This window comes from Suncus etruscus, chromosome 1 (assembly GCF_024139225.1).
Source record: "Suncus etruscus isolate mSunEtr1 chromosome 1, mSunEtr1.pri.cur, whole genome shotgun sequence".
Taxonomy (NCBI): domain Eukaryota; kingdom Metazoa; phylum Chordata; class Mammalia; order Eulipotyphla; family Soricidae; genus Suncus; species Suncus etruscus.
In genome coordinates this window covers 24,407,617-24,539,692 of record NC_064848.1, presented here as the reverse complement: position 1 = coordinate 24,539,692, position 132,076 = coordinate 24,407,617, and the positions used below count along the sequence as shown (strand labels likewise).

General features: G+C 50.2%; 1 protein-coding gene and 1 non-coding gene across 2 annotated transcripts; both read right to left on the bottom strand.

Moving 5' to 3' along the window:
• Positions 1–12,515: 12,515 nt before the first annotated feature.
• On the bottom strand, positions 12,516–123,400 carry SHB (SH2 domain containing adaptor protein B). Its single transcript, XM_049784145.1, has 6 exons — positions 122,591–123,400; positions 68,704–68,824; positions 41,074–41,289; positions 28,964–29,132; positions 23,092–23,211; positions 12,516–12,705 (listed from the first exon to the last, which is right to left on the bottom strand). The coding sequence occupies exons 1-6, from the start codon at positions 123,383–123,385 to the stop codon at positions 12,522–12,524; spliced, it is 1,605 nt and encodes a 534-aa protein (XP_049640102.1). The 5' UTR covers positions 123,386–123,400; the 3' UTR covers positions 12,516–12,521.
• On the bottom strand, positions 34,401–34,507 carry LOC125996313 (U6 spliceosomal RNA). Its single transcript, XR_007491248.1, has one exon. It is a non-coding gene; the product is annotated as a U6 spliceosomal RNA (small nuclear RNA).
• Positions 123,401–132,076: the final 8,676 nt, after the last annotated feature.

Sequence of the window (132,076 nt, the reverse complement as noted above, 5' to 3'; positions counted from 1 at the left end):
TGACGCTCAGGGGTTACTCCTGGCTATGCACTCAGAAGTTGCTCCTGGCTCCTGGGGACCATATGGGACACGGGGGATCGAACTGCGGTCCGTCCTAGGCTAGCGCAGGCAAGGCAGGCACCTTACCTCTAGCGCCACCGCCCGGCCCCTGGACACTATTTTAAATGGAAAATGAAAAATACAAAAGTTTATAAACACAGACCCCGATTTTTAAAAGTTTTGGGCCATGCCTGTTAGTGACCAGGCTTTACTCCTGGATCTGTGCTCAGGGCTCAGTCCTGGTAGGATGGGTACTAGGAATCAAAATCAGGTCAGCTGTGTGTAAGGCACACCTAACCCTAACCCTACCCCACTTACTGTCTCTCTAGCCCCTTAAGGGATAGGGAGAATCACTCAAAGAGCTGAAGTACATGCTTTACATGCAGGAGGCTTGGGTTTGATCCCCTGCATTGCTAGAATAAACCAGCCAAGTAGATTCTGGAGACTGCCTTGCAAGTGGCTGACCTAGGACAGACCTTGGTTCTATCCCCTGGCGTTCTATGTGGTCCTCAAGCCAGGAGCAATTTCTGAGCACATAGCCAGGAGTAACCCCTGAGCATCACTGGGTGTGGCCCAAAAACCAAAAAAATAAAGAAAGAAAGGAAGATATTTATCTTGAACACTCTTGGCCCCAGAGTATAGCAAGGAGAAGAAAAGAAATTGACAGAGGAGGAAAAAAACAAATATAAAAAGATGGAGGCCGGGCCCGGAGAGATAGCACAGCGGTGTTTGCCCTGCAAGCAGCCGATCCAGGACCAAAGGTTCAAATCCTGGTGTCCCATATGGTCCCCCGTGCCTACCAGGAGCTATTTCTGAGCAGACAGCCAGGAGTAACCCCTGAGCAACGCTGGGTGTGGCCCCAAAAAAAACAAACAACAAAACAAAACAAACAAAAAAAGATGGAGGCCAGGGGCCACCTGGTCTCAGGTGAAGATAAGAAACAGGACAGAGGGCTCAGGCAGGTGAGGAGGGAAGAAAAAACAAACAAACAGGACAGAGGGAGGAGCCGGAGAGATAGCATGGAGGTAGGACATTTACCTTGCATGCATAAGAACAGTGGTTCGAATCCTGACATCCCATATGATCCCCTGAGCCTGCCAGGAGCGATTTCTGAGCATAGAGCCAGGAGGAACCCCTGAGCACTGCTCAATGTGACCCTCCCCTCAAAAAAAAAAAAAAAAAAAAAAAAGAAAAAAAGAAAGAAACAAGACAGAACTAAATGTCCAAGCCAAAGGCAGCAACAATGGAATCAAGAGACCCAAACTTTAATAATCTAAATTTAAAATGAGCCAGTTTTACTGGCAGGTTGGGGAGGGGAAAAGAGGGGATGCACTTGGGGAATATTGGGGGAGGGAGGTCTGTACTGGTGGTGGGATTGGCCTTGATTTATTGTATATCTGAAACCCAACTGTGAAGGACTTTGTAAATCACAATGGTTTCAATAAAAAAAAAAAAGGTATTTTAAATTTTATTATTTTTGTTTGTTTTTTGGGTCACACCTGGTGGCAGCACTCAGGGCTTACTCCTGGCTCTGTACACTAAATTGCTCCTGGCGGGCACCAGAGACCATAAGGGATGCTGGAATTCGAACCACCATCTGTCCTGGATTGTCTGCATGCAAGACCAACGACATACTCCTGTGCTATCTCTCTGGCCCTAAATATCATTCTTTTCCTTTTTCTTATTTTGGGGAGCACACTCAGTGGTACTGAGGAACTCCTCCTGAGAGTGCTCACAGGACCATATAGGATGCTGGGGATTGAATCCAGGTTGGCTATGTGCAAGGCAAGCACCTTATCGCTGTACTATTGCTCCAACCCCTTAAATTTATATGGTTGGATATTTGTTTTAGTCTTGGTTTGGGGGCCTCACAAGGCATAGATCAGGACATACTTCTGTGTGCTCTAGGATCTCTCCTAATGGGGCTCTGGATCATGTGGGGTGCTGGAGTTTGAACAAGAGTTGGCCACATATAAGGAGAGTGACTTATCTACTGTATTATTGGTACAGCACCTGTACATGGATTCTCGGCAGGCCAGGACATGGTCTGGCACTCCTAACCCCCATGTTGTTCATGAGCCAACTATATCTACTAGAGAGATATTATACATGTCTTACATGCAGTAGACCTGTACCTGTACCTAGTAACTCATATGGTCTCCTGAGCTCACCAGGAATGATTCCTGGGTGCAGGGCCAGGAGTAACCCCTGAGCACCATAGAGTGTGCCCCAAAACAGAACAAAGCAAACAGTTGCCAAGAGTAATCACTGAATACAGAGCTAGGGCACTACGAGGTATGGTCCAAAAGAAAAATTGAAAACTGGGGCCAGAGAGGTGGCGCTAGAGGTAAGGCATCAGACTTGCAAGCGCTAGCCTAGGACAGATTTCGATCCCCCCCGGTGTCCCATATGGTTGCCCAAGCCAGGGGTGATTTCTGCGTGCATAGCCAGGAATAACCCCTGAGCATAAAACGAGTGTGGCCCAAAAAACAAAAACAAACAAAATGAAAATAAGTTAAAAAGATGTACATACTAACAGACTAGAAGCACAGAAGCTGGGATTGGGTAGTGGGATGTGGAAAAATGGGAAGATACTGCTCAAACAGTACAAACTCTGATTTATAATCAGTGAATGCAGTGCTGAATAGATTGCACAAAATTAAGACACTTGCCTTGCATGCAATCAGTCCTGGTTCAGCCCTGGCAACCACTGGGAGCAACATTGTTGAGTGTGGGCCCTCAAAAATAAAGTCTCAGTGAATGCTGGGAATGTACTGTTCGTCATACTGTCTGTAGTTAGCAGTACTGTGTCATATGTCTCAGAGGATGGGTCTAAACTGTTCTTAACAACACACACATGTGCGCGAGCATCTGTGCTCACCCCCCGCCTGTAATGTCTGAGGTGATGGATGTGCTAACTGACCTTAGTGTGGCGATCATTTCCCAGTGGACATATATATCAGATCATCCTGAACACCTTCCATTCACACCATGCCTGGGGGGTGGACAGATATCACAGGGGTGAAGGCACTTGCCTTGCATGCAATTGACACAGGTTTGAACCCAGGAGGGCATCCTGTATTGTTCCCTGAGCACACCTCCCACTCCTGTCACCTGCCTAGGAGTGACTCCTGAGCACAGAGCCAGAAGTAAGCCCTAAGCATCACTGGGTATGGCCCTATATCCTTTCCCCATCCCTCCAAAAATTGTTCTGTGTTCTGTTCTATCTGTCCTAATCTTGCCTTCCTTTCTCAGCCAGCCAGACTGCATGAGCGGTGCTTTAAGGCAAAATGCAATTGCAAAATCCCGGGTTTTTGCCAGGGGACCTATGCCTTGCTCAAATATCACCTCTCTGTCCTTCCTGCTATTTGTACTTCCATTGCAGCACCCACATCCATAACCATCACTCACTACTCCCCATTCCTCTTTCTCTTTTGGTAACTAGTACTGACCTTTCTTTCTCCTAGTGTTGACTGCAATACTGAAAGAAACCACAGGATGGCACAAGAACCACACTAATGACTTTTTGGTTGCCTGCACAGACCACAGTTAATTTCCAATTGTTCCCCATCCCCAGAGTTGGTACCCACTGGCCTGGGCCACTTCCACTTGGGAAAGAGCCAAAGAGCAGCATTTGGTTCATAAACTATATACTCGAAACATCTCCATCCCAACCCCAATCTTCCCATCACAGCATCAGCTAAAGTGATTCTAGGTATGTCTGAGGTGCTTGGAAAGGGACTTGTGTGGATGGGTCATAGCCAGGTTTCTTTCTGGGCCTATTTCAGGTCCTGGGTGCTGGCTCTTCTCAGAGATGCAGCAAGGTAGGTGGCTGTAGGTCTGTCCATTGTGTCCTGAGGAGGAAGTGTCCCAGGTCCCCACATCACATTCAATGGTTGTTAACTGGAATTGAAACCAAAGATTAGACAGACAGGAAAACTAAACTCCAGAATGCAAGGATTTTCTCCTCATCTGCAAACTCCTGTCACAAGAGCTTACTGTATCACCCTCAGTCCTTGTCTTGGTTGACCCAGGAATATTTGAGCCATGGTCAAAGCCAGGCCTTTCTGCATGTTCCTACTACTGGGTCAGACCTCTTCCTCAAAATGTGTATTTTTTGGGGCCCAGAGAGATAGTACAGTGGGTAAGGTGTATGCCTTGTATAAGGCTGACCCAGGCGCTAATCCCTGGCACCCCATGGGTCCTCTGAAACCACTAGGAGTGATCCCTGAGTACAGTCAGAAGTAGGCCTTAAGCAACTGCCAGGTATGGTCCCCAAACAAACAGTAGTTTATTTGATGTATATATTTTCTCTGTCACCAGTACTACTTGCCCAGGTGTTGCCCTCCTTTGGACAAAGGTCTTCTATCTCACGAAAGAGAGAGAGAGAAAGGGGGGGGGTATGATGAACAAAGCCTGTGCCCTGGGAAAGGGGTTTGTGTTCTGTGAGGCCCAGAGCAGAGGTCCTCCATGAAGAGGGGACTCTTCAGAGGTTTCCTGGCTAAGGGGTTTGAGATCTTCTCCAGGGTATGTGCGTGGGCAAACAATGGGGTGACCTCCCCCCTCTGAGAGACCAAGAATGGCTTCCAGCTGGGCAGTTGAGCTCTTCTCTGGCCCTTTCTTTGGCTTTGGAGGCAAGCAAGCCCATACCAGGGGCCCTAACTCTCCCAACCAACACCCCAGGCCCTGAGCCTTTCCTGGCTGCAGGTAGGTTCATTCCCTTTCATCTGGCTGTCCACAGTGTCTGCCTCCCCTCCATAACATAGGGAATTGTGAGTTGGTTCTCCCCATATTGGAAGCTTCCTGAGGGCAGACAGAACCCTCTTCTTGGTATTCAGGTTTGAGGACCAGCAGGAACTTCACAAATGTTTCCACTTAACAAACTCATTAGTTTATCTTTGTCCTAATTAGGAAGCAAGAAGGTTTCTTTTTATTTCTTCCTTTAACAACCCTCCTTTGGAGAGTAATGGCTGAACAGTATCTTCTTTTTTTTTTTTTTTGGTTTTTGGGCCACTCCCGGCGTTGCTCAGGGGTTACTCCTGGCTGTCTGCTCAGAAATAGCTCTTGGCAGGCACGGGGGACCATATGGGACACCGGGATTTGAACCAACCACCTTTGGTCCTGGATCAGCTGCTTGCAAGGCAAACGCTGCTGTGCTATCTCTCCGGGCCCTGAACAGTATCTTCTGGCAGCAGAAGGCAGGACTCCTGGGATACAGGATTGGATCAGAAAGGTGGAGAGCTGGAGAGATATAGTACAAGGGGTAGGACACTGGCCTTGCACAAGGCTGATCTGGATTTAATCCTCAGCACCACTTGCAGGGGGTGGCAAACAGGAATTTTACCCTCACTCAAAATGGCAAAATGCAATATGTGTTTAATATATATATATATATATATATATTTTTTTTTTTTTTTTTTGGTTTTTGGGCCACACCCGTTTGACGCTTAGGGGTTACTCCTGGCTATGTGCTCAGAAATCGCCCCTGGCTTGGGTGGACCATATGGGACGCCGGGGGATCGAACTGCGGTCCTTCCTTGGCTAGCGCTTGCAAGGCAGACACCTTACCTCCAGCGCCACCTACCCGGCCCCATGTGTTTAATATATTATTGTTAAAATTATATAATTTTGTGTGTGTTTGTTTTGGCAGGTCACTGCGTGGTGTGGCTCTCTGACTCTCACAGTTTAAAATTTTGGCTCTTTGTGTCAAACTTGTTTGCCACCCCTGATATGGTGTCCAAATCTCAAAAGGAGTAATTGCTGAGCCAGAGACAGGTGAGTTTGATGAAACAAACAAAACAAACATTGCTGGACCATAGACAGTACTGTACAGTGGGTGCTTGCTTCGCATGCAGTTTGCTCTGTTTTTATCTCTGACAACCTATATGGTCTTCCAAGCCTCACTAGGAGTGATCCCTAAGCTGAGAGTTAAGAAGAAGCCCTGAGGGGCCGGAGAGATAGCATGGAGGTAAGGCGTTTGCCTTTCATGCAAGAGGTCATCGGTTCAAATCCCAGCGCCCCATATGGTCCCCCGTGCCTGCCAGGAGCAATTTCTGAGCCTGGAGCCAGGAATAACCCCCTGAGCACTGCCGGGTATGACCCCCCAAAAAAAAAAAAAACAAAAGAAAAAACAAAAGAAAAAAAAAAAAAAGAAGAAGCCCTGAGCACTATTAGGGTGTTGCTACAAAATTATAACAAATAGGTGCTGGAGATATAGCATGGAGGTAAGGCGTTTGCCTGCAGAAGGTCGGCACCCCATATGGTCCCCCAAGCCTGCCAGGAGCAATTCCTGAGCGTAGAGCCAGGAGTAACTCCTGAGTGCTGCCAGGTGTGACCCAAAAACAAAAACCAAAAATAAAATAAAATAAAATATGTGTATGTAAAAATATACACATGTGGGGCCGGAGTGATAGCACAGAGATAGTTCCTTGCTTTGCGTGTGACCAACCCGGGATGAACCCGGGTTCAATCCTCAGCATCCCATATAGTTCCCTGAGCCTGTCAGGATCGATTTTCTGAGTGCAGAGCTAGGAATAAATAACCCCTGAGCATGCCACTGGCCACAAAACAAAACAGAACAAAACAAAAACAAGAAAGCCCAAACCCAACAAACAAACAAAAACAAACACACACACATATATGTATATATGAACACTGCCCAGTTGCAGGAGGAATCAGAGCATTTCAGGACACTTCGCGACAACCAGGGTAGCAACAGGAGGCTTTGTGTAGTAATAGCTCAGTTCTGAGAGGAGGGGACGGAGAAACTTAGCCTGGGCCCCTTGACATCCTTGTGCCGCCTGCATGAACAGCTCTGGGCTGTACTGCTGCCCTTCAGCCCTGAAAGAGGGAAGCCAGCCATGGCAAAGCCCTGCATGGCTTCCTAGGCCAGCCAGAACTCTTCAAGGGCAGCCACGGGTCTGGCTAGCCATGCCAACCTACTCGTCTGCCAGCCTTCTGTGAGCATCGTCCCCTGGGCCTGGGTGTACTAATGGAAAGCCTGACCATCTGTCCCCACTTGGTCAAGAGACATCAACGATTTTCAGTCTCGCAAGCCACTGCTGGGGCTTGCAGGTCTCAAAAGTTTCTCTGGCCCTGCCATGCTACCAGTTCAGTGTGGAGCTGTGAGCTCCCCTGTGGATGGAAGCCCCTCGCTGGTGCTGCCTCTGCATTTTCCTCCCCTCACACCCCCTCAGCCTCCATTTTCTTGGCTAGGCACCTTTCTCCTCAAGAGGCCATCAGTAGATCAGCATGGGGGACAACCCTGGTGGGGGAGGCTCTTGCCCAACAATCCCTCACTTCCCCACCCTGGCCAAGTGGCCTTCTCACCCACAAAGACTCCTTTCTCCCTGCAAATGCCCTCTTGGGTGAGGGATTACTAAAAAGAACCTTGACTGCCCTGTGCTCAAGGACAGATGTGCTGAAGTAGCTGGGCCATTGTGGGCAATAATGAAGCTGGCACCTGAGGAAAAGAAAGGGAGAGAGAGAGAAACCAAACAAAACAAGCCTATGGTATTAAGCAGTGTAGTGGGCCTGAACGCTGATGTTCCGAGACAAAATACTGAGAGGAGACACTGTGAGGCAGGAGCTTTCACTCTCTCAAAGAAATTCCACTTAAACACCCCTCCCGCCCCCATCCAATTTGGCAGCAGATGAAAAAAAAAAAAAAAAAGGCCCAAACAAAGACCAAAGCATCTCTAGTAAGCTGCATGAATGCTCTGAGAGGAAAAGTGGTTTCCATTGTCAGCTGTCCAGGAAACATGGACACCTGCTCACAGAGGGAAGTGTCATGAGGAGAGGAAGAAGAGGGAGGAGTCATACAATTCACGGAGAAAATGACTGCTAGCAACTCAATCCTGGGAATGGGCTCCTCTGCTTGCCTTGGTCTCTAGGATTGAGGCTGGTCTTGAAGGGAAGCCTCAGGAAAATGAAGGGAATCAAAGATGCCGGTGCTGCAATTGTGTTAAAACTGCAGGTGAGTGATGAGTTTAGTTTGAGTAATAACTACATTTTGAACTATCCTAATATTGAGAATGCAGAGCCTGTTTAGAGTACAGGCAGGGCTCGGGTGGGGAGGAGGGAGATTTGGGACATGGGTGATGGGAATGTTGCACTGGTGATGGGTGGTGTTCCTTTTATGACTGAAACCCAAACACAATCATGTATGTAATCAAGGTGTTTAAATAAAAAAAAAACAAAAAAACTGCAGGTGAGTGTGAGGCACTAATGGTACATGCTAGAATCAACACATTAAAAGAGCAAAAGGCAGAACTGCTTGGCAGAATTCTCAGACTGGGGCTGGAGAGATAGCATGGAGGTAGTGTGTTTGCTTTGCACAACAATGGTTCGAATCCTGGCATTCCATATGGTTCCTTGAGCCTGCCAGGAGCGATTTCTGAGCGTGGAGCCAGGAGTAACCTCTGAGCACTGGCAGGTGTAATCCAAAAACCAAAAACCAAAAACCAAAAAAAAAAAAAAAAAAAAAAAGAATTCTCCTCAGACTCTGACTTTTCTGAGGAATGGCAGACTTGCCTGTGGGAGAAGACCCTTGACCTGCAGGGGTGTCTCCTCTTTCCTAACCTATAACTGGACCCTCAGGATCTAGTCTCTTTGGCACTTCTGCTTGAGCAAATAATACCATATTTTCTGGCGTATAAGATGACTTTTGAAACGAAAAAAAAGTCAACTGAAAATCGGGGGTCATCTTATAGCTGAATATATCCCAAAAAAGTTTCGATATGCCGCTAAATGAAAATCGTCTGGATATTGCCACAAAATGAATTTCCCAACTCGATCCTGCACCAATATCTGCAAGGCTGCTCAGACCACCTTTCTAACTCAGCCAATCTAAGCAGGCTTTTTTTTTTTTTGGTTTTTGGGGCCACACCCATTTGATGCTCAGGGGTGTGCTCTGGCTTAAGTGCTCAGAAATTGCCCCTGGCTTGGGGGGACCATATGGGACGCCGGGGGATCAAACCACGGTCCTTCCTTGGCTAGCGCTTGCTCTAGCACCACCTCGCCGGCCCCCAAGCAGGCTTTTTATGCATGCAAATTATACAATGTTCTGTACCCAAATCTACACTGTAAAAAGCCTGCTCAGAATGGCCAGAGTCAGAGAGGAAGTCTAAAATTAGGGGGTCATCTTATACATCGGAAAATACGGTAGCTCCTCACTCATTTTCTCACTCACACATATTAAGAAACCTGTGAATCAGGTCACCTCAAGGGATGCTGAGGAAAATGCCAGAATAGGTGAAAGATCAAGACTGTGTCTTTAGACTGACAGCTACTTAGAGGTGATCAGCTTGTGGAGTCTGGAAGATGACCCCAGAAGTTGAGTGGGCAACAAAGACTGGTTCCCAAGGAAAGTGTTGGCCAAAATCTCCCAAAACTCTCAGCAGGTTTAGTACAACTGGGCATAAGTGATATTCCTCTCTGAACCCACATCAATAGTCAGGGCCACAGAGGACTTTCACCTAGACTCCCCCAGAAATGAACATACTCAGGTTTTCCCGTCACCCATCTTTCATTCCATGAAAATTGGCTGGACAGGCAGGGAGATATACTAGGCCATAGCTGCAGCCCACAGAACCTGAGTCCATGGAATCTACTCCTTTGAGACAAAGTTAGAGTGAGGCTACAAGCAAGGGTTAGGTTTAAACTGTGGTAGAAGGTGAGAATGATAATGACAATGAGAGAGAGTTAGGCTTATGTTATGGCTAGAGTTACAATTAGGTTTATGGTAAAAGGTTAGTGTGAGAATTTAAGTTTGTCTCTGGTCTAAGGGAACACTCTGCTTGAAGAACCTTGAAGATTCTTTGCATCCCTATTTGGCTCATCATTCTATTTCACCAACTTGAAGATCTTTCAAAAGCACTGTGGTGGCACTGAATCTATTTTCTCTTTTAAAAAAAGATTTTTGGGGGCCAGAGCGGTGGCACAAGCGGTAGGGCACCTGCCTTGCAGATGCTAGCCTAGGACGGGCTGCATTTGATCCCCCGGAGTCCCATATGGTCCCCTAGCCAGGAGCGATTTCTGAGCGCAGAGAGAGCCAGGAGTAACCCCTGAGCATCATAGGGTGTGCCCCTCCCCCCAAAAAAAACAAGAACCTTTTTTTGTTTGTTTTGTTTTTGAGCCACACCTGGTGGCACTCAGGGTTACTCCTGGCTCTGTGCTCAAAAATCACTCCTGGGAGGCACGGGGTACCATATGGGATGCCAAGATTCGAACCACCGCTGGTCCTGGATCGCTGCTTACAAGGCAAACACCCTGCCGCTGTGCTATCTCTCTGGCCCCAAAAGAACGTCTTTTTGAGGCTGCTGGTTTCTGAGTTATGGCTAGGGTTATCATGGGGTTTGGATTTAGAAATAGGATAAGAATTAAGTTTAGGAGTCGGAGAGATAGCATGGAGGTAAGGTGTTTGCCTTGCATCCAGAAGGTAGGTGATTCGAGTCCGGCATCCCATATGGTCCTCTGAGCCTGCCAGGAGCCATTTTTGAGCATAGAGCCAGGAGTAACCCGAGTGCTGCCGGGTGTGACCAAAAAAACCAAAAAAACAAACAAACAAAAAATTAAGTTTAGGTTAATGGCTAGTGTTAGGTCCCAGGACTCAGGTTTGGATTAAGGTTTAAGATTTGAGCTAGAGCTAGAGGGTTTTGGGTTAAGGCTGAAAACATTTTTCTAAGGCTGCTCATTTGGGGGGGGGGGGATTATGGACCATAACCAGTGACGATTAGGGGTTACTCCTGGCTATGGACTCAGAAATCGTTCCTGGCTTGGGGGACCATATGGGACACCAGGGGATTGAACCACCATCAGTCCTAGGCTAGCACGCGCAAGGCAAATGCCCTACTGCTTACACCACCGCTCCGGCACCAAGGTTGCTCATTTTTGAGGGTTAGGATTAAAGCAAAATTAGGGTTAGGGTTGGGATGAGGGTGAGCAATAGTTTTTTTTCTTTTTTTGGCTTTTTGGGCCACACCTTGAGATGCTCAGGGGTCACTCCAGGCTATGAGCTCAGAAATCACTCTTGGCTTGGGGGACGTCGGGGATCAAACCAAGGTCTGTCCTAGACCGGCCACATGTAAGGCAAACACCCTACCGCTGTGCTATTGCTCCAGCCCATAGGGTTTTTGATTTAGATAGGCTGAGGCAGAATGAGAGTAAAAGTGAGGTATTAGGGATATTATCGGGGGTCCTCTCAAGCATGAAGCAGGGGATCCCACATAGGCTGAATACAAGGCTATGAATAGGGTTAGGATTTGGACAGGACAGAATAGGTTAGGATAGGGCAAGCTTTACCCCATCCTAGGTCTAGAACCACTCCGTCTTTGGGCTGCAGTGTGGTGGCGGCTGGAACAAATGGAATAAAAACTCAGCACTCCTATGGTGTGTCTGTCAGTGCCTGCCTGAATGCAGGGGAGGACAACCTGCCCTGGGCATGGTGGGTGTCAGCTGGGTATAGAAGTCCCACTTTAGGCAAGGCCAGTTAGATGGGGGAAAAGTCCTGCTCTGGATACTGTCAAGAGTCAGGTGGGGAAGGATGCTCTGTCCTGGGCAGATGGTGGGGGAGTGTGCATTTGTCTGGGTTTTATGTGGGTGACCTGACCTCTTTCTGTAGGGTGCAGGTTAACAGTAAGGCCACATGGAACCAGAATACCACTGCCTGCAGAGGAGGCTCCTTGTCTGTGCCAGGCCTCATGGCTCTGAGCAGACTGTGGGTCAGACTCTGTCCTGGACGGCTGCATGGCAACGCCTGAGCTTCAGGCAGATCTTCAAGCCTGCTGGGCAGATCCCCGGAATGGAACCAACAGGAAACAGTGACACCCCCCCCCCCATTCCCAGCCCCACTGTGGCATAGAAAACAAAGGGAGAATATATATATATATATATTAAATGACTATTTTATTTACACACCCTATTCATAAATAATTGAATCCTCGTTTGGACAACACAATGATTCCTTGGCGGTTGTAAAGACGACAGTGAGTGAAAGTAGATACATGGACTGACTGGCGGCCGCAAGGGACCCTTTCCCAGAGTGCACACTTGAGGGAGGCTCCCAGCACCTTGGGGGTTGGGGGAGCCAGGTGGGAAAATCTGGCCCCTTTTACAGGTGTGTTTTGGCGACAGTTGGAAAACAAAGAGACGCCACAGGGAGCCCCGCCCCGCCCCCAGGAGCGGCTGCCTTTGTTCAAGTTGCAAGGCATCTCTTTGGATTTGCAAATATTTTAATTCACAGGAACTCAAGGAAGGGGTGGGTTGGGGGCAGGGTGGAAAGTAGCTGATCCTTGGGTCTTCTCCAGCTCCTGTGCCCCTACCCAGCCCCCAGAAGTGGCGACAGCATTCTAGACACATGCAGTGGTATGCCAGTACCATACACACGACACAAACTGGACGGCCCGGCATCGCCGCCATGGGGGGCGGGCTCTGGGTCCTCCAAGTCTGGGCTCTGCCACAGAACAAGGCGGGGGACGGTAGGCTCACAGGGTCCGCACAGCCACCGGGTAGAGGAGAGACAAGTGCTCGGCTCCTTTGATGGGGAGCTTCCTAGTGGTGTAGTAGTGAATGACTTCGGGGACGCTGTCGAATGGGGGGCTGTTCTGACCCAGAACATACTTCTCTTTGGTTTTGGCCAGTTTCATGTGCATGAAGCCCTGGTTGCTCCTGCAAACAGAAAGAGAAGTGATCAATGCCTGCCCACTGACCCTGACCAAGGAGGGCTGGGGGGCTGGAAGGCAATTCCTTATCTCTGAATATGAACAGGCACTGTCTTTCTAGGGTTGGCCACGCTGCTGCTAAAAAGTTCTAAGGACATTTTGGTGTCTGGGACCAGAGGTGCTGGCCACTCCCCATTCCCTTACAGGTTCCACACACCTGGGCCTTGAGTCACCACTTTATGTCTGCTGAGAAAGGTCCCAAGAAAAGCCACCTGGATGACAGGTGCAGAGCTCTATCCATCAACAGCTCAGTGTACTTGTTTGCTGCATGGAGCTCAGCCTGCTAAGTGCAAAGTTCAGGCTCCCTTAACCTGGCTGGAGAAAGGGGCCCCATCCCCCTCCCCCCCAGCTCTGAGCCTGGGTCTTCTGGATTCTCTTAGGGTCCTGCCACTACAGCTGAGGAAGCTAGTGCTCCAGATTCATCTAAAGCATGTTTCATGGTGACACAAGGCCCCAGTTCTCCATCGACCCCAGGGGCCCAGCTTTAGGGAGGCCAAGACTGACCCCCCAGCTGGACTGAAAGCTCTGAGAGGCTGAAGTAGGTTTGCAGACATTCTGGGCTGGCTGTGGCAGCTCTCTGGGGATACTGGGGTCCTGCACACTTCTTCCCATTGGGGCTTGGGTTCTCCCCACCCCCACCCCCAGCTGTCCCCGCTCTCTTCATGTGATGATTTGGACTCCAGGACCATTAGGAAATGAACAGAGCCTCCATCTAATGAAGTGTAGGCACGGAGCAATATATCTGTTCGTAATAATGTATTTAGAGATGTCACCCTCGGCTTAAAGGAAATCGTTTGGAGAGCAATTAGGTTCCAAGAGAGAATAATTCCCGTAAAGAAGTGAAATTTAAATGAAGACTTTTTTAAGGCTGACAATGTTCTAATTACAGAGCCTGTGGCAAGCTCTGCGCCTTGGTGAGGGGTCGTTCCCTGGGAGAGGCACAGGCAGCGGTGGGGACTTGGTCGAGCTGTGCCACCTGCTTAGGAGATGGGCTTATGTGGCTGCATCAACCCCTGCAGCTCTGCTGAAGCAGGTCAGAGGAGAGAATGGAGCTCATGGGGCAGCCCTACCCTTGAAAACACTGCCTACAAGACAAATAGGGCAATGCTTTGGGGTGTCAGTCACCATGCTTCATTTTGCTCCCAGGTCTACAGGTGGGAAGGGGGAGGTTGCTGATTTAAGATTCTGGGAGTTTCAAGGAGTCAAAAGTCTATCTCTTCTCTGTGGTTCACCTGGAATGGTGGCAGGGAGGAAGGCACCACAGGCAGAACCAGTGGTGAAGAATGACCATTCTGACCCTAAGGGCTACCAGGTTTTAGAAACACACTGTGAGTGATGCCATGAGGGTAAAGGGCAGCCTTGGACCCTCCTAACACCAGCACTGTGCATTCCCAAACACTCGACTTTTGGTCCATGCGGATTTATAATCCTGAGCTAGATGGACTGGGGAGAGGGCAACAGAGAGAGGTCATCATCTGGCCTCACACAAGGGCCCAGCACAAGCCCCACCTACAGTCTCAGGCCATCCTGGGATCTTGCTGGCCTGGAGGTTTGGGTTCTGGCCTCTTCCTGATGCCCCCAGGAGCCACGTCCTGCTATGTGCACTTATGCAGGGGGAAAGGGTGGCTGGCTCCAGGCTCTCCAGCCCAACACTGACTAGAAAGACCTAACTGACCCCTCCACCCTCCTCCAGGCAGCACCGTGGATGAGAAGCATTAGAATCCCAGCAATGGACTCCTGGGCTGACTCCTAGATGGGGGTGGGAGTGGAGAGTCAGGGCCGGCTCTGCATTCTACACCCTGCTCCCAGACACATGGCAGTCACAGACCCTGACCAGCCACAGGTTTCAGTGGGAACCAGACATTCCCAAGCAACTCAGTGGAGATATTTTTTTGGATTTTGAAACATTCAGAGCTGCTCCAGAACTATTCCCTTTTCGGTGCTCAGGAGGGACCACATGGTGGCAGAAATTAAACTTGGGGGCCCTACACGCAATGCAGCCCTTTGAGCTATCGTGTGTGTGTGTGTGTGTGTGTGTGTGTGTGTGTGTGTGTGTGTTTGCAGTGCTAGGGATGGAACCCATGGCTTCACACATGCAAGTTATATCCTTGACAGATAGTTGAAACTTGTCCCCCTCCCTCCCTCTCTCTCTCTCTGCCCTGGGTCTGCACTCAAGAAGTAATCGGTCCTGGCAATGCTTGGGGCAACATATAGGATGGTAGGGATCAAACTTGTTCAGCTACCTGCAAGATAAGTGCTTTACTCACTGTACTATCACTCCAGCCCCTGGCTAAGATGATTCTTAACTTTCCATGGAAGAAGACACCATCAGAAAGATAAAGGGCTGAGCAATGGATGTGTGGCTGCACTGCACAGCATAGGGCAGAAATACAACTTGGGAAGACTCTCCTCTTACCTGGTGGGAGGTACACCTAGGAGGAGCATGAGTGAGCTCAGAGAGGGCAAAGCAAGGCTTTGGCCAAATACAGAGCAAGGTGGGCTGTAGCTGTGAGCTGAACCTGTCATCAGTGTCCCTCTGGAAAGGCATGGGTGAGGAAAGGGGCTACCTCCACTTGTCTTACTTGCTCTGATCCTGTACTCTTTTGCTCAGAGCCTTGCGAGTACAAATCACAGTGAGGTATATCTAATGGAGGTGACCTGTCTCGTAAGAATGCTGGGGTTTGGGGACTGAAGTGAGAGCACATCACTCATTAGCATCACAAAAGAGTACCCCCTCATCACCATCATTATCAAAATGGGCCCAGTTCTGGGTCTAATAACAGACCCCCACCTCAGCTCATAATCACAGGCTTTAATAAAACCACTCAGTCCGCAGCAGCAGCTGTGGGCTGGGCGGGCAGAGTGTGAGGCCTCACCTCTTGCTTCCAGACCTAATTGCTTGATGCATATTTCATGAAGAATTCTGGGTAATAGTTATGTTAAATCGTTTCTTTTCATGATAAAATGACTTGAAAAGACTTGCATATAACATTTGTGCAGGAGGTAAGGAAATTGTCCTTTGGGACAAGTTTGTGGATTCTCCCCCAGAATGCACATGGGATGGGCAAATTGGGGGCATCTCCACTTCATCTCCAAGGACAGGTGGGAGGGAGTGGCTGTTTCCTTGCAGTGTCACTTGACAGTGCACAGACCCCCTCCCCATCCAGGGCTACGGTCACATTAGTCCACTGAGGATTCTAGTGCTCAGTGCTATACTGGGACCAACTATCACTATTCATGAACATGGAAAGAAGGACACTGAGAGGAGTGGGGAAGAACTTGAAGTGAAGCCTGACTCTGAGGCATGGAGGTTTTTGTGGCAGCCTTGACACTGGGGCTCTGCAGCAACCATAGCAGCCTCACCTTCCTTACTTCCTTGACTCCCTGCAGTGACCACGGCAGCCTAGCCTTCCTTCCCAAAGTTACAACACCTCTTTCCCATCCTGCAGCGATGGCAGAAGAGGAGAGTCTAGTTTAGGGCACTCAGCAACTGATGTAGGGAGGGTCCCAGGGCTCTGCATTCCATGCATCTGGTGATGGCAATGAAAGGGGGATCACATAAACCTTACCCCATTGGTGACCTCAGGCTGATGGAATAGGTCATCCTGCCTGAACTTTGAGTCTTTCCCACTGTGCCCTCTGATAGGTGGGCTATCTCCTACCCCTCCCATAGCCTGATGCAGCCCCTTGTGGAACACTCCTGAGTGCCTGCGGAGAGCAGAGACCCAGAGGAGGTGCAGAGTGACCAGAGACCAGAGGAAATTCTGGGGCTCAGCTGCAGAGAAAAGCAGTGCCCATCTCAGGGGCCGAGCTCCTCAAATGGGACTGGGATCCTGGGGGAGACAGGCATAGCCATTGTTGCCCTTGGCTGGCCTTGATGGGGGCACCCTGTGGTGTCCTGAAGCAGCTGGAAGACTGGCTTTGTCTATTGCTCAGAACCAGAACACTTCAAGGACCAGAGGAAGGAGCGAGTCGAGTCGCTAGGGTCAGGATGAGAGGACAGAGTCTAGGGCCAGGACCTTTGATATCCAGCTGTGTGATGGGGGACTGGGAGTGAGTGGGTAAAGGAGGTTCTTTGAGACTGAGATGTCCGAGGATTCAGGGGCACACAGTAGGTGCTGAGGATATCTCTGACTATACTGCATTATCACAGATGATAGCCCTCAGGCATACTCAAGTGTTCTAAAGAAGAGTCAGGGTGGTGCAGTGGACAGGAATACAGGAAATGGTATCATAGCTTGAGGGGAAAAAGAGGGACAATGCAGTGGTACTTTTTTTGAGGGGTGTGCACACCCAGTAGTACTCAGGGGTTGTAACCAGTTTAGTGCTCAGAAATTACTTTTTTGTTTTCATTTTTTTGCCCATACTTGGAGATACTTAGGACTTACTTCTAGCTCTGCACTCGGGAATTACTTCTGGTGGGGCTCAGAGGATCATATAGGATGCCAGAAACCGAGCCCCGGTGGGCTATGTGAAAGACAAATGGGAGTGCCCACCTTGCAATTGCTCCAGCCCAAATCATGCTGACTGTTAGAGCAACGGTGAACAGTAAACTTGCAGGTGACTCATTATAAACTCAGGTCCCAGAGTCTCTCCCACCCCCAGACCTGGGTCTGAGTCGTTCGTTGCCCTGCTGCTTCTTAGCCAGGCCTCTCTGTGCCTATTTCCCTGTCATTCACGATCACCCAGAGGACAGACAGTCCTGAGATCAGAACTGGGCAGTGCCTGCTGAACACTGGCTGGCAGGTGCTGCAGCCGGTGGGGTTTCTGACAGGGCTCAGGCTCCACCTGCCCCACACCCCAGGAGCCTGAGCCCACTGCTGCCCATCTGGCAGGGTATACTGGCTTGTGCTGCCTGGCTGGGCACTGGTCTGTCTTCCCGTCTGTCTGCTGTGCTGCTTGTGAAGCCAAATGCTCCTGCCCCTGCCCCATCGCTGGCTACAGCACAGGATCTGGGTCCTGCTCTGTGGCAAAAGGCCCCTGGGCAGAGTGTTTGCTTCCCTGAGGCCAATGTCCCCAAATAGCAAAAAGGTGTGTGTGCTTGTGTGTGTGTGTGTGTCCCACAATGGCCAGAACCCTTGTATTCTTGCTATATCTTCTCTCTCTCTCTCTTTTTTTTTTTTGCTATATCTTTTCAGCTTGAGACTTCATCAATGTGAATATCCCAAGCTTTGTTGACCTCCCAAGACCCCAAAGTTTATCTCATTGACACATGAGTGTCATTGGCCACAGAAAACATAATTTCGAAATAAAGATTTTTTTCCTGTTTGATTTTGGGTCACACCATACTGCACTCAGTGGTACTCTTGGTACTGCTTGTGAGACGGTGCAGTGCTAAAAATCCAACCTGAGGCTCTGGTATGCAGCATGCACATAGTCATTAGTCATGCTCTTTGCTCTGATGTCAACTTAAAAAAATTTTTTTTTGGAGCTGGAGAGGTGGCGCTAGAGATAAAGGGCCTGCCTTGCAAGTGCTAGCCTAGAATGGACTGTGGTTAGATCCCCCAGTGTCCCATATGGTTCCCCCAAGGCAGGGGCATTTCTGAGCGTATAGTCAGGAGTAACCCCTAACAGTCAAATGGGTGTGGCCCAAAAAAAACAAAACAAAAAAAATTTCTTTTTGAGGGGCTGGGGTGCACAGAGGGAATATGGCAGTGTCCTGCCCTGCAACGCTGCCTGGGGCTGTTAGCAGTACATGGGTTTTCAAAACAAAACAAAACAAAAACATAGGGATGAGGTGTTGTTCTAATTAAAGAATTTCAAACAAGGCAACTTTTGCCAACCCAATTGTTTCAGAAATTCTTCTTCTCTTGAATGTGTATCTCTCCTGCCCACTCCTTTGAGCCATACCCAGCAATGTTTAGGGCTTACTCCTAGCTCTGCGCTCCTGGTGGAGCTCAAGGGACCATATGATATGCAGAGGATAAACCTGGGTCAGCTGCATGCAAAGGCAAACACCTTCCTACTGTTATTTCTTCAGCTCTAACTACCTTTCAAAACCTTACTCTAATCTCTATTTTTCAAAATCCAGGATCTTAGGGCCAGGGATATGGCTTAAAGGGCTGTAGTGCAATACATGCATGCTCCCAGGTACAGAGCTGGGAGCTATCCCTGAGGTGTGCACTCGCTTGTCTCTATCTGGATGACTCAAGCCCCTTCTTCCAGCTGTGACTCCCACAGGAACAGAACAGCCACCTGCCTCTGGAGATCTTATTGTAGGAAGGATGGCAGCTGCCACTAGCCATGCCAAATGTAGCTCGAAGAGGCTGATTATATTTCCTCTGGGCCTTGGGAGTTATTTAACCAGCTCTAAGCAGAGTAAGACCACAAATACTTTTCTGAGGTAATCTAAGGCAAACAACCTCGCCTGTGTTTGTACAGTCTTCTAGAGTTTACAAAGCGCTTTCACTTCCCTTGACTCCCAAGCCCTCACCCTCCTCTTCACAAGGAGGGTGAAATGGGTCAGGATTTGCCTGCCCCTTCCACAGTGACAGAGAACACAGTGCCCATCACATGGACGCCACACACTGGCTTATTTATGACATTAAAAGCCAGAGCAATGGAGCTGGAATGATAGCACATCAGTAGGGTATTTACCTTGCAAGCGGCCAACATAGGACAGACCCAGGTTTGATCCCTGGCATCTCATATGGTCCCCGTACCTGCCAGGAACAATTTCTGAGTGCAGAGCCAGGAGTAACCCCTGAGAACTGCCAGGTGTGGCCCCCAAACCAAACCAAACCAAAAAGCCAGAAGCAAGCAAAAGTGGGTGTCTCAAATGTTGGGGGGCAGGGGAGCTTTCTGATGGGTTCAAGGCAATGCTTTCTTGTTTTGTTTTGGGGTCACACCCGGCAGTGCTCAGGGATTACTCCTGGCTCTATGCTCAGAAATCGCTCCTGGCAGGCTCAGGGGACCTGAGATATGGGATGCCGGATTCAAACCACTGTCCTTCTGCATGTAAGGAAAATGCCTTATCTCCATGCTATCTTTCCGACCCCTAAAAGGCAATGCTGTATCTGGCCAACAAAGGAGGTAAGAGTAGATGTGAGGCACGAGGGGAACCAGTTCATTGACATTATTCCAGTGCATGCCACTCTGAGATAATTTTAGCTTAGCTGTGTGTGTGTGTGTGTGTGTGTGTGTGCGCGCGCGCGCGTGTGTGCGTGCTTATGCTCACGAATGTGTCCCTATGCACTGTTGTTTTTTTGTTTGCTTTGGTTTTGAGGCCACACAGTGTTGTTCAGGGCTTCCTCCTGGTGCTCAGGGAACCTTTTTTTTTGTTTGGTTACTAGGTGTTGAGCCTGGGTCAGCCAAATGCAAGGCAATGGCCCTGCTTGCTGTACTATTGCTTCTGAGAGTCTATCCCTGGGACTTGAAGCCACTGGTCCTCCTTCCAGGCCTTACTTGCTGGGGACACAAAGCAGGATATGGGCGCGACACACGGAATTTGCCCTCATGACTTGGCATTGGTCATCTTCTGGACTTCTTGCTTTTGGTTTTGGGGTATGGTGAAAGGGGCAGTGACGTTGAGGCACCCAGTTTTCCTGGGTCCTTTTTTAGTTTTATTTATTTTTGGATCATGCACTCTAGAGCTGGCTCTGGCCTCACTCCTGCTGTTCTGGATGTTCCTAACTTCTGGTACTTAAGGGTTAGGTGCCAAGGGGAAAGCAGAGCCCCTGTGGTTGGGTCACTAGCCCCCACCCTCATCAAGCAGAGCCAGAGAACATTTGTTTAGATCAATTTTGAGTCTCAGTTATAGGCAACTAAGTTGCAGCAGGAAAGCCTCACACTAGGAGGAGGCAGGTGTGAGGGGCCAGAGCTGAGTCCAGGTAGGTCCTAGGAAGGCAATGAGATGCTGGACCACGCTGAACCAATGACCAGAGGCTCTATGAAGTCCTTAAGAACAGTAAGCTGCCCTTTGCCTCATGTGGGGTCACTTAACTGCATGCTAGACAGGAGCCAGTACACAGCCCACAAAAATGGGGAAACCCCAGATTTGTATAGATTTGGAGAAGCTGAGACTTCTACCCTGAGACCATCCTGCTCTTTAGTGGCAGAGTTGGGGTTCCAGGGTGGGACCATATGTGGCAGCTACTTCTTTCTAGTTCAGGTGCACATGTGTCTTAGGGCACAGAGAGGCAATGGGGTACATCAGAAATTGGATGGGAGGAGTTTTCTTTCCCCCTGTGTAAATTCCTCAAAGATATAAAGGTTCCTCCCCCATATCCATGTCCTCCTTTAGTGTTTCTCCCCCTTACCGCCCACCAGGCAGCCTAGAAGCAGTGGTGGGAGCAGAGGGCAGGATCGTGGACCTCTGAGTAGTGCTGGCATGGCTGGGCAGCTCACACCACTTTCCTTCAAGTCCAGTCAGCATGAGGGAGGAGGACCTGGGGACTGCTATGGGGCATGAGGACCCCAGGACTACTGCGGGGAGGGCACACCCACGGAAGCAGACTGCTATGCTGAAGCTCCAATGTTGACCTCACAGGAGTGTGGGTGTTCTCTGAGGACATGTGAAGGGAAGGCAGCCTGTCTGCATCATCCCCCTCCTCACTGTTATTACTTCTTGCTCCTGGCTGTCAGCGGCAACAAACTAAGATTAATCACTTGCCTGCCTAGACCTAGACCAGCCTCCTGTTTAAAAACTCTCTCCTCCACTGCTATAGAAATCAAGAAAGAAAGAGGGGCAAGAAACCTAACTGCAACTTAATGCTCACATGTCCCGGTCCCTTTTGTGGCCACTGCTTCCCATAAGGGTGCAGAATAGGAGAGACTGGGGTGGGAGGTCCAGCACTGGGGCCAAACCCAGTAGCTTCCAGGAGGCATTGTGTATTGATCAGCACAAGAGTTGCTCTCCAGTAGGAGTCCCCGCCCCCTCTCCTGCACCAGGAAAGATGGGGTACCTGGCAGGGAGGCACCAGGTGCAAGCTGTGAGTAATCAGCCTGGAAGCAAATCAAGCAGCACAACTCCAGACCCTTCTTCCACTCACCTGAGTGGACAGATATAGCCTGCACCTGCCCCAGTCTGAGCCTTGTCTGGCACTGCCCCTGATCCCCATGGTGAATCCTAAGTCTTCGGGAAAGCAGAGAGGGGCAGAGATGCCTAGCGGACATGTTGGCAACCTTGGTTTCACGAACAGGGCCCCAGTGCAAACTGGTGTTTCCCAATGGGGTTCAAGAAGGCCATGGCACTAAGTGAGCAGCGCACAACAGGAGAAAGACAAGAGCTTGCATTCTAAGTGGGTCTCTCTGCCAAGGTTATTGCTCTCCACTCCACCTGGTATGAATGAATGTGGCTCATTCATTCACATGGGAAGAGCCAATGGCTGAGTGAAGCAGAGCTTTGGGGGCACCAGGAACCATCTTCATCTGCCAGGCACCACTCAGCTTATCTCTGAGCACTGGAGATGCCCCTAGGCCACTGCCACATCTGGACTCAGCACTACTCAGTAAGTGGGGAGGGGGGGGGTCAGAGCCTCCCCCAGGCCTCACTAGTGCTTCTCCACAGGATGGATTCCACACAGCTGTGCCTGACCCCCTGCCTGTTCGTGTGGCCAACCTCCTGTCTCTTAGCCTTCCTCTCCAAACCTAGTCAGGATCCATGCATGCAGATTTACAGTGTGCTTATGTGTGAGTTTGCACAGACACACACACTGGAGGCTGGGACTGTGACCCAAAGGGCCTGCAGCTTCTTCCTGAGACTCTCCAATCCTGATCTGCTGCCTTCCCTCCCAAAGGATGTCTATTGTCTCTCACCAACCCTGCACTTTCCTGGGCAGGAATGAATGTGGCCCTAGGACTGGAGTTCCTGCATGCAGCACACTAGTGTTTTGCACCATCTCCCGGCTCCATGATTCCTCCCCCCACCACCCATTTTCAGGGGTCAGACTTAGGGATGAAACCCAGGGCCTCAGGTATGCAAGATACATGCCCTTATGGAGAGACACCCCATCCCACCCCCGGCCTCCCACAGGTCACTTGGCAGTTCTTCCGGCATTATTCATGCCATTGGTTAGGCACAAGGTGCTGAGACCGGTGCACACAATGGTGCTATTGGTGCATCTGGAAAGCTCCAAGCCCCTGTGCAATGGAGAATCACATGGCCGGGCCAGCCACCCTGGCCCTATTGTGTCCCCTTTTGTAGCCTCCTTTTCTTCACCCAGAAAATGGAGACACTCTCATCTGAGGGTGTGGCAGTGAGGTCAGAGAGCTAAGATCCACCCCTGCAGCTGTGGGCATGACAAGTGGGCCCTGGCTAGAGGTGCCCCTCCTGTTATGGATGGATGGAAAGGGAGGCCAGAGTGGAAACCCGAGTGGACAGACGTGCACTCACTTCAGCGAGAGGGAGAAGTCATGCTTGCTGGTCTGGCTGTTCCGTACCAGGTAGCTGCACTCCTTGCACAGCCTCAGTAAGCTCTCAGCATCTCCCCGACTGATGGAGCCATGATACCATCTGTGGAGAGGACAGAGGGTCAAAGCCTGCAGCCAGCACCCAGACATCTGCTCCTATTTGAGGAGCCATGTACCCCCTTACGCATCCCCACCCTGCCAAGGGCTGCCAGACACAACTGGCATGTGCCCTTTCATTTGGGGCACAGGAAGTCCTGGGAGGAAAGATGCTGTGCTGCCCCTCCACCATCCCAGGTCTCCCGTTCTGGTAGGAGTGTTAATGGCTGATAATACTCTCACACAGCTATTAGCTGTGTGTCCCAGGAAATAAGCAGATACATAAGTGGCTGGCAGGATGGTGGAGCAAGATTGCATGTCACCTGAGGTCAGTACCAATGCAGAGAGGAGTCTAGCCTGGCTGGGAGGAAGTATGGGGCAGTGAGATGGGGCCAAAAGTGGGTCCAATTAAGGGACAGCAAAGTCGTGAGCAGGGCTGACTCGCTGTGATGTCAGCAAGTGTGCCACGCTCTGTGCAGGGGGATCTGGCATTGTTGGGGCCTGGTGGCCATTTGTCCTTGCATCACAGATTTACAAGAGGCAGTGGTGGAGGAGAGGTGGTATGATATGGGGTCTGGAAGAAAATTGGAGGGGCCAGTTGGTGGGGCAGGAGAAGAGGGATAGGGAGAAAAGGAGAAGGTAAAGGAGAGGGAGAAGCATGAGCCACTTGGGCTGCCACAGTTTAATTACAGGAGCAGGTGGGTTCAAGTTACCCCTTAGGAAGGCTTCTGAGGTGTCCCTGAGGGTAAGAGGCTAACAGGGAGTCCCTAGGAACAACTACAGTTAAGCAGTAGTACAGCGCTATCTCTGGGCTCCCCTGACCCTGGCAAATCTAGTGGTTTATGAGGAAAACGAGTTCGAGTCACTTGAGGTGGAACCTTTCTCTTGGAAAGACATAAGCAGACTCAGGGAAAGTGCTGCTCACCCTGCCCTACCCAGCACAGGAACAAGCCTGATAGGCCTTGTTACTGGAGAGCCCAGCAGGGGGAAACAGCTGGTTTCCTCTGCAGCTCACTGCTCTGTGGGGAGAGGAGGGATCACAGGAGAGACTAGGGGGTGGAAAGAAGGGCTGAAGGACACCTAATAAGGATAGAGGGGACAGAGGGGATGAGGAGGGCTGTCTGCATGGAAGAGAGACCCAGAAAAGGAAGGTGTGGTGTGTGGGGACATGCAGAACAGGACAGCCAGACCAGACCTTGGGGCTCTCGAAGACTGACTATCCAGCCCCATCAATACCCAGAAGGGTGTCAATATCTCCACCTACTAAACCAGGGGTCTCAAACTCAATTTACCTGGGGGCCGCAGGAGGCAAAGTCGGGGTGATCCTTGAGTGCAAAGTCAGTAGTAAGCCTTGACCATTGGGGGGTGTGACCCAAACAACTAACACAAAACAAAACAAAAAAAGATTCCTCTAGGGCAGGGTCACAAAATGTTGTATGGAGGGCCGCAAACAGCCCACGGGCCGAGAGTTTGAGACCCTCTCCATGTCTTGAGTATGGGGCCACACAGGGCTCAAGAGACAACTTCAGGGCCCGGAGAGATAGCACAGCGGCGTTTGCCTTGCAAGCAGCAGATCCAGGACCAAAGGTGGTTGGTTCGAATCCCGGTGTCCCATATGGTCCCCCGTGCCTGCCAGGAGCGATTTCTGAGCAGACAGCCAGGAGTAACCCCTGAGCAGCACCGGGTGTGGCCCAAAACCCAAAAAAAAAAAAAAAAAAAAGAGACAACTTCAACTCAATGCAAGTGTGGTTCAGAACAATGGTCTCCTAAGGAAGCTGAGACTGGGCCAGGAAGTGAAAGTGGCCTCAGGTCTAAGGCTGGAGCTGGGAGGCGATGAGGCACCAGGGATTGAACTCAGAGTTCAGAGCACACAGATAGGAAGGCCCCAGAAGGACATCTGACTAGGGAATCTGTATGGTGACATGAGAGAAAACATATTCTTCCCTGGAGGGCTGAGGCATGTGGACAGGCCAGTCCTGGGACCAACCATAGGTAGTGCAGGGGTTCTGAACCAACATTAGTAGAATGCAATACTTCCTACACTAGCTCTCTAGCCCCAGAAAATGTATTGTTGTTATTGTTGTTGTTGTTGTTGTTGTTGTTGTTATTATTATTATTAGTAGTAGTAGTAGTAGTAGTATTTTCCTCTGCAGAGCTAAGAGCCAAGAGCTAAGAGACTGAGTTCAGACAAAGGGAGGGGGCACAGTGCTGGGCCCCATGGCAAGGCCAGGTGACCAAAGAAGTTGATTTCACCCCAGGCACAGTGCAGGGGACAAGTGCTTTCTTTCTGTTCTGTTATGGGTCTCATTTCCTGATGTTTGGGGTTACCCTTGACTTGGTGCTTAGGGGAACCTGTGGTTGTAGGGATCAAATTTGGATAGCACAGTGGTGTTTTCCTTGCAAGCAGCCGATCCAGGACCTATTTCTGAGCAGACAGCCAGGAGTAACCCCTGAGCACTGCCAGGTGTGGCCCAAAAACCAAAACCAAAACAAAAACAAATTTGGGGTTCCTTAAGCAAAGCCTGTGCTTGGGTCTTTGAGCCTTCTCCCTGAGACCAAGGAACACAGGATTTCAATGGAGACACTATCCTCTCAATAAGAAGCTGGCCTGAAAAGGCACCAAAGCAGGAGGAAGCCAGGAGATCAGTGAGAAGGCTCCCCTGCCCCTTCTCCCCCAGGCCAGAAGTTACTTAGAGAGAGGGAGCAGGTGGGGCCGGCTATACTCAGACTGTAGACGGACTGGCCTCTAACCCTACAGTGAAGAGCCAGACACTGGGAAAGGTGGAAAGAGTATAGAGGAGTCTGCGAGCATGGCTGGGGCAGCAAGGTCTGTGTAGAGCTTTGATGGAGGAGAGGCTGGAAAATAAGCAAGTTTGCAGGGATGGAGTGTCAGGAGCCTGGCAGTGAACATGCTGTGTGAGGGGATGGTGCTCAGCAAGCAGCTAGACAGAAGGTTCCAGAGCTCTGGAAGAGGTGTGGGTAGTGCACTAGGAAGGCCAACAGGGACAGGGTGGATGGCACAATCCATGGCTCATTGAAGGAACAGTTTGAAGAGTTAGAACAAAGGGAGTGGTGTCTCTGCAGGAGGGGGCCTCCCATGTACCCTTCAGCATCACTTTGAGCATCCCAGGAAGAAGTGGAAACAGGAGGTCCAAACTACAACCATCAAACTTAAAATAATGTTCCTGTTGGGGCCAGAGAGATAGTACAGCAGTAGGGTGTTTGTCTTGCAAGCAGCCGATCTAGAAGCAATGTTGGTTCGAATCCTGGCATCCCATTTTGTCCCCTGAGCCTGCCAGGAGCAATTTCTGAGCAGAGAGCCAGAAGTAACCCCTGAGCACAGCTGGGTGTGACCCAAAAACAAAAAATAAGGAAAGAAAGAAAGAAAGAAAGAAAGAAAGAAAGAAAGAAAGAAAGAAAGAAAGAAAGAAAGAAAGAAAGAAAGAAAGAAAGAAAAGAAAAGAAAAGAAAAGAAAAGAAAAGTTTCTGTCAAGGAGCCAGGCTGGGGGATGGGAGGGAGTCTGGCTGGCCACATGACCACACGGGACAGTTGACAATGGTGCCTGGATTGATGCTAGGCCATTCTATGCCTGAAACTCAACCCAGAATAACTTTGTAAATCACCGTTACTTTTGTAAGACAAATCAATAACTTTTAAAAAAGGAAGCATGAGGAAAATAAAAAAAAAAAAAAAGAAAAAAAGGGGTGTGGAAAAAAAAAGGAAGCATGAAGGTTGGAGAGATAGTACAATAAGTAGGGCATTTGTGTTGCAAGATGATCCCGGCACCCGGAATCCTGCCAAGAGTAATCCTGGAACACAAAGCCAGGGTATGTCCTGAGCACTAACCACAAGGTATAGCCCTAAACCCCTCAAAAGCTTAAAAAAAAAAAAGACCTGGGACTAACGCGGATAGGACATTTTCCTTGCACACAACCAGCGTGTATTCGATCCTGACATTCCTATGGTCCTCTGAGCCTCCCAGAAGTGATTTCTGAACACAGAGCCAGGAGTAGCCCCTGAGCGCTGCTGGGTGTGGCTCAAAAACTCAAAACCAAAATTAAAGACCAGGAAAATAAGGGGAAAGTAGGAAGGAGGGTGGCAGAGGAAGTGTCACAGCTCCCCAGGATAGTGGTGGGTGGGTGTGGTCTGTGCATCACTGGACACTGTTTAACAGGCACCAATTACATGTTGGGGCAATTCTGTGCATGAGGATGCAGTGGTGACTCAGACAAGCACTGCCCTGACCGCTTATTAAACTACCAACAGGGCAGGAGCCAGGGCACAAGACAGAATCAAAACAATTTTATTTATACCAAAGAAGTTTGAAACTAGGAAGTGTGGCAGGATGATGGGGAATTGTGGGGTAAAAAGCCTGGAAAAGGGGCAAGACGGGGGCCTCTCAGCATCTTTCCTTCTCTTCAGATGTGTGTGTGTGTGCGTGTGTGTGCGTGTTTGTGTGGCAGGCATATGGGCATCTGTGTGACCACATGTTCCCTCTTACCCTAAGATCTGGGACAGCCCCTAGTGCCTCAGTGCTGCTCAGTCTGAAGCAGCATAGGTGTCTCTGCCCAGGCACCTGACTTTGCCGGAAGAAGGGTTTTACCCAACAGGCATCTTGGGCAATGAGTCAGGGCCTTGGAGGACCAAAATAATCCCCAGAGTCTGGAGACATGAGAGGCTGCAAAGCCAGTCCCAAGTGCAGACTTGGCTGAAAAACTTGTAGGGTGGAGACAGGAAAGGAAAGGGAGCAGAAGGCCCTGGAGCCCCCAGGCTGAGAAGTAGATGGGGGCTGGGTAGGCTGGCCACAGCAGACCAGGGCCAGGGTGAACAAGGAGCAGCTCCTAGGCTGCTTGGGGCTGTGTCCTGTGAGATCTTTGAAACCAGCCAGCCTGATGTGGATCTACAGGATAAACAACCATTTCGCTCTAGCCACCTGTGCTAGTGCTCCAAGCATGTGCTGGGGACCTCTGGAGCAGGGACTCAGTCCATGATGTCACTCGGGAAGCCCTGCATCCTGCCCCGCCAAAGAGTGTTTCCTGCGGGTGGAGACCAGGATCCCCTGGATACCACTGCAGAATCCAAGTTCTGCCAACATGGTTGTGGGGGGATGCAGCAAAGTTTCTAGCCTTGTAGGGTGCCTGTGAAGTTCCAGGAGTGCCCAAGCCAAGAGAAGTGAAGAGAGGGGGAGCTGTGAGGTCCCAGCCACAATTCCACACCTCCTACAGTTCTTGGTTTCTCCAGGGACCATGGATGGTGCAGGTTTGTTGTTTACAGCACCTCCTCTTGTTGGCCAGAACCCCACAGGAGACACTGGCAACTCAGTTTGACAGGCAGCCCATGAATAAGGCTGTGGCCTGCAGGCTTCGGAGCTGAGCGCGGACATGCATACGGGAGACCCCAGCAGAGATGAGAGGTTGGTGATCCAGTTCAAGGGCTCCGCTAGTGGGCCCAAAGATGAACAAAGAAGGTCAGGGGGTGGCAGGAGCAGGAGGAATGGATGAGATACCATATGGAGGTGAAAATCTCTGGTGAAAGGAGCTGAGAATAACCAAAGCAGGAGACCCAATTCGATTCCTGGCACTGCATAGTGTGGCCAGAGCTACAGAAGAGAGTGTGAAGCAAAAACATGCCAGGCGCCAGTCTGTGGATGGCTAAGGGGCAGGACTGCGGTTGATGGCCATGGGAGGGGCGGCTCAGTCTCCCACACACCCCAGCTGTGGGCCAGGACAGGCTCCAGGCCACCAACTTCCAGACTTACATTTGCTTCTCCAGTGGGACAGCGGGGTCCACTCTCTCTCCCAGAATCCCACAGAACTCGGGGCTCCCGTGCTTGATGGGTTTAAAGCCTCCTCCGGGAGCTCGAAGCTGGCGCCGCCGATCCCGGGAAGGTGAGGGCGACTGGCGTTTCTCATTGCCATTAAACTGGGCTGCAGGGGCGACAAAGGGAAAGAGAAGGTAATTCCCTAGGGCACAGTATGTGGGCAGTTTGGTGGTCAGCTGGGACTTACCAGTTTGCAACAACTGTGGCTGGACAAGAGACCAGGCCTTCTAGTTGGGGTGCCTTTTGGGGACTGGCTGAGTCTCCAGGGACCTCTGCACTCATCCTGGTGCCTCAAGGAAGCCGCTTTAGCCTCTAGTCAGGAGCACATGATATTCTAGGTGGTGGAGGGAGGGCAGGGAGTTCAGTGCCCTATACTGTTCTCAGGGACAAACCTGTTTCCTCATGTTCTACTTACAAACCTGTGTCTAAGTAGCCCCTTCACCCACTCTCCATTCTGCATGTGTACCTTCCCCTGGGCCAATTTGAGTTCCAATTAGGGCTCCAGCCTCCTCTTGGCTGAGAGCCCCCACAGCTTGATACACCTGCCTGGAAACAAGGCCTGAGTAGTACACAGCACATGGATCCCCCATGCTCCTTCCTCCCTGGCCCAGGGCCTGAGGGTGGTCCCCTGTGGTGCTCCAAACAGCAGAAAAATCTGAATGGCCGAGAGGTTCCTAGATACAAGCTTCCTCCTCCAAGGATTGGGGTAATTACAGTATCCACCTCAAGGCCCAAGATATCAGCAGAGGCCCCCAAAGCCTGTCCAGAATCTCGTGATGAACATCCAATAACCACTCCTGGCTTTACCCCAGCGAACTGTGAGGCTCCTATGGGGGTATCATGCCGAGGGCCTGGTAGGCTAGGTTTGCAGATAGAAAAGTGGAAGCAGTGGGCACTCACAGAGACAGACTTGTAGGATTCAGTTGCAGGCATGGTTGACCCATGTATACCCAGGCAGATGGATGATGGCCACCCTCCAGTCCCCCGAACTGCTGAATGATACTTCCCACCCCCACTATGCATTGGTAACCCTGATTGAGCATGGTGCCGAGGTGGCTTCCTGCTTCAGGTGACACCTGTGGATGTCGGGCAGGCCCAGCACCCTGTTCCTGCCCAGGCACTCCTGCCCAGTCCAGGCTGGAGCATATAGATGGGGGAACTCAGGGTCATATTGAAGAGGGGAGGTATAGGATTGGTTGGTCACAGCACTTCATGCTACTTACACAAACAGGAGGAGTGGCAAGGAAATCGGGGAGTTGGCCAAGACATGGCAGAGACACGGTGGGCTGAAAAAGGACTCTAACTACATTCTCAGAGAAGTAAGTGGAGGGCAATTTTCAAGTTTTACTGGGGCAGTTTTGTCTGGGCACTTCTGAACATGATTATTGGCTGGAGAGGTTGGGGGTAAGCACTATGCGGATGCGAGAGCTTCTGGCTCAATTTTATCACATGAACCTAGAGCTGCTCTAAGAAAAAGCTTATTGATGGGGTGGAGCTGGATAAATAGCACAAAGGTAGGGTGTTTGCCTTGCATGTGACTGACCCAGGATGGATCTGGATTTGATTCCCGGCATCCCATATGATCCCCTGAGCCTGCCAGGAGCAATTTCTGAGTGCAGAGCCAGGAGTATCCCCTGATCACCACCAGGTGTGGCCTCCCCCAAAACAAAACAAAAAAGAAAAAGCTTATTGGTTAAAATATGGGATGGGGGTACATGAAGAGCTAAGACAGGGGTCAAGGCACTTGTTTAAAAGTTGGTTGACTTCTTTTTTTGGGGGGTGTATTGTTTTGGGATCACAGCTGATGGTGCTCCGCAGTTATTCTTGGCTCTGCACTTTGGAATTACTCCTGGCAGCACTGGGGGCGGGAGCAATGTGAGGTGCTAAGGATCGAATGTGCATTAGCATGTGCAAGGCAAGTGCCATCCTACCAGGAGAGGACTGTAGGGTCCTAGGATCTTGAGGCCCTTTTGAGGACCAGGTCCTGAGTGCCCTGACCTACTATTTGAAATGAAGCCTGGCTTCTATGGTGTGGCTGGGGCCCAGATACCTGTCTACATGGGCATCTGCCCCTTTCTGTCTTTCCCATAGGCTTTCTGCAAAACCACAGCTGCTCATGGAAACCAGGGCTCAGGTTCTAGCTGAGCCCTTTGAGCTTTGGGCTAGCTGGTCAGGACAGTTACATTGGTACGTGGGGGGACTCTGGAGGCAGGTGAGAGGACTTTTATCAACAGAAGGGAAGCAGGAAGTGACTGTTTTTTTTCTTCTGGTTTTTGGGTCACACCCAGTAGCACTCAGGGGTTACTCCTGGCTGTATGCTCAGAAATTGCTCCTGGCAGGCTCGGGGGACCATATGGGATGCCGGGATTTGAACCACCGTCCTTCTTCGTCTAAGGCAAAGGCCTTACGATGTGCTATCTCTCCGGCTCCAGGAAGTGATCATTCTAACGGGATCTGAGAACTTGGGTGAATACAAAAAGAGCCAGGTGAAGAAGGGCCTCCTTGGAGAAAATGAGCTGGAGGCTAAGGCAGGACCAGAGGAGGGGCTGGGCTGAGGATGAGCTAAGGGGATAAGGACCACCTGCCCCCAACCACCTGCTCCACTGGAGAACTGGGCAGTTCCGGTTAGTAGGAAGGCCCTCTACAGACCTTTGGCCAGGGAGGGAGAGAAGTGAAGCTGAGAAAAGGCACCTGATGGGGCAGGGCATGACACAGTAGGGGAGTAATGTGGCACATGGTGGGATGGAGTCTGCCCACAGCAGGGCAGGGCCATGCTCCTCTGCAGGTCCCACCCGACCAGCCCTCCCTCTCTGGCCCTGTTCATGAGCAACTACCATAACTCCCAGCCTGCCCCACTTACCAACCCCACTTGTTCTGTGGAAAGACTCCAGGGAAGAAATCTCCCCTTACTGCCCTCTCCCAGAGACCCACCTGGTCTCCATGCCTACAGCCTCTAGTTGCCAGTTCACCAGTCTGGGTTTCCATGAGCACCCTTGGGGTAGAAGGTGCATCCCTTGACCCTACGCCACCCTCGTCCTTGTACATATTCCCGACAACACAGGTGCTCAAAGAGCGAAGGAAGAAACTTAATGAGCTGCTGTTCTGCGTTATTGGGAAAAATATCGGCTTTCACACCATATAAATTGGATAAAACCTAATAAAGTCCTAGTCAACACTGTAATTCCCTCCTGAATTAATTCATACATTTACTTGCAAGCTTAATAATATAGCAATATATTTTAGTGGGAACAGGTGGTGATGAATGACAGCCTTAATTAGGCAAATCACTTCACCTAAAAACACACAAACTCCGATAGCAGTGATTCAACAGCACATGGGGAAAAAAAAAAAAACTAACCACACACACACAATAACAGGTTAAGAACAAAAGCTCCAAACACAACTGCTTTCATTCCTTCTAATTAAGTTTCTCTTTAATCTGTAATTTAAAATGGCAATTCTTTTAATTTAGTGATTTTTCTATAGAAGAATAAAAAAAAGACAAGCCCACAAAAGAAAATCTGCATGGAGGGAGGGGGGAAAAAATCACTTCACCTCTGAGTATGGCAGGGAAGGGAGAACCTCATTAATACCCCACAGGCAACGACAAGGGGGGGCATCGTGGGGGTAGAGACAGGAGGGTGGGCTGGGTACAAATCCCAGTCCTCCTGTGGTACCAGGCGGGGACCCAGTTCACCTGACTCTTGGGGAGAGGAGGCCCCATCAGTTCCAGAACCTCTTTACTATTGTTGTCTTTGTTTTTGAGCCTCACTCAGCAGTGCTCAGAGCTTACTCCTGGTGCTGCTTGGGGGACCATATGGGATGCTGGGGATTTAATCCATCAGCCATATTCAAGGCACACTACTTACTGTCCTATCACTCTGTTCCTTCCTTTCTCACCCCCCCAACCCCCAGAACTCCTTCCACTTTTCACCCTCTGGATGAGATACCAAGGCTGGGGTCTACCCTTTGTCTTACATGGTAGATTTATTTTAATTTTTAAAATTTTATTAATGCACCTTGATTTACTTTTATAAATCATAGTTTAGTTTTAGACATAAAATGTTACAACACATTCCACTACTAGTGTCAACGTCCCTCCACCGGTGTTTTCCAGATTCCCTCCATGTCCCCCAACCTCCAAGCCATCTTGACAGGCTTTATGTTTTTTTTTTTTTTTGGGGGGGGGGGATACCCGGTGATGCTCAGGGGTTACTCCTGGCTATGCGCTCAAAAATAGCTCCTGGCTTTGGGGACCAAATGGGATGCCGGCGGGTGGGAGGGAATCTAACTGGGGTCTGTCCTGGGTCAGACGCATGCAAGGCAAACGCCCTACTACAGCACCATCATTCTGGCCCTTTTTAAAGTTCAGGTCATATGATCAATGTCTTTGCCTCAGTGGCTAAGATATTTATTTTGAGCTATCATTCCTTAACACCACCGATGTAACTGAATCCCCTTTGCCCTTGACCCTTGATTGATCTCTTCTTTTTCTCCCCTCTACTCTTCTTTTTCCTTCCTATACTTTGGGGCCAAGAGTAATCTAGGCCTCCACCCTTTTAATCCATTGCAATCCCTCATACAGTTATTCTAATTACCATATACAAGTAATATTATTCTGTGTTTATCCTTCTCTTCTGACTTACTTCTTGAATGGTAGATTTTATCATTTCTGTTATTTTGAGGAAGAGGAGGTACAGTGTTCCACACCCGGTGTTTCTTGGGGTTATTCCCTTACCCTGAACTCATCTCTCCAATCCCTCATGTCGATGAAACTGACTGACCCTGAGTTCAATTCCTGTCCGGCATACACTGCCTCTCATGCTGGAGGAACCTGCAGTCCTCTGAGAGCAAAGGTTGAAAGATTCTAGCCCTGGGAGTAAGGTTGGATGGGAAAAAAGATGAGGTTCTCTTAAGGGGTTGGGAAGGTCTTGATAACCCAAGATTTATAGATGTCTGGATTCATTGTACTTGACCACTAGAGTGGCTCCAAGGTCTGTCACCAGTCAGCCCTCCCCCCCACAGTGTGCTGCTCACTATCCCTGGGAACTGGCATCTCCCTCTCTATTTTTTTTTTTTTGGGCCACACCCAGCATTGCTCAGGGGTTACTCCTGGCTGTCTGCTCAGAAATAGCTCCTGGCAGGCACGGGGGACCATATGGGACACCGGGATTCGAACCAACCACCTTTGGTCCTGGATCGGCTGCTTGCAAGGCAAACACCGCTGTGCTATCTCTCCGGGCCCGCATCTCCCTCTCTTATCAAAACCTGGTGAACCCACATCCCTCTCCCTGATCAATCTGGGAGTGGAATTTTTCTTTCTCTTCTTTTTTTTTTTAAAACTTCTTTTATTAATTTTTTAAAATTCTTTTAAAAAAATATGGAACGCTTCATGAATTTGCGTGTCATCCTTGCGCAGGGGCCATGCTAATCTTCTCTGTATCGTTCCAATTTTAGTATCTGTGCTGTTGAAGCGAGCACTCTCTTTCTCCTCTTGTCTGCCCCAGAATGGAGCTTAGGAAGTGTCAGAGGAGACAAAATCAACGAGTTCCTGGGTTCCACACCCTCCCCATGCTGGCCACTGGCCACGATGGTCACCAAGCTCACTTATTTATGCCTTAAGCGCTTTGCTCTGGCTGTGCCTTCCACTGCTCTACCCCCTCCCACCCCATTATGCACAATCTCGGAACTTCCCTGGATTGACATACTGTTGGTCCGAAAGTTGTGTGCATAGGTAAGGCCAGGGAATGGTGGAAGTGCAGTGGATTCTGAAGTCTGAAAGATTCAGGCTTGGGGTCTGCTTCTGCCTTTACTCTGTGATGCTGGGAATATTTCTGAACCTCTCTGGTCTCCCCAGCCTTGTTTGCTGGCTAGGTAAACACTTTAGCTGGAATGGATGGAGATGCTGGGGGTTCAATGGTGCAGTGAATGCTTTATGGGCAGGAGACCTGGGTTTAACCCCTGGCAGCACATACACAAGAACCATGTTTTGTTTCCTGGTGTTAGGACACAACTTCCAAGCCTCACACATTCAAGGCAAGTACTCTCTCACTGAGTGTCATCTCTAGTGATGAGTGACATACAACATGCAGGGGATTCTTCCCTTTGGAGATCCCATCCAGGCTCAAGAGAGGCCATTCTCTGTACTTGAGATGAAAATGAACCTTGTGTATGCTCTACACTTAAGTCCCAATCCATATTCTTTTTTCCAACTTCCGCTGAATTCCCAACTACCTGGAACCCCTCGGCTATATCTTATTTTGTTCCAGGAAGAACATAACCCCTAATCCCTGCCCCACCCCAAGACCAGTGCCCTGTGCACAGCAGGTGTCTTTAACAGTTTAATTATCAGGTGTCACCCAGGACAGCAAAGAACCTCCATTCATCAATTAAGAAAGGAAACTGGGAAACAGGAAATAGGAAGGGGACATAGGAGTGGTGCTTGTTGTAGATGAGGCTGACCCTGGTTCCACTACTCGCAGTGCCCCTCAAGTAGCACTGGGCGAGGTACCTTCCTGCACCTCCTCAAAAAAAAAAAAGAAACTTGGGAGCAGGATTTAAAATGGAAGTGTTGGCACATGCTCACTCTTTCTCACAAGGCAGGTGCTCCATTGATCCTAGATCCCCACTCTGTGCTGCTCTGGCTGTGATTTCACAAACAAGATGCAGACATGTGCTTGGCCAGGGGCAGTTGCTGCCATGCCAGGTAGAGAGTCCTGGGTCTTCAGCCCTGGACCCCATTACTCCAAGGTGGCCTTGGGTGGCCTCTCCCCTCTGTGGGTGCCATAAAGTGCCTTGGCCCAGGAACAGGGAGGGGGAGAGAGGGTTCATGGAATGTCCAAGACCCTAAGTCCCAGGGGGAGGGGACAGCAGAGCTGTCATAGAATGCTAGAAGGGGAGGCATGCAGAAGGGGCAGTGTGTTGGGGAAAAAAGGCATTGGTGCACGAAGCAGTGAGCAGGACTCTACTTCTAGGCCAGCGTTTCTAAGCCTTTCTCTTACTATGGCCACCTCTTGACTTTGACTTTTCCCTCCTGTTCTACCACTTGGCCCCCTAGTCTGGTGCCATACATTTACGTCAACTATGGGGTATATGGGAGAAGGACCCTAACAGGAAGTGCAGGGCATATTCCAACCAGCCCTGCAGTTCCTAGATACACACTTTCTGTGAGATCAAATCGTCACAGAGCACAGAAAAGAGTCCAGGTGCTCCTTCCGTGCACTTCTGGGTGTCTAACTCTGCACAGGCCAACAGTGAGCTGAGGCTCTAGGGCATCATCGACAAGGCCTGGAATTCTTATAGAATTGGGGAAACTAAGGAAAGGGGAAGGGGAGGCCCTTGCTGTCCTCCTGGTGGAGGTCTCATCCATTTCCCTGTAGTCTTGTGCAAGGAGGGTGTGGGAGAAAGGTGATGATGACAGTGCCACAGCAAATGTTTGGTTTTTTATCCCCAGATGCCCAACAAGAGGCCTCTGTGCTCTCACCTTGCAGACATATACAGGCCCTGGGGGTGTTGCAAATATACCATGGGGGTGGGGCCCAGAGAACAGAGCTCTTCATTGTGAGGGCAGGCAGTGCATGGCCATACTTGAGGAGGCTGCCTTGGCCCTGGGAACATGGCCCACACCTGCACACGGTGCCTGGGCTGGAGGCAGAAGGTGTGCCTGCACCATGGGTCTGCTCATTGAACTCTGAACCCCAACAAGACTCTGCCCCTGTGGGCTGCTGCTTGGCTTTAGGAAACATGAGGGGGGAAAATCCTGCAAAGGGCTCAGTTCCCAAATGCTGAGTGAGGCTAAGTACCTTCCAGTTTACCTGGCTTGGAGCAGCTCCTCCTCCCTGGAGTTGGCACACAATGCAACCAAGGCGGGGGCCCAGCCAATCTCCACCCTGGGAAGAGGCATGAGTTGGCCTCCAGTGAATGGTTGCACCTGATCCCTGTTTTCTGCTTCCCAGCGGCCTCTGAGCAAGCTCACGGCCAATCCTGTCCACGGTGCCACCTAGTCCCTGAAACCACATTGCTGGGGTGGGGCAGGGCTCCTGAGCACTTGCCTTGCTTGTGGTTTGATCTCCCCAGCACCTGCAGTTCCCTATGATCCTGCAGCACAGATCCAAGAATGGAAATACTGAGCACTACCAGATGTGGTCCCAAGCCCGCAAAGTTTGTGTTATTGTTGTCATGGGTATTTATGAAAGACAATTTATGGCTGGAAGGATACTCCAAGAGCTGGAGTGTGTGCCTTTCCCAGTGTACTCAGGGCCCATTATTGGGACACTGCACATATAGCCCTGGGGGTCCCCAATACAGCTGGACAGCTGGGCCCAAGCATGTGAAAACATATTTGATCCACACTGCCCTGCCAAATGGTGCTAGGAAGCCTCCTCAAAAAAAAAAAAAAAAGGCCGGAGAGATAGCACAGCAGCATTTGCCTTGCAAGCAGCCAACCCTGGACCTAAGAGGTTGGTTTGAATTCCGTCGTCCCATATGGTCCTCTGTGCCTGCCAGGAGCTATTTCTAAGCAGATAGCCAGGAGTAACCCCTGAGCACTGCCGAGTGTGGCCCAAAAACCAAAAAAAAAAAAAAAAAAAAAAACAAAAAAAACCACCCCCAAAAAAAAAAAACCCAATACAAGTCGGAGCAATAGCACAGCAGTAAGGCGTTTGCCTTGCACAAGGCCATCCTGGGACGAACCCGGGTTCAATTCCAGGCATCCCATATGGTCCCCCAGCCTGCCAGGATCAATTTCTGAATGCATAGAGCCAGGAGTAACTCCTGAACATCACACTCGCTGTGTGTGGCCCCCAAACAAAAACTAACAACAACAACAACAAAAACCCCAACAAAATATAGCAACAAAAGTGATAAACAAGAGCCAGTGATGGATGGACAGTGGCTGTGGCCACTGGCAGTTCCAGTCCCTGCTGCCACCTTTCCCATTATAAAGGAGCAAGTAAGCAGGTACCCTGGCTGGCAAGCGGCATCATTGGCTGGAAAGCAGATGCCTGGGGCTCGTGCTCTTGCTTGCTCTACGCTGTGTGCTTATGCCAACCTGCTCAATCATATTGTGTTTCAGACACCTTCACCCAAGGGCCTTGGAAGAGAACCTCAGGGGAGCCCCCTTTCCCCAGAAACCCATAAATTCCCACCCAACCCTACAGCCATCTGCTGCCCCAGTCTACACAGGGGTGAGACGAGAGGCAGGGGATGACAAACTACAGGATTGGCTGTCAGGGGGCAGCAAGTTGCCACCCAGGTATACACCTGTGCCCCTGTGCACAGGGCTCCCTAAGCACTGTGCTTGGTGTGGCATTCCAGCAAGCAGTGTCCAAGGCCAGCCCCCTACAGCCCCTGCAGTGTTCCAACAGTATAGTCAGGCATTAGGGTGAAGTGTCCAGGGAAGATCTCTGGGTGGCGGGCTTCACAAGTGGACAGAAGTTCCAGTGTTTGTGAGGGCCAGGCAATGATCTATCTAGGTGTGGCCATGGGTGGACAGGGCGAGATCTGTGACCTCATCGGGTTTTACAATCTCTAGTCACAGCCATTGCTGGACGCACCCCACATTCCCAGATGAAAAGCTGAGCCAGAATATCACATTTGGTGTGTGTGTGGTGTGTGTGTGTGTGTGTGGTGTGTTTTCACAGCAGAGACAACGGCTCTCCACTGGAAGGGACAGTTTCTATCAATCTAATTAGCTAATGTCTCAAAAGGATGAAACACTTTGCTCCCCTCACCCCCCCCCAAGTTACTAAATAAATTCACTTATGTGTCAAACAGAAAACCCAACTGGAAAAACCTGTCCCTCCTTAACATGTGAGCCCAGGGAAGGAAGCGAGGGAGCCCAGTTCTCTTTCCTTACACCCTCCCATTCCCACCCCTTTCTCCGCAGACCTGCTGTTCACACGTGTTAAACATTAATTACAACTGTTACTCATTACAGAGCAGAAAAGCTCCCGGAACAAACACAATGGTTCATTTCCTCGCGCTGGCCCAAGGAATTGTGGGAAGCGGGACAAGGGGGGCCGGACCTCTCGGGTGCCCAGAAGGGTGGAGGGCAAAAGGTGGAGGGTACACAGACCCAGGTGGGCTGGGACAGTGGGTAGGTCTCGGGTGCCTGAGAAGCCTTCCCACACAGGACAGCCTGTTTATTCTGCATGCGCAGAAGGCTGCGTGAGTCACAGGCTCAAAGGGAAGAGCAAGCCTGGAGCTGCGTCTGACTCAGAGTGTTGGTCAGGCATGGGTGGGCATGGGCCAAGGTTAGCAGGTGCCAAGTGCAATGGGCCTCCTAACTATGCCATCGCCAGAGCCACCTCAGGTGAAGAAAGACTAAGACAGACCCTTCCTTCCCACCCACCATGTTCAAGATGCTAACATGATTGTAACAGATCCAAGACTTGGATCTTGCAAGTTGCACTAGCAGGAGGTCCTTTGCTGCCTGACCCTGAGCGAATAGCTCGCCCTTCTTTGAGCCCTGGTCTCAGTCATCTGTGTGATGAATGAAGCCACACCCACCACACTTTCCCGGAGGGTGAGCCCATGCCAGTTGCATAACTGGAGCTCGCTAAACACTCACTTCCTGTCCTCCACCTCTCTTGCTCCCCCCACCACCACCCTAACAGGATTATTTTCAATCAGCCATCCGGCTGGCTCAGAGATGACTCACAATTGTTTAGGAAATAGACATTATCTGGGACCTTCCCTTCCTCCCTTTCTCTGCCCTTTTACCCTTCCTTGAAGAATGTAGGAAGGTGTCAACACTCAAGCGGGCATCTAGCAAAAGGAGTGTACCACACCAGGAGGACAGTGATGAGCCTTCCTCTAGCTGTTGCATGGTGAAAAACAAATACACATGTACTCGATGTGGCAGGAGCAGAATCCCAGCCCAGCCTGGGAGGCCGGTGGGGAGGGAATAAAGGTGTCTAGGACTTCCCCAAGGTGGTGTCACTGTCAAGTCTAGCTGTGACATTCCCACCCCCACACCTTGAACCCAGCAATGAACTAGCACTCTCTACAAAGCATGACTCTGGATATGTACAACAGTATTAGTTGCTAATACTTGTTTTCTATGTCCCCACAACCTACGAACCCAAGAGCTTCAACAACGGGCAGGAGATTCAGAAGCAAGCTCAGACCTAAGGGACTGATGATACCCTGAACCCCCACCCCCAGAACCTCATCTCCAGCACATTATCTGGAATGGGACACAGAGGGGAGTGAGGCAGTGGGGGCCCTATAAGCAGAGAGGGGACTGAAGAAAGGACCAGAACGCCCAGCTCAGAGTGGGGGATTCAACAAGTGTTAGAGGGCCTTGACATCATGCACTGCTGTGCAAAGATGGGCCTCCTGTCACTGCATGATGTGGCTTTGCATGGCACTATTCTCACATACAATGACATTTTCATACAGGTCCTCCCTGAGCACTGATAACAGCCCTTTGATATGAAGCTCTTCAGAGCATTGAGAGCTTGCTTATTCCACTTCTGGAGGTTCTGGACAACCAGGGCTGGGACCAGTTTTATAGATGGGAAAGAGACAGTGTGGTGGCCTGGCATGTCCATGGGCATGAAGTTGCTGGTATGGGCATTTGACTTTTCTGACCCCTTGGGCCCCTGCAGCTCCTGACATGCTTCGGAAGGCCCTGAGCTGAGCTTGTCAGGGCAGAAAAGCCTGCTCAGAGCTGGAGGGGAAGACAGAATCCACTGCCTGACTCCCGGCTCTGCCTGGAAAGGGGTGATGCAGTATACATTATTTATTTATTTATTTATTTTGTAGTAGTGGGAGCCACACTCAGAAATGCTCAAGGTTTATTCCTATCTGCATCTCTGCATATGGGATCACTCCTAGAGGGTACTTTTGGGGACAAAACAGGATGCAGAGGATCAAACATAAACATGCAATCATGTGCACGGCAAGTTTCCTCCCCAGTCGCAGAGACAGCTGTTTAGTGAAGAATGAAAACTATAGGGGGTATGGGGGGGTGTTCCAGACCCACACATATACGTTGGAGATGCTGACCCTAAACTCCCTTGAGACACTTCAAGACTCCTCACCTGCCAGGGCGGGGATGGTGACTCGGTTCCACTCCCAGGGCTGGTCGTACTCATCAGCAGGCCTGTCATCGTCCTGGGGCAGCTTGCTCTCCCGCAACCGGGGGCTGGTGGTGATCTCGGAGTCCGAGTCGATGCTGTGGGCCTCGGGCTCATATGGGGTGTCATATAGCTGGAGGCCCCTGCGCTGGGACCGTACACTCTCCTGCCGCTGGAACTCTGGGGGCAGAGAAAAGGGTACAGGTGTGACATGTTGCCTCTTGGGCTCCTCCTGCAGAAAACTCTGATGCAGCAGTTACAGGGCTGTGATGGAACAGGCATACATGTCCGTCGTCCTAGCTGTGCCAATGCTTTCTCCTTGAGGCCTGGAAGCATTTAAGGGAAGAATGTGTGCATGCACCTTTGAGGGCAAGGCAGGTCCCTATCTGCAGTGTCCAGACTCCTCACAGTCAGGGTGAATCCAGAGCACCTCCAGACTTCCTTCTCCTGCTGTGAGACATGAGTAGACTGGGCAAATTCTCTCTACAGTGGTGTTTCTCAGGATAGTATAATGGTGGGTGGGTGGGTGGGTGGGTAGGTGGGTGTAAGGTACACAGGTGGAAAGCATATCAATGAGAGTATAGTTTGAGCTGACCAGGGGACAACCAAGGAGCAGCAGGAAGGGGATCAAAGTTTGAGAATCACTGCTCTGTCTGTCCATTCTGAAACTCAGTTAAGGGCCAAGTAGGCAGAGTGAAGCTCTGAGTTCCAACACCAGCACCAAACTAGGCGGCACATACTGCTGGGCCGAATATTACCAGGATACCCCATTGACCTCTAAGCACTGCTAGGGAGCATCCTCCTCCCCAACAATAAAGCCCTAACAAGCCATGACAATCCCCCCTGGGATAAGGAGTAATTTTTCACTCCCCTACCAAGGTTCCAGGTATGTTGCCCTCCTAGCATTGCTGCCTATTCCTTCTAACAGCTTTTTCCTCGAACAAACCAGGTTGCAGAGAGAGAGAGAGCAGATGGCCAGTTCCTGGTCTGCTCTGCTCTGTTTTTGATAATTTTTGGGGGCCACCCCAACAGTGCTCAAGGTTGTGCTTGGGGATCAAATCCCCCAAGTGCAAAAGCCTCATACTAGCCCTGGGAGCCAGTCACCTCTTTAGCCCCTTGCTGGCTCTACAGCACCTGGGGAAAGGTATGCACATGTACCCGAAGTTCAAGGAGACATCGGGCTCAGTGTCTAAGAGTGAAGGGATGGAGGACTGAAGGGAAATGCCTGTCACTCTGGGTCTCTGCCCCAGATCTCGCCTCTGGTATGGCCTGAACTTTGGCAAAGCCTCTCTTCCTGGGGTCTGGAGAAAGAGTGCAGGAGTAAGTGATGTGCTTGCCTTGCACATGTTTACACATGCTTCTATCCTGGCACCCTGAACCCTGCCAGCAGTGATCTCTAAGCACAGTCAAGTATGGCACAAAAACAAAGGAAAAAGTTCACTTCCATAGACCCCCCCTCACTTCCCCTGGAAACTGGGATCCCTTATTAGTTGGGGAGGAGGTTCTCTTTTTAAATAGGAGGGGAAGAGAAGTGCTATGAAAGACAATGGCAGGTCACTTAAAAAAAATAACATAACAGACTTATCTAATACTTGCACCATAGTCTGTCAGTCACTTCTGAACCAGGGGATAGTGGATGGGCATAGTCATGTGGGGCCCAGGGCTGGGGCTGAGCTCTGCAAGGTGGATTCCTGTCTTTGAAGAATTCCACAACCCATGAAAACCACTTTCCTCAGGCTTCCTCACACAAGCGACAGACCAGTGCGTGACCAGTATGCCCTCTGCACTGAACCAAGCCTGTAGCATGCAAAATGTCATTTAATAGTGGGGGCCGCACATCTAATCATAGGGGCATTTCCAGTAAGCCCTCACCCTCACAGAATCTGGCTACAAACAGATCTTTAGTGCTTGTGGGTGGCATGGTGAATGATAAAGGGAAGATAAAAAATGGCTCTGGACTCCCAAATTTCAGCCAATTTATGGAAGTCCCTGACTGCAGTGATAAAGCAGCTGGAATAAAGATGCCCAATGCACAAAGCTGAGGGTTACACAATCTTCTGAAGAGAGGCTGCTACGTGAATACCAGCCTGGATGGGACACTCACGCAAGGAACAGATTAGCTATTATATCCTATGGCCTCGTGCACGCACCTCTCAGGATTGATTGTTCCCTAAAGTATAGGCACCTTGGCAAAGTGGGCCTGCTAATGGCATGCAGTTAGGGCAGCAATGCCATCCTGGTGATCATTAGAATGCACTTCCTTTGTATTACACGGCAAATTCAAATTTTCATTAAGGCCCCGACAATAGGGAACAGTTAAGTAAATTATGGCACGCTAACTGGATGGAATATTAAGCAGCTATTAAAATGATAAATCTGAAGAGTATGTGGCTACATGGAAATGCATGCATAAAATTATGCTAAGTTGAAAAGGAAAAACCAAGATCACTTATGGTTGAGCATACACTGTGGGGTTTCCAAACTGACCATGGGCCAGAAACGACACCCCAAAGGGAACCCGATGGTTAGGTTTACCTCCGAATCGAGGCCCTGCACGCTTCGACCCATTGGATGTCTACACCTGGATGCACGAGTGTTGAGATGTGCTGCTATTTGTACAAACATGCATGATGAGGGTCACAAAACGTGGTACAGGCAAGTGAATAGTTACTATGGGGAAGGGAAGGAAATGCTGTATAATTATCTTTGATAGTGGTTTTTAAATAATGGATAAAGATGCTAGTAAAGAAAAAAAATGTAATTAAGACAAGAACATAGGAGGATAAATATGTTTCTAAGCAGGCTGAGCTTACAGGAATGATGTAGAGGAAACAGCTGCTTTCCTGGAGAAAAGGTCTATTTAGGGAAGATCTTCTTTCCCAAGGGAGAGTCACTAGGAGCCCCAGGAAGCTGATGCCACCTGCCCCCACCCTGCTGACTCCCTAGATAGCACTGACTCCAGCCAGATAGCCAGGTAATCCTCCTGGTTCTCCCAGGACGAATGGTACCAGTGAAGAGATGGGTCGTGGAAGGGAGTCAGGAGCTGCTTAGCTACACCAGTTCTGGATTCTTGAACAGTGACCTGAATGATGAAGTGGCATGCTGGGGTTTCAAGCCTCTCAGGCGGGAAGCAGACAGGGTGGGCATTTCTGCTGGCCTCCAGAGGAGGAAGCATTAGAAGGGGAACAGCGGGTGGAGAAAGAATGTGGAAAAAGTTCATTCTTTGGGAGCAGAGAGTGGTGGGTGGAAGGGACGTGGGCACATTCATGAAAGGCAGAGAGGCAGGGCTGCAACAGAGAGAGGGCAGGTCAGGCCAGGGCAAAAGGGGTAAACCATGATTCGTGTTTCTCTTATTCACATCTTTTCTTGCCCCCCTCCCTCTTTTGTTCACTCTTTCTCCTGGTCTCTGTCCCACTCACTCTCTCTCATTTTCATTCTACCCCCAGCTCTCTCCATTATTATTTCTTGTTTTCTTGCTCTCATTCTCTCATTTGCTGTCCTCTCCCTTTTTCTCTAGCTCCCCACCCCTGAAGCTCAAGAGCTAAACTCTGTAGCTACAATTACCTAACTTCAATAGCTACATTAGATTAGATACAGGTTTAAGTCACACACACTTGGACATGAATTTTTTTTGTTTGTTTGTTTTTGGGCCACACCCGGCAGTGCTCAAGGCTTACTCCTGGCTGTCTGCTCAGAAATAGCTCCTGGCAGGCACTGGGGACCATATGGGACACTGGGATTCGAACCAACCACCTCTGGTCCTGGATTGGCTGCTTGCAAGGCAAACGCCGCTGTGCTATCTCTCCGGGGCTGGACATGAATTTTTAAGCGTCAGGCTACCCACCTCATTCTATTCATCTTTTCATTATTATTATTATTATTATTATTATTATTATTATTCAGTCTCAAATCTAGATTTTAAAACTCAGGTGGATAACTAAAAAAATAATCTACCATGCTTTATGATAAATAAAATAAAATAATAAGGGTGGTGGCTAGAGAGATAATAGAAGCATTAAGGTGCTTGTCTTGTACATGGCTGACCTTGGTCCGATCCCCTGCATCACATACAGTGTCCCAAGCCCCACCATGACTGCCCCTACCTCAAAATAAACATAGGAGGAAAGAATCCTTTCTATGTTCCTCTTCTCCCTTCAGGAACAGTGAACAAGGGAATGGGCAGGCATGTCCATGCCTCCTTCCTGTCCCTGCAGCACTGACATTCACTGAATGGATCACACAGATGGAGACCTGCTCTAGGGAGCGTTGGGGCAGGGCACATGGATCAGAGCTCTCCCCAGTGGATGCAGTAGACTTGAGGTCAGAGCATGGGAAAGTGGCATCAGAGGGAGGAAGCTGGAACAAGCAGGCTAGCTTTCCAGCAGGCCCAAGCCTGAAAGGAACTGAATACAACTCAGGGGAGAGCTGGTGGGCCTGCATACACAGGATGGATGAAGCTCACTAGAAATGATAGGTCTTTACCTTTCATTCTCCCTACTAGGCTGGCCTTCAAACCTGTCAAGGATCCCAGATCACAAGGCAGTAAAGCTTAGGAGGCAGAGTGAGGGTTCTAGAGGGCTTGGGGTTTACCAGGATCCAAGTCCAAGAGTGGCGTGATGCACTCGACACAAATCATGGCTGTATGGTCACTTTGAAGAAGGTGACAGAAAATGTCACCTTGGAACATCCCCAAGATAAACATAGGCCCGAGGCTGGAGAAATAGTACAGGTGCATGCCTTGCATGTGGCCAACCCATGTTTGATCCCTGGTATTCCACATGGTCCCCCATGTACCAAGAGTGATTGCTGAATGCAGCGCCAAGAGAGACCCCTGAGTGTCACTGGTTGTGACCCAAAAACTTAAAAAGAAAAACAGGTTTGCAAAGGACTCTCCTAGTGCAGACCTGTGAGCACATGCCCCCTCAGGCTGGCTCTGAGAGGAGGTGGGCACTTCTGCTAGAGCCCAGCAAGGCTTGGGGGAGGCCATATGCTTAGAGGGGGATGTTCCACTGGGACATTTTCTGGTCTGCTGGGCTCAGTGGGGCTCAGCACGCAGAGCCCTTGGGCTGCCTGCTAATGTGAAAAAGCCATGGGGGATGAGGGCTCCCCACAACTCTAACTACACACTCTCACGAAACCTGATGGAGCTAGCCGTGGGAGGAGAGGAAGCAGGACCCCAACCAGCAGGGAACGTGCTGCTTGGACAAGCTGAGTGCTTTGGATTGAAGGTTCAACCATCAGTTTTCCATCAGGTTTCAGATGTGGGGTGTGGCCACCCCTTCCCACCCACAGGGGCCTGAGTGCTAAGTGCAGTGCCCCAGTCTTTCCTTTCAATCTCCCCCACTGTGAAGCTCTAGGGGACTGCCAGGGATGGTGCTGCTTCACACAGGTCACACAGCAAGAGAAGGCAGGAGGCAGTCTGGCCATGTTCACCACACCCAGTGACCCACAGGCAAGTGGGTGGTGAGCCTGACTCCCACTGATCAGGGTTCAAAGGGTGATGAGGGGCCAGGAAAGGAATTTTGGGCGTTTGCATACCAGGCTTGTGTTCTACCACTCTGAGCTACACCGGGGACCACAAAGCTCCTACTCCTACTGGTCTGGGGCCACTTCCGGAGTATTTCTTAGCTAAGATAGTGCGGTGCTAGGGACTGGACCTGGAGTTCCTACCTCCAAGGCCCGACTTCCTAGCCCTATTTTCAGCCCTGGACTTCACCCTGTAATGGCTCGGTGAGAGTTGTGACATGGGAAGAGCAGGGTGCTGGCTCCAACTCTGTACTGTGCCACCAGCTGAGACCACTTTCTCCCTCTGGCTCAGGAGTAACTCTTTTGGGTCAATCAGGTCATCGTGGGATTCCCCTGTTGCCCCAAGGTTTTAGGGGACACATATTTGGCTGAAATAGGTCAGATCAGGCAGCCTGCATGCAATCACTCCAAGACAAAAGCTGCATGCTAGCATATTCCACATCTTCTGAGAGCAGCCCACCCACTCACCCACCCACATGTGACCCCAGTCTGAATGGCACCCAGCAAGTTTTTGGTCACAGACTAAACAGAATGTGGGCTGCTGGCCTCCCTGCAGAGCCAGACACTGTAGAGGGAAACAGCCTTTTCACGCTTCTTGGTACCTTGCAACACCTCTTGCAACACATCTGCTGTCCATCGGTCACACTTCACCCATCCCCACTGGGCTTGATCAGGGGGGTCACCGTCCTGCACCCAGACAAGTTTTTGGCTTGATGCCCAGTGCAGCTGCTTGGCCAGAAGAGCCTGGTGGAGATCTGGCTCACTCTTGGCCCTGGGCTTCCCTGCTTTGGAACTGCTTCAGGAGAGCAGCTAATCCCCCTAGGGATGTGTCCCACCAGGCCCTCAGGCCTCTGTTCCCCTGTAGCTGGGTGAACCTGCCAGCCGCCTTACCCCTGGGAGTCACAAGTCCTTGCATGCAAGTGATCTTGGAGTCTCCCCCTCCACCACCACCACTGAATTAGTGATGATTTTCCAGTCAACACCACTGAAATCCAAACTCATGTGGAAGTAGAGCCCACAAATGGGCTGGGGGCAGGGGTTTCTTTCAACTCAGAGCTTCCACCTCCTGCCAGGGAGGTGGTTCCTTTGTGTCAGTTGAATTGAGACCCAGAGTACCCAGATATGTGTCACACCTTATTCTGGGTTCCTCTGTAGGAGGTGAACCTTTATTCCTTTGGGATGTGCAGGAGATCATGGGATGCTGACCATGAACAGGGACTACTGCATGTAAAGCATCTCCTTCAGCTGCTGAAATTTATCCTTTTCTTATTAGGGGTCATAGGGAAGTGTTGAAAGATTGCTGCTCAGGGCTTATTCTTGGACCTGTGCTCAGGGATAACTGCTGGTAGAGCTTGGAAGACCATAAACAATGTGCAAGGCAAGGCCTTTCAACCTTAAAGTTTACCTTTAAAGTAGCAGGTGAATGAAGCAAGTTGCCCTCCCTCATGCAGCCAACAGAATGGAACCAGAGACTAGAGAGGGATAGTACCAGGGTTAAGGTTCTTTTCTTGCAGCCTGCTGATCTAGCTGTGATTTCATTTAGTGACTTTAGCCCACATTTCATTCACTGAGGCCCTGAACACCACCAGGGATCACTCCTGAGCATAGGGCAAGAAATAACCCCTGAGCTAAGTCAGGCAGACAGACAGACAGACAACACAACACACCCCTTCTGTGTGAGTGTTTTGAGCAGGAACCTATATTCCAGTCTTTTTGCCTTCTGGCTTGAACAGAAACATGGTCTCTGGTTTTCTGTGTGGAATATTACCAATAACTCCACTGGGTTCTATAGGACCTTTCGCCTCAGACTAGAAGAAAGTCCTGGGCTATCTTCGGGTTTCAAGCTTGCTTCTTAGGGTGAGTTCATTCCTTCTAAGGAACTGCACTCAGGATTGGTAAAATGGATAGAAGAAGCTGTGGAGAAACTACAGCCCGTCTGGCTGACATGCCGACAGTGATCCTTGGATTCCATATTGGTAGTAGCACCCAAGAACCAACAGATATGACACTCCACCAAAAGAAAAAAAAAACTTTTTTTTTTGTTTTTTTTTGTTTTTTTTTTTTGGCTACACCTGGTGGTGCTCAGGGGTTACTCCTGGCTGTCTGCTCAGAAATAGCTCCTGGCAGGCACGGGAGACCATATGGGACACTGGGATTCGAACCAACCACCTTTGGTCCTGGATCGGCTGCTTGCAAGGCAAATGCTGCTGTGCTATCTCTCTGGGCCCTTTTTTTTTGTTTTTGTTTTTGTGTCACACCCGGCAGTGCTTAGGGGTTACTCCTGGCTCTATGCTCAGAAATCGCCCCTGGCAGGCACAGGGGACCATATGGGATGCTGGGATTCGAACCACCGTCCTTCTTTATGAAAGGCAAATGCCTTACCTCCATGCTATTTCTCCAGCCCCTTTTTGTTTTTGTTTTTTTTGGTTAAGAAAAAATTCTTTGGAGGTCCTGAGGAAGAGGAATAAGAGTATAAGAGAAGGGAGTAATGAGTAATGTGCTGAAGAGAGAGCTGAGGCTTTTCCAAAGGTGGAGAGAGAGCCCTGGTCCAATCAAGCACGAAAGCAGGAAAGTGCACATCTCAAAAAGTGAGGTATGGGCGCCATATACGTGGGCACCACGTACCCATGCAATATAGGTGCTAAGAAAAAAATTATGATTTTCCCTTGGCTCAGTTGCTGTGGTGAACCCTGGCTGCCAATTGAAGAATCCCTTCACCTCCGACAGGCCTCACCTGGGTGCCTGGGCGGAGTTGCTGCCTCCTTCCCAGAAACATTTCCTGCAGAGTGATGCAGAGACTCTGTATCACTGCAGCAGGTGGGCTGCAGGATTAACAAGGCCTCTTTATCACATCCCAGCAGGGAGCTGCCACTTTTTGTTGCTTTTGTTTCAAGGGCTTTGTCCGAGAGGAGCCAGGTAGGGGCCACTAAGGGTTGTACCTTAGTGAAGTGAAGCTTAGAGAAGTGAAGCTGGGTCTCTGTGCTTTCCAGGCATATGCCCCAGTCCAGGAAACTGCCACTTTTCCTGACCCCAAAGAGCACACATACAGGGGCTAGAGTAATAGAACAGCAGGTAGGGTGCTTGTCTTGCATGCAGCCAATCTAGATTAGATCCTCGGCATCCCATATAGTTTCCCCCCACACTCCCCAAACCTGCCAGGAGGGATCCCTGAGTGCAGAATTCAGGAATAACACCTGAACTGTGCTAGGTGGGGGAGGGGGGAGACAGACAGACAGACAGACAGACAGACAGACAGACAGACAGACAGACAGACACACACACACACACACACACACACACACACACACACACACACACACACAGAGATTCTTCTTTTAGCTTTCCAGTTGCTCAAAGTGGACTTTTCTTCTTTAATTTTTGGGCCATGCCCAGCAGTGCTCAGAGGTTACTCATGGTTCTGCATTCAGTAATTATTCCTAGTAGGCTCAGGGGACCATATGGGATGTCAGAACAGGATCCAGGTTGGCTGTATGCAAGGCAAATAAATGCCCTCTCTGGTGTGCTATCACTCTAGTCCCCAAAGTAAACAGTAAACTTTTTTCTTGGGGGGGGGGTCACACGTAGCAGTGCTCAGGGGTTCCTCCTGGCTCTACACTCAGAAATCACTCCTGGCTGGCTCGATGGACCATATGGAACTGGAACCACCGTCCTTCTGCATGCAAGGTAAATGCCCTACCTCCATGCTATCTCTCTGGCCCCCAAAGTGAACTTTTCTTATCTAGAGCATAGGGAACAGTTTTAGAAATGCTTCCCCACAACCCTCCTGATTTTTGGGTCACATACTCAGTGATACTCAAGAATTACTCCTGGCACTGTGCTTGGGAAACCCTGCCAGGGATAGAACCTGGTTTGTCTATGTGCAAGGCAAGTGCCTGCCCCACTGTACTATGGCTCCAGATTCTAAAAATGTCCTGAAGGGAATTTCATACACAGACATGACACTTCCCTCCCTCTCTCCACATCAACATTGGTCCTCAGGGCACTACCAAGGGTAGTCCTGTACTCAGAGAGGATTCTCCCCTGCACTCAACACAGAAGAGGAAACTGAGGCTGGAGCAGGAAGGGTGAGGAACCAGAGTGGCATTGAGGAAGCTGGGCTGTCTTCTCAGGAAATGGCGCCACTGCAGTCTATCGCCTTCTACTTCACACTCTGCAGGAACAGGCTCCAGAATACCAGCTTCTGCATCTGTGATTGTTCCTACACTCTTCTACTTTGTCATCTTTCCCCACTTGGAGGGTTCCAGAGTTGTGAGGAAACTGATATCTTGGACTTTTTAACTCTCAGATGTACATTTTAATTGGAAAACAGCCCCCAAAGCCCCTTATCATCCCTGGTGAAAGTACTTGATTTTCAGAGACCAAGCAAGTGGTAGCCTTGCAGAGGCTGGCTGATCCGGGTTCCTGGCATCCCATATTGTCCCCCAAGTCTATCAGGAGTGATCCCTGAGTCCAGAGCCAGGAGTGGTCCTGAGCATCTCCAGGTGAAAAAAAAAAAAGGAGGGGGTGGAGTGATAGTACAGCAGCAAGATGTTTCCCTTGCACACGGCCAACACAGGACAGACCTTGGTTTGAGTCCTGGGACCCACATGGTCCCCTGAGCCTGCCAGGAGCAACTTCTGAGTGCAAATCCAGGAGTGACCCCTGAGCACCGCCATGCGTGCCCCACCCAAAAAAAGAGTACTTGAATTCTAATTTCTAATTTCATTTACCTTTTCGTTTTTTTTTTTTTTTTTTTTTTTTGTTTTTTTGTTTTTTTGGGCCACACCCGTTTGACGCTCAGGGGTTACTCCTGGCTATGTGCTCAGAAATCGCCCCTGGCTTGGGGGGACCATATGGGACGCCGGGGGATCGAACCGCGGTCCGTTCCTTGGCTAGCGCTTGTAAGGCAGACACCTTACCTCTAGCGCCACCTTCCCGGCCCCTTTTAAATCCTTTTCTTTTCTTTTTTGTTGTTGTTTTTAGTTTTTGGGCCACACCCGTTTGACGCCCAGGGGTTACTCCTAGCTATGTGCTCAGAAATCGCTCCTGGCTTGGGGGACCATATGGGACGCCGGGAATCGAACTGCGGTCCGTCCTATGCTAGTGCTTGCAAGGCAGACACCTTACCTCTAGCGCCACCTTCCCGGCCCCTCATTTACCTTTTCAACCAATACTTAACATTTTAAAATCTGTGTTTTTAATTAATTTTTTTTTTTTTTTTTTTTTTTGGTTTTTGGGCCACACCCAGCAGTGCTCAGGGGTTACTCCTGGCTGTCTGCTCAGAAATAGCTCCTGGCAGGCACGGGGGACCATATGGGACACCGGGATTCGAACCAACCACCTTTGGTCCTGGATCGGCTGCTTGCAAGGCAAACACCGCTGTGCTATCTCTCCGGGCCCTGTATTTTTATTTTTATTTTAAGTCTGTATTGTAGTTTAGGTTACACTAGTGTAATTTATGGCTTTGATGCGCAAAGTTAGGCATCTTTACCACCACTGAAGTGGCTGACACCATCGGCCACTGTCCCTGTCACTTCTCTGTTTCTTCAATCCAGGCACCCACTCCCAGAAAATCCGAGTTTTGCAATCCAAGGCCATGAGAGTTTGTTATTGTTCAACACTGTCTCTTGTTCAATACTGTTCCCTTGTTTTGTTGCTCTATACTACAATGAGTAAGATCATCTTCCTTCTTTCTGACTTTCTTCACTCATCAAAATACCCTCTAGCTCCATTCAAGTTGTAGCCAACTGCACGGTTTTATCTCTGCTTACAATTACATTGATTCATTGGGTATATGTATCACAACTTCTTCAGCCAGTCCTTCATGAGACATGGGGCAGTTTCCATATCTTAGCTACTGCACATACCTTTTGAATTAAGGTTTTTGTGTGCTTGGGTAGATGCCAAGAAGTGATTGAAGCCACTGCATTATAACCTCCATATTCTAGTGTTTTGAGAAGTCTCCTTACTATTTTACACAAAGCTGAATCAGGTCTCAAAGAGTTAAAGCTCTTCTTGGCCAACCCCAGTTGGAACCCTAGCACCACATATGGTTCCCTGAATATAGCCAAGAATGATCCCTAAATGCAGAGCCAGGATTAAGTCCTGAGCATCTCTGGGTGTGGCCTTATTCCCTACACTGTCCCTTCCAACCTCCCCACCCCACTGCCAAAGACTGGCCTAGGCCACATTCCCACACACAGGCGTTGATGACAGATCTTTTCCTACCCCATCCCTGCCAACATCCCTGCCAAGATTGTTTCCAATCTTTCTGATACATGCCATTCTCACTAATATGAGATGATATCTCACTGTTTCGGTTTACAATTCTCTGATACTGAACATTTTTTTCAGGGGTGCTTGACTTTAAAAGGGATAATTTAAACTACCACAGTTACAAGTCTTGACAACCCTGGATGAAAGTGTGCTTTCAAAGCAGCCTGAATCACTCCTGGAGACATCAGGTTTCACTGCAAAAGACCCCCCCACTCTCTTGTAGACATAAATTTACCCTTACTTTCAGTCAAGGTGATTCTCATCAACCAACATAGGCAGCCAATTATGAAGGCAAAACTCAGGTTCAGGTGATGAGAGCCAACAGGCTACCCCTGAGGAGGAGCATGTTTTGGAACAAGAAATGGTCCCTAGGACCATGGAGACAGCAAGGTAGTTCCTTGCTACCAGAATCTGAAGGAGTTGATTTATTATTTGCTTTTTCGTTTTTAGGCCACACTAGGCGATGCTCAGGAATTACTACTGACAGGCTTGGGGGACCAGGCTTGGTATGGGATGTTAGGAATCTAGGCCAGGTCAGCTGTGTGCAAGGCAAACACCCTGCTGTACTATTGAGGCAGCACATGTTCGTACCCACAGAACTGGCACAGGATTGCAGGTTCCAACTCAAGAACAGGGTTTAGAGTCCTGAGAGGGAACCCAACACAACTCTGAGGGTTGGGTAATTCAGAGTCCAGCCGAGTATTTTTACTTATTCATTAGGAAGTATGTAGTTCCAGAAATGCTATACTGATACTTGACCCCCTGGACTACATTTATCTAGCCAGTCAGAACCCCTTTTTCATATTCTCACCATACCCTGATGAAACCCCAGTTTGGCAGCTTATGGGGAGACATGGTTCTATCAAACCTGGCCTTGCTCTAGAAGTTCATGGTCCTAGTGGGCTCCTTAGCATCTGCTCAAGTTCTACCTGGCTAAGAGGTGCACATTTAACAGAGACAACAGTGAGTTATCAAAGGCAGGAGCTGCATGTCTGACGGTTCTTTATCTGATGCTAGAGGGCTGGCTAAGCTTCATTCTTAAAACAGTCTTGTCAACATACAGGGGGGAGCATCAATGAAGGAATAGGGAAAGGGTGGACCAGGCATCAAGTGGACCTAAGGCCTGATGGCAGAGGTGGTTATTTGTGAGCTAGAATCAAATGCTGAGAGAGAATGCTCCACAAGCATGCGTAAGTGTGATAGTTTATGTACATGAGTGTGTGAAGTACGAGTCTGATTCTATTTATGTGAAGATGAGCACATACAAGTAATATATATGTGCTAGTAGGTGTCCATGAACAAATATGACAGCAACACACTAGTAGGCAGAAACCTGCAACCAGTCTGACCAATGCAAGCTCCAGAGGCTTCCCTGGACCCCCGCTGGGCCCAAGGTCCACAGGTTGTCTTTGGGCAGGGTATTGGGCAGTCATATTGGGCCCCAGGGGATAAGAAGCACTTATCAAGCATGTAAGCCTTAAGCCTCCCTGCCAGGGAACACAGGGTGAGTGACAGGGGAAGAGGCTTCAATCAAAACGATAAGCAGTAAGCAGCCCAAGTTACAATCAGGGACGTGGGCGCTCGCTGAAGTCTCTTTCTTCCTTTTTGCTGGAATGAGATGAAGCTTTGTACTTGCCTTTGGGAATAAGTTATGATGCGATATAGTGAATGAAGAACCTTAGAAGGGAGCGGAGGGGGAGGAGAGGAAAGAAGGAAGCCTATTTGTGTGCATATGTGTTAAGTTAAAAAAAAAAAAAAAAAAAGGGAATTCTCAGGAAGGAAAACAAGCCCAGCTAAAAATAAAAGGTCGTTCCAACATACGTTGCTAGACTGAAAACATTAACCCAGCAGCACAGGGAAGCCAAAGTGGGCTGAAATGAGAAAATAACAAGTCCCCTACCTAAAAATAACTGGGAGCATTCACGAGGCGGCTGGGGATTTTAGCTCAGAGCCTGAAACGAGGTCCTCACTTGGCAGGGAGGGGTGGATGAGGCTGGAATGCAGGTTCTCTTCCAACCATGAAGCCGGCCAGTGAGACCTGACATCAGCCCCCAGAGCATTCCTCCCTGTTGGCTCAGGGATCTGGGGAGCGCAGGACTAGAGTCTGGAGGGGAGCCCAGGCCCCTACTCATCAGACCCAGGACAAACACGTAGGTCCTGCCTTGCAGCTGCCTGCTCTTCAAAGTGACCCGGTGACCTTGCTCGCTTATTGACTGCATTGCCCTAACAAGGGGTCTTTACTTTTCATTTTTAACTGCTCTAGAGCTGTAGCAAGTCCAGGGTGTAAGAGAGTGGCAGGTGTCTGCAAGACCGACGCTCAACTCTCAGCTGTCCCCTTTGGAGCTAGGCAACCACCTCCACTTCCCTGGACCACCTCACTTCTCCATAGTCTGCTGAGGGTCACTTAGCCTCAAGGAATGACAGGTGCTGTGTTATGCAAGCCAGCACTAGCTCTTCTAGCCTCACCTTTGGGTAAGTAATTGACTGATCTCTCAGGAAATCAAGGCACAAAACACAGTTAACCTTCCACTCCCCCAGAGAGCCCTGAGCTCCTGCTCCAGCACTGAAAATGTGTTGGCACCTCTGTGCACTCTGAAACCAGCCTCTGGTAGCGCTTCAGCATCCTGTCAGTGGCGAGGATAGAATGCAAATATCAATCTCACCGGGCTGTGAGAAAACAGAACCAGACAAAGGATAGAACAGAGGCTTGTAAAATGCCAAATGTTACTGATCAGAGCAAATGTTACCAATCAGAGCAGGGTATCCCAGTGCCTTCATCCAGAGTATCAGCCTCAACCCAAGAGATAACCAGACCACACACACCAGGAGAGGATGCCTCATTTCATGCTCTGGCACTGGTGGTTGGGGACAAACACTGCCTCTCTCTGCTGCAGAACAGACACTTGAATCCTATACAACCATTCAGGCTTTTTGTTAGCTCCTCCCCTCCCCCACCCAGCAAGGGTCCCAAGCTTGCAGCAGGGAGGGCAAGGAGGTGAAGGCGAACGAACCCCAATGTAGGCTGCACGTACTACCCTGTTTGTCTCATGCTGTGGGAGAAAAGCCTTCTCCAGAGGACTCCAGTGGGGCTAGGAATGTACATGGCTGTGTGATCAAGCTCTGCCTGAGACCCAGGTTCGATCGCTGGCAGCAAATCCAACCTCACACCCCCCATCACTCACCCCCAAAAGAACACTGAGTCTTCTTCCCTGTGCGTTTGATGGAGCAGATCATATGTTTGTACTTGGCCCTCATCCATGAGAGCCAGGAACCTACAGGAACTGATGTGAAATGACAGCTGAGTAGGGGCTGCCAGACAAGCTTCCTCACTCAAGATCAGAATGGGGGCGGTGAGAGCTGGGAAGGGGCGTCCCTGCCACCCCCCACCCCCGCAGCTGTCATGTTACAGCTGCCCACCGTGCAGAGCAGACACTTCAGATTTCATTCACGTTCCTGACAAAGGCCACATGACCACGGACTGCAGGCACATTCTCCTCATGCTGAGACAAAGAGGTCGACACGGCCCCCACCCCCTCTATCTGGGAACATCTCAATGAGTTCCCCTAGAGTGCAGGCCCTACCCTGGCCCCCTGTGTAAACCCCTGTCCTCTGAGTGCCCTCTTTGGCCCTGCAACTGGGCTGGGAGGCTCTGAGATGGTGGCTTCCAGCTTTACTTCCAGGAGTGAAATCACTCCTGAACCTGTGGTGATGTTGGTGGTGTCAGTGTCTGAGCAATGCTCTGAGCCCAAAGGAGCAGGGGGGACCCCAGGCATGTCTGCAGAGGAGGTCCCTAAAAAACCTCCTTCGCCTGCCCCTTGGAGTGGCCTTTCTTCTCAGCATGCTCTCTTCTCTTGACCTGTGTCTAGCATGCAATACTCACAATGTAACAGGCTGAGTCCCCTCCTCCTGGTCTCTGCAGAAAAGTCCTGACATTAGACCCACCTATTGTACCCTCTGCCCTCACTCCTATCAGAAAGAGGAAAGGCTCTGGATCAATAATCCAGGAGCCAAGCCACTGTTGCAGGCAGGAGTCTTTAAACAGACAATTGGCACATGCCCAACTATTCCACACCTGAGGTCAGATGGTTCTGTTTCCTAGGGGTTTAATTTGCCACTAATTTCTCGTTCAGAGTTGACCAGGAAGCTTCTGCTGTTTGGAATGAACACTGGGGAGGTGCTCTATGGAGACTGTGATGTTTGGGAAACAGTTATTTGAAAAATGACCCCAGCCACCACCACCACCGCTGCCCTTCTGTGTGCTCACAGCCTGCAGGGAAGAGCACCCACGGGCAGCTTCCCCACTGAGCTGAACCACTGTCCAGGGGATTGATTCAAGTTTGGTAGGGCTGAGGCATAGAGGGATCCAGTAGATCTGCTTTCATTAACGGGAACGATTCTTTCAAAGTTGCTTGTAGTTTGGAGCCAGAGAAATAGTACAGTGGGTGGGGCTTGCCTTCCACGAGGCTAACCTGGGTTCAATCCCTGATCCCTATATGGCCCCTGAGACTGCCAGTGGTGATTTCCTGAGTGCAGAACCAGAAGTAATCCCTGAGCATGGCAGGGTGTGGTCTCCCTCCCCCAAAAGTTTTGCAGGTCAATCAACCTTCGGGTGACCTTTCTCAGTTTTGACTCTCCCCTGCCCGCCCTGTTACCCACCCCCCACCTCCGAGATGTATTTGGAGTTGTAAATGTCAATATGCCTCCACTGGGCTGGGTGCTGGGTCAGAGACAGCTATGATCTCTCCTTTCAATACCCAAAGACCTTTAAGGTGCAAGGTGCCTCAGTTCTCACCTCCCCAGCTCAGTGGGTGGGAGAAGCATCGCCTTGTCCTTCATACACCACCATGCTGACCTGAGGGCACTTGGCTATGTGGGCTCCATATTGTGTGTTTTTTGTTGTTCAGGGGCCACAGCTGGTGGTGCTCAGAGACTACTCCTGGCTCAGAGCTTGATGAGAAGTGGGCGGCCCTCCTAGTGCTGCTTGGGGGGTTCATGTGGTGCTGGGGATTGAACCCATGCATCCCATATGCAAATCCCGTGCTCCAGCTCTGAGCCATTACCCTGGCTGGCCCTAGGCTCTAGTTCTTGTTTTAGACTCCCCCCACCCCAATGCAATCCAGGTTTAGAAAGTGGAGACTAAACAATAATACCCATCTGCTTAAGCCACCCTACACCATGCTCCCCATGAATCTCTGCTAGTTCCATATTTTGATTCAAGAACTTGGGTGAGGTAAACTGAGAGAGTGGGAGTGGAGAGGAAGTTAAAGAGGAGAAAGCCCAGGTTGCTTTCCAGGACCTCAGATAGTCCTTCATAAACTGATCACTAAACATGACACAGTCAAGCATCTCCCTCATGCATCTTTGAGGGGACAGATACAGTTGACTGAGAGGGGGTTTCCCTAAAAGACTTTCCTTCCCTCTCCCCACCATACAACACCTCCCTCTGGGCTCCTCTCAAGATCCAGCACAGCATACATACAGCCACAGAGAAGATCCTGTGCCACCATGCCAGCCAATCCCCTCCTTCTGTCCATTTCAGCTGAAGTTAAGGGATGGGGAGATGGAACAACTGCAAGAGCATCTGCTATGCATGACCAAGTCCAAGCCTATCCTTAGGGTGTGGCTTCCTGCAGGGACAAGCTCCCGGGGAAGTAAGTAAACAAGTAAGAAATAGTCCTGAAAAAGTGTGTGTGTATGTGTGTGTGTGTGTGTGTGTGTTGCCAGGGACCAAATCACCTAGGGTCTCACATATTCAAGGCAAGTGCTTCTCTACCATGCTGCACCCTGTCAGCAGTGGGCAAGAAAGTAGGTGTAGGGCTGGCCCCTGGCTCATTCCTTTCTCCTAGAAAAACAGCCAGGGGTCCTGGATAGGCATCTCAAAATGAACTTACATTCCTCTAAAACCTGCACTGGGCACATGTTGAGTTTATGTCAGTGCTTGAATGGGGAATGACAGTGTATCTTGCAGGACCATGGTTGTAAGCCAGAGGTTGTCCCACTCACTCTGAGCCTAGAGAAGCCACTCTTCCTGAAGTATTCCTTGCTTTTAGGAGTCTAGCACAGGGCCTCATTAGCAACGGGGGCCTGGGGAATTCACCATACGTCGCAATCCAGATGAAAATTAGTTTCATGTCTCAAAAGTAAACAGGTCAAAGTATATTAATAACAAACCAGTCCTTGCTCCTGATTTCTGGGTTTGAATTATGAAAATAATGAAGCTCAATCCCTTGAAAAGCTGCCTTTTGCTGGGTGAGAGCTGCACCATAGAAGCAGCTGCCTTGGGCAGGAGCCGTGTATAAGTGTAGTGGCCCTCCACAGACCCAGGAGCAAACACTTCGGACAGTTTTTCTGGCCAACCTCCACCCTAGCTTCTTCCAGCTCTTTCCCCAGAGATCGAGCTGGACCTGTTCTCCTTCGGCCTGTGTTGTGCCCACCTCAGCCTCCATCCTGTGGGAGCAACTACTACTAGACAAGCCGCACATCCCAGCACTGTGGCATCTCTTCATGCTCCTCTGACCAGACCCTGTGGACATCACTGCTCAATGTGGGAGACTTGGGGTAAGAAGTATGGGTGCAAGAAAAAAACATGGATCCTGACAGTCACTGTATCAGGACTGTGTGGGCAGTGGGCTGGGTTATGAAGTGAGTGAGTCAGGCCAGAGGGGCCGGCAGGGCCAAGAGAGGCAGAGGAAGGGCAAATGTGAGAAAATTGGGGCTTGGGTCCTTGGGGAAAGACGGGTATGAAGGGCAGCTTAAAAATTTGAGTCCCCTAATCTGATGGTAGGCATGCATGAGAGGGGGCCTGAGTGCCTGTGCCAGGTTGGGGGCAGTGAAATCACCTGCCAGGAACAGGGAGGACTGGGCAAGTGGGCGAGCACCAGGTCAGTGAAGGGACCTACATGCAGGGTGAGGGTGACCCCTGTTCCTACAAACCAAGCACTTTTCCACCTCTTGCTTGAACTCCATTCTATTCAACTCTTCTCGTCCTGACCAGGACATGCTTCTCAGAGGAGCACTGGGCTGGGTTTCCAACACCAGAGCCACCAGCTAAGGGCCAGAGGGGTGGCCAGTGGGGGAGGGTCAGAAAATATCTCAGCCTTAAGGGCATGGTGAGAGACTCTGGGGTCAAACATTGCACTGCCTAGCAAATAAAAGGGGAGCAAAGTAGCTGCTGGGCCCTGGCTGGTAGAGGGGTGGTCATGCACGGTGCTGGGTGCTGGGTCAGCAAGGCTAGAACAGGGGAGTCAAGGCCAGAGCACCAGAAGCTGAGCACCCCTCATGCAAGCTTTGTTCCAGAACAAAGAGAGTCACAGCAGTGGGGAGGTGGTTCACAGTAAAAGTTAAGGACTCCTGGGGTCTGGAGGCTCGAAGTGCTGAGAACATACCGTGAATGCAACGGGTCCAGGTTTCTTCTTTGGGAACCCTGTCAGCAGAAGGGCCGAATCCACCAAACCCAAACCTTGTGCTATACTGTTGCCTTGCTAAATGCAAGGTGGGAAGCTTTGGAGGGATAAGGGGCAAAGTCACAGCCATGGCTATATCTTCAAGAGGGGAGAAACCATTGTGCTGCTTCCCACATTCTCTGCCAATGGTGCCCTCTGAACACAGCATCCTGCCAGCCTTCTAACCTGCTTCCCAGAGCTCCAGGTCCTCCTTAGGGTCTGGTGCCCAATGAATGAGTCAAAGTAGAATGGTTAGGTTGGGGTCAGCTATTCCATCACGTGCAAATTCCTGGAGGCGCAGAAACTGAGCTTGGGACTGCCCAACAAAATAGCTCTCTATCACCTATGGTAATTCAGCAGCCTTTCTAGGCGTGGAAGGCTCCTCTTCTTACAGTCCCCTTCACCCCCTTCATTCCAGTGTGACACACTTCCAGCCATCAGGATCTCAGCCTCTCCCTCTCTTGGCCACAGCACCCCAATGGCCGGTAGACTCTTCCATGCCATGCCCATACCCACCCGCAGCACCCGTGACACTGCCTTGGTCCTTTGACTGGATGACACTGAGAGCCAAAGACCTGGCTCCAATCCTATATACATACAGACACCCAGGTTGAAACCCCCCCTTCATCCTACCACTGCCCATCACCACTGCCACACTAACCCTCTATCCCCATCATTTTGTTGCTGACTGCCAGTCTTGTAACCACCACACCTTCTGTGATTGCAAGGTGGACTGGGGAGGGTACGGGATGAGTCCCCTTTGTAAAAATTTTCATCTGAGTCTGAAAAATACATTACACATCAGCACAGTAAAATTCTTAGCCCATTATTATAGAATTGTTAGGAATTTGCAGATTGGAGACTGACATTCTTTATCTGCTTTGTTGGTTTGAAATTAGCAGACCATAAGCTTAAGATTTTACACACACACACACACACACACACACACACACGCACACACACACACACACACACACACACACATTTAAAGGTTTAGTTTTTGGGGCCAGAGAGATAGCATGGAGGTAAGGCGTTTGCCTTTCATGCAGAAGGGCGGTGGTTCGAATCCCTGCATCCCCTATGGTCCCCTATGCCTGCCAGGGGCAATTTCTGAGCATAGAGCCAGGAGTAACCCCTGAGCGTGGCCGGGTGTGACCCAAAAAAACAAAATAAATAAATAAATAAAAAATAAAAGTTTAGTTTTGAAATCTATGAAAAATTAAGTCAGTTAATGATTACAATCTAGGCCAAGAACTGAGAGAATACAGAGGTTAGGACACTTAACTTGCAGACAGTACACCCTGGTTTGGGCATCACATGGGCCTCTGAGCCCAGAGCTGAGAGAAAGCCCCTAGCATGAGTGTGGTCCAAACCTTTCCCACTCCCCCAAATAAACAAAACCCTAGAAAATAAAGGCTAAAGTGACAAACTGTTACTAATATGAATGAACTCCATTAAAATAAATTATGTCAAAGAAATAAAAATAAAAAGGATACATTTCTTTAAATAAATTTATTAACAAAATAAAAAATACATATTATGTCAATTTTTGTGAACCAAACCCATCACAATCAAATGGGACCACATCCAATTACAAACATTTGCATAGCAAAAGGCAGGCAGGCTGAGTGCCTATTTCCATAGAGAATGTCTAAGTCCAGGCTACAGAGGTAAGACCTGAGTTAGGGGCTGCATTCCTGGGGGACCGGGTCCTGGGACCTTGGGGATACATATCGTTAGAGTCCTGACTCCTGCATGGAGGTCCTCCTACTTGCTACAGCTCTGTGATCTGATTCAGACAAGCAGAAAGCCCCTGACTACTAGCTCACCCAGAGACTCCTGGTACCGAAGATCTCAACAGGAAGTTGATTAACCCAGACTGGCTATTAGGTACACTGAATTCTGCTTAGGAGTGGGAGCCTTCTGAGACTGGAACTTGATGGGGCCCGGTTTTGCCCACAAATCTACACCAGAGCCTAATACTGCATGAGGCATTGCACCTTCTTTCCCAGGGTTCTGGCGTTGTTTACAGCAGATTGTCCACATCTGTTCGCACCTTGTCATTCATTCACTCACTCGCTTGCTCAAGATTAGGCTCAAATTCCTGCCCACTGTCCTCCCTCGTGTGACACAGTTCTGGGGTGGATAAGGGCAGGAGGGCCTCTTCCTAAGAGGGAGATGGCCAAAGGATGCAAAGCTGGACTCCCTGACCCCAACACAGACATCATTGACTATACCACAGCACCTGTGCCTCCTGTTCCACCTTCCCACCCACTGGGGCCCTGGTTTTGAGAATGTTGCCATGCCCAGAAAACAATCAAGGGCCACAAGGTGGCTGGGTTCCAACTGGGGAGGTACTGGGACTGCTTCACTAGTGTCCTGGGGATACCCATATCTCTAGACTGAGTACCCCACAGTGGGTGAGAGCTGAAGGGTTAGTAAGGAGCAGGGACACCTCTCTGCCCAGTGGAGCCTGCATTAAGCCAGAAGATAGATAAAGATTCAGTGAAATGCCCAGTTTGTTGTGCAGAGTTTGGGGGCTGAGGAGGAGACTGAAGTGAATCCTCAGCGGAAGCACACCTGACTGGGCAGACTTGAATAGAGATTCTTGGCTGACAAGGGCAGTGAGCTCTTTCTGTCCTCTCTCTAGTGCCAGCCTACCAGAGGCATCTGTGCTTGTCAGCTCCTTGTCTAGGTCCCCACCCGATTGGCCCCAGAAACAGGGCCATGGATCTGCCTCCCAGGGCTGATTGACAGTTCTCAGTGGCTTGTTCCAGCTCTGAGCAACTTTCCTAAAAAGCCAGACAAGCTCAGGTCAAGGGTCAAGACCAGAGAGAACAGGCGCTGGGGGCAAGGGTGGAATTGGGGAGAGAAAAATCTGTTGCCCATGGATATCATGGAAACCTAGATTACAGTTTCCCACCAGCCTGCCTTAGAGGTGCCCCCTCCCCAACCCCTCATTGCTCAGGAGGTGTGCCCCACCAGGCTGGGGTGTGTGAGCCCTTTCCCAAGAGCAGAGCAGGAAAGTCACCAAGTGACTAATGTGAAACTTATTTACACCTGATTATCTCCTTCCTGTCTGGTAGGTAAGTCACACTGGGTACATAATAGGCAGCTGAGAACTCTGCACAGCCTCATGAGCCAGCAGAGAGACAGGCAAACTTTAGAGTTTCAAAACAAGGCCCAGGAGACCTCAAGGAGGAATCTGGGGACCCTGATCCACAGCTGGGCTGCTGTGGGAACCCTAACCAGGCTTGTGTCTCTCTGGGCCATGAGAGAAAAGTGGGTATTGGGCCCACCAGAGCCAGTACTGAATCTGGTACTGTTGCAGACCACTACCTCACACATAGGCAGCTCCGAGGTCTCTCCCTGGCTCAAAGGAGAGAAGAGAGAGGAGAAACAAAAAGGTAGTGGGTAGGAATGGGAAGAAAGAAAATGGCAGGAGTTCTGCTCTGCCCAGCCAGGGGAAAACTGTGACCACAATCTGGGGAGAGGCATTTGATGCAGGGCCTCTGAGTGAAAGTGTCCACGCAAGAGTGGGACAAACAGTATGTTTTGGTGAGCAATGGTGCACAGGCATTGTGGGAGCAGAGCCCAGCAGTACCATGGAGCAAGAAGTACCTAGCTCAGGAGCCCAGAGAGGAAGCAGGAAGCAAATCACAGGGTCTCCAACCAATCAGACATGCCCCCAATGCCCAGTCACTGGCAACCATTCCTTTAGTTTTTGAGGCTTTTACTCTGCAACTCTTAGCTGCCAGGAGTGGGAGAGGGGGATGCTCGATAGGCTGACCCATCTTTTCATGCAAAAAACCTAGGTTCTATCCCCTGCATTGCTAAGAGGGACCCCCTGAGAAAGCAGTAGTTCTTAAATCACCCACTGGAGTGACCCAAAAACTAAAGACCACCCATGCCAGGCAGAGATGCTGAAGTTGTGCAGTGTAGGGGATGCAGCCAGGTTCCCCATACCAGCTGCCATTGCCTGTGTGTCTGAGCAGAAGGCAACTTGCCTGATGCCCCTGGGGGAGGTCAGGGTCGCTCTTCCCTAAGCTGGTGCCTTAGGGAGATAAAGGACAGGGGTACAAGCAGATGCACCCTTGACCAGGTAGTGGAGAGCCCAAGGTGATGTCAGAGTGGAGACACTCCAGGTTTCTAGAGCCTTAACTACCCAGGAAGGGAAGAAGTAAGAACTATGGACCCAAATGAGAAAATATGGAGGCTCAAAGAGGGGAAGCCACCTGTTCCAGGTCACACAGCAGGACTGAGCCAAAGCTAAACCCCATTCCTTTCCTCCTGAAACAGGCCACTACTTGAGCCTGAATGTAGAAAACCAGCTGGGACACCCCTTTTCTCTCAGAAGGATAATGGGGATAACCCATTCTTTCAGAAAAGACACTGGGTAACCCTTTCTCTGAGAAGGACATTGGGGAACCCTATTCTCTTGGAAGGATGCTGGGGGCACTCCATTTCTCAGAAAGGGCACTACTGCTGGGAGGTCAGAGTGGGGATTAGCGGGGGAATGCCCTCGTGGCCTTAGGGTCTGGCATATGGATGGCTGGAAAGGGCAGGGCCATTCTGTTGCGGGGAAAGGGCCCCTTCAGGCAGGCAGGGCTGTGGGAAAGGCCCTTCTTTTCATTTCCTCTCATTATGCTATAAAGTTGATTCAATAATAAAAACCCGCTAAGGACTCTGTAATTGCTTACACATTAAAAAGTATATGAAAATGCTTTCAATTACCGCTTCCATGATTCAGCCACATGGAATGATTTTCTAAGAAATGCAGGTGGGGGGAATGGAAGTCACACCTATTAGGGGGTTTCAGTCACCAGGTGGGGTTCTCCCCAGCCCCCAGGGACAACAGGGTGTGGATGGGAAGGCTGAATGGCTCTGGAGGACACTGTTCTCTCCAGTTGGCTTCAGTTTGAGACTCAAGAGTTCTTATCTATAAAATGGAAGGATTAAGTACATGGATTAAGGCCCCAGCCCTTCCTGAAACAATGTCCTGGGGTGGGGGTGGGGGTTTGCCAAGTGCAAATTGGGGCAAGTGCTGGCAGCACCTGGGCAGTGGGTGGCCTGGGAAGAACCCCCATGGAGCAAACCTGTGCCTTCGAGTTAACTGGGACTCCCTGAGCCAATCTCTTTATTGGGGAAGGGTGGGTGGGAGATGCCATCCAGGCACTCCTGGGGGAGCCTCAGGGCTACTCCCAGAGATATGTCAGCTGGGAAGATGGTGCAATCTTGGCTCAGCAGAGGTGGGCGAAGGTGCTTGAGGGAGCATTTGGTGGCTATTCTGGCCTGGCTGCTGAGGTATTGGGGGCTACAGGCCCTGTAGCTCATGAGCCTCCTTCCTCAGCAGCACTGGTTTTCTCCCATCTCAGACATCTCTCTGCTATACAAACAGGTCTCCTTTTTGCTCCTGCTGCCAACATCCCTGTATCCACCTCCCACCCCACTTTGACTTCTGGGGTGAGGGAATATTCACCCATTCAATTCAGCTCTCCCACCCCTAGCTACTGGGGTCCACATCTGTCATGGACAGTAGGTGACATGGACAGGGAGGCAGCAGGGAGACTATCCAGGCCTAGTCCCTAGCACAGCCAGCCAGGGCATAGCAAAGTCTCTAGGTCAGCCTGACCAAGGACACCACAGGAGGCTCAAGGACTATCTGCTGGCTGATCATCCTGGGTGTCCAGGATCATTCCAGTAGGTAGGGACAATCAGGGAACCAGGCAGCAGGAGTACAGTGTGAGGGGCCGGAGTCCTGAGATTTTGTGCCAGAATTGCAACTTGCCATGTGTATGCCAAGGGCACTAGAGCTTCCACAGGCCAAGAGTACAGATCTCTGAGGCATCCAGAGCCCTTCCACATAAGAACTGGGCCTGTGTCCAAGCAGCAAGGTCCCCACCTCAGGGCCCAGCACTGGAGACAACTGCCCATCTGAACCTTCACTGATGCTGTGTCATCTCCCAATGCCAGCTGCTCTCTGGCCTCTGTCTAGATGCCTCTAAAGACAGGGAGCTCACTACCTACCCCACAGGACAGATTCCTATTTCATCAGTGAGTGAAACAACAATGGAACAACAAAATAGAAATGAAGTCTTGTCTGACCATCAGGTTCCCTACTGCTCAGAAGGCAACCGTGACAGGTCCACGCAGTTATCCAACTGGGTTTCCAGGTTTTTTTTTTTTTTTTTTTTTTTGGGTCACATCCGGCAGTGCTCAGGGATTACTCCTGGCTCTATGCTTAGAAATTACTCCTGGCAGGCATGGGGGACCATATGGGATGCTGGGATTCGAACCACCATCCTTCTGCATGCAAGGCAAATGCCCTACCTCCATGCTATCTCTCTGGCCCGGGTTTCCAGATTTTAAGGGAAAGTTTGTGCATAGCTGACACATCACCAGACCAGGTCATCCCGAGAGCCTAAACCTCTTTTTAGCATCAACCTGATGGCTCCCCAGCACCAACACATCTGCAGAAGGCTCACACCAGTTGGAGCTGCTTCCTAGAAGATTCTGGGTGAGGGCAGTCCCTTGTTCCTGCCCTAGCAACCATTCATTACAGTGACGTCACACACACAAAGTGCTTAATCCTGGGGACTGCTGCAAAGCGGCTGCTGAGGCCCGGAAAGAAGGATGCTTCATTGTCGATCTCTGCAATTAGAAGCGCAGCACAGCCTGTTGCCCAGTGAGGCACACAGAGCAACAGAACACCACATGGCTATGCAGGGTGCACCTGGTCTGCACTTGGCTGCCTGCAGGAGGTGTGGGGCCTCTGTGTAGAGCCACGCAGGCTTTCCCCAAGCCTGGAAAAGTGCCACCAGTCCCTCCTCTGGAGGATACAGCAGAGCCTGATGAGTTGACCTAACTCAAATGGTTCCAGACTTCCTCATCCCAAAAAGCCCAGGGGCAAACCTCTACCCTCCCCCAGTTATAAATAAAATCAAGGGAAAGACGAAATATACGTCATTCCTGTTCATTAATGAAAAGAATAAAGAAATTATAATGTGCAAATTCATGCATGCCAGCACATCCACACGTGAATTTTTACTGAGCCATAAAAAAAAAAAAACAACAAAAAAACAACACACAGTCTCACCCTTATGTTAGGAGTCTTCCAAACAAAACCTAATCAAACTCTTAGAACAGCTTAGTGGACCTCCACAGGGGTGGAGATGTTGGCAGGCAGATAGGGGTGAAACCAATAAAGGGGATCAGAGAAAGAAACTCCTAGGTATCAAAGAATCCCATCCCAGGGATGAACACACAACATGGAGAGTGGAGTTAATAAGTTTGAGCTGCCTGTCCAAAAGCAGCTCACAGAAGAGAGCTCCAAAATTTTCATGCAAGAAAAGAAATAATAAAACACTGCAGCAAATGGTGACAGATGTTCACCAGGCATACTGTGATCATTTCCATATCACACACCAAGACAAAATCATGATGTTGTGCCCCTGGAACTGGGGCAGCATACCCACACCCAAAAGTAAGTGAAGAAGGGGTCACAGAGGGTTGTCTCCTGAGCTCATGGCAGCACAAACTCTCAAGGCACCAACCTCAGGGACTGCTCCAAGCTTGCAGCTAACACTTTCCTGCATCCTGCAGTGTTGGAGGCAGAGGGGGCCCCAAGCACACAACTGCCCTCATTCTCTGAACTCCAGAGCCACAAAGACCGAGAAGCTACTTTCCTGGTGCTTAGATTGCTCTACTAGGCAGTCCATAGCTGGAGCTGGGCCCCAAGATGACCATTATATCATCACCTCCTTAAATACAGTTATGATGCAGAAAGTAGGACCAGAGTTACAAAGGCACACACAGCTCCATTCTTCCATGCTTGTTTTAATAAGGCTTGATCATCAAGGACAATAGAAAAGCCGGGTGGGGGTTGGGAAGGGGAGGTTCCAGTATTTCTCATAAACCTGCTGCCAGAGATTGGGGCTCTCTAAGCTGCAGGTATATGACCGGGACTGGCTTTGTCCTCTATGGTCTCATTTGATCCTTTCTATCCGGTAATGAAAGCAATTACCCTGCAGACTTTTTGTTCTGTATTGCCCTGGCTGCTAGGAAACTAAGTCTGAGTTTTGAGTTTTCTGTCTGAAGTGTGTAACTTTGTCGAGAATGCTCCCTTCCCCCCCCCTTCTCATTTTCTTCATCCTGTTTCCATTTTGCCCCTTATAAGGGTTCACTGTACTTGGTGTCTGTAGCTCCACACACCCTGGGACCTTCTTTTTCATGTGCTGAGCAGACATTGGAGCACCATCACCTCCAGCTGAAATAACCAGCTTTTCCTTGAGTGGTGGCTAGGACCCTCTGAATGGGGGTATGGTTGGCCCTGGGCCAGCTCACTGCTTACCTGTCATGATCCTCTGTGCCTCGTAGGGCTCCATGTAGCCTGCGCTCTCTCCCTTCCCCACTTTGCTCTTGAGATCATTCTTGGCATCGAAGGGGTCTGAATAGTCATCTGCGATGGTTACCTGCAGGAAGGGAGGCAGACAGTAGGAGTGTGAGTCCATCTTTAAAAGTTCAGCTCTGGGGCCCGAGTGGTGGTGCAAGGAGTAGGGCTTTTGTCTTGCATATGCTGACCAAGGATGGACCACAGTTCAAACACCCCCAGAGTCCCATATGGTCCCCCAAACCAGGAACGATTTCTGAGCACATAGTTAGGAGTAACCCGAGTCACCAGGTGTGACCAGGCCCAAAACAAAAACAAAACAAAAGGTTCAGCTCTGCTCTAACTGACATGGGGAGCGTAAGGTGTGGGGATGAGATAGGGGAAGTGGTAGCAGGGATCAGGGCTGGCATGCAACCATGATTTTTTTTTCAACACCCGGTTGTCCTCAGAGCTTACTACTGGCTCTTCACTCAGGGATCACTCCTGGTGGATTTAAGGAACCATAATGGGGTGCTGGGGAAAGAGCATATGTCAGCCAAGTAAATGGCAAGTGCCCTATACTTGCTGTGCTATCATCCAATTCTACACCAGTGAATTCTGCCCGAGGGCTAACAGGGGACCCACACAGCCTGTGTTATTCTGCACATAGTAGAGTGGGACCATGTGGGCATAGGATAGTAAGGCACAGAGCCAGGAAACTGGAGAGCATCCTCAGGGAGGCTATGGAATGAGTGGAGGATGCTGGACAGTGAGGAGTATGTGAACCTTGGGACTGCAGAGGCGGAGGGAGGGGAACTCATCTCTCTGTGCTCTTTTGCAGCCTATGTTTAGACCACAGCCCAAGCATGGCAGGTCGGACAACACTCAGGAGAGGTGGATACACTGCCATGTGGTCCGTGGTCCCAGAGGACACCCTGTGGAAATGCAAACTGCTCAGGTGGATCTCCATCCTCAGGGGCCAGAATAAACCTGGGAAGCTATGGCTCTGGAAGAGGCTAAGGCTTAAAAAGTCAATGGACTTAAAAAGTCTAAGGAGACCCTTTGGTCAGAGCCTCTGATGTGTTCCTCCCTGGTTCCCTCACTTGTATTCTGGGAAACAGTTCTGTCCCTCGTAACAGAGTAAAGTTCCAGAAACAGAGAAAGTCACCTGGAGGAGGAAGGTCGAGGCAGGGAGGGGAGCTTCCCTCATCATCCCTGAGTAGGGAGTTGGGGTCCCAACACTAGGGGCATTCTAAGAGCAAACTGTTCCTGAGACAAAGAGAAAGAGTGTAGGAAGCACATAACCCCCCTGGAGGGGCCATATCCCCCCTCTGCAAACTCCCCACTCTTCTGGCTGCTACAGTCCAAACTCTGTCCCTCTGATCTTCAGCCTCTCAGCATTACCTGGCTGCCCCCCTGCATTATGACAAGCATTGTTATTTAAATGGTGAATTTTATTAGAAACCACGGGGAGCCTCTGTCCCCTCCCCCTTCCAGGTCCTGGAATGTGAGGCATCCACCGGCGGAAAAGCCCCCTTTGTCTGCCAGGCAAGCACAGCTTGTGGCAGCAGCCCAGTGCAGGCATGTGGCACCAATGCGGGGGCGGGAATGAACCTAACTTGCCCCAAACAAGGCTCATTGAAACAGCAGCAGGGGCAGCAGGGAGACACCCAAGGGGGGGGGGGAAACCCACCCTCTGAGCATGCTCACTTGCCACCAAGGGCAGGGCCTGGGGATGGGGGTGGGGGTGACTTTTGGATGCTGACAGTGTCCTGCTGGCCTCGAATGACATCAAATAGGGGGGTACTGGGAATAGGGGATAGATCAACCTGGCAATGCTGGGAGACTGGCTATTTCTGCTACACACACAATTTGCAGCTCACAAGAGGAAGTGCTGGTATCCAGGCCCTTGTCACAGAACAGCCACCAGCCTTCCTTTTGAACAAGCACACCCTCCCTCATCTTTTCTGCAATGAGGAAAGGAGCAGAGACTTTCAAAGCAGAGGGGGATGGAATGATAAGTTGAGAGGAGGAATAGGAGGAGGAAGAGGAAAAAGAAAAGAAAGAGGTGGAGGAGAAGCTGCCAGTTCCCTATCTAGAAGCCCACCTTCCAGTTCTCTCAAGTGCAAAGACAGGACAGAATCTGCAGGAGAGAAACCCCACACCAGATAGCCCTGGGATCAAGCAGGCCCTACTTGCATTCTCTAATTAAAATTAGGTCTAAGCTGGGGCTGTCACAGTGGCCCTCGGCTACTGGCCCTGTTGACTTCTCTGCTGCATTAAGAATGTACAAATTCTAAAACCGGAGAAAAATCTCTGGTCTCCACTGACATACATCTCCAGTTAGACCTGCTGACAGTTGAAAATCTTCCCATTAAAAAAAAAAAAATAAAGAGTTTAGGTTCAGGATGGTTTAAGCAGCAAAATCAGAAGGCTTCTAAAATGTACATTTAATCAATTTGCTTTTAGACTTCAAAGGGAGGTTTCGTGGCAGGCAGGAAAGTCAAGCTTTGAGCAACCTGAAACTTGGCAAACACTGGGTCTGCCTGACCTTTTGCAGAATAGAGTCCGGGGTTTGGGGAGTCAAAATTTAACCAGCTGGCAGGAGAGTGGGGGGGGGGGGGTGTCCGTGCAAAGTGCCGCAGGCCCCATGATAAGCACTGGACAGTGTGACCAGTTTCGGAGCTGCTCATTCATTAGGAAGAGCAAAGGGTGCTCCTGAGCTGCATGAAAAAAAAAAAAAGGAAGGAGGGGCTGGGTGGTAGCTCAGTGGTTAGGACACATGCCACTACATGGTCTCCTGAGGATCACAGGTACCTCAGAGCCTGCACATCATCATATCCTTGAGCCCTCATATTGAGCTGAGAACTGCTAGTGACTGCCCCCCCCCCCACCCAAGCCTGCCTGGGAGAGATGGGGGAAATGGGTCAAACCCAATGTCCCACCCTCTATAAAAAAAAATAAAAGGTGGGATGTCCCCAGATTTAGAATTTAGATTCTGGGCTTGGTTTTACTTTGCTTTTAAAAAGCCTCAGCCTGTGCTGAAGAGAAAACAGGCTTTGCAAGCAAAAGGCCCAGATTCCATCCCCGCCACCACATGGTCCCCAGAGCACTGTCAGGATTGACCACTCAGATCTGAGGTGTCTTTAGGGACTTGTGTGCAGGTCAGGATGCCTGGATCCAGAGAAAAGATCATTAATCTTAGCCTTAGGTTCCCCAAGAGCTTACAAAGCATTAGATGTCCATAGAGACTGCAGAGATATCCTGGGATGGACACAGATCTGGCCTTAGGCCCCAGACTTCCAGAAAGGCAAGCTGTGAAAGTGCTTGGGCCTCCTAAGCTGTTTAGTGCCTGGCCCAGTTCTGAAAAGGTGCAGGGCGGGCCAAGTCTAATATCCAAGCTCATCAGCCCCCTTTCCCCAATGATTTTCACAGACTCCAAAAGCAGGAAAAAACGGGGGTCCTTATGAAGACCAGTTCCAACGTCCCCTTGTGAGATCACACATATCCTTCCCCCATCCCCTCCCAAGCAGATGCTTCATCTCCTAGGCATCCTCTTGTGAAAAAGCGTGCGCGCGCGCACACACACACACACACACACACACACACACACACACACAGCCAGGTCAGTAGGACTCATGGTGGGAAAGAAAACACTAGCTCATGAGGAAAACAGTCATTGTGCATGTGCTATACATGTCTTGGGATGAAAAACAAAAACAGAATAGTAAGCTGCATTTTGATCATTTTAAGGATAATGTCAGAGGGGTGTATAAAATTCCAATGCTGGCCCATCTGGGAACTGGGGGGGGGGCGCACTTAGGTTGGGAATCAAAGGAGATGATGCTGTCCTGATGTTAATATACTACTCCACCAATGGAGATCTGACTGACTGACCCACTGACTCTGACCTCTAGTACAGAATGGGGCTTTCATGGCATGTTCTTCATGGGCTGCCTGGGCTGGGCCAGATTTCAAGTCGCTTTCCCTAACTTGCCTAAAGATGGGAATGGCCTGGGGCGCTGCTGGTTTAACCAATGGACTCTTGGCCCCAATAATGTTTCACAGGCAGTCTTGAAGATTCTTTGTTTTCTGGGCAACACTCAGGGTTTCCTCCTGGTAAGTTCTGGAGGACCATATGGAGTGGGAGGGACACAGGACCCTGGTCAGCTGCACAAAGCAAATGAAGGCAAATGCCCAGCCCTACCCTACCTGCTGAGTTATCAATTCAGGCCCCAACCCTGAGAATTGTTTTGATCAAAGTCTGATGGTGGCTCCAGGGGTTTAAAGCTATGCTTTTAGGTCAGTGCTTTCTCCAAGTGCTCCTCTCAAGCCCCCTCCCAGTCTCAGGCACAATGGAGGGTGGGGTAGCTGGGAGTGGAATGTGTTTTCTTTTTTTGTTTTGTTTTTTTGGGGGGGCCACACCCATTTGATGCTCAGGGGTTACTCCTGGCTAAGTGCTCAGAAATCACCCCTGGCTTGGGGGGACCAAACCGCTGTCTTTTCTTGGCTAGCGCTTGCAAGGCAGACACCTTACCTCTAGCGCCACCTCGCCGGCCCCGTGTTTTCTGTTCCCTTCAAGAAGGAATACCTGCAGGAGAGGCATTGCTGGGTGATCCCCCACGCTTGGGAACTTCTGCTCTAGATCTGGCTGGGGAATGTCACTTTCCCAGTGATTTCTCAGGCCTGTTTGCTGAGGTGAAGCAAGAGGCTCCAGTGAGCTAGCTATACTTCTCCATAGTCTCCCCTCAGGGTCAGTAGGAATGAGTGAGTGATGACCCAACATGCCTTGGTCCACCTCCAGAATCTCCAACGCAGAGGGAAAGGCATGTTCTGCGCAATGCCGAGGTGCCGGCAGCAGATTGAGCAATGGGCCCCTCTCAGGGCATGGGGCGATGCAGGGCATGGGGGGTATGCGGGTCAGACTGCACCCTGCCTGGAGCAGGGAGGTGGGGCCCCACATGCATGAGGATGCACAAAATCCCTCTTCTACAGTTTGCCTGGACCCCTATCCCCCACACCTTGCAAGCACTCCCAGGAGCTCACAGGCTCTGCAGGGAACACTGCGCACACCCCTGTAATGAGAAGGGGGAAGGTGAATAGTTTCCCTTCCAAGGCTGGGGGTGGTTCATGTTGTTTCCACCACAGTGGTCGGCAACCTGCAGTTCGAGAGCCATGTGTGGCTCTTTACACTCTTTTTTTTTTTTTTTTTTTTTTTTGTTTTTGGTTTTTGGTTTTTTTGGGCCACACCCGGCAGTGCTCAGGGGTTACTCCTGGCTGTCTGCTCAGAAATAGCTCCTGGCAGGCACGGGGGACCATATGGGATACCGGGATTCAAACCAACCACCTTTGGACCTGGATCGGCTGCTTGCAAGGCAAACGCCACTGTGCTATCTCTCCGGGCCAGCTCTTTACACTTTTAATTTGGCTCTTCTATGTGCGGGGCGGCCGCTCCAGGAGTCAGGACTCTGCTCCTAGCCTCTGTCAGTGCATGCCCTGTGTGGCTCTCAAAATAAATTTCAATCGTGGTTTTGGCGAGATTTGGCTCAGTTGAAAAGAAAGGTTGCCGACCACTGCACCACACAATCACCTCTGAGAGCCTCCTGAGGGCTCTGCAGTCCATGGGATCCAAGGGGCACCTGGGCTGCCCCAGCTCAGCCATGGGCTGGAAGAGGCAAGTGGAGCTTCCCAGCTGCGTCAGTTCTTATCTCCCCAGAAAGGGGGTTGGGGGGAGCATGCACTGGCCTGTGACTGAGTCCCTTCCTGCCTCCTGCCAGGCACTGCAGGTTCCCTTTACTGGCACATTTGTTGTCTCTGTGATGACCAGCAGGGTTACAGTTGCCCATGGCGCTTGCTTGATTGCTGGCTCACTGGACTGTGGCTGGGGGATCCAGGCGTGCTGCTGGAATCACACACCTGGACAACACTTGGCATGAGGGAGGCATGAGGGAGGAATCAAATCCCCCATCCTCATGCCTACAAGCTCTCCATGCACCTCCCACCCCCCACTTGTTTCTGTTTTTGAGCTACACCCAGCAGCGCTCAGGGGTTACTCTTGGCTCAGGACTCAGAAATCCCTCCAGGCAGTGTTTGGGGGGGATGTCGGGATTTAACCTGGGTAGACTTTGTGCTCTCCTCCACAGCACAGCATCTAAAAAGGTCCTGTTAGATTCTGAAACCACTTCCCCATGACCCCCCAACAACATAACACATCTGCTTGCTTGGTGCTCAGGAGTACCATGTTCCACCCCACCCCCACCCCAGGCAGTTCACCCTCCAACATCAGGCAGTTCTCTGTTTTTGTTTTTGTTTTTTGGTTTTTTTTGGTTTTTGGGTGACACCCGGCAGCGCTCAGGGGTTATTCCTGGCTCTATGCTCAGAAATTGCTCCTGGCAGGCTCGGGGGACCATATGGGATGCTTGGACATGAATCGCCATCCTTCTGCATGCAAGGCAAATGCCTTACCTCCATGCTATCTCTCAGGCCCCTAGGCAGTTCTGTTACTAGAGGGTCCAAGTATGTGACCATGCAATACCAAGGATTACCTGGTATTAAAGAGTGCTCAAGGACCACCAGGGCTGTACACATGATTCATGGGGGCCATGTGTTCCCAGGGATTCCTGGGTTGGTTGCATGCAAGGTATGTGCTCTACCCTTTAGTCTATCTGTCTGGTCCTCCATATAGTTTCTCAAAGTGTGTGTGTGGGGGGCATGAATCTCTTAGGGAACAGAGGCAAAGGCCCCACTCTCATAATTCCTGGACCTTTGCAGAATGTTAAGAGCTTTCACAGTGGTCAGGACCTCCAGGGCCAATACCAACACCCCCACCCCCACCCAGTGTTTGAGCCTTTTTAAAGAACAGCTTGGAAAAAGAGGGGAGATGATTCATAGGGCTGGTGCACATGTGAGAAGGTACTAAGTCTCGAAATCCACAGATCTTGTTCACTGGGCTAAGCATTAAACTGCCTTGTGTGAGGGGTATGTGAGGCGAGGCTGCTGGAACACATTGGGGATTTCTAACTTGACATCCAGGAGCTAGGGGAGTCATGGTATGTGACCAAGAGGTAGTGTTCAGGAAACTGATCTGTGAGGGGCCGTTGGCCTCTGTATGGGCCCAGAAAGAACACAAAAGCAAGCTCAGGAAATTGGGCAGGTCACAAGCAGATTGCTCTGGCTGGAGGGGTGGTATTTGGGGAGGGGGGGTTGTTGAGAAGCTGCCACAAGCAGTGTTTCCAAGGCCTCCAGGCTGACCTGGCTTGGCTGGACTATCTGGAGATGTGCAAATACCCAGTGGGTGGAGGTAGGGGCATAGTAGAAAGGATCCTGCTGAGCAGGGACAGCTGGAACCAGGGGAGTCAGGGAGCCAGTCCTCCCTTCCACCAGGAAATTCCAGACACCAGCCTTATATCTGAGCTTCAGCAATGCAGAGGTCAGAGACAGACAGGTCCAAGGGCTGAGTGCACACTCTGGGATGCAGGTTCTAGCCCTGAGCATCAAGAGCAGAGCTCAGGCCCACCAAACCAGAAAGAACAAAAACCCAGAAAAAAATATGAGACCAGGTCTGATAAAAGCTGCTGTGTTTCTCCACCATAGAAAGATCACCCTTTCCAAAGTGGGTGTGTTGGGCAGAGGGATACATTGCAGAGTCGGGGCATCCAGCCAAGAACAAAAGAGCTCATGGGACCCTGAGGCTTCCCCCCAACTACAACCTGGGAGTCAACCATATGCTTCAGCTCCAAGGTCAGGTTTCCTGAAGTCCAGGACTGCAGAGCAGCCCCACCAGAGATACACACAAGTTACCTCCCATTCAGTTTCTACCTTCCCAGCCTGGATCAACTCCCCACCTGAGTGACCCTCTCCCCCAACTCTGGTAACTCACACAAAACCTGGACCTGGGAGGGAGATCTATCTGGGAAATGAATGAATCTCTTAGGGAACAGAGGCAAAAACCCCACTCTCACAATTCCTGGACCTTTGCAGAATGTTAAGAGCTTTTCACAGTGGTCAGGACCTCCAGGATCTTCCTGCACTGAGCTGGGAACAAACTGTGACACTGCCACCTCAGACTGGGCCCTCTCTTGTGCCTGCAGGTCCAGTGCTGCTGCACCCCTAGACCTAAAGCAGCCAGAACTTGTCCCCTCCTCTGTGGTTCTTGTATGGTCACTGTTACACCTGCTATTCATCTGCTCGGTGCTCTGAAGTCAGCTCTTCCTCACAGACCAGCAGTGACCTGCCCCACAGGATAGGAAGTAAGGGAGGGAGGATGGGAGGGCTGTGGACTGAGGGGTCCCCACTGGTCTTTCCAGTCCTGCCCCTCCCAGAGCCACAGCTGCTTGTCTGGAACCTGCAGGCTCCAACCTGTTAGGCAAAATGAATCCAAATTATAGTCTCTGTCAGCTCCTCCAAGCCCTGCTGGTTCCTCTCCCCTCGATTTTCCCCTCCTCCAGTCCAGGCCTTGTGGAGAAGGCTGTGGACATGGAGTTGGAGGAAGAAGAAAAGAGGCCAGGTTGGTCCTACTCAGGAGCCCTGCTGGGATAGATGGTGGGAGAGGCAGTAATGGGTAGCTGCGATTCTAGACCCAGCAAGAGCTCAAACCGAGAAGTTCTTTGGTTTCTGGAAGGTGCAGGGGTGGGGGGGTGTTCACTGGGTGCCAGGATTAAACTCAGACTCAGCCCTCCAGGCCTACCCTGAAGGCCTCAACCTGGGTATCTTCACTCCTTCCAGTAGGGACCTCTGGAAAGTTTTGGTGACCTCTCTTAAGGGCAGAGAAAAAAGGGCCTGGCAGTAGAACTAGAAATGGTCTCAAATGCCCACTGCATTTCAAACTTCTTCCAAGCACTCTCCCCTGGCACTACCAACTACAGTCTGCAACCCCCTGGGAGAGGATGATAGTTAAGGCTAGAGACAGTAAAGCAAAGCCAGTTACCTCTCTCACTATGGGGCCCACACTGTTTCTGCAATCCCTGCATGACCATTAGCTCATCTTCCTTTTAAAATCATTCCTAAAGGGGCTGGAGCACAGGAGTAGAGTGTTTGCCTTGTATTTGGCTGATCCAGGATGGACCTGGTATGATCCCCAGCATCCCATATGCCCTAGCCAGGAATGCTTTCTGAGCGTATAGCCAGGAGTAACTCCTGAGCATCACCAGGTGTGGCCAAAAAAAAAAACCAAAATAAAATAAATAAAATCAGTCCTAAGGGGTCAGTGAAATAACATGGAGGTAGAAGCACATGTCTTTCAGGTGGAGTCCCTAATTCTATTCCTGGCACTGCATATGATATACACAGAATGTCCCAGGAGGGATCTCCAAGCACAAAGCCAGTACTAAAACCTGAGTACTGCTGAGTGTGGGACCCCACCTGCAAATAAAATCATTCCCCAGAGGCCAAGGGATGGTATGGGGGTTAAAGCCCTTGCCTTACATGTGGCTAACCCTGGTTCAATCTCTGGCACTTCATGGTCCCCTGACAACCACCAGAAGTGACCCCCAAGTACTGCCAGGTGTGGCCAAATAAAAACAAAACCAAAAACAAATTATTCCTCTGACCCCAGAGTATACCAACTTATCTGCACCCCTCCTGGAAATGACCCCAATCCAGTGCTCTTACAAGGTCCATCTCCACAAACATCCATTGGAAGGAGTAAGGAGGGGTAAGGTTAGGCTTGTTGCACTTGGGGAAACATTCCCAACCCAACAATTTAAGGATAATGGCCAGAGACCATATAATTAAGTGTGGAGGGTCATGGGGCTAGGCACCCTGGCCAGACAAAGTCATTCACAGCTCCAACCCTCAGATTCCTCATGTGCAAAATAGCACAGGGGAAGGGATTGAGTGTGGTCAGTGGCCTACACACAGTAAGAACATGTCATCAAGGGCTCAGCCCATAACAATGCTCCTCACAAGGGCTACACAGGAGAACTTGGGGACTGCAGCCACATTCTCTGCTTAGCAAGGCAAGTGGGGCATCAATGGAGATTTCAGTCTGGCCACAACAACATAGGATGAGTTGCTCACAAGGTTACTTCATGATCAGTAATATCACACACAGAAATAAATTATATCCCTCATGCGCACACAGGAAATGCAGGGAAAGGAAAACTGCCACTCTGTGGAACTGACACAAGCAGCTGGAAAGACACCATTCTATACCCCGCCCCACACATACATACACACAAACTCATTGCTTTTTTACTGAGAAAGTGCAGCATCAGCTCTACTGGGCACCAACTGCAGCACTGGAGGGGTTCCTAGCACATTTCCTTTAATAGAGGCTGGATACCCCCAGGAAGTTGATGCAGTTTCAAAAACGGACTCATCCTCTGGAAGGCCCTGACATCTAGACTCTTTCATTCTTATAAGTAGCCTGCCTGGCCAAGCAGCTGTCCCTGAACACCGAAGTCTTCCTCATGTGAACCCAATACTTTCCTACACTAAAGGAAGGTCATGGTGTATATATAAAGGGGGAGGATTACATGCATGTGTGCATGTGCACACGCGCATGCACACATACACACACACAAAATGATTTGTAAAGTCTGCCCTGCCCAGAAAAGTACCACCAACTGGCCTTAGGGCACAGCTGCCAGCTCTTCAGTCTTCAGTAGCACTTGATCTCACTGCAAGAGTTCTGTACTTGGTCCCTGCAGTGACAAGCATTCATTATTCTGTGGAGACCTAGTGTCTGGGCAGCTAAGGTATCATCTGTATACACTGGTCCCCTGGGAGGCAGGAGCTGGTTTTTGCCTCCACATTGTAGCCAGCCTGGCTTCTCACCTGCCATGGGGCTCAGGGCCTGCCTCCTATCTTCTGCATGTCCAGTCTTCATCAGGAGGAGGACAGAGAGTCAATGAACAGAGGCAGAGATGGCATCTAGCACAGTGTGGACACAGAGAATGGGGAGGGCACGGGTGTGGAGACAAGGTGCTAGTCATCTCCCCAGAAGGAGTCCAGGTTGGGGTGCTGGTGAGCAAAAAATAGACTGATGTCAGGGCTGGAGAGATAGCATGGAGGTAAGGTGTTTACCTTTCATGCAGAAGGATGGTAGTTCGAATCCCGGCATCCCATATGGTCCCCTTGCCTGCCAGGAGCGATTTCTGAGCATGGAGCCAGGAGTGACCCCCTGAGTGCTACCGGGTGTGACCCAAAAAACAAACAAAATAAAACAAAAAAAAAAAATTCTAAAAAAGAAAAAAAAAAAAAGTGGGGCAGAAGAGATAGCATAGTAGCGTTTGCCTTGCAAACAGCCGATCCAGGACCTAAGGTGGTTGTGGTTTGAATCCTGCTTATTGCAGCACTATTCACAATAGCCAGGCTCTGGAAAAAACCAAGATGCCCTTCACCAGATGAATGGCTAAAGAAACTGTGGTACATATACACAATAGAATATTATGCAGCTGTCAGGAGAGATGAAGTCATGAAATTTTCCTATACATGGATGTACATGGAATCTATCATGCTGAGTGAAATAAGTCAGAGGGAGAGAGAGAGATGCAGAGTAGTCTCACTCATCTATGGGTTTTAAGAAAAATAAAAGTCATCTTTGCAACAATCCTCAGAGACAATGAGAGGAGGGCTGGAACTTCCAGCTCACTTCATGAAGCTCACCACAAAGAGTGGTGAGTGCAGTTATAGAAATAACTACACTGAGAACTACCATAATCATGTGAATGAATGAGGGAACTGGAAAGCCTGTCTAGAGTACAGGTGGGGGTGGGGTGGGATGGAGGGCACAGGTGCCCCTGTGCCTGCCAGGAGCTATTTCTTAGCAGATAGCCAGGAGTAACCCCTGAGCACCGCGGGGTGTGGCCCAAAAAAAAAAAAACAAACAAAAAGAAACAGACTGATGTTGACCACCCATTAAGTAGATTCAAATGCAGATAGCTAACTTGAGCAGGTGAGATGGGAGCCTTGGGGATAGAAAGTCCAGTGGATCAACTGGGCAACCATGTGTAATCCTCCCCGTGTTTCTGATTTTGGGGTGGTCATAAGGGGGGGGGGGCTTACACAGGGGACCATGCAGAGTAGGGGATGGAACCTGACCCTCTCAAATGTAAAGGGGCCTAGCCCTTTGAACAATATTTCCTGATCCTAGTTTATTTATTTTTTCTTAAAATGAACCTTGGAATTGCTTTTCCTCAGGGTGACAGTCACCCTGATCTCTCATAGATGTGGGCAAGAAGTTTTCAGGTTTTCCTCTAAGTCTTTAGGCATGGAGAATTTGATACAGCCAGACTGGAGACATAACAGGAACAAACACAGATGAATATGCCTTCCAAGAAGGACCCTGGGGGCTGGGGCCAGGGAGAACAGCAAGGAGAGAGGGCAGTGAGTGAAGTGCCCTCTCCAGGGTGATTTGTGAGGGATATAAGCAACAGGAGGCCAGGGGGTTCTCTAGCCCACTCCCACCCCTACCCTCAGCCCCCACAAGCCAACAGGAGTGATCTGCAGAAAAGAGCTGAGAATAGTTTCTGAGCACCATTGGATATGACCCAAACTGCCCCCACCACTGAAATAATAAATAAAAACCTTAAAAAAAAAAAAAAAAAGCTTAAGCCTGGAGTGATAGCATAGCAGTAGTGTGCTTGCCTTGCAAGCGCTGACCTAGGTTTGATGCTTAGCTTCCCACATGGTCCCCGAGAACAACCAAGAGAGATTCCTGAGTGCAGAGTCAGGAGTAAATCCTGAGTAAACCCTGAGCTATATGTGGTACAAAAACAAAACAAAAGTGAACAAACGAAAGGCTTTAGAAAGGGGTGCAAGCAAGCTGCATATGCTCAGTACATCAATTTCCTCATTTGTAACACAGGGACCTTCCTAAGCCCTCAGTTTCTGTCCAACACTTACCAACACCAGCACTATTTCTGTGTCTGGCAAGGCAAAATGAGATGGTGTGGAAAGTGCCCCAGAATAAGCACACCTTCCTCTATCTGTTCCTGGACCTAAACTTTGGCTGTGTATTTGACACCTGTGTATTCCTCATCCTTCCCACCTCTGCCAGCCCATGGGCAGAGGTAAAGTGTAAAGGTGGTTGTCTGCCCTAAGCCAATAACATGAACAAAACCAAAAAATAAAAAACCCAGGGCCGGCGAGGTGGCACTAGAGGAAAGGTGTCTGCCTTGCAAGCGCTAGCCAAGGAAAGGACCACGGTTCGATCCCCCGGCGTCCCATATGGTCCCCCCAAGCCAGGGGCAATTTCTGAGCACGTAGCCAGGAGTAACCCCTGAGCATCAAATGGGTGTGGCCCGAAAAACCAAAATAAATAAATAAATAAATAAATAAAAATAAAAAACCCAACAATAAAATAAACAAAGGAGAGAAGTCCAGCACTGACAGAGGCCAACACACTGACCTGGCTATCTGACTCATTCCTGGCTTATAGCAAGGCACCTACACCTGGTCCACCTGGCGCACACAGCAACTGGTATGGGGGATGCACCATGGGGCATGTCTTCACTAGATGGAGACAGGGAGTGACCAGGGCAAATATGGGCAGGAAAGGGAGTGTAACAAGCTCCCATCAATGCTGTTCACCCCTCCTCCAGTGACAAGTGGCTCAATCACACGAACCCTTACAGACATTGTGGGTAACCAAGGACAGGCAGGCAGTTGGGGTCAAGGGACCTGAGAGATGATGGTATCAGACATTTGGGGTGCCCATAGTATGTGTCATGGGCAGACGGAGTCTATGCTGTTGCAGGGGGTCCTGTACATAGTTTAATGCCCCACTATCAATCTCTCGCTGTTATTATTGGTTGGTTGGGACAGGGGAGTGGATGGGGTTGCCTTCCCTGTGATCCTCAGTTGGAAGGTGCAGTCCTGGCAATCTCAGTGCTCAGACCCAGTGGTGCCGAAGGCCATGGGCACCATAGGTACTAGAGATCAACCAGTGGTGCTCAGGAGTATCAGGGTTCAAACTCAGGGCCTCAAGAAGGCCAGTTTTCAGCTCATCCTTGGAACTGTCTCCTCAGCCCTTTTATTAGTAATTTTCAAACAAGGAGTCTCAATGCTGGGTGGGTTCCACAAAAAATATCATTGATTCTGAAGATTTCCTGGATCTAGAAGTTTCCAGGGGTGGGGAATTTGAGGCCAATTGAAATCCACTCTTCTCTCTGAGTGCCACTTCCTCATCAGGATCTCTGTCCCAAGCTGTCTCAAGCAGAAATAGGTAAAAGGGTCCTTGGGGATAGAAATCTGGCTTCCACTGACCACTATAGGTACAAAGAGAGAAAAGATATGGACCACAACTACAGAAAATGCTAAAGGTCAACTGTCCTGACCAGCACCTACCACAGAGAAGGATAAGGCCAGAGGAATAGTAAAACAGGGACAGGAGGGACAGCATTTGCCTTGCACAGTTCAATCCCTGGCACCATATATGGCCCCCTAGCAGCCCCCTGAGCACCACTAAATGTGCCCCCTTAAAAAAAATTTAAACTAAAGCAAAGAATGATATGTAGTCAAGAACAAATTAAGATGAAAGCATAGTCCTTAAAAGGAATTAATTTGGCCGGCGAGATGGCACTAGAGGAAAGGTGTCTGCCTTGCAAGCGCTAGCCAAGGAAAGGACCACGGTTCGATCCCCCCGGCGTTCCATATGGTCCCCCCAAGCCAGGGGCAATTTCTGAGCACGTAGCCAGGAGTAACCCCTGAGCATCAAATGGGTGTGGCCCGAAAAACCAAAAAAAAAACCAAAAAAAAAAAAACAAGGGCTGGTGAGATAGTGCAGTAGAGCCTTACATGCCTTAATGCAGTAGACCCAGGATGGATGGTAGTTCAAATCCTGGCTCATATGGTCCCCCAAGCCTGCCGGGAGTGATTTCTGAGCACAAAGCCAGGAACACCCCCTGAATACTGCCAGGTATGACCCCAAAACCAAAAAAAAAAAAAAAAATAATAATAATAATAATTAAAAAATAAAAACAATGGGCCCGGAGAGATAGCACAGCGGTGTTTGCCTTGCAAGCAGCCCATCCAGGACCTAAGGTGGTTGGTGTGAATCCCGGTGTCCCATATGGTCCCCCGTGCCTGCCAGGAGCTATTTCTGAGCAGATAGCCAGGAGTAACCCCTGAGCACCGCGGGTGTGGCCCCCCCCCAAAAAAAACAAACAAAAAAATAAAAACAAGACAAAACATTCCTTAACTGCCTATTAATTTTTTTTGTTTTTGTTTTTGTGCCACACCCAGCAGCATTCAGGAGTTACTCCTGGCAGGCTTGGGAACCATATGGGATGCCGGGAATCGAAACCAGGTCTGTCATGGGTCAGCCGCGTTGCATGGCAAATACCCTACCTCTATGCTATCTCCCTGGCCCATCATTCATATTTCTGGTCCCATCAATATCCCATGTGTGGGGAAATGTGGGTCAGCTCAGCCATGCCAGTCCTCGCAGGGTCACTCTGTTTTGGTGCCAGGGATGGACCTCAGGGCTGCCTGTGGTGAGGCACATGCTCTGGTCTGCCACTGAGCTACCTCCACAAACCACTTTCCACATGATCTCAGAAAGGACTGATCCGTCACACACCTGGCACAGTGCCTGCCTTGCATGTGGCCAACCTAGGTTCCATCTCCAGTGTCCCCTGTCCCCTGAGCATGACAAGAATGACTCATGAGATCGGAGCCAGGAATAGGCACTAAGACTGTGAGTCTAGCCACCCTCCAAATAAAGAGAACCACCTTTAAGGTCTGAATTCAAGCATGGGCTGATTGGATCCCTTTCCCCTCTGAACCAATGAGGAGGAAACGGTGAACAGTGACAGGGGACCAGTATGGGCAGCAGCCTTGTACACTGGAGTGATGAAGGCCCTTCTATGGGAATGGACACTTTAAAAGCTGTCAGCATGGTAGGTCATAAATCACCCTCCACCGGAAACATGAGGACCTTAAAAGGAGGCAAAGGTGGCTGGAACCAAACCCTAGACTTAACAGTTTCACAAGAGCAAACTTTGATCTCTGCTGCCCTATAAATCAAGTTCCTGTCCTTGCTGACAGAGCAACTGTAGCCAGAAAACCCTCAGCCCACCCTACACTGGCTTTTTTCCTTACAATACCTCTGACCTGCATCCCCACAGGCCTGAGGGCCCCCCAGTGATGACACTCCCCCCAAGAACCTATGATGGTGGAGAAGCTGTCCACAAGGTGCTATTATGCCTTCAGTCCTGTGCTTTGACATGTGTCATCTTCCACTGTCCAAACTCCACATGTTCAGATGAGAATCAAAGTTCTGGGAAGCTGAGTCACTTCCCCCAGGGTTCAGAGCTCACAGAAGTCAGCCTCACTCTTGGACTCTGGTTCTTTCTAGTCTCTCAAGACCCAGCCACCAGGGTTTCAAGTAGCTTGGGGTCTGCCTGAGTTCCTTCCCCAGCAGGCAGAATTCTTTGAAGTGAGGTCTGCAAGAAGCAGTAGGAAGTGTTGCCCACTGGACTCAGCTGTGCCAACCCTGGGCATTCCCTCACTCAACTGGACGCTGGAAGGATCTCTTTTCCAAACTGTGCCACCACCTACCACTTTGTCATGGCCACATGGGGGTAGGGGAGTGTGTTCTACCTCCAGCATCTCCCCATCCTCACTCTCAACCTATCCCACCAGCCTGGGGGCTTCCATCTCCCCCAACCAAAATCAGCCCAGGAAAGAGCAGGCTGAGTGAATGGCAGCCTTGGTGAAGAGTAAACACCAGCTTGCATGGCTCTGAAAAAGGGCTAGGAAGAGGCTCCTCCAAGTTGGTCACCCACATATGAGGCCCACTCCTGGGAGGTCAGACAGGTGGGCTGGTCCTCCTGGCATTTGAGGGGCATTCTTCCAATTCATAGACTCCAAAAGAATATGCTCTTGGTGACTAAAACCTCAGTTAGGCAGTTCCTTTGATGCTTGCTTGGGACTACAGGCCATAGTGTCTTGAGTGGGGGGTGGGTGGGTGTCCATGCTGCATGGGGTCACAAACCCAGTTCCCCTGCATGCAAAGCACACATTCAGTCAGCCCTCTGAGCTATCTATCTCTCTGGTCCCTCATTTTATGAAAAGGAAAAATAGGGGACTACTCCAGGGAGTCTGGGATGGGGGTGGAGATTGAAAGCAGGGTCACAAGTGCAACCATTTGATCTGCACCTTGGGAGGACTGACCAACCATTTCCCAGGGCTCAGTCTCAGCACAGGGTATGACCTCACCTGGTTCTCCCTAATGCTCCCATTGCCTCTGATCTGGCAGATTTGGAACTCCCAACTACTCCAGGGCCTGTGACAAGCTGTTGAGGCCCTGGTTTCAGGGGCTGAGAGACCAGCTTGAGCAGTACTAGTTTCTGCCACCTGCCCTGAAGTCAAAGACTAACACCCTGCCCAGAGCCAATTGCCTCCCAGGTTTAAGAAGAGGAAAGGTAGCTTGGGTTTGAAAGAGAAAATTGAATCCTTATTCATGAGTTCCTCAAACCATGGGCATCCAACAGGTAGAACGGGTTCCACCATTGATTATGAGCTGGGGTAATAATAGGGCTCACCCTTTGAGCCATTAAAAACATTAACCTGCTGCTTGGCCTGCAATGTCATAAGCCTGTGGAGCACTCTCCAGCTCACAGTCTCTAACCACTAAGGATGAAGGGTGAGGGAAGGGGGCAGGGAGGCACGGGGCCCTCTGGGATGGCCAGGAACACCCCCAAGAGTCCCCTGTAGGCGTGCAGGATGGGTGAAAAAGGTTCATCCCCAGAACTTCATTCAGGTGCAGCTGTGGGGATGGGGCGAGGTATGCCTGGTCTGTAGCCCCTGGAGAAACATGCAACACCAAGCTGCCTGCTTCAGGGCCAACAGAGACTGCACTCACCAGCTCAGATGACTCAGCAGGGCCCATGGGCATGCGTGTTCCAGAAAAGGTTCACCACGTTGTGCCTGCTGGACAGTGTGTATCTGCTTGCCCTGGCCAACGGGAGCACACACCCACGGGGGGTGGGCAATGGAATGATCCAGAGAGCAGCTATCTTCACAGGAGCAACTAAGGGACTGTTTTCTGTGTGTTGGCTTAAAGAAGGCAGATTTCTAAGGGGGTGAGAATGACTTTTACTGGAAGGGGGGGAGCAGATGGCCACACAATGGGACCTTCTGTGTATACATAAGGAAATTATTTCAATATTTTTTGTTTGTTTTTGTTTTTGGGCCACACCCGTTTGACGCTCAGGGGTTACTCCTGGCTATGTGCTCAGAAATCGCCCCTGGCTTGGGGGGACCATATGGGATGCCAGGGGATCGAACCGCGGTCCGTTCCTTGGCTAGCGCTTGTAAGGCAGACACCTTACCTCTAGCGCCACCTTCCCGGCCCTATTTCAATATTTTTTATTTCAATTCTTTATTTTGTTTTATTTTAGAGGAAGAGCCTGGGGTACTCCCAAGCAGTATTGAGGGGAACACCTCCCCGGCCAACTGAACTGGGTGGCTCAGTGCTCAGGCTGTGCTGTACCAGGGAGAACTGGGGTCAACTTTGTAGTGAGAAGGCCAGCACCTGACCATGCTTTGGGGGACTATGTGGTGCCAGGAGTCAGGTCCAAGAATGCATGTGTCCCTGACTTGCTGGAGTGTTTTTCAGGCCTCAACTCAATTCCAGACCTACTGTTGGATCAGCTGAGAGCTGTTCAGACCCCGGATAGTCCTCTGGGAGGGAGGGCGTGCCCTGCTGCCGGGTGATACCTGGGCAAAATGGTTGCAGCACTGAGGTGGCAGCAGCATGGAGGTAGGGTCCATGTCTACTGCAGCTCTTGTGATTTGTTAGTTGGTTTTGTTTTTGGATCATACCAAGCATATGCTCAGGACTTACTCCTGGCTCTGCACTAGGGGATCAGCCCTAGTACATTCAAAGGTGGGGTGGGGGCTGCATTATGGGTGGGTGGGGGTTTCTGTGATTTTTATGATACCCCAATAATTTTTTGATGACCAGGACGTGATCAGCAGGGACAGTGCTGAAGTTGGATTGGTATAGCCCTAGAAATGGGTGTCACTTTCTCTGCCCAGTTTATGTGGAGTCCACAGACCTTCTTGGCTTGTAAGACCTGAAGTAGTTGCCCTGCTGGAACACTGGCTCAGCTCACTACCAGCACTGTGCATTGAGAGGGGAAAGCTAGAGACCGTGCCATTATGGACATGGACAGAAGAAAGGAGGTAGGTTGGCACTAGGGCTGCCTGGGCAAGGAAAGGAGTGGTCAGTCTGGAAACCTCACTGAGAGTCTCTTTTCTCAGCTGAAACCAAACCTTTTTTTTTTTTTTGCTTTTGGGTCATACCTGCTGGTGCTCAGGAGTCACTCCTGGCAGGCTCGGGGGACCATATGAGATTCCGAATTCGAACTGGGGTACATCCTGTGTTGGCCGCGTGCAAGGCAAATGCCTTACTGCTGTGCTATCACTTCGGCCTCCTTGTTTTGTTTTGTGCTACATACCCAATAATGCACAGTGGTTACTCCTGGCTCTGCGTTCAGAAATCACTTCTGACAGGCTCAGAGAACCAAATGGGATGCTGGGGATTGAACCCAGGTCTGTCCCAGGTAGACTGCATTCAAGAAATGCTGAGCTATCACTCTGGCCCCTGAAACCAAACCATTTTTGTCCAGGAATTCAATGCAGCCCCCTAGTTGGATGAGGCCAGACGTGAGGAGGGTACAGACCAGCAAAAGAAGAAAGTCAGCACATTTCTCCTGAAAGGTACATATTTTGGTTGCAGGCTATAGAATGGTCTCTGTGGCAACCAACTCACTCCACTATGCCATTGTCATTTAAAAGCTGCCATACCCTGAATTCTGAATGAATGGGCATAACTGTATACCAAGAAAACTTTATTTATAAAAGCAGGAAGCAGCCCTGGAACCTGGCCTGCCCACCCTCTTACCTCTGGCCTGAGCCCTACCATGATTAGCCAACACAATGGGTCTAAGAATCACCTGGGGAACCTGCACAGACTACCCCAATTCAAGAGGTCCAAAGAGAGGCCTGGGATCAAGACTTTTTATGTTTGTTTTTGCTTTAACCTAAGCTCCCCAGGACTGTACTACACACAGTTATGGCTGAGACGTGCTGGTCTGGGGCAGGAGGCAGGCAAAACTCCCCACCCCCAACCCTACTTTTCTCACTCTCATCCACAGACTTTCACAAACTCAACCTCAAGAGACCTGACATGCTCAAGGTCACCCCATGAGTCCTGGACCCCAGCCTGTAGAATAGTTGGTCTGGGCCCAAGAGCTATCATGCAGACACCTAAGAGGGCCCAACCTGCATCCCAGAGCTTGACTGTGGATACCTTTGGCTCACTTCATTGTTCCATTCCAAGCAGATGAGGATTCTGGACAAAGAAACACCAGCCTGGCCTCAACCAGAGGGATGAGGCCTCCCTACTCATCTCCCTGGCTGACAGCAAGTGAGAGCAGGAGCAGAGTATCCTGATTGTCATCCCCTCCCCTGCCTCCTTTTTCTCCTGAGAAGCAGCATTTTCACCCTCAATTTTAGCTTAGTTACTAGCTTCTGGAAGGAACAAAAGAGGGCTGTAAAACTGTGTTTCCTCAGTCCTAACAAGCACAGCCACAGGAAACTCTTAACCAATGACACCATTAAGGACCTGCCAGAACGTGCTCCGAGTTCTGCCCACACAGGCAGGCACAAGGAACCCTCGAGAGTCTTGGGGTTGTTGATAGAATGAGAGAGAGAGAGAATGAGGCTGCACAGCTGCAGGGGTCGATGAGCTCAGCACTTCCAGAGTCAGGCTCCTGTGGTGATCGGTGATCCTCTTGGGCAGACCCAGCTCTCCCTAACTCCCCTGCAAGTGATCCAGGCCCTCCTCATTCTGGTCTGAGCAGTGGAAGAAAGTCCTCTGCCTTGTTCCCTGGGAGCCCAACTAAGCAGCTATAGTACCAGTAGCCCCCAGAGAAATGCCTGCAAGGAGACCCCTTGCAGGTCACCCCTTCAAGTCACCCCTGGGCTTCCTGTTGGCTCACGCTCTCAGTTCCCTGAATCATATACAGACAGTTACTGACAAGCTCTCCCTATCCCTAGCATTTCAAATTCTCCCAGACTCCGAGGCAGTTTCAACATATACATGCTGTAATTCAAACCTTAGCTGGGTCATGCTATCAGCTTCTTTACACACACACACACACACACACACACACACACACACACACACACACACACACACCCCAACCTCCCAGCCTCATCGGGGGTCATGCTATCAGCTTCCTTACACACACACACACACACACACACACCCCAACCTCCTAGCCTCATCGGGTGGCACCAGGCACAGAGAGCTGGAGGGATGAAGGCAGCACTTTGCATACTGTTGTGCTCAGAGGTGGCAGCCTGCTGGCTCTACTCCCACTGACAGGCATTTGTACTTACTCATGATGAGCTAGATGTGAATTTGGTGAAAAACAACATCCAAACTACATCTGAAGAGCTGTACGCAGTTCCCAGAATCTTCTCCCATGCACCTCAGTCTGGTGGCGCCTGTCTGGCTCTTGTCCTGGGCCCTGGGCCCAATGGATTCCACACAGACCTGAGCCCAAGGGCCTCAGAATGGAGCAGCCACAGGCCGGGAGGGACCTCCCAACTGAAAAGCGCTCTAAGGCAGGGTCTACTCCATCAACAACCCCCACCCTGCAACCAAGGCTTTTTCCAAACGCACTTGCTAAACTTCTGAAACGCTGCCAAGTCCACATGCCACTGGCTCTTCCCAAACACCCATGACGTCATCGTGACTATGAAGCCCTGCGAGTCCAGGAGCCTCAGGAGGAGCCTGTGCCTACTCATCTGCCTGGGCCCTGATGTCTAACTCAGGGTCTGGCACACACATACAGGTGGATTTCCACAAAGGCGGATCAGAAAGGTAAAGAAAGCATGAGGTTGGCTCAACTTTCATGGTGTCAAGCTGCCCTCTTGGGTCACTAACCATCCCCACTGCTGACCCATGATCTGGCTAAGCACGTAAGAGGTACGGCAAGGAAAATGGCAGGGCCAGGGCAAACCAGTGAGGGAGGCAGTGAATAAAAGTTGACAAAGAGAAGGAGTCTGGGCAGGTAACGCCCAGGAAGTGTCAATGTTTGCCAGAAGGAACAGGAAGTGAGGTGGATGGAGTTGGATGAAGCACAGAGGTGAGGGATGGGCTTTCTGAGACAGGCTGTCAGCTTTGAAGAAGAACATATTTCTGAATTCCTAATCAGGAATTCCTGAATTCCTATCAGGGCCAGGCTGGGAGGGAGGTGCCAGGCCAAAAGGGCACAGGACAAGATTTACCACACGCTATCTTCCGCCCTGGACACTTTGCATGTGGGAGGTCCAAAGGCTCAATCCCTGACACAGATACCTTGACAGCAGAGTCGGATGTAACACGTGTGACCCAAAAACACAAACCTAAAAATAGATATACACTGGGTCATTGTGACAGCACAGCGGGGTTGACCCCTGGCATCCCATATGGTCATCTGTGCCCTCCAGGAGAGACTGCTGAAGAGTCAGAAGTAACCCCTGAGCACTTCTGAGTATGACCAAAAAACAAACAAAAAACCAAAAAACACAAAACAAACAGGGGCTAGAGAGCTAGCACAGCAGGTATGGCATTTGCCTTGCATGCATCCAACTCAAGTTCAACTCCCAGTTTCCCAAGCCTGCCAGGAGTAATTTCTGAGCACAGAGCCTAGAGTAACCCCTGACCGCTGCCAGGTAGGGCCCAAAAACAAACACGAAAAATGTTGGGGTGCAGCAGTAAAGTGATTGCCTAGCATGCTGCTGACCCAGGATAAACCTGGGTTCAATCTCTGGCATCCCATATGGTCCCCCAAGCCTGCCAGGAGTGATTCCTGAGCACAGAGCCAGGAATAACCCGAGCACTGCCAGGTGTGGCACAAAAACAAAAGCAAAACAAAACAGGTGCACAATACCAGGAACAGACCCTGAGCACTGCTTAACTGTAGCACCAAATCCAAAAAAGTAAAAAACAAAGAAGGCACTAATGTTTGAAGTGTAGGTGCTTCAAATTGCTAGGTGCCACACATGTTCCCCTATTCAGTATGGTCACCAGAGACACACAGAAATAGGATCCCCACTACCACTACTTTTTGCAACTAGTATTAAAGTCATTAAGCTGAAGCACTCTGTCAAAGACTGCACTCATACCCAATGCCTCCAATTTTGTCCCCAAACCAGTCAATTGGAGGGTTTTTTTCTCCCCAAAAGATTCAAAACTATTTTTGCATTGGCATTAAATTTATCTCAGAGGCAATCAGACAAAAATGGACTTTCAAAGAGAGAAGAAAAAAAAGTATATTTTGAATGATAAACCCAAGAGAAAGTCAAGTGCAAACCATTATTCCCTGCTCTAAAGGACTGTGCCATTAGCCTATTTGGGTTACTGCACACTTCATGATTGCAAGATCCTGGCTGAGAGATAGTGTAGCCTGTAGGGCAGGGGTCTCAAACTCAATTTACCTGGGGGCCGCAGGAGGCAAAGTCGGGGTGAGGCAGGACTGCATAAGGGATTTCGCTTACTGAATATTCGCAATAAAAAATCGCATGAATATTTGCAATAAAAAATCGCATTAGGGGCCAGAGAGATAGCACAGAGGTAAGGTGTTTGCCTTTCATGCAGGAGGTCATTGGTTCGAATCCTGGCACCCCATATGGTCCCCCGTGCCTGCCAGGAGCAATTTCTGAGTCTGGAGCCAGGAATAACCCCTGAGCACTGCCGGGTGTGACCCACAAAAAAAAAAAATCGCATTAAACATTTGCATACCCCGAACGGAACTGCTCGGGGTATGCGAATGTTTAATGCGATTTTTTTCTTACTAATGCAATTTTTATTGCGATTATTCAGTAAGCGAATAATCGCAAATACTGCGATATTTGAAGGCCAGCTGCGAGCCACAAAATGTTGTACGGAGGGCCGCAAACGACCCGTGGGCTGCAAGTTTGAGACCCCTGCTGCAGGGGTTTGTCTTGCATGCAGTTGAGCCAGGTTTAATTCCCTGCATCCCATATAATCCCCAAACCCATCAGGATTAATTCCTGAGTGCAAAGACAGGAATAACCCCAGAGCACCACTGGGTGTGGTCCCTCTCAAAAAGAATCAAGGTTGCAAGAGTCAAAGAAAAAGGGGCTGAGAGCCCAGGGCACTAGAGGCTGAGGACAACAACCCACTGTGTGGACAGGAACATAAATGCTGGTGATTGGTCCATGAATTCAGGCTAAAAGTCCTCTACCCTCCCTCTGTTCCCAGGTAGAGGTCGCAATGCAACAGGTCCCCCCTGTAATACTTCTGTATGATGTCAGTCTGGTTTCTGAACCACCATGTTTTTTTTTAATTTTTAAAAAAATTTTGGGTTTGGGGGCTTTTTTGGCCACACTTGGCAACGCTCAGGGGTTACTCCTGGCAGGACTCGGGGAGCATATTGGATGCCAGGGATCAAATCCAGGTCCATCCTGGGTTGTGCATGCAAGGCAAAAGCCCTACAGCTGTGCTATCACTCCGGCCCTTCTGAACCACCTCTTTAACTTCACCACAGAGTCCAGAGTTAACAATAAACAAGGCTAATGTACGAAACACCTGGGAGAACCCATATCTCTCCCAGGTTCCATCTGTCTCTAGGCCACTCACACAGGGGCACAGGGAGAGGACAGGAAATTCTGTCTGGCAGCTCCTGACAAAAGAATATGGCAGCCTACACCTGCTTGACCCCAATCCCAGCCATAGTTTTGTTTTGGTCTAGTATTGTGTGTGGATCTGAGGATTCTAATGCTGCACTTAGGACTGCAGCACATATAGGGGTGCTAAGCAGCCTGGTTCTTGCATCATGACTGTCCAAAGATGGGGTCATGGTATGGCAGGAATAGATCTTGTCAACGTAGAGGTCCACTCCTCTTGGTGGAGTAGTTTCTTTCCTTCAGAGCAGCAGGGGGCCAGAGAGATAGTAGAACAGGTAACAGGGAACTTGCTTCAAATGAGGCAGACCTGCATTTGATGCTGGTGCCTCATATAGTCCCCTGAGTCTGCCAGGAGTGATCCCTTAGTGCAGAGCCAGGAGTAAGCCCTGAACACTACTGGGTATGACCCCAAAACAAAGGCAAAGGGAATCTATGCAGTGTGAGCACAGAAGAGGTGCCCATGTGGACAGGCCCAGCCCACAGGCCCTCCACCCCTGGCTGCTGTGTGAATAAATACAAAAGTGAGACCCTGAGAAATGGCCTGAGCACTGGCAGGTAAGGGTATCAGGCAGGGCATAGATTCCCTAGGCTCAGGCACAGAAGTGGGGGTTAGTTTCAGTATCTGGAGGGGTGTGAGGAAGCAGACCAGGGAGAACCTGTCACCCTGCTGAAGGGGCTGTGTGCTGGCTCAGTGGCTAGAATGAACAGATGGCAGCAATGGCGAGACTGGGGAGCTGTGGATATTCTCATCCTTGAGGCTCTCCTGAGAACATGGTAGAATAGTGAGGAAGGGGGACACACAGGGTGCAGGTAGAAGTAACAGGGCTGAGATGTGGAGTAGAGGGGGATGTCACTTTGGGTGTGACTGGGGGAGCTGGGGTGGGGCTAGGGGTGGATGACAGGGTGGAAGGGTTTGCAGTTCCTAACTTCACCTGCATCTTCTCTGGCCAAAGAGCCACCACTGGGGCCGGAGAGATAGCATGGAGGTAAGGCGTTTGCCTTTCATGCAGGAGGTCATCGGTTCGAATCCCGGCGCCCCATATGGTCCCCTGTGCCTGCCAGGAGCAATTTCTGAGCCTGGAGCCAGGAATAACCCCTGAGCATTGCCGGGTGTGACCCAAAAAAAAACAAAACGAAAAAAAAAAAAAAAAAAAAAAAAGCCACCACTGGGCTTCTTTCAGTGGCTCAGTGAAGGATCAAAGTGTGGTCTCATAGCTGTTTTCTCTCTGTCCAAACAGAGCTGGCCCTTTGTGTCTAGTGCCCAGAAAACCTCGGTCCCTACCAGGCACTTTCTGTGTGCCTGCCCAGGAGGAAGGGCTAACTGAGTTGTCTATCCCACTGCTTGCTATACCTTCAGATAAACACAACCCTACTTAGGAGTTTCATGATCACACTTGTGTGTCTGTTTATGTTAAGGGGACAGGAGGCAGGAGCCAGAGGATGGGAGGAGTAGAGGATGGGGGCCAGGCGAGGCCACCCTGGGAAAGGTCAGTCACAGGAGAAGACCTCAATGTTCCTATAAGAAAGTAGGTCTCTGGCCTGGCAAGAAAAGGAGATGGGGAAATCTGGGAGCTGGGGACTTGAATGCTAGGTTAAAGCAAATCAAAGTTATGCTGTTAGAAAGCTGAAAAAATGGGGCTGGGAAGGTGGCACTAGAGGTAAGGTGTCTGCCTTGCAAGCACTAGCATAGGACGGACCGCTGTTCAATCCCCCGGTGTCCCATATGGTCCCCCCAAGCCAGGAGCGATTTCTGAGTGCATAGCCAGGAGTAACCCCTGAGCGTCAAACGGGTGTGGCCCCCCCAAAAAAAAACAAAAACAAACAAAAAAAGAAAGCTGAAGAAACAACGGGAGGTTTGAGAAGCTAAACACACCTGGCATGGTGGGACAGAATGCATTATAATGGGAAATGGCTGGACTCACTTGCAAAGGCACTTCTGAGAATAGTTATTTTTTTGTTCCCCCAGTGGCAGTGGAAACCACCTCCTTCTCTACTTTGTTCTACTTTGTTCCTTTCTCTTCCTCTGGTTTCTGGAAGCCAATAGCAGGAGCTGCAGTGATCTAATTATAAAGCATGCTAAGAAGGAGAGCTGAGGTGGGCTAGGGACTGGTCCAGACTTGGCCTCACATTCAGAGAAGACCTGCTCGGTAGGCGATAAACCCTTTCCTAGGCCTAAAATGTCCTTTTCTGCCCCATGACAGGCAGCTGTGTGACTTTAGCCCTGTGCCCTGATGTCCTGGGTGAGGATCACAAAAAAAACTCCTTGAAGTGCCCTTGTTGGGTCAAAAGCAAGTCCAAGAGCTTTAGCCACAGCACCTGGCACATAGCAGGAGCTTCACCAGTGATCATGAAGACAGAAATCACCCTCCCTCTATCATGTAGTTACCCTCTTCACTTCGGAGGTGTGCCTGCACCCGGTGGTCAGCAAGGGCAGCTCTGGTTGCCTACTCGGACCCAGCCCTATCGGAGGACAGAGGATGGAAGATCCTTCTGCAGGTACGTGAAGCACCCATCAGTTCTCCATCTGGCAAATGACCAGTGGGAGTGGAGCTGTCCTCTGGGGCAATGGAGTTAACCAGCAGAGCGGTGGGTTCAGATCGAGTGCCAAGTGCCCAGGGCAGGGGCCAATGCAATTTCTGTGCACTCCCCAATCCCTTACAGTGGGGACTGAGGCATGACCTTGCACCCCCAACCCCCATTTTGGGAGTCTCAGGAAGCACATGGTGAGGGTGTGTGCTCATTTTCAGAAAAGGCCAAACCTGGACTTTGACTGGATCCCCTTCAGGGAACCCCCCCCCCCAATTCATAATCAAAGGAAGCAGACAGTCATCACTCTTTGGTCATCTTGGGGTTGTACCAATGCCCCCTACCTCCCACTCCGCCAGGTCCCCCAGACCACATACCCTTCCCATCCAACCCCACCAGGATTTTAGCCATGCTAGCCCTACCCAGTCCTAGTCCTACCCAGCCTGGAGGTTTTCTCACTTCTTCCCCAGCTACTAATCAGAACCAAACCATTTCTACTTGCTCTGAGGAGCCTACCCTTGGCACCCCTCTCACAGAATCGGGAGTCCTACTGTGCTACTGTAGAGCAGGACGCCAGGGCAGCCAGCTCCTTTCCACTCAGGCCAAGGGGGTTGCCCACTGCTGAAAACACACACACACACACACACACACACTTTTTTGTTTACTGTGGAGGAGGGCACACATGACAGCATTCAGGGACCATTCCCAACTCTGTACAGAGAATACTCCTGGCCTGGTACTAGGGGTGGGGCTCAGGACTTCAGCATGCAAAGTATGTGCTCATCTGTGCCTTGGAACAGAGGAACAGCTCTGCATAGGACACCTAGCCTGTGTGTTTCCTGGTCTGAAAACAAGGAGTTGTGGTCTCCTTAGAAATGTGCTGGGGGGAGGGAGGAGAGAGAGCAGAGGGGGTGAAGCCACTGGCCTGAGGAACCACCTGCTTGCACACTGGAGAAACACAAGGAGACCGATGAAGCAGGCCTGGGGATATGGAAGCAGAGCAGGGGTGGAGTGGGGAAAGAAACAGAAGGTATGGGGTAGTCCCGCCTCTTCAGCCCTGAACTGAAAGCAGCCCTGAACTGGAGGGGCTAAATGCCTTTAATCCTTCACAATCAATGCTGGTAGCCGAAAGCTCAGTAGGGCAGGCCTGTGTGTGGCTAGGCTGCAGCCCAGGGAGGCCTTGGTGCTGCTGGGCAGCCCACTCCAACCTGCCGCTGCACATAAAGGACAGGGAGGAGGCCGGTGGCCAATTGGCTCCAAGGCTAGCCCTACCTCTCTGGCACAAGGAAGTGCTTTGTGCAGCACCACCTCATTATCTGGCATCTCGGCCACGCCACGCCGGAAAGGGCAAATAATGGGGTAGGTGCAACACGGATGCAACAAGGCCCTCCCGCAAAAACCTGTCCATTCCTGCGTCCCCAGTTCTTCAAGACAAATCTCCTTCTTAGGGGCTGGGAAAGAGCTCAAAGTGTCGGAGTATATGTCTGGTATGTGTGAGCCCCCCAAGTTTGATACCCAGTACTGCATTCTCCAACACCAGCTCCACATCCCTGAAATCCCCAATGCCCAAGCACTACTGCATTGCTGGGCTGAAACAAGCACTGAACTGTTCACCTAGCCTACAGAGCCAGGCCAGGTAACTTCAGGGATAGCCCCCAGGACCCCAAAATCCTGCTGGGGAAGCCCAAAGGGGGATAAAAAAAGAAAACCCTGTGCCAGAGCACATGTCACCTGCATCTCCCCTCTTAAGATAAAGAGACTTCCATGCTTTGACTCTGAGATATGTACCAGGGCTCTTTCTGCCTTTGGATAAGTCCCATTCTCTCCCTTGAGTGTTTCTTTCTCTCCCCCTCCTCTCTCCCTTGCTCTCTTTCTCTCTCTCATTCTCTCCCTCCCCTTCCCTCAGTACCTCGAATAAAATGTTTCCCTTTGGTGGGGAGAGATAGCATGGAAGTAAGGCATTTTGCCTTTCATGCAGAAGGTCATTGGTTCGAATCCAAGTGTCCCATATGGTCCCCTGAGCCTGCCAGGAGCGATTTCTGAGCTTGGAGCCAGGAGTAACCCCTGAATGCTGCCGGGTGTGACCAAAAAAAAAAGTGTTTTTGGGGCCGGGCGGTGGCGCTGGAGGTAAGGTGCCTGCCTTGCCTGCGCTAGCCTAGGACGGACCGCAGTTCGATCCCCCGGCGTCCCATATGGTCCCCCAAGAAGCCAGGAGCAACTTCTGAGCGCATAGCCAGGAGTAACCCCTGAGCGTCACAGGGTGTGGCCCAAAAACCAAAAAAAAAAGTGTTTTCCCTTTAAAAAAAAAATCTATTGAGGGGCCAGCAGCAATAGAACACAGGGTAGGGTGCTTGCCTTGTGTATGGCCAAGCTGGGTTTGATCCCCGACATTTCACATGATCCCCTAAATCTACCCTGAGAATCACTGGTTATCACCCCTCCCACCAAAAGAGAAAAAATTCTTTTGAGCCTTCCTATAGTCCAGACCCAAGGCTGGAAGAGTTGAAAGATCCTCATGTAACAGCCCCCACCTTGGTCCTATGAACATGTGCGTGCACACATCCATGCAGACCACATCACACAACATGAGACTGTGGCTTACAAGTCTGCACTTAGGTGATGCTCAGGGCTTCCTAACTGTTATCATGTACACCTGTCAGCCCCTGGGGAGGAAAGAAGCCACTCCTCCCTGCTGCCCACCTGAACTCTTTCAGTGACCACAGTTTAAAGTGCCTTTAACCTAGAGGTCCACCTGGTCTGTGATTGCATTGTGGGTTGCTGTGTGGAGCAGCCAGCAGGGATAGGTTGGTGGGTGGCAGGTTCCCTGATTTGGAGTTACTGAGATTTGGGAGATTCTAAGCACATCAGTCTCAGCAAACATCCTGGATCCCATTCCTGAGTATGACAAGTTATTTCCAAATCTCCCCAGGGGACAATGGCACAGGAGCCCAACCTAGCATGACCAACCTGGCCCTGTCATGAAGTTGGGAAAGTGTGGACGTGGAAATACAAAGGATGGGAGGACTGAGCTAAATGCAGGCTTTGCATGAAGGACCTATAGGTTCCATCCCCAGCACCTTGGGTGTGAACTGAACACTGAACTAGAAGTAACTAGCTCCCAAGTACAACCAGACATGACACCAAACTAAAACCAAATCAAGACAAGAAAACCCATATGTTAAAAGTAGAAAACTAGTCAACCTGAGTTGTGCCTATTAAGAGATGGGCCTAACATTCTATTCTAGAGCAGACATCTGCCAGGTTTTGCTTCTGTGAATCAAGGTTTATTGGCACAGTCATACCCATTCCTAGAGTCACTTTTGTGCAGTGAAGGCAAAACCTAACTCCAGAAGCCATGTGGACCCCAAAACTTAAAAACTGTCTGAGAGAACATCTAGCACAGAGGGAAAGTGCTTGCCTTGCATGCACCAATCCCAATGTGATCCCCAGCTTCACTCAAGGTTCCCCAAGTAATTCCCAGTGATCCTGCACCACAGGTGTGGTCCAACACACAGACAAGGCCTCACACAAAGGCCACCCACCCACTTCTTTGAATGCCTTGGGGTAGCCAAAACCTCTGTCCTCTACAATGAAATGAATGTGGGAAGTACTCAAGGCTTTTCCAAACCAATTCAGGTGGAAAGGTGGGTGATGAATGGAACCAAGAAGAGGGGTGAGCTTGCCAGGGGGAGGGTGCAGGTCTCCAAGCACATCGGGCTGAAATTGCAGCTCCAGGTGTGGTTTCACTGTCAGGTTATGCAACTTTTCCCTTAGTGTCTCATTAATTGGGGACAACAGTCATTTGCTGTTAGGGCCTCAGCCCAACAATAAAAACTATTGGCCTCTGACAAGACCAACTGCATTCCACAGGAGTTTGCAGTTCTGAGGATCAGCTGTGCCTGAGGATCCTGGTAAGTCCAGGGCAGGAAGAACACCTCGATATTCCGCAAATGGAGGTGTGTGGCCCTGAGGAGGCAGGAGACCTCTTCAACAACTCCTAACCATGGGAATCACCAGATTCATTCATCCAGAGAGGCTGTGAGTTTCCAAGTCCTGAACCAGATGCTGAGAGTGGAATGAATCAAGTGAGCAGCACACTGGTTCCTAAGCCAAGCCAAATTCTTGAGATCCCCTAGGAAGAGACTCAAGAGTTGGAAGGGTGCATTCAATGGGGCTGAGCACAGGCTTTGCTGGAGGAAAGCTCAGGTTTAATCCCTTATTGGCACACCATCCCTAGAGCACTTCAGGACCCGAGCAAGTAGATCATGAGATGTAGTTCCCAAGCACTACCAGAAATGAAAAAGAAAGATTCAAGAGTCAGGGAGATAGCTCAAACATTGGGGCACGAGTATCCAGAGTGACTCTCTGAGCACTGCCTTCAAGTTGTGAGAAAAAACAAAGTGCGTACATGCACACACACACACACACAGAGAAACAGAGACTGAGGTTCAATAAAGCAGAGGCCTGACAGCTTTGGGTGAATGACCCCTGGCCTCTCTTTTCTTCTTGTATGACAAAAGACAGCAACATCCCTAAGAGCAAGTGAGGGAGACCCTGGGCCTAGAGCCCCTGGTGGAGCAGACAGAGCAGAGCTGAGCTGAGCACACAGTAGTGTGCTTCTGTGAGTAGTGTTTGTTTTGTTTTGGGTTTTTTTTGTTTTTGTTTTTGTTTTTTTGGTGACCGTCACATTCAGCAGTGCTCAGGGGTTACTTCTGGCTATGTGCTCAGAAATCACTCCTGGCTTGGGGGATCAAATGGGATGCTGGGTCAGCTGCATGCAAGGCAAACTCCCTACCACTGTGCTATCTCTCTGGCCCTGTGAGCAGCTTCTAACATAAGGGCAAGGTGCTTACCAGAGGCAAAGTACCCCTCCCCTCACCCCCAGCACACATGTGCCACATCCCCTACTTCCAAGCAGCCCCAAGGCCTTGCGAGGTACCTGTCATAGGCAGACAGGGTGTGCCCCACCTGTGACCAGGAAGTTAACAGAGGAAAAAACCCACGGCAGCCAGCCTTTAGGGCAGCACCAAGCCCCTCCTTCCCAACTCTGACATGAGGACTCCCCTGCTGTAAATACATCCTAAGCCCTAGGGGCTGAGACACTGATGTGGGATTGCTGCTTCTTCAGCTTCTGAAGGCAACTGAGATGAAATTCTTCCAAGGGGGCAAGGTAAAATGCCTTCACCTTTGTGGGGCAGGAATAATGGCCGGAAACATCTCCACCCAGGGGAGAGCCCCAGAAGTCAAGCGGAATGAAGCAAGAGAATTGTGTGTGGAAGCTTCAGTACCTGCCCAAGGGGAGGCGGTGAACACAGAACCAGTCAGGTGACTTTGGTCTGGAACCAAAGGCCAGCAAGCCGGGGAGCTTATATATATATACACATATGAAAAGACTTGTCACTGCTTCCTGAGATCCCCATCACCCACATTCCAACAGTGAGACACAATCTCAGAGACTTTGAAGTTCAACTACACTCTCAGATGGCCAAGAGAGCCTGTGCTGGCTCAACCTTCATTTACCAGGGTGCTGGGCAATCTCCTTGTCTCCCTTTTCCTCGCTCTCACTCTCTTTTTGAAAATGGACTTTTGGACCAAATAAAAGGTCAACAGGCTGAAATACAGGCATTGCACACAGGTTTGATCTTCAGCACTGCATGTTCCCCCTTGAGCAGTTTGAGGAAACAAGCCACAAGCACAAAGGGGAGAAGCCTCTGAGCACCACCGGGTGCTGAGCACCAGACAGCCCTCCCTACCGTACCCCCATGAAAAGTAGCTTTGTGATGACATAAACAATGTGTCTATTTTAAACACTTATAAAAAAATAGTCCATCCTTTCAAAGATTACCACCATAACCCACTTGAGTCTGTTTGCTTCCTGCCCTTTTCTTTGCTACATATGTGTGTGGGAGAAATCAAATATCCAGTTTTATAAAATCTGCTTTTTTTTTTTTTTTTTTTTGGTTTTTGGGTCTCACCCGGCAGTTGCTCAGGGGTTACTCCTGGCTCCATGCTCAGAAGTTGCTCCTAGCAAGCACGGGGGACCATATGGGACGCCGGGATTCGAACCGATGACCTTCTGCATGAGAGGCAAGCGCCTTACCTCCATGCTATCTCTCCGGCCCCATAAAATCTGCTTTAAAAATGTTCCCAGGGTGGGGAGAAAGTTCCAAGGGCCTGCACATTCCTGGCTGCCTGGGGACCCCTAGGCATAAGTGCTGAACCCTCAGGCTTGCATAGCTAGGACCTGGGGTCCAAGAATTGCTGGGAATGGGCCCACACACTCTGAGTACTGTTTGAATCCTATTTCTTGTCACTCTCTACACGTGATCCACAGGATCCATTTCCTATAGGTTAGATATTGAGGTGAGACTTGGGTTGGTTTCTCTTTTTCTCCCCAGTACTGTAGGTTACTGGTATCTCAGTTACAGTAGCATGTTCTCTCTCTCTTCCTCTCCCTCTCCCTCTCCCTCTCCATCTCCCTCCCTCTCCCTCTCCCTCTCCCTCTCCCTCTTCCTCTCCCTCCCTCTCCCTCTCCCTCTCCCTCTCCCTCTCTCTCTCCTATCCTTAGGATAAATTCCTAAGAAAGTAATCACTATGTTTAAGCCTCTGTGTTGCTCCTTCTGCTGCTTTGGTTCCTTTTCTTAACCAGGAACCAAGCCTGCAACATTGTTTGTGCAATTATCACAAAGATTTTTCACAATGATCTCATACTACAGAGATGAGCATCTTCATTTCAAAGCTGGGACAACAGGCTCAGGGAGGTTGAGACTCATCAGGGTCACAGATCTCCACATGAGCCCAGATTCACTCTAAGCAGGGCCCCTCCTAGGGACCTGTGCTGCAGCTCTTCCCAGTTTCTTGGTGGGTAGCACAGCAGTTGCTAGGAGCATCTTAAAATCATTAGTACAGGGGCTAGAGTGATAGCACAGAGGGTAGAGTGCTTGCCTTGCATGTGGTCGACATGGGTCTGATGCCCAGCATCCCATTGGTCTCCTGAGCAGTCAGGAGTAATCCCTAAATACATAGACAGGATACCCCTGGGCATTGCTGGAAGAGGCCCCCAAAACAGACAAGTGCATGCACAGTGATGGACAACACAACCAGTTTGCCACAACTCCTAAATTCTTGACTGTTATTCCTGGTCAGCCTCTCCATGCTCAGTGTTTCTGACCATCAAATCCCACAGCAGGCCAAGGCAACATCAAAGTCTTGCAACCAAAAAGAACTTGAGCCTTCTCCTGCTCAGACCACAGGGAGAAAGGTTTCCTTTTACCACAGAGCAGCAAGAAGTGGCAGGGCTGGAGAGAGAGTACAATGCATGAGGTTCTTGCCTTGCACATGGCTCACCCCGTTTCAATTCCCAAGCAATTTATAGTCCTTTGAGCACCATCAGGGTTAATTCCTGAGCACAGAACCAGGAGTTAAGTCCTGAGAATCACTGGGTATAGCCCAAAACAAAACAAAACAAACAGAAGGGGTTGAAATGATTGTACAGAGGGTAGGGCACTAGCCTTGCACAAAGCAGACTCAGACTCCATCCCCAGCACCTAACATGGTCCCCTGAACCCTACCAGAAATTATTGCTGAGCATAAAAAGCCAAGTGTAAGCAATGAGCACCTCTTGTTATGACCCCAACCCTGACCCACCTCAAAAAGAAAAAGCAGCAGCAAGGAGAAGTGAATGTCATATGTCTCTCATGGTCACAGGAACAGGCTGACTAATAACAATCTAACCCACTTTGAGTTTTAGACAAGGAGTGCAAGATGACCTTAGATTCACATTCAAACAAACCTTTGAAATTCAAATATACAGATCTGCGGAGGAAGCCAGGCCTTTTCCTGCAAGGGAAGCCCTGATTTCCCTTCATGAATATTTTCAAGAAAAGTTGGTGAATAGGGAGCATATGTACTTGTATTATTCCAGCATCCTAGCATCCATCAATTATCAGAAGTCCTCTCCACACCCATAATCATGGAACTGACCATGAGAAATGCACCAGAATTAAATGATTCTCTGAAAGAATGAAAGCGTGCAGTGGAAATTTATTTTCAGAGTGAGACATGGCTGAGCACCAAGTGAACCTGACAAACCGCTGAACTCTAAGGAATGCAATGTTCTTAAGTGTCTGTGAGGTTGCAAAGAAGCAGGCCCAGCAGAAACCAGAAAGGGTGATTATATTCTCTGTAAAACCAATCCCCCACAGGATCAGGAAAGACTGTAGAACACGTAAGGAAGGAGCTGGACTTGGAATAACTGACCCAGGTTCGATCCCAGGTGCCCCGTGAGTCCTTCCAGGAGTTATCTCTGAGAACAGAGCCATAAAAAAGGCCCAAGGAACTGACATATTTCAAGGGTTAGCATCACATGCCTTCTTACTCACACCTGCCACAAACACAGTAGTAAGTATCCCCATCCAGCACTACTGCTGTGGCCACAAGCAATAGCCACCCAAAAAAAAAAAAAAAAAAAAAAAAAGAAAAAAAAAGGCATTCAGGGACCAGGGGGGAGTGGTAGAGCCCACGCTGAGTATGTTCAAGTCCCAACATCATGTGGCTCCTGAGCATGATCAGAGGTGGTTGGTCCTGTGTTGACCCCCCTAGCACTACTCGGTGTTGCCCCATGAAGTTCTTCTTTTTTGTTTTGTTTTGTTTTGTTTTTGGGTCACACCCGGCAGTGCTCAGAGGTGACTCCTGGCTCTATGACCAGAAATTGCTCCTGGCAGGCTCAGGGGACCATATGGGATGCCAGGATTCAAGCCACTGTCCTTCTGCATGCAAGGTAAACGCCCTATCTCCATGCTATCTCTCTGGCCCCTATAAAGTTTTTCTTAATTTAGAGCTGGAGGGAATTATACAAGGGTTAAATCACCTTGCAATTCCCATCGCCACATGGTTTCCTGAGCATCTACCTCCAGGTTCAACACCAGAGGCCCTCTGAGGACAGATTGGGAGCCAAACCCTGAGCACTTTGGGATGGTACCACAGGACCAGGGCAAGGTGACCTCCTCCTGAACGGTGTCCACCTTAGACACGAATCACCATGATGGACCACTGAGACAAGGCCCCTGGACCAAATGAACACCACTTGATAAGCCCCCCATAACCTAAAACTTAAAATTCAAGTATTTTTTCAATGTTAACTTTTTTTGGTGACATTTCTAACTTAGGGGAGGTCTGAATACTGCCTCCAAAATAAAGTGCACCTATGCCACTAGGTTACAGTAAACCTTGAGAAGTGCTGGGTATAAACCCACCACTACCACCAAATGCACCCTCATCTCTGACCACTCTTTTACCTCAGACTGCTTACTCAAAACTCCTTCAGGAATTGTCACTGGCAGCTTCTACTTCGCTGAGACCTCACATCTCCTCACCTTTTATTTCTCAAAACCAAGGTTTTGCTAGGATGGAGATCAGTTCTCTGCTTTCTCTGCCCTCATCTGCAGCTGACCAAGAATCAAGAGTCGAGGCTACAGGATTAGAGGAGAGTGCAGGGTTTGGGGCTTGTGTCTTGCATGAGCCTGAACCAGGTTTGATCTCAAGCACCACAGGGTCCCCTGAGCATCACTGGATGGCCCAGGTGGCTCTCAGCACAGTGGAGCCTAAGCAGGACTGGGTGTCTGGGTAAAGCATTGACTCACCATCCTAGTTGTCTGAGTATTGCCATGAGTGGGGCCTCCTTCTGCCCCCTGGAAAACACCTTCCCAGGAAAAAAGATACAGACAAAAGTGATGTTGGGAGCAAGCAAGCAGACAAGGCCCCAGATGCATGCCAGCACACTGTTGGGCCAGAGGCCTGAATGTGTCCCTTCAGTTCTGGGGCAAAGTTTTTGGCTGTCCTGTGGGAGGCAAGTGATGACACAACTAATTCTCAGCCCTGGGTCCCTTCCCAGTCACACCACAGATGGCTTCCTGGAACACCACAGATCAGCCACAGGAGCCAGCGGACAGAAAGCCCAGCAGTAAGAGCCCCCTGATGAGGCAGAGATGAGACTCTGACTCTACTTACCAGCTAATGTCCCCTCCCCTCCTGGCCTCTCTTCTGGACTGAGAGCAGGGCTGCTACTCTGAGTCAGCAGTAAGGGCTTGAGATCGGAAGGAACTGCAAGGGGTTCTCAGGGGGGCTTTCACAGTGAAAAGCTTCATCCAGTCTCATGTTTCTTCCCTCAGGGAACCTGAGGGCTCCAAAGCACTTACTCAGAGAGAGCGTTTGCTTGGAGAAAGTCCTCTGAAGGTCAGTGCCCATCATCAGCCTGGGCCCTGGGAGTTCCCTGCCCTACCTCCCCCTCTGAAATCCCCTCCCCTCAGTGCTGAAAGATGTTGCTTGCAGCAGAGCTGAGCATCCAGGGCTGAATGAAGCCCTCTAAGTCACTACCTACACCCCATTTCCACTTGCAGAGGTTCTGCTCTTTTCTGGCTGGTTTCTGAACATGAGCAGCAGATCTGGTCTATGTGCAATCTGCTCTTCCAGGAGGAAAGCAAATATCACATGCATTGTGAGTCTGAGCTAGCAGACAAAAGTTGGATAAAGGCTGTAGGGAACTCTCAAACCTCCAGAGAGGTCAGAAGGGCTCCTGACAAGAGCGATCCAAAATCTATCCCCTTGTCACATGTGTTTGGTCAATATCTACCTGACTGGATGTCAGTTAAGGGCCCGCCATGCAGTCCAGATGTCACTTTCTGAATGTGGGTTGGGGCCAGGCCCTGACTGCCCCACCACCACCACTTTGTATCTATATCTTCCTAACTGAGGGTTCCAATCTCAGCATAGGGCCCTCCACCGTCCCATCTCTAATCCATCCTCCCTTTTTTGTTGTTTTATTTTGTGTTTAGGTTATACCCAAGAGTGCTTGGGGCTTACTCCTGGCTCTGGTAAAGTTTGGGGAACCAAATGGGATGCCAGGACAGAACCTACGTCTGCTGCATGCAAAGTAAGTGCTCTAAACCCCCACCCCCTGCCGTTCTAGCTCTCCATTCTCTCTCTTAAACTCTGGGTTTCTCCTAAAGCTCAGAGCTGGTCCAGAAATTGCCTTGGCTCCACCCACTTCCCTACTCACAGAATAAAGTCATAACCCTACAGGCCTGACTTCCACCCAGCTCCCTAGTACCATGCCTCTGCCCCTGTGGTCTCTCACAGCTCCAATACAGTCTCTGGACACCCTCTGCAGGCCTACCAATCTCTGGATACTCAAATCTTCCCTATTCACAAAGATCCAGTTCCCATGACACCTCCACCATTAGGCCTACCCAATGCTCACTTGGCAGCATTAGCCTGAGAACAGCATACATTGGGAATGAGTAACCATCTCAAATCAGATTCTCGAGGGCTATAAAACGGATTCATTTCTCTGCTATCATTTAGCACATAGAGGAGCTTTTGGTTGGTTTCTCTGTGCTGTTTTGGTGTGGGACTACTCCCACTGGTGCTCTGTAGCCACTCCTAGCTCAGAGCCTGAGAGACCATGGCCCAGACTGGAACCTGGGTTCTCACATACAGAGTCTGCACTCCAGTCTTGAAGCTATTTCCCTGGATTTAGGATAGAGGCACAGAACAGACAGTAGAAGAAAGGCCCACCTAGGAGCATGCCCTCAAGCTCCATCTCTGCCTCAGTGACATTCTGTACTAAACCTGCTGGGATCTGTTTCTTCCCCCTGGGACACAGGGCTTTCTTTGAGTGCTGGGGACTGAACATAGAACATCATCCCCTGTAAGGCATAAAAAAACCACTCATCTCCAGAACCCCCAACCTTGGACTCTCAATCAAACTTACCTCCTAGAAAGTGCTATGGACATCTGGCCCCTAATACACTAAGAATTCACTTAAAAGAAACAGTGCCAGACCCTTCTCATTTCTAGTTTCAGGGAATGAAGGGTCACCCATAAATTGACAGCCAAGGAAAGGTGCTTAGATGAAAGGGGTAGGGGAGCCCCCAGGTATTGTTCAGGAGACTCATAGGGTCTTCCTGACAATTTTTGTTTATTTGTTTTGAGGCTATTCCCAGTAGTGATCAGGACTTATTTCTGGGCTCCCTGATCAGGGGGTCACTCCTGGCAGTTCTCAGAAGGACCTTGTATGTGTGTCAAGGACTGAACCAGTTTGTTACTTGCAAATCAAGCCCTGAACCAACTATCTCATAACCTCACCAGGCCTGAAAGGGCAGCTCCACTGACTTCAGAGGAAGCTTCAAGTTCTGGGCTAGGCTGAGGCTCAGGGCAGACTGTGGTTGAAAGAATATCACAACACTCATAAAGCTCTGACTTCAGCCTGGGCAGTGTGCCCAGCTACTGAGACAAATGCCTTTTCCTGCACCAAATCCTGGTGGATAGCTGCCCCTGAACCCCACCTCCAGAACACTTCGCCACCTGGATAGTGGCACAGGCAGAGGTGGTTCCCCAACAGGACCCCCTGAAGACCCAATGTGGGGACTGAACATGGAGAGGGCTCCGTAAGTGCAAGGGAAGGTGGGCAGTGGGGAACAAACACCACCTGTTACTCTTAGGCCTAGGCTGGAACAGACAGGGCACCCCCTTGTCTCAAATGACTAAGTAGCCTAGGGCTTCTGATCCTGGCCACAATGGACCCCGGGGATGCAACTCGATCCAGAGCAAACCATAATGCTTGGCTTCCTAGCTTCCTGCCTCAAGGGGCAAGATACAGAAAATGCCCAGGACTCTCAGTCGGGCAACTTTGGTGGTTTATTTTTGAACAACATTTATTGATCTCAGGGGTCACTTTGAAGGGCTCAGAGGCTCAAATGGGATACCAGGGATGGGACCCTAGCTGGCCATGTACAAGGCAAGTACCCTACCCACTGTACTCTTTGGCCCTTTAGTCAGGCAACGTCTGCCTTCTCCAACACAAGCACTTGGGGCTGTCCTGGATGTTGAGATAACCAATTCACCCACTCCCACTGGAATCCACTCCAGACTGATTCCCCACACTCTAAGCTCTGAAACACCCCCCCCCCCAACTCCATAAGGGAATCTGACTTTGTTCAATGCTGGTCTTCATCAGCACAGCACACTGAGTACCAGCCTCAGCCTGTCCATTCTGCCCGCCTGTCACTTCCTGCCCAGGAAGCTCTGGGACACAGCATTCATCTACACCTGCCTCACCACCTGGGATCCTGAAAGGGCAGAGGGAACCCTTGCGTTGAGTAGTAGGGGGAAGGGCTCTCCTGGGAACTGAGGCTGGAGGTAGGGCTGGGGATGTGAAGTTAGACGAGTTTATTCTGCTCCACCCAAGATCCCCAGGGTTATAGATAGGGAAAGAGAGTGGTCAGACAGCCATGCTACCGCATGGCCCCAGGTACTCTACGCAAGAGTTAAACTGGTTAGAACATCAGAGAAATGCCACAGCCCTCCCATAAAGGCATGAATAAGTGAGTGATATAGTCAGGATATTATAGGACACCCCCCCCCCCAACAACCCGTCATTAGAAGCTTCCAGGTGTGGAGGGAGGAAATACCAGACTGGTTGATCCCCAACTCTTCTTGAAACTTCCAACAAAAGTATGAGAGCACTGCTCTCACCCCTAGCTGCATATCAGGATATTCTGGGGCCCTTCCTCAGACATAGCAGTCCAGGCTCCACCCCAGAATGCAGGCTTCTCATAATCTAAGGGTGTGTGTGTGTGTGTGTGTGTGTGTGTGTGTGTGTGTGTGTGTGTGTGTGTTGGGGGGTGTCCCTAGGGAACCTCACCCTCAGGAGAATTCTACAGTGAAACAGCCTCACTCTAATGAAGCCAGGGTGGCAGGGCAGATCATGGTTAAGTGGTCACCTCAAATACTTCCAGACAGCCTAGATAGCCACCAGCCAACAGAAGGGAGCTGGCCTGAGGAGAGATGAGCAGAGATGAGCAATTTCCAGGTCTCCTCCCACCCACAGAGCGGGCTTTTGCATCCAAATATGAAGTGCTAATACCCAGTTACTTCCCTCAGGTGTCAGGCGCTGAATGTGTAATAAGCACATGGATATCTGCAGACGAAAGGTGTCATTTCATAAAGACAGGGCAAAACCATCATTATCATAATAGCTGATGGGGTCTAAGCACACCCAGGGTGAGACAGAGTCAAAATATTGAAGTATAAAAAAGCACCTGCAAGAATACAGATCAGAGAACAAGCCACAGAGGACATATAAACTAGCCCTTCAGAACAATGAAGGTGAAACTCTACCTCAGACATGCCCTGAAATCAAACTCCAGGCAGCTGATGTGAACTTCAATGTGAAGAAAACTCAAACCACCAATGTATCAGAATATAGGGAAATAATGCAAGGAAAGACTTTTTTAAGCAGTGCACTTAAATCATGAGAAACATGAACGGTGTTAACTTCTGGACTGACTGCGGCAGGCCTGTGCTCCTTCCATGTGGTACCATATTTTCCCTCAGCTCTACCAGGTCCAATCACGGAGAACAGAGCCTGGTGTAGCCAAAAAGAAAAAAAAGGCTGATTTAACAATAAGCAATTCTGCATAAACAACAATTGTTAAAGTCAGATATGATATAGAACCCAAGGTCCATACAAGTCTATAAAAAATATAAATAAAAATTAATCCTGCAACCCAACGGGCAGGCAATGGATTGTACAGCTGACCCTGCAGAGAGAGCTCTGACAAACAAATGAGAACATACATGAAGACAAGGCTCAGCCGTAGAGTCTTGCGTGTGTGAGACTCTGGGTCTAATTCCAGGCACTGGCCACACACAAAGAAATAAAAAGCAATAGTTAAAAATTCTGCTGGAAAAAAGAAAGGAGAAAGGATACAAGGAAACAACTTTAGGAAAGAAACACAAATGACTGGATGTATCTAGGCATTAGCAACCCACGAAATTGCAAAGTCCAATTTCCAGTGCTGGAAAGAGCAGAGAAACAAGCATAAACTTGTTAAGTATTTCTAGAATACAATTTGAAAGCATGTATCAAAACCTTTATTTCTCAGTCAGAGATAGCTCAATGCTGGAGCACAAGCTTTGCCTGAAGAAGGCGGGGTTCCATTCCTGTACCCCTAACACTGCCAGCACCCGAGCACTGATGGGTGTGACTCAAAATTTTTTTTTGTTTTGTTTTTACTTTCTTACCCAACAATTTTCTCTCTAGGAATCATTTCTTGGGAAGTAGTCTAGGCTCTTGCAGAGAATTAAGTAATAAATATATTCATTGTTGATTGGTTAAGTGAGAGGAAACAAGGGAGAGCCCAAAAATGACAAAGGATTACTATGCAGCAGGAAAGTTCCGATAATAAGGACATCTTTCCACTTCTTTAGGGGAAAATAAAGTAGACAGGGGCTGGATAGATAGTACAGCAGGTAGGGCACTAGCCTTGTACACAGCTGACCAAAGTTAGATTCCCTAGCATCCCATATGGTCCCTTGAAACCTGCCAGGAGTTATTCCTGAGTGCAGAGACAGAAGTAACTCCTAAGGACTGACAGGTATAGCTTTAAAAAAATAAAAAGCAAACAGGTACAGTATTTCTACTGAGGGAAATATACAGATGGATATATTGAAAAAGAAGAGGTGAAGGGAGTAGGGAGACAGCTCAAAGAAATGGTGACACCAAGGTCCCAACAGCCTGGCCAAGTATGGTCAGGAATGGCCTTCAGACACCACCTGGGGTGGTGGGGTGCCCTCACTCTCCCACCCACAACCCCCACCCTGCGCACACAAACACAAAACAACACAACACAAACAGGTGGGAAAACAGCAAGATGAATGTAAATTGTGGTTCCCCTGATGTACTGAATTAGTGAAGGCTTCTATTTTAGGTTTCTTTACTTATCGACATGTTCTCTCCAAGAAAAGTGCTCCCACCGAAGGAACAAACAACAAGATGTGCAGACAAGCCAGGAATGTGAGTCTCAGCCTCAGCAGGACCCATTCAGGCCCGCTCGCTTGGAAGGGTAGGTAGGGGCTGTATCATTCCACAGATACCACGCGGGCCCTGCATGGGCGGGACTCTGGAATGCACCCTAGGGATTAGGGGGCCACCTAGCTCCCTGGGAGCACCCGGGCCAACACAACAGAGAGGCGGTCACTGGGAAGCACTTGTCAGTTTCATTTTAGATTTTAGCCTGGAAACTTCCATTCCTCCTCCTCCTCCTGGAAACAAATGAGTCCCCAGAAAAGGGGAAACTTTTATGACACCCAGGAAGAGATCAGCTATGCAGTGCTCTTTGCTCTGCACCAATGTGGCTGGGGCTCCTAACACTGGCATCTTTCTTGCCCGACCCCTCCCAGCCAGCTCCCATGCATAGGAGCTCCCCAAGTTTGGAAAATTGAAGCCATTTCAGTTCTTCATACCCCAGTCCTTGCCCACTTCCTATCTTCCTGCTGTTGCCAGGCTCTGGCCTAAGGACTAACGACCCTGTCTTAAGAGGATACAGGCCTGCCCTGCACCTCTCAATTCATTCTCTACTGGGGTAGCCAAGGTGATCTTCAAACCCAAGTTCAACAATGTCTGTTATTGCTCTGCTCAGAACTCATCCACAAGGCCCCCAGCTAACCCTTTCAGGTTTCCAAGTTTTGCATCCACTCAATGACACACACCCCCAGCCATTCCCCCAGCCCCTACAACCTCACAACTCTCATTCAAGTCTCCAAGAAGTCCTAAGAGCACCCAGGTGGTCCTGATGTCCTTGGGCTGGAAACCCTTGCTCTGCTCTCAAAGAGCCAAGATAATCACACTGTCTTCAGGCACCCCCCAAAAACAACACCCCACTTTGCCCTTTTCTTCATCATCTTTATCAATCTATGTTCTTTGTTCAACTATTCTCAGGAGAAAGAGAACAAGAATTTGGAGCAGGGAGGGTGCTGGTAGAAACCATTCCCAGCAGCATTGCTCAGGTATTCCGGGAGAAGCCCAGGTTGGCTGCTATGTACAAGGCAAGTGCCCTTCCGGATTATCTCTCCGTCCCCATGAACATGAATGAATTTCAAATTTGCCCCCAGCCCCTCAACAGTGCCAAGAATGGGTATGCACTCAGGAGAGTTAGTAGAATGGGTGCATAAGGAGGAAGGAGGACCTGGCCTGGGTACTCTGGGAATGACTAGCAGAGAATCTAGAGTCCAGCTTGCAAGTGAAGAGTTACCTACAAAGTGAAGAGTTATCTATAATTCCCCACATACCCCCCATACAGCTGGAAGTCATATCACTTCTGCCTGTAGGGTCCTAAACCTCTTTCTGACCAATACTCTTTAAGTGCTGTTTGGAAAACACAGGACTGAGTCATTGCCTGGGCCTTGACTAACTCCCTCCCTCACACCCACCTTTGAGATCCTTCCTCTAGAGCATAATGGGAAATCCAGAGAAAAGTGCACTTTGGATAAAGAGGAAAGGCACTGGATGGTTTAGACTAGAGGAAAATGCGATTCTTCTTGGCCCCGTCAGTTCAGAAAGCTTGACTTCTCAGGAAGCCAGTGCCTCTGAAAGTGAAACATTAATAGAAATATTACTGGAAAATACCAAACAGGAAGAGAAGGAAAATTCCATTGTGAAAGCAAGGCCCTTCATCCATGCTCTTCATTGGCTCCAGGGCTGCATTTCAGAATCAACACCCGGAAAAACCTGAAAACCAATCAGGCTATCACCCTCTGTCACCCTTCTGCGAGCTGGTGCTCCAGCTGAGCTGCCTCTACATGGTTCCAGTATAGAGGGAAGCAGGCGCAGAACAAGGGGCTGGCAGCTGGGTGGGATGGCAGCGTTCACTACCCTTTGGCTTTCATCTCCCCATCTGCAAAATGTGGGCTTCAGTGCCTTCCATCAGGAAGTGGCTCAGAATTTCACTGATTTTACAGGCATGGATGTACACTTGAAGTTGTGGGATATACTGAAAGATGTAGGAATTTGCCTCTCCTATAATACTGAAAGAGGGAATTTTCATAGAGGAATTCCACCTGTCAAAATTCCAACCATAGAGGAATTCTTGTGACTTTGGTGCAAGGTGGCACAGCAGTCCAAAACTCCAGGTCTAAGGGACCAGAGAGATAGCACTGAGGTAGAGTGTTTGCCTTGCAAGCAACCAACCCACCATGCCTGGTGGTTCGAATCCAGGCATCCCATTATGGTCCCCCGTACCTGCCAGGAGCGATTTCTGAGCACAGAGCCAGGAGTCACCCCTGAGCGCCACTAGGTGTGGCCCCAAAACCAAAAACAAAACGAACAAACAAAATTCCAGACCTAGGGACCAAAGTAATAGTACTATCAGGTAAGGGACCTGTCTTGCACGGGGCTGACCTGGGTTTAACACTAGGCTCCCAAAACTTACCAATACAAGTAATGAGTGCACAGCCAAGAGTAACCCCTAAGAATTGCTGTGTGTGGTCAAAAATCCAAATGAAACCAAACAAACAAAAATAAATCCATATCTGGCTGCAAATCTCTTCTCTGTCATCTCTTTACTGGCTGTGAACTGTAGACAATTTACTTAACCTCTCTGTCTTTCTCCTCAGTAAAAAAAGCAGCACCTGGTTCTTAGGACACCAGTGAAAAGGAGCCTGCCAAGGCTCATGGGAAGCATTTTCCTGATTGACACTGTGAGAAGAGCCCTGACTGCAAGAAACTTCTCTCTTATACTCAAATGCTGGTAGTTCCCTGATCGTTACCAGCTCAGCTGAAGTGAGAAACAGGAGTATCAGAGCAGCCAGCAACCTCTCTCTCCATCCCCCAAGATGCCCTCCCACTCACCCAACTACTGTGAGCACTGGGGCAATTCTCAGCAGCCAGCAGCCCAATGCTGCCTCATTTCCCAACGCTCCTGTTCTGTGTAAAGCCAGATCCCAATTCATTCAAGGGCAGAGCCTCAACCCTCCTTGCCCAGCCAAGATGTGAGCTGCAGCTCCTAGATCAGCTAGCTGTTCAGGGAGGGCCAGATGCTGGGTTGACAAGTTCAGCTTTGCTCAAGACCATATCTGTTTCAGACTTGCCACTAAAGGCTCTTTCACGGGCTAGAAATGCTCTGAGGACCTACAGGATGGGTCAGGTCTCTGGGGCAAAGTCAGAAGAAATCAGTCATGCTCTGAGATAGACACCTGATCTCCTTTAAGGAAGCTCTGGCCCCTTGTGGACGTGGGCTTCTCCCAGAAACAGCACTCAAGGTCTTGCCGGAACTGGGAGCAAGTGTGAATGAAAAAGATATGACAGTTACAAGACACATGCTCTGTGCAGATGTCTCTTTGGAAATGCTCACTCAGTGCGCAATTTCTCTATAAAATAACCTTATTGCTATATTAATATCTCATTCAGAAAATGAGGGAGGTGGAAAGGAGGAGAGAGAAGTCCACTGCTGAGGTTGGAGGGAGAACGCTGGACCACTGAGAATCCCAGACTGGAAGGTATTGGCACTCGGGCAGAGGAGCATTCAGTGAAATGAGGAAGGGACTTGTCTCACTTGTGGAAACTAGAGCCACAAAGTGCCTCCCATGAGTGGAGGCTTGAACTGGCTCATACAATTGTGAGCTGGCTCAGTCAGCTGATAGCTGTGATATTATCTTACAATCATCAACCTCTAAATCTCAGTTTCTGAGCTGAAATATAGCAGGTACAGTGGGTAGTGTGCTTACCTTGCATGTGGGCCAACCCAGGTTTGATTTCTGACATCCAATATGATCCCTAAGCCCCACCAAGAGTAGTCCCTGAGTGCAGAGCCAGGGGTAAGCCCTAAGCTCCACTAGCTGTGCTCTCTCCCCCAAAAACCTCACCTCAATTACTTTGACTGTCCAGTGGCAGTGGTACCACCCACCAGAAGTTAATGGTATATACCAAAGAACCCCTTCCCCACATAGTGGCCTTCAGGACACTACAGCTCCCTCCTGCTAGCCTTAGGACTCCTGAATCAACATAACACCATAGAAGGGACCCTTTCCAGCCTTGAGAAAACTGAAGAATGGACAAGAGAGATAGTACAGATACGTTGCATGCAGCTGAATCAGGTTCATTACCAGGCACTATATATGGTCTCCCAAACACTGACAAGAGTGAGCCCTGAACACTGCAGGTTGTGGGAAATAGGAGGGTGGGAGGGAAGAAAGGAAAAAAGCAAGCAAGCTAGCTAGCTAAAGGGATTCTGCCATTTCTTAGACCCATTTATGAAGTTCCCCTTTATGAGCAAATTGCTTCCCATGAGCCCTGGCAGGCTCCTTTTCACTGGTGTCCTAAGAACAAGGTGCTGCTCTTTTTATTTAGGAGAAAGACACAGAGAGGTTAAGTAACTTGTCTAAAGTCACACACTCAGTAAGGAGATGACAGAGAAGAGATTTGCAGCCAAATCTGAATTTATTTTTGTTGTTTGGTTTCATTTGAGCTTGCTAAAGGCCAAGGAACCTACAGGGAACAGAGTTAAACTATCACCACCATGGCCACTGGAAACTGGCTGCCCGCACGGGTGCATAACAAGCTGGGGTTAGCAGTGCAGCGGAACCACCCCATCTGTCTGAAGATGACCATGAACTCAGCTACGATGAGAAAAATTGTTCAGCTGGCATGTAGGCTCATGGAGCTTGACTTGGAAACAAAAGCCTCCAGTCTTGGGGCCGGCGAGGTGGCGCTAGAGGTAAGGTGTCTGCCTTGCAAGCGCTAGCCAAGGAAGATCGCGGTTTGATCCCCCGGCATCCCATATGGTCCCCCAAGCCAGGGGCAATTTCTGAGCGCTTAGCCAGGAGTAACCCCTGAGCATCAAACGGTGTGGCCCGAAAAACAAAACAAAACAAAAAAATCCTCCAGTCTTGCCCCCCATTTCTAGGGGAAAAAAGTTAAAGTTATATTGGAACACAGCAATGCTCTTTAATTTATATGTTGTTTAGGCCACATACATGTATATATTTTTAAAATTAATTTATTTGGGAGGTTGTTTGGGGGAGCACTCCCAGTTAAACTCCTGGTGGGGCTCAGGGACCCAGATGAAGTGCTGGGGATCAAATCCAAGTCAGCTGCATACAAGGCACATACGCTAACTGCTGTACTATTGCTTTGGCCTCATATATGTTTTTTACCTGTAGGCCCATGAACTGGCTCCAGCCCACAGCTGTAAAAAGGTTGCAAACATTTGGTCCTAGACTGTTTTCAAAAGACAAGGAGATGGGGGGGGGGGGGAAGTCCTAGAGTGATATAGCACAGCGGTAGGGCGTTTGCCTTGCACACGGTCAACCTAGGGCGGACCTAGGTTTGAACGCCGGCATCCCATATGGTCCCCTGAACCTGCCAGTAGCAGATTTCCAAGCACAGAGCCAGGAGTAACCCCTGAGCACCACCGAGTATGGCCCCAAAACAAGCAAAAACAAAACAAAAGACAATGGAAGCATGGAAGAGCTGTAAAGGGGTCTATGGGACTTGCAAAGTGTGCATATATTCAATGACCCAGCAGGCCAGGGAGACACACACACACACACACACACACACACACACACACACACAAACTATGTTTGTATGTATGTTTTTGTTGTCTGGCCCTTTAAGAAAAGTCTGCTTTGGTGAGAAAGAGGCAAGTCTTAGTTTGCTGAAGCACACACTTGGATTGGATCCCAAGCCTGGTCCCTGGCTCCACTAGTACTACCAAGAGCAACCACAGGGCACTAGCCCTGGAGGACTAGACTGTGCCCCACCTCAAAGGAAAGAAAGAAAAGCTTGTTAAGCCCTGGTTCAAATGCCAACAACGGCAAACTGATACAGTATCTAAACCTCCATTTGAAGGTTGAAGGTGAGGACTGGGGGCCGGGAAGGTGGCGCTACAGGTAAGGTGTCTGCCTTGCAAGCGCTAGCCAAGGAACGGACCGCGGTTCGATCCCCCGGCGTCCCATATGGTCCCCCCAAGCCAGGGGCGATTTCTGAGCACATAACTAGGAGTAACCCCTGAGCGTCAAACGGGTGTGGCCCAAAAACAAAACAAAACAAAAAAATAAAAAAAAATAAAAAAAAAAAATGAAGGTGAGGACTGGATGACCAGCTGTGTGCTGATTGAAAATCTGGGGACCAAATTCTGGGTAGCCAAGGCTTTGATATACAGCATTTCTCTCACCTTACTTTCCCAGGACAGGACTTCAAAGCAAAAAGTGTCCAGAGCCAAACCACAGCTACCAAGTCTGGCTCTCACTTTCCCTTTCTAAGAATTGAAGGAAGCGGCTGTTAATCACATGGAAATGACTGACAGCTGGTGTTTGATCCCAGCTTCCATCAAGCTCCACCTCAATGATTTTATGGGGAAAGAATACAAAAACAAATCACAAGTCCCAGCAAAGCACCCAGAACACAGTCTTCTGAGCCTCCTGCACTCCCCACCATGTGGGCCAGGTTAAGCCTCCCGCCTAATCCTTCTTTTATTCTGTCCTATCCCTTCTTCAGGGATAGGACCCAACTTCTTCCTCTAGAGCCAGCTTCAAAGTCACCTCCTCCAGAAAGCCCTGACTTCTCAGTGGAGGCTGTCGCTTCTCTTCTGGAATTTCTCAGGTGGCCATTTGATTCCCTGAGCTGGACCAGTCTACCTTCCAGACCAGACCTGGAGAAGCTTATTCCTTAAAGAGCTGGTCACTGCCTATTCTCTGACAAATAAAGTACTCCAGGCTGGAACTATAGTACAGTGGGTTGAGCACTTTCCTTCATGTATTTATGTGGCTGACCTAGGTTCAATCCACAACAATCCATATGGTCTCCAGATCACCACCAGGAGTAATTCCTGAGCATAAAATGGCAGGTGCAGCATCCCTCAAAATATTTATTCCTTAGAAAACATGTTCCTGGGGCCGGGAAGGTGGCGCTAGAGGTAAGGTGTCTGCCTTACAAGCGCTAGCGTAGGACGGACCGCGGTTCGATCCCCCGGCGTCCCATATGGTCTCCCCAAGCCAGGGGCGATTTCTGAGCTCATAGCCAGGAGTAACCCCTGAGCGTCAAACGGGTGTGGCCCAAAAACCAAAAAAAAAAAAAAAAAAGAAAACATGTTCCTGAATTCCACTCTGTACCCTCACAATACAGAAAGTGTTGGTCTGAGCATGCATTTAGAATAGAGGAAAGTAGATGTCATGATGCGTCTTTGTCTCTCTCAGTTGGGTTGGAAATAACATTTAAATTAATTATTAGAAAAGAAACAAGACATCAGCAGAAAATATAATTGGGTGAGACCCGTTTGACCGAACAGAAGAACTGGCAAAATGCCATCTTTTGTCATCACAATTTATGTTCACAGACGACCTGAGAGAATAACCTAGCTACTAAAGTTTCCATTTCTCTCCCAGGGCTCTGGCACTGACTACTACCTCTTACCTGGACTGCACCACAGTGGGTCCTAGTTCACACCCTCCCCCTGCACAGCTGCTTTTTGCCAGAACTCAACTATATTCCTTCCAGGCTCAAACTCCTAGAGACACTACCCACCACAAATTTGAGAATAATCTCTGCCCCATCTCACTCCTGCCACCTCAGTCTCTGCGACACACACCACAAGAAAGCTCTGGTTTCCCACAACACCCTCACATCAGCATGTATCTCGAGCATACTCACACACATTGCAATGCTGAATTCAGAGCTACTGCCAGCTATACTCACCCATCAGTGCCCAGCACAGAAATGTCTCTTCTGTCTCTACATCCAGCTCCAAGACACCTTATCAAATGCCCCAAATCAAGGGGCAAGAACCAGAGTGATAGTACAGCGGTCATTTGCCTTGTACGCGGCTGACTCAGATTTGATCCCTGGCATCCCATATGATTTCGAGCCTGCCAGAAATAATTTCTGAGTATAGAGCAAGGAGTAATCCCCAAGTACCAGTAGATATAGCCCAACTCCCCCCCCAAAAAAAAGCAAGGGGCAAAGCAAAGGAAGAAGTGACAGGTGCCTCCATGTCCTTCAAGAGGCAGATTGGGGCTGAGAGGATGAGCTCCTAGGTGATCCCATCCTTCTAGCCCACTCAGCCCTGTAGGGTCAGATCTCTAAGCACCAAATGAGTGCTGGTCAAATGGCCTCATTCAGTGCATCCTTCCTTCCAGAGAGTTGCTGCTGAGACTAGGGGTAACAGTATTATTCTTCAGGGAGACTAAGAGGAAACCTGAGTGTGTGACAGGGAATGACAAGGGAGACTGTGCACCTCCATTCCATAACACAGCCTCTCCACGCACACTTGCTGCTGAACCAAGCACAGGGCATGATGCCAGGCATGCTCTTCCTGTTGTCTCAGGACCACTGAGGGCAAGCAGGTTTTCTGCAGTCCTGGGTGGAGCATGGAGGCAGTCCTGTGGGGTTCAAGACCAGGTCGGCAGCAGAGGCTGGCTGGCTGGAATAATGTGAAAACCAGACTGCCCTAGCCTAGGACGGACCGCGGTTCGATCCCCCAAGCCAGGAGCGACTTCTGAGCTCATAGCCAGGAGTAACCCCTGAGCGTCAAATGGATGTGGCCCAAAAACCAAAAAAAAAAAAAAAAAAAAAAAAAAAAAAAACCAGACTGCCTCCTGGCTGCCTGTCCAGGAAAGGGGGGGGGGGTGCCAGGATTACAAGTCAGACCCACACTGAGAGGGATGGCAGTTATGGAGGTATCTGGAGTCTATGCTGCCCATAGGGTTTCCTGCTGCAGGAGTGGTGCTCTAGGTCCAGCCCAGAATGCACAGAGGCAAAGTACTGGTTCTCAGAGCCCAACCCAGGAGCTCTGTAACAAGAAGCCCTGCCAGAGACTGGATCCCGGTACCCTGCTCTACCAGACTGTATTGGGGCACTCTCCACTCCAGCTCTCCCTGGTCAGCTGGAGTACCCGCAGCACACTGTGTCCCTTTGGTGGGTGGTAAGAAGTCCCTTCCTCCTTGCTAAAGAGGTCCTGAATTGCCCTCAGTCGTGTCTTAGGGATCAGAATAACTTCTCAGAAGACCCAAGGGGGCTCACAGTCATAGTCTTTCCCCAAAGAAACCCTCTCAGCTCACTGTCATAAACTTAGAGGTGCTTCCAGATCCCACCTTCTACAATGGGTGCTTCCTATCCAAGCCTAATCCCACCTCAGGCTTCTTTGCCTGCAGTTCCCCAAACACCCAGGCTCTCTCCTCCTGGGGTAGCCCTTCTTCAGCCCAGCCCTAACACAAAGGCCCCTTAATGCACTCTTCATGTACACTGCACCCACTTCAGAAGGCTACATACTCCCCAGTGAGACCTCCAGCACCCAGCAGGGAAGGCACAAAGCACAGAGAAGAACTTGATGGCTAGGAGAGTCCAGTACTAATGGCACTTGACATTCTGGCTATAAAACAAACTACTCCTCAGGACTGGAGCTAGCCCTGAATGTAATTAAGATACGCTTAGTTTCAGGGAGCTGGCAGGAGGATGGCTGTGATCCCAGTACCCCAGGGAGCACCAATCACAAGCACAGACTTGGAACCTCTCCTTCCTGGCCCAGGCCAGCATAGGATAGCCTACTTGGTCGCCCAGTACCATTTCACACGGAGCCTCTCCCTCTGCAGAGCAACCCAAAGCCCATGGTTAGGAGGCTCCCAAGAAAATGGACACTCTGTCTCCCACAAGCAGCTCACATGGCCACTTGGCTCTCTGAAACTTGACATGGGAATGTGTCCTCTGTCCTCTGAGCTTAGGAAGCTCAACGGGAAACATATCTCTCTCTCTCCCTTCCTACTCCCCTCTCCCCCCTTCTCTCCCGCACCCCGCCCAGGCGAAAGTTCCCCTCTGGGTACCTGGCTGGAGGAAAAGAACAAAAGAACGAGAGGGTGAGAGCCACAACAGGCCACCAGGTCAAAAGAATCCCCAAGGACTGCTGGTAAAGTTGTTGGAAAGGGGAGTGCGAAGGGACCGAGTGTCTGGTTGCAACAAGCTGTCGCGGAGCAGCCTCTCATTGCCCAGTAGTGGGGACTGGGATGGGATCAAGAAGGAAGGAGTGTGGTGTATGCAGAGGGAGAGAGGGCCACCGTCCAGTGGAACTGGTCCGGAGCCGAGTGTTCTTCAGGCTGCACCCTTCTAACCAGAAGGGCCCACGTAGAGGTTGGGGGTGGGGGGCAGATCCAGCACGAAGTGCTACTGGGGTGTGAGTAGTCCTTTCAGAGGAGGGCATGGGGATCTGCCTCCTAGTGCGCCCACGTAGCGGGGGGGTGGGGGGGTGGGGAGTCCTTCTGCCAGCCCCTCGACCCTGGGTTACTAAGGGAGAGCAAAGCAGAAAAGCTCTTTGAAAAGTCCTGGACTGGTCTGACTGGGGCCTTACTCCTCGGCCGGAAGGGCGGGCTAAGAGGCTCTTTCGAGGGCCTGGCGGGGTGAGTGGGGCGCCTTTCCCACCTGGCACTTGGCTGGGGGCGCAGAGGGAGAATTTTAGAGGTGGGAAACGCAGAGGAGGCAGTGATCCCCGGGAGAGTGAAGGAGGCCAGATGGGGGCGCAGGCCGAGAGCACGGTCCCCAATATGTTAGCTGGAAGTCGAGTAGCTCGCCTGAGGAGTCCCGGGACCCAAACACGAGTCTGTAGGTCCGGGGTTCCCCAGAGCGCACAGCTAGCTGTGCCTGTGCGTGTGTGTCGGGTATCCCCAGAACGCACAGCTAGCTGTACGTGTGTGTGTGTGTGTGTGTGTGTGTGTGTGTGTGTGTGTGTCGGGTACCCCCAGAACACACTGCTTGCTGTACCTGTGTGTGTGTGTGTCGATACCCCCAGAGCGCACAGCTAGCTGTACCTGGGTGTGGGGGGGGTACCCCCAGAATACACAGTTAGCTGAACCTGGCGGGTCTTACCTTCTCGCTTTTCTTCGCGGTCCCCCCACTCTCCTCCGCCGCGGTGGAAGCGGCAGCAGCCGCCGCCGCGCACTTGTTGAGCAGCTTCTTGCCCCCGCAGGCGGTGGGGCTCCAGGTGCGGCCGCCGCCCGAGCAGGCGCCCCCGGCCGGGTCCCCGACGCAGCCCACGGCCGCGCTGTCCACCTTGATGAGCCGGTGCTTGGGCGAGATGTAGCGCACCTCGGCGGGCGCGGCGGGCCGGCGCTCGCTGCTGCTGCGGTAGAGGTGCGGGGAGCCGGAGGACGACGACGAGGACGCGGCGGCGCCGGCGCCCGACGAGGCGCAACAGCAGCCCGCCGCGCCGGACGCCGACGAGGCCGAGAAGGCGCGCTGGGCCCCGCCGGGCTCCGCGCCGCCGCCGCAGTAGTCCAGGCGGCACATGGCGCGCAGCTTGCGCAGCGACGAGCCGGGCCCGTTGTAGGGGTCCTCGAAGTCGCGCTCCTTCTGCGCGCGGTAGGCGCGGATGAGGTCGCTCGTGCTGCCGCCGTCGTCGGGCAGCGAGCCGGACGAGGCGGAGAAGCAGGAGGCGCCGGCCGGCCCGCAGGAGGCCGAGGCGGAGGACGACGACGACGACGACGCGTTGGCGTTGGCGGCCGCCGGCACGGCCACGGCCGCGGCCGCGGCCTGCGGGTGCGGCTGCCCGGGCCGCTCGCTCCGGCGCCGCTGCTCGCGGTAGTCGGGGCGCGGGGGCTGCGGGGGGCTCTTGGTCTTGCTGCCGCTGCCCAGGCTGAAGTACTTGTTCAGCCACTTGGCCATGGCGACGGGGCCGCGGCCATTCGGGGGGCAGCGCCGCCGCCGCCGCCCGGCTCCTGCCCTCGGCGCCCCGGGCCCGGCGGCGGGAGGGCGTCCGGGGCGCCCGCCGCCCGCGCCGAGTTCAAGTTCGCGGCGCCGCCGCCCGCCGCCCAGGGAGGCCGCTCCCGGGCGCGGGCTCGGGCTCGGGCGGCTGCGGCTGCGGCGCCCCCCGCCCCGGGCTCGGGATGTCGCGCTCCTCGCGGCGGGCGCGTCTCATGGGAGCCCGGGCCGAGGCCCCGCCGAGCGCCAGCGAGCGAGCGAGAGAGCGAGCAAAAGGCCCCGAGCACTCGCGCTTTCGCTGGCTGACGAGGACGCGACGCTGTGCGCTCCGCCGCCGCCGAGAAGCCGGGAGGCCGGGAAGCCGGGAAGCGCGCGCTCCTGCCCCGTCCAGACGCCGCGGGCGCTGAGGGAAACTTCTCGGGGTCCTCGGTGCAGAGGGCGCTGACGGGGCGCTGAGGGGACGCTGTCGCCCGCCCGGACCAGTCCCCGCCGCCTACACGTCAGCGGGGACGGGGAGAAGCGAGCGAGCGATGGAAGGAAGGAAGGAGGCAGCCGGCGTCCGCCCGAGCTCGCGCGCCCGTGCCCGTCCCGGCGGCGCCCGCCGCTGCCGCTGCCGCCGCCGCCGCCGCCGCCGCCGCCGCCTCCCGAAACGCCGCGTGTGTGACACTCAGAGCCCGCCTCGCGGCTCCGCCTCAGATCGATCCAGGCCACGCCCCCCACCGCTCTCAGGCCAAGCCCCCGACCGCCTGCAGACCACGCCCCCACACCGGCTATAGGCCACCCCCCATACAGCTTGCAGGCCACGCCTCCAAGCCTCTGGCGGCCCACGCCCCCAGACCGGCTGCAGGCCACGCCCCCGGAACGCTTACAGGTCACGTCCCCGACCGCTTGAGGCCCACGCCCCCCAGACCGATCCAGGTCATGCCCCCACCGCTTTCGGGGCCCGCCCCCAAACCGATTTAGGCCACGCCCCCAGACCGCTCGCAGGCCAAGCCCCCAGACACGCTGCAGGCCACGCCCCCGGACAGATACAGGCCACGCCCCCACATTCCTCGCGGGCCGAGCCCCAGACCGGCTGCACGCCACGCCCCACACAACTCGCGGGCCGAGCCCCCAGACCGTTTCAGGCCACGCCCCCAGGCTGCCCCGTGAGCCACGCCCCTCCGCCAGTCGGCCGCAGGACCTATAGGAGCCCCTCCTCCTGGCGTACCCGCCCTCGGCGGCAGGCGCACCTCTGGGGTTCAGCCTGCCGCCACCTCCCGGGGCCGCCTTGGCGCCAACTCCCCCCCACTCCGGTCGAGCCACCGGGCTCCAGGGGTCCTTTGCCGTCCCCCGGCCCCGCCATGCCCTGCCCTGCCCTGCCCTGCCCGCCTTCCTTCGCCGCTCGCGTAGGCCAAAACGTTTGTGCATCACCTGTGCTGCTCGGCATCCCGGAACTCCACGAGGGGATTAAAACGAGTCAGTTGTAGTCGTGTCTGGGGGTCCCCGCGGAGGAAAGGTAGTTTAGTTCGTGCCTGGCTCCTTCTGAAAGGGCCGGTGAGCCCAGGTTGCCTGGCGCCGCCTGTCCCGAGGAAGGAATCTTTGTGCTAGCTAGCAGGTCTGAGGGAAGAGAGCCAGAGCAGCGGGAGGTCGGAGTACTTGCTTCCCTTTTCACTCTTCATTCCAGGGAAGTCGTGGCTTTGTCCCTGTGCACACTGGGGCAATAGAGCAGTGACAATGCAGAGGCCAGGATTATCGAAACCGGCATGGCTCAGGTCTGAGAACGGTCTAGTCCAGCGTTTGGCAGTGCCTAAATGTTAACTGCATGATTACAGGTTATGTACTGAACAGGGGCCATGTGAAGCCCCTGCCTTTTTCTCGGGTATACATGCATTCGGTACAACCAGCAGCAAGGGTCCCTCTGGGAATAAGGCAGCTGTCACCATAGCCTGTGCCCCTTTGAATGTTGCTGGGCACACTCTAGTCTAGACTATGATTTAGCCTGAGGTGTGAGAACCAAGACCTCAAGCTCTGAGAACTTCTCAGAACACTCATTTCCTAGGGGTACAGCCTGAATCATTACACTTTCCACTTTCCGGGATGGATACCTGTGTCTTTCAACTGCACCCCCCTGCCGGTCCTTTCTTCCCTCTATCCAGTAAGGTAAGTGACACTGTTAATGCAAAATTCTGTGTCAAATTTGGCGATGCCGACAGGTGGTCCAGCTGCCTGAGACTGAGCTGGGAAGGGTTGAGAGCTGTATAATGTGTGGCCTCCTTCCACAGCCTGAGGACAGCAGGGGGCAGAAACTGGCTCCTAGCTTGGGGTTGTTTCTGTCCACTCAACCTTACACCACACTGGTAATGTAATGGAATTGACAGCAAATGGGCCCTTTGGGATATAACAATTTGCTTTTTTCCTTTTTCATGTACACACTAGTATCCTTCACGAAGCAGTTTAATTTTCCAAACCCACTATAGGAACCCCCACAACTAAATAGCCCCTTCAAGGGCCATCCATGATCTACTTAATCTGATATTTCACAGGAAGTTATCTGAGGTTGTGGGTGTGTGACATGGCAGAAGGGCCCAGAAATTGACAGGCTATAATGTTTATTTTGGGTGTTCCTAGACTTAAATATCTCAAATTACCCTTTAAATCGAGTTTCTGCTACACAAGTACTTAATTATCCAGCAGTAGAGGAAACTCAAATAGAAAACCTGAAAGGCAAGGACATCCTCATTGTCAGCTCCACCTTCCAACCAATCACAGAACCCCTCCCCTGTTCCCTCCCTCTCATCTCTGCTTTGAGGTCCAGGAAGGAAAAGCAGCCAGACTGGCAGTAAGCCAGGCCACCCTAGACAAGAGTTTCCTCTCTGATCTGGAAATGAATCCCCTACATATGGGTTGCACATGCAAGACTTGCTGCCTTTCCCAAAGGTATAGGAAGAGATGTCCTATCTCACGACTTATTTTTTCCATTTCACTTTCTGCAGGCCATAGGGTCAGACCCGCTTTTCCATGTGATGCCTCTGCTGGGGTATAATTTGCAAGCCAGAATTATTGTAATGCTATAGTATTATGCCAAGAACTTCCAGAACACTTGTGTATCTGCTCAATCCCTGCATGCTCTGTATATAATTAATCCTCCCCAGCACCCCTGCAATCTGCTGTTATCCCCAGTTTACAGATGGGGTAACTAGCCTAAGGTGGTAGTTACTTCAAGCAGGCAAAAAAACAGGTATGTTTTTCTTTGGGAACTCACAGAGACACACCTTGTAAGACTCTGAATCAAAAACAATCCAAAGGAAAACAAGTTTCCTAAAGACCATGTTGGAAAGGCTGAGTGTCAAAGAGTTTGAGGAGAAAGGGAACTGAAAGTAAGATAGGGAACTAAAGGATCAGATCACTATGGAGGTGTAGAGTAGGGCAGGTTCTCTCTTCAGAGAGCTAGCACCTGATTTTACTGAGACTATTAGACTGAGTAGACTGGAGACTACTAGACTGAGTCATGAAGTACAGGAATGGGAGCTAGCTCAAAAGATTAGAACAGGGCTGGAAAGATAGCACAGCAGTAAGGCATTTGCCTTGCACGGAACCAACCCAGGACAGATGGTAGTTGAAGTCCTGGCATTCCATATGGTGTCGTGTGTCCCCCCGTCCCCCCCCCCCCGTCCCCCCCCCCCCCCCCGTGCCTGCCAGGAGCGATTTTTGATCTCAGAGCCAGGAGTAATCTTTGAGTGCTGCCGTGTGTGACCCAAAAACAAACTAACAAAACAGAACCAAAAAAATCAAAAGATTGGAGCACATGCTTTGTATGTTGGTACCCCAAAGTCAATTCCCAGCACCATTGGGTCCCCAAGCACATCCAGGAGCACAAACACACACACACACACACACACACACACACACACACACACAATGCATAGCTTAAATTGATACCTACTCTCTAAACATTACCAACCCAACATTATAGTCATCATTTGAGGGCTTTGTTTTTTAAGATTTTCAGCTTCTTTGCCTCTGATTTTTCTATAGGAATGGTTGAGCATGGTCCTGTTTCTATCCCTCCTGGTATTGACTTCTCATTTCAAATGAAGACAACTCTAAGGATGGGGGCATTGAAGCACTTTCTCTGCATCCTTTTCTAGTATTGAGAGATTGGCTCTACCATTGGTAGAGAACTGGAAAAATGGTGCTATCCACAAACAGACTCATCTGCTTCTTTCAGCTCACTCCATGAAATGTTAATATTTGTTACTTGTCCTGTGCTGTGATGATGATTCAGACAATAGTTCTAATCTTTACCAATAATGTACAATGTACAACTAAAGACAAGAAAAATACAGGAAAGAACAAGGGTCAAATGGCTCCGGTGCCTTGGGGATATTTGGAAAGGAGAATGAAAAGAATATTTGGATATGGAAAATGTAGGCAAGGGCATTCCAGGCAGAGGGAACAACATAACAGCACAGGGATAGCAATATAGGTGGTTTGAATAGAGAAGAGTGAAGAACTGATTTTACAAAGGCATGGAATAGTGGATAGATAGAAAAGCTTGTGCCCCTCAAGAAAAGGTTTCATTTATTTATTTTTTGATTGGTTTACGTGGTGCTTATGGCCTGCAGTTTTAGTGCTCAGGAATCACTCCTGGCAGGGCACAGGGGACCATATAATGCCAGGGTTTATATATTGCCAGGGTTTGAACCATATTGACTTTGTGCAAAGCAAGGTTTTACCCACTGTACTATCTCTCTGGTCCCAAGAGGAGTTTGGAATACCATATTCATGAGAACGAAGCTTTATCTCTAAAGATCTTAGAGCAAGGAAATGATCTAATTATTTCTATATTTAATGTGGATCATTTGGGAAGCAACATTGAGGATTAATCTTATGGGAAGGGGAGACAAAAAAAAGTTGGCAGAATAGTTAAAAGAATGCTAACGGGTCATGAAACAGTACCCAGGAGCAACTGACACCTGAAAGTTTTAAGCTTTGGAGCAGAAAGCAAGGAGCCATATCCCACAGTACTACAACAGTGCTAGGAACTAAACCCAGGGCCTCCTCAGGATCACCATGCACTCCAGTCCTTCCTGCTACCTCTGAAGCCTTATTAGACCATTCTTGTAAGTCAACTCAATGAGATTCTCAGGCCTCTTAGCTCTGGATTTTGTCTACATGGTACATGAGGTCAGTCCTGTGTCAGTGAGAAGAAATACTAAAGGAAGGAGAAAGGACATTTGAGGGAGAAGCTAGATGACTTGGCATTGACCACCTTGCATAAACACATGTGACATTCAGGTTAGGAGATGAACTAGAGACTGATTTGAGAGTGAGTAATGCTCACTAAAGATCTGAAACTAAAACCCATCTTTACGACCATCTTTATTCCTTGTCATTCCCATCCGTCAGAAAAGGTTATGCAGATTCCTACCACTGCTCCCCACTTCCTTACCTCCACCCTGGTCCCTCACTTTTTCCTCATTTGCCTGGACTACAGCAGGTATATCTCAACCATTTCTTTGTTTTTGTATCTACACTGCAGTGGATGATCCAACTGAAAAGGAGTTTGCGCTGGGGTTAGGGAACTTGACTTATATATGGCTGTAGCCACAACAGTGGTTGAAATCCCAACACTGCATATGTTCAGTATTACTAGTGTGGCCTCCTTAGTATAGAACCAGGTATGATCACTGACCATTAGACCAGGAGCGGTCCCTCAATATTATTGGGAATGTTTCCCCTCAAATCCTCAATCCCATTCCAACTAGATTGTGCTGGAGAGATAGTACAGGAGTTAAGGCACTTTTTTTGCATGCAACTCATCCTCATTTGACCCCAGCATGATTAGGTATAGCACACACATACACGCATGCACACACATATTAAAAATAAAAAGAAGGGGGCCAGAGTAATAGCACAGCGGTAGGGCATTTGCCTTGCACACGGCCGACCTGGGATGGACCCGGGTTTAATCCCAGGCATCCCATATGGTCCCCCAAGCCTGCCAGGAGCAATTCTGAGCACAGAGCCAGGAATAACCCCTGAGCACCATCAGGTGTGACCCAAAAATAAATAAATAAATAAATAAATAAATAAATAAATAAATAAAATAAAAAGAAATCTAATCATGTCCCATTGTACTAATCTACCCACATTCCTTGTAGTACATGCAAAATTTATCCTGAAGATCTTACCTGACAGATTCCTTTAAACTAACCTCATCTTACTTGTCCTCTCTCTGCTCCATCCTGTCTGTCTTTCCGCTCTTCCTGGGCTCTCCCCTGCCTGGATTACCCCAGCCATGTTTATGACTCACTCTCTCCTCTCCTCCAGTCTTTATTTGAATGCCAAGTGCCCTGGAAGGCTTCCCTGGACATCATCTCTAGAACTGTAACCACCCTCCATTTCCTGTCTTCTTCCTGGCTGTGTTCTTTTGAGAATGGTTGCCCTTATTTCACACCAGCAGCTTGGACTTATCTTTCTTCTTTACTCTTTTTCTTGCCCCACCCTGGGACAAGTGTCTTTGCTCTTTGTGCACATCAGAACAATGACACCCAGTAGACACGCAATCAATGTTTGTCTTTTTTTTTGGGGGGGGGGGGCCACACCTGGCGGTGCTCAGGGGTTACTCCTGGCTGTCTGTTCAGAAATAGCTCCTGGTAGGCATGGGGGACCATATGGGAAATTGGGAGATGTTTGTCAAAGGGATAAATGAATGAAAGCAGTGGTTTTGGTTGGGGAATATGGCCAGACCCTCTGAAATCTCTGCTTTAGACCTGCTGCCAGGGGCTGCTGGTGGTGTCACTGATGGCTGCCTGAGACTGCTGACCACAGGTGGGAGAGGGTTGGCCATCTGTGGCATGGCAGCCCATTCGTAGAGGAGATTCACCTCTATCTTCTCAGCATATGGAGGGGTTAGTGTTGCGGCTTCTTGCAGGGTTTGAACCCTGTGAATACATGTGCCTTCCCTCATATCTCTGAGCCAGCTCTGTTCTCCCCAGCCCAGGTACAACTAATCTTAGGAATCTCATTAAGGGTGGAAAGATAATCCTCAATATCTCGATTAAAGGCTGTGTTTTGACCATTACCTTGCATGGAGCATTGAGCCGACAGTTTAATTGAGCTGTTTATGCTGCTGCCTTGATCTCTTCCCAGAGAATTTACAACTAATTCCGAGTGTCTCTGTGAATTAAGTGGGCCTCTCCCAATATGCTTTGCCTGTCGTTTGCCGATGCCAAATCCCACTTGTCCTTGTGTTACCTAATTATGGGTGCTTGCTCCCAGCTGTCTCTGCCTGCACTGCTGCCAGCCTCCTTCCTCCCTGAAGTGGCCATTTAAGAGCATGCTCTGAGCATGGCCAAGACAGCCTCTAGAAGACCTGGAAGGTGGCAGAAAGGGACAGGGGGATTGAGGATTGAGGTGGGAGAAAAAGGACATAAATCACAAGTAACCCCCCCCCTTTGAAATCACCTCCAGGCAACTGCCCATTATCCCCTGGCAAGAAGAGGGTCCAGGTGTCTTTAGCACGGGGATTTGTAATAGAAGGAAATGAGTATTGGACGGAGGTTAAGACTCTGGAGTTCTTAGCTCAGCTCTCTTGTGACTTCCCTGTGACCTCTGGGGCATTGGTATTACTATTTGTAAAGTGGGAGCTGGCAGGTGTTATTTCTCATTCTGTGTTAGAGATGTATGGGGGGGGTGCATCTGTCAGGTTTAGAAAAACAGCAGGGCTGGGAAGATTATTTAAAGGGCTAGAACACAGGCTCTGCATGCAGAAGGAAGACTGAGGTTGGACCCCTGGCACAGAATGGTTTCCAAAGTACCACAGATATAAAAGAAACCCCTGAGCACCTCCAAAAAAATGAAGGAGGGGTGGAATGATAGTAGAGCAAATAAGGCACTTACTTTACATGTGGCCTACTTGAGTTCGATTCCTGGCACTACATATGGTCCACCAAGCCCACCAGGAGTAATTCCTGAGGGCAGAGCCAGAAGTAACTCCTGTGCATTGACAGATGTGACCCCAAAAGTCAAAAATGAGAAAGAAAGAAAAGGAACAAAGGAAAGAAGGCAAGCAGAAATAGCCATGTAAAACATGAGACAGAGGTTTAGTAAAATAACTATCTTTGAAACTGTCCTATATTCTATCTGGTGAGCTCACTCACACAGCAGTCCCTTGTAGGAGGACACAAAGGAAATCCACCCCCCAAAACCCCCACAACCTCCCCACCCCCAGCATTCCTCTTTCCTTGCCCCAGTCCAGCCTCTGCTGACACTCAGCACAAACAGTAGAATCTCTTTTGGAGAGATTATAGACAGCGTCTGATGACATACCAGTTTGGAGTTCAGATATATTAATTCAGAGTTGCTAGAGTTTTTATAATTTCTCAGATGAATCCAGTATGCAGCCATGTTTAAAACCCATAGGACTCGTTTAGTTGTTTTTTTTTTTTGTTTTGTTTTTGTTTTTTTTGGGTGGGGGGGGATTGGGCCACACCAGGTGGGCCACACCCAGTGGTTCAGGGGTTACTACTGGCTATGAGCTCAGAAATCGCTCCTGGCTTGGGGGAACCACAGCGGGCGATCAAACTGAGGTCTATCCTAGGTCAGCCACGTGCAAGGCAAATGCCCTACTGCTGCACCACCAATCCGACCTCAGGACTAGTTTAGTTT

Coding starts and splice junctions, on each gene's coding strand:
- SHB (XM_049784145.1), bottom strand. CDS start 123,385: ATGGCCAAGTGGCTGAACAAGTACTTCAGCCTGGGCAGCGGCAGCAAG. Junction 41,290..68,703: donor GGCACAGAGGATCATGACAG/GTAAGCAGTGAG, acceptor CTCTGCCCCCAG/AGTTCCAGCGGCAGGAGAGT. Junction 12,706..23,091: donor GACTTCTCCCTCTCGCTGAA/GTGAGTGCACGT, acceptor TTCTGTTTGCAG/GAGCAACCAGGGCTTCATGC.